The 123940-nt window shown below is 46.3% G+C and overlaps 2 protein-coding genes and 1 long non-coding RNA gene across 6 annotated transcripts in view; 1 reads left to right on the top strand and 2 right to left on the bottom strand.

Moving 5' to 3' along the window:
- Positions 1–13169: 13169 nt before the first annotated feature.
- Positions 13170–95841, bottom strand: ADCY9 (adenylate cyclase 9). 2 transcript variants are annotated; one of them, XM_069870075.1, is made up of 10 exons: positions 94110–95841; positions 50276–50448; positions 45996–46100; positions 41424–41641; positions 37995–38097; positions 34429–34637; positions 27779–27938; positions 24351–24499; positions 21764–21805; positions 13170–15331 (listed from the first exon to the last, which is right to left on the bottom strand). In XM_069870075.1, exons 1-10 carry the CDS (start codon positions 95800–95802, stop codon positions 14143–14145), a joined length of 4041 nt encoding a protein of 1346 aa, XP_069726176.1. In that variant the 5' UTR covers positions 95803–95841; the 3' UTR covers positions 13170–14142. The 2 variants fall into 2 exon arrangements, with proteins under 2 accessions (XP_069726176.1, XP_069726177.1); XM_069870076.1 differs by lacking the exon at positions 45996–46100.
- A 579-nt stretch (positions 95842–96420) lies between these two features.
- On the top strand, positions 96421–99386 carry LOC138727633 (uncharacterized). 2 transcript variants are annotated; one of them, XR_011338579.1, is made up of 3 exons: positions 96421–96690; positions 98032–98130; positions 99123–99386. It is a non-coding gene; the product is annotated as an uncharacterized lncRNA (long non-coding RNA). The 2 variants fall into 2 exon arrangements; XR_011338578.1 differs by lacking the exon at positions 96421–96690 and adding an exon at positions 97172–97916.
- Positions 99387–114834: 15448 nt separating this feature from the next.
- The window catches only part of SRL (sarcalumenin), a 26712-nt gene continuing 17606 nt past the window's right edge, over positions 114835–123940 (bottom strand). Inside the window, exons 5-8 of one of the 2 annotated variants that reach the window (XM_069870096.1) lie at positions 123350–123382; positions 118253–118369; positions 116623–116856; positions 114835–115851 (exon numbers count right to left, since the gene is read on the bottom strand). In XM_069870096.1, the coding sequence (XP_069726197.1) occupies positions 115040–115851; positions 116623–116856; positions 118253–118369; positions 123350–123382 (1196 nt within the window). In that variant the 3' untranslated portion in view covers positions 114835–115039. The remainder of the gene's footprint in view (positions 115852–116622; positions 116857–118252; positions 118370–123349; positions 123383–123940) is intronic. The other variant, XM_069870097.1, reaches the window with a different exon arrangement.

The following is a 123940-nucleotide window of genomic DNA, read 5'->3' as shown; positions in this document are numbered from 1 at the left end:
GGAAAGCTGCCTGGAGGAGAAGGACCTGGGGGTGTTGGTTGACAGCGACTGAACATGAGCCAGCAGTGGCCCAGGTGGCCAAGAAGGCCAATGGCATCTTGGCTTGGATCAGAAACGGCGTGGCCAGCAGGTCCAGGGAGGTTATTCTCCCTCTGGACTCGGCACTGGTGAGACCGCCCCTCACCACAAGCTCTGGAGCGAGTCCAGAGAAGAGCAACGAAGCTGGTGAAGGGGCTGGAGAACAGGCCTTATGAGGAATGGCTGAGAGAGCTGGGGGTGTTTAGCCTGGAGAAGAGGAGGCTGAGGGGAGACCTCATCGCTCTCTACAACTACCTGAAAGGAGGTTGTGGAGAGGAAGGAGCTGGGCTCTTCTCCCAAGTGACAGGGGACAGAACCTCCACCAGGGGAGGTTCAGGCTGGACATTAGGAAAAAAATTTTCACAGAAAGGGTCATTGGGCACTGGCAGAGGCTGCCCAGGGAGGGGGTTGATTCACCTTCCCTGGAGGTGTTTAAGGGACGGGTGGATGAGGTGCTGAGGGACATGGTTTAGTGATTGATGGGAATGGTTGGACTTGATGATCCGGTGGGTCTCTTCCAACCTGGTTATTCTATGATTCTATGATTCTATCTAGTTCCTCCAATTTTAGCTCCTCCAATCTGAAATGTTTCTAAAGCCAGAAGAGTGCAGCAAACTCCTTCTGTGGGCTGATTCCTGCAGGGAATGGCCAGGGATGGGGACTGGGAGCACAGCCTCGCGCCGCACAGACTCACACCCTGGGTCTTGTGCAACCTGGCTGGACTGCACAGCCCCACGCTCTGCACCAGGCAGTCCCACAGCCCAAGACCCCACACACTGTTCCATACAGCCTCATGTCTTGCACCGGGTGGCCCCACAGCCTAAGGTTCTTCTCCCTGTCCCACAGAGCCCCATGTCTTGCACCGGGTGGCCCCACAGCCCAAGGTTCTTCTCCCTGCCCCATACGGCCCCATGCCCTGCACTAGGTGCTCCCACAGCCCAAGATCCCACACCTTGCCCCATATGACCCCACACCCTGCCCCCGGGTGGCCCCACATCCCAGGACCCCCCACCCTACACGCTACGGCCCCGTGTGTCCCTCTGCCGCCCAGCCCACCCGTTGTCTTTGTCCGCATGTGCAAGTCTCGTTCCCAGGTGTAGCCAAGCCAAAGGGCTAAAACGCCTCAAACACCCCAAAGGGCAACAGAGAGGCACTAAATCAGGATGAGCTCTGCCCCGGCTTGGGGACAACCCCAAAATGCAGAGTCCCTGGTGGTGCCAGGTCACTCAAGGCAGAGCACAGTGTGTCATGGGGCATGATGCTCCCTGGGGAGCCAGACATGGGGGTAAACCCCTGCCTCCCACAGTCATACAAAGCCCTTTCCTGCTGCCAAATGTCTTTTTAATCATTTCCCTGCCGCACACCTTGTTGCACTGGGCTGAGCCACTCTCCAAGGAGCTGGTCTTTCTCCTTTACCTGCAGGAGATGGACAGCTTGGAGCTAAGGGCAGAAGACAAACCCTCATGCCAGCTGCAGTGGAGTAGAGATGTCTGGGAAGGCTGCATGTGACTCTGTGGCTCCCACTGAGGTTGGACATAGCTCATGGCCTACAGACAAGCTCAGGACCAAGTGAGGTAGAGGAGGCTGAGGGGAGACCTCATTGCTCTCTACAACTCCCTGAAAGGAGGTTGTGGAGAGGAGGGAGCTGGGCTCTTCTCCCAAGGGACAGGGGACAGGATGAGAGAGAGTGGCCTCAAGCTCCACCAGGGGAGGTTCAGGCTGAATATCAGGAAAAAAATTTTTCACGAAAAGGGTCATGGGGCTCTGGCAGAGGCTGCCCAGGGAGGGGGTTGAGTCACCTTCCCTGGAGGGGTTTAAGGGACGGGTGGACGAGGTGCTGAGGGACATGGTTTAGTGATTGATGGGAATGGTTGGACTCGATGATCCGGTGGGTCTTTTCCAGCCTAGTGATTCTGTGATTCTATGATGCCAGCATGGGTCCTGCCCCACCCTGATGCTGTCCCCATGTTCCTAGCAGTGGCTCTGCTCCCTGTGCCCGTCTGGAACGTTGCTGTCCCAGAGCTGGATCTCCCCAAGCCCCACAGCCACCGTGTGGGACACTGCTGGATTCTGTGCGGCAAAGGAGTGGAGCAGGTGGCACTAGGGGGAGATAAAGGCCGGGACATGCCATGCTCTGAACCTTCGTCATAGAATCACCAGGTTGGAAAAGACCCAGTGGGAGGTGTCCCTGCCCATCCTAAGGGGGTTGGAACTGGATGATCTTTAAGGTCCCTTCCACCCCAAACTATTCCATGATTCCATTCCCACACGTGCTCCCACCACCAAAGCCCAGTCCCCGTGCACGCAGAGCCGGGCTCTTCCCAAGGATCCCACTCGCAGCCGCCTCGTGCCAAGCCTAATGTGGTCCCTTGTCTTAAAGCATCGAGTCCAAAGCATATGCAGGACAGATGGATATGAGGTTTATAAGATAATTAACCATGTTAATGAAGTTCATTTGCATCTAGCTCTTAAATTGCCATAAACTCCGCAAAGCTGGGAAATGAGAACTGCCGCTCGGCACTGCAAAGCAACAAAAATTTAGTTACCAAAAGCAAAATGCTGGTTACCAAGTGAGAGGGAAATTGGTTGCAGCCTGGCTGAGCGAAGCTCTGTGGGTTCCTGCTCCCCAGAGGATCCGGGCACCAGCGGGTGCTTCCGTGGCCACGGTCACGAACCTAAATTGCCTTTATGGGCTTTAGCTGGACTCAGTTGTGATGAGACTGGGGGAACTGGAGAAAAAAATCACTGCTTCAAAGACCAGTTTGGCCTCAGAGGCTGGAGAAAAGCTTTGTGAGACGTACGAGATGAAAGCCCGTCCAAGGTGTGGGGAGCAGGGCTTGAGCACCCTCGCTGCTGTGCTGCACCCAGAGCGGGTCCAGGGCTGGTGCCACCAGCAGGTTCCTCCAGCGAGGCCTTGGAAAGGTCAGAGTGAGGCGGATGGGCATCCTCTTAGGCAGAACTTGAGCTGGGCTGCCAGGCTGAGACCCAGAGGGAGCAGGAGCAGCCCCAGAAAAACAGGGGAGCAGCTGGAGCTTGGGGATCCCCAGGGATCCCCCAGGGAAACCGAGTCAGGAGCTGGCGGAGCCGCTCCTCACCCACCTTCTGCAGCGCTGGATCCAGCCAGGTCTCCATTCACGCTGCTGAGCCCGGCCCAGCACCCAGGAATCTTGAAACACAAAGAAAGAAACCAGGGACACTCGTGCAGAGCTCCCCGCTGCCACGGTGTGACCAGGGAGTGGGATCCCCAGCAGCGCCTACAGATGGGAGAGATGCCAGGGCCACCAGCTTGGCCTCATTGTCCCAGTGCTGCCTATGGACAAATCATAGAATCCCCAGGTTGGAAAAGACCCACCGGATCATCGAGTCCAACCATCTTTCCAGGAACCACCGTGAAACGCATCTCTGAGTGATCTTTAGGTTTTTCTTGTAACCAGAATCCCCCCATAAACTGTACGAACACAGACTGCGCTCTTCCACCCCGCATCACCGCACAATGCGTTCTTGACCATGAACCAAAGCGAAGAAAGAGATGAAACATCACCGTGGGGTTACCTGGGGAGAAGACAGCACAGAACTGAAAACGGCAAGACGGGATTTACTTGAAATACCTTAATAAGATTTATTAAAAAATATCCCTTGGCAGTTGACAATCACCACAATCTACAACAGGAGCCCGTCTGGGTAAAACTGGAGCAGTTTTCGCCTGTGCTGGAAGGCGAACACGCATGCATGGCTTACAGACACTCATCGACACCAGAGCCCTGGGTTGGCATTGAGGAACGCAGTGAAGCGCCGGCTGCACATCCCACCACACATACTTACCTCACCTTGGACACCACCTAAACAGATTGAAAATGTGGGGGAAAACAATAAATCGGCACCTTTGGAGAAACCAGACTCCACAACTCCAGAAGGACAAAACTCTTGGTGTTCTGCAGCCCACAGGGAGAAAAGGGAAAGGTGGACATCCAGTGGGACCCAGACAAAAGCTTATGGCTTGTCAACATGTGAAGAAAAGGGTTTGGTGCTGCAGGACATGATGGTTGCGTGTCTGGTCATCAGCAGGTGGAAGGAGCAGAGTGCCTGGGCACAGATCCAGAGGAAACCTTGAAGTCCTCCAGGTCGCAACCTGACTTTGCACGGGCTCGTGGCTTCGTTAGGGTGTTTCTCCTCAGTGAAACCCAACAAGCACACAACAGGATGCTTAAAGGAGCTCCCGAGGGAGGGATGTGTGTGAGAGAGGCTGAGCCAGAGCCCTGGGCTTTGCTGCTGAGCCACCAGCAGCAATCTAACACCTTCGGCTCTTTCAGGCAGGCAGGTTCAGGTTTTGAAAGCACCAAGGCTCCTCTTCTCAGCCAGCGCTCCCGCTCAGCCCTTTCTTATTCTGGTGACTCCTACTCCAGAATAACAATGCCTCACCCCACTTTCCATGCAGAATAATTTGAACAAGGCACTGGTATTCCAGAATAAACCATCCACACTCTCTGCTAAAGAACAAAACTATTTCAAGTTCATCCCCAGACTTGGCCACAACAAGCTCACTGCGTGAAAAAGCTCTTTGCCGAGACCTCCAGCCGCAGCCGGCACTGAGAATAACACACAGCCCCTTCCCAACACTTCAGAGCTGAATTAAAATGAGGGAAAATGAGGAAGGAGTCGTCTTTTCAACTGGCACTGGGAACACGAAGGTCATTTACTGCCAACCAACACATCAAAGCGCAGCGGGTCTATGTGACAAATTCCTTTCGCATTTCAAATGCCTTCACAATATGCACCTCATCAAAAATTAACTCGGTGGCTTCGCGATTTATCAAAGAAACGTTGGGAAAAGCCAGATCCAAAACAAAGGGATGAAAAAACTTCTCTTCCAAACTATTCTTCTTCGAAACAATGTGCAAAGAGCACAGGACTGCGTTTGAAGTTGTGCTAGAGCCAAAATAAAAAAAAAAAACAAACCAATTTTAAGTTGACATAGTGTATTGTGAGTTACTTTCTTGGCTTTTCTACATCTAAGGTAGTGTGAAATGATCTGCCATACAGTAAAACAGTTTAATACACAATTGATTACAGAGCTGTAGTAATGAGGCGGGGATAATATGCATTTTATCTATGTACATATATAGCTTAATATTTCACAGATACAGGGTTTTTTTTCCCCATTTTGCTTTTGTCAAGGAAGCGCAGGCAGCCAGGAACCCCGTCCCAGCCGAGCCCCGCGGGAGCCGCCCCCAGCGGGTTGTAAACAGGCCAGCGCTCTCTCTGCAAAAAGGGAATGGAGAAGGTAGCAAGAACACGGGCTTCGCCGGGGTGGGAAGAGAAAGAAAAGAGAGATGTCGTAAAGAAACTATTTCCAGCTAACCTGGAGACTTTATGCTTTAATATGCCTTTTTTTGGCCTTCTTTTTATCTGGAAATTGTTCTCAATCAATGTGTCAATTCATAATTCAGGAGCACTTCAATGATGTTGTCAATTAACGCTTTCTGTGCAATGGTTCTGTCCAGCTTCAACAGAACCAACCCCAACCCTGAATCTGAACGCAGCCCAATCCTCTCGGGCAGCGGTGCCGGGAGTTCTAGCGCACAGTTTAATAACCAGCCGCAATTTGCCCACACAAAAACATGAAACGAAGCCAACAGGCCAGGAGGAAGACGTATTCACAAAGGCATCTGACGGCAAGCAGTTTGCTCAGAGCCAGCGGAGCAGGGCTGGCTGCTGCTGCTGCCCCGGCACATCCAGCTCCTTCCCAACTCACCTGGCCTCCCATCACCTACATCCCTGTCTTCTCCACTTTGATACCACAGGACCTAAAGACCCTGGAGTAGGAAAGAGGTATCCAGCCCTCGTTGCTGGCAAAGACAACTTTTTATACTGTCAAAACCACTGTTTGATGTAAAGAAGTTTTGGTTTTTTTTTCAAGCAATACAATGTCTAAAGCCATCACACCAGCCCTGGGGTGTGAGGTGACTCTCCTGAGAGCCCGTCTGCCTGCTCCCGGTTAATTCAATAAGGGTGGCCAAGGTCCTTGTCATCTTTGGATGCTGCTGCTGCCTCCTTGCAAACAGGAGCAGAAAAAACTCCCAAATACCCAGCACAAACTCAAAATGGTGTTTTGTCTTTCAGCAGATGTTTGGGTTTGTTAAGGCTCTTGGCTTTAGAGAGTTTATTATGTTGGAAGTTTAAAGCTGTACTTGCAGTAGGGTGTAACAAGTCTCTGTCTTAGTAGATAGATAGATAGATAGATAGATAGATAGATAGATAGATAGATGGATAGATGAATAGGTAGGTAGATATCTCATATAGCCTCTAGAAGAAACGAAACTGGGGAAGATTATGGCAACTGTGGACTTCTGAGATGTTAAGAGAAACGTCTGATGGTGCCAGTAGGACTGTGCCAGTACCTGCACGGTAGCCAAATCCTGGTTTGGGCAGCGATGTAGAGCAGATCAGTGCAATGAAGCCAACCCCTCCTCTGGACAGATTCTAGGGGCAGGAGCACGATGGAGTTACCCTGCTCGTACTAGAAATAAACCACAAATGGAGCTCTGGTCTCACTCAAATAAAGGCAAAGTTTCAAAGACACTAAAATGGCATTTTCCCTCTGGACAGACCTGCAGATGTAGCACATTCTGCATTCTCCCTGCTCTGAGCTTAGATCTTTCAACAATGACTAAATACAAACCTCTCTTTCAATTCCAAACTAATGGTTAGCCAATGCATTAAGTTAAAATCAAGCAAAGACATGAGTGACTAATGGAGAAAAGAAGGAAAAGCTTGAGAAAGGTGCTTTGCTTTGACTCATTCGAAGCAGGATTGAGAATCAATGCTGAAATAAGGGGTGTGCGAGTGGCAGTGCTGGCACCGCCAGCTCTGACTTACACTGCACATTCCTGCTCATTGCTGTATGACAAACTGGTTCAAGCAGCACCGGTTAGAGCTGAAACTCAGATTTAAGTAACTGTTCTCAGCCCTGACCTTCTCTGCAGTTCTACAGATTCAGTGAACGCTGCCACTTCTGGATGTTAAAATACGTGTTGCTGCAGTGAGTCAGAAAACAGGGAGGGAATGGGACCAACCACGTAAAGGCTAAGGTGCAAGAAGCCAACACAGCGGCCTCAGGGCCTTTCCAGAAGTGTAAAACACGACTGACTGCTTCCTTGACACCAATTCCCGACTCAGACATGCACCCGTGGAACAGCTGCTAAAAATGGTGTTACCCGATGTCTACAAAGGATCTCAGAACTCCTCCCCACAGCACCACTCAAACTGAGCCGCTGTTAAGAAAAAATACATTTTCAGCCTTATTTTATTTTCTACTTAAACCTCTTCAGAGTCTGATGTTTTAAATGAGCCCTAAAAAATGAAGACAACAAGCTCCTGGTGTTCAGTTTTCACTGACAAAACTCCTTTCCATCACTTAAGAGTTCAGAGTGTGGCGTTAAAGCACATTTACAAAACGACCCTATGTTCACCTCCTCCTTTTCTCACCAATTTCAGACCTGGAAGCACATGGCACTGTGCAGAGCATCACATACGTTTGCCCAGCAAGCCAACCCCCCATCACTGCACCGTGTCCCACAGTGTTTGCACAGATCATGCTCTTCCACCACATCAGTTTCCCTTGCAGTTTTGGTATATTTTAGTAGGAAATCACAGAATCATAGAAGAATCTGGGTTGGAAGGGACCTTAAACCCCATCCAGGTCCAACCCCCCTGCCATGGGCAGGGACACCTCCCACTGGATCAGGGGCTCCAAGCCCCATCCAAACTGGCCTTGAACACCTCCAGGGATGGGGCAGCCACAACTTCTCTGGACAACCTGTGCCAAGGCCTCACCAGCCTCTTCACAAAGAAATTCTTCCTTATGCTTAGTCTAAACCTGCCCCTCTCCAGTTTATACCCATTGCCCCTTGTCCTATCACTACAAGCCTTTGTAAACAGACCCTCCCCAGCTTTCTTGTAGCCCCTTCAGGTACTGGAAGGTCACTATAAGGTCTCGTAGCCTTCTCTTCTCCAGGCTGAACAACCCCAACTCTCAGCCTGTCCTTGTACTGGAGGTGCTCCAGCCCTCTGACCATCCTTGTAGTCTCCTCTGGACCCGTTCCAACAGCTCCATCTCCTTCTCATGCTGACGATTCCAGAACTGGACACAATACTCCAAAAACAGTCTGTGGTTTCACAGCTCTTGACAGAAAAGTCTTCAGACCATTGCACCACCCAAACTAGACACTGGACAACTACAGTGTCTGCAGGAATTGGTGTGTGAAGGTTAACATTCCCACCTGTTTCAGAGTGCACTGCAGAACTTTGCCGCTGCCAGTAGGGCAGGATACACTCAGCAACAATCCACACTATTTCAGGGGTCTCCCCTTCAATGTTGCTCCCCTAGAGATCAAGACAAGGACTGATACAGCCTGTATAGGGAACTTAAAAGGAAAAAAAACATTAGAATAAATGACTTCCCTGTCCAAACTGGCATTCCACGTACAGCTGGCCAAGTCTCAGGATTACCTGGAGACCCCAGCTGGGTTTGTGCAGCTGCCAGGTGCTGGGAGATCCCTGCACCTCCACCTCGACTGCTTCTCTCTCCACAGGAAAATCATTCTGTATTTAGAGTCAAACCACTCCTGCAATATCCTTAGCATTTTGGAAAGTCACATCAATAAATTCTGACTGCATTTTTAGCAGTTTTGTAATATTTAACTAAAACAGGCCTGCTGCTTCAGTGAATCCCAACGCTGACAGCAAACACCGGAGTTTATTTCTTACCCTGTTATTCAGGGCAATAAAACTTTTTTGTCCACTTTCGCTGTGATGAAAAATACATTTTTTTCACAGAATTCTTAAATTTAACCACTGGGAGGTGCCTGTTGCTCTTCTGCATCTTCTGTCAAGCGGCTTAACATCAACACAAGGAGAAAGCTGCAGCTGTAACTGGGCAAATGGGCCAAGATACCAAAGCAAACGTACTCTTCCCCTTTACATCAGGAAATAGTGACAAACAGCAGTGACAGGAGCACCCAGAGGTGTGACCTGGCAGCAACAGGGTTTAAACCTCGCTGTGTGGTGCTGAAGATGCAGTTTAGCAAAGGTGAGGAGCAGCGAGGCAAGAACCATTTGCACGTCCCATCCAGACTGAGCAAACAAGAAAAAAAGCAGGAAAGTAGGGAGAAAACAGACACAGCCTTTAAATCCATCACCTTTCCCACCCCCAAAGCTGCACCGTGAAACAGCTGATCTATTATATCCAATCCCAGGAGCTCTCAGCCTTGGGTGATGTTGCAAAACAAAGACATGAAGTTAATAACAGCTCCCCTGCAATGCATTTTTGCTGTATTCAGAATTAAAGTTTCAAAAGCAGGTTAGATTTAGCGATTTTCAAATGCATGAAACCCTAAAAGCTTGGCCCTTTAATCAACAATAAGCTCTTCTTTAGCTAAAAGCCAGAAGGGGCAGAGTGTTTGGTGCGTAGCTCTTTTCGGTTTTGCTCCGGGCACCACCTTTCTGTGTTTTAGCCTTGACATAACAGTATCCAAATATTTATTTCTTTTGTAAAGTCCTTGGGGATTGCACCCTCTCCCCTCTCATTTTGTCATCTTAACGACCCTCCTGCACTTTGTGTTCGGACATACAGGAGCCAAGCCCGGCAGCGGCATCGCTCACAGCGTTCCTGCTTCCTCCAGCAAAGGAGAACAACCTCACATCCTGGGAAATAATGGTGAAATCTGTTCTCTCGAAGTCAAATGCCAGAAAGTAAATCAACAGGAATGCCATTTACTTGTTTTTGAATGAGAAATCTGTCTCACAGACGTAGCTGGGAGAAACCCAAGCATTTTTATGTGTTAGCAGCAGATTAAGACAACACTGCAGTAAATATTCAGCATGTTCCTCATTACTCCACACTCCAGAGTGGCTCTTGCGAGTGAACCATGGCAGAAGGCAATACGAGACTAGCACACACTCAGCAATCTTTTCCCCCCTACCCAGGTAATTTTAAAATCTCCATTAGAACACCCTGAAAATAGGAAGCACAGCAATGCACTGAACCTTCTTGCAAGTACCTGGCCAACTCTGCAACTTTTACACGGTGTTCGAACAGTGCTGGCTCTGACAGAACAAGCACAAACGATATGCTAATGAAACGAACTTTGCTCACGGCCTCCCACAAGCGCACACGTGTCACAGCTGCAGAGAGGAGCTGCACAATACAATTAAAAACGCCTCCAGGATCATTTTTCCAGCACTGGGACAACTTTTCAAGGGCGTAAAGAGAAGGTGTAAAGGTTCAGCTTCCACTGATTTACAAGACAAAATACCTGTCTCCTAGCTCCTTGTGCCTGGGAAAACCTTGCCATCCAAACTACTCATTTAGAGCTTAGCTTCTTAATTCCTTACAATGCTGTATCAAAGAGAAGATTTAAACCTTCCAACAGCAGACCTGCAGTTGTAGTTGCTGCTGTCCTGGGGGCAATAAGCAAGAACAGGTACCACCAGCTACTCAGCCCCTCATTGACTCTTCCCAGCTTCAGAGTTAAGGCAGAGTAATACTGCCAGCAGGTCCCCGAGCAGACAACAGCCCTTGACTTCAGAGTCCACTAATACTTCTGTTCTCACTTTATTTGCTTAGTACCAATGAATAAGAGACCCTGTTATTTACATATTTTTTTTTTATGGTATTCTAATGTTACCAGAAACCAAACACTACTCCTGCAGCACCACATCACAATAGCACAGGCGTTTTATTTACTGTATGGGCTGGAGGATGAGGCTTTTGTATTCATGGAATCATAGAATCAGCAGGTTGGAAGAGACCCACCAAATCATCGAGTCCAACCATTCCCATCAATCACTAAACCATGCCCCTCAGCACCTCATCCACCCATCCCCTAAACACCTCCAGGGAAGGTGCCTCAACCCCCTCCCTGGGCAGCCTCTGACAGTGCCCAATGACCCTTTCCGTGAAAAATTTTTTCCTAATGTCCAGCCTGAACCTCCCCTGGTGGAGGTTGAGGCCATTCCCTCTCGTCCTGTCCCCTGGCACTGGGGAGAAGAGCCCAGCTCCCTCCTCTCCACAACCTCCTTTCAGGTAGTTGGAGAGAGCAATGAGGTCTCCCTTCAGCCTCCTCTTCTCCAGGATAAACACCCCCAGCTCTCTCAGCCATTCCTCATAAGGCCTGTTCTCCAGCCCCCTCACCAGCTTTGTTGCTCTTCTCTGGACTCACTCCAGAGCCTCAACATCCTCCTTGTGGTGAGGGGCCCAGAACTGAACACAGGATTCGAGGAGCGGTCTCACCAGTGCTGAGTACAGAGGGAGAAGAACCTCCCTGGACCTGCTGGTCACACCCTTTCTGATCCAATCCAAGATGCCACTGGCCTTCTTGGCCACCTGGGCCACTGCTGGTTCATATTCAGTTGCTGTCAACCAACACCCCCAGGTCGTTCTCCTCCAGGCAGCTTTCCAGCTAGACTTCTCCTAGTCTGTAACACTGCATAGGGTTGTTGTGCAGTGCATTGCTTGACTACCGCACAGGAGGGTGCTCTGGGTAGTCAAGTACCATCTCCTTGCAGGTTTAACCACACGGTGCAGACCTCTCACGGGGCGCAGGGCTGTTGCTGGTAGAGATTCTGTGATTGTGCAGCATTTCCATCTCAACTGAACTCTGCCATTGCACACAGCTGATCAATGAGAGAGAAATTCAGTCTATAAAGTAGGGAGAAGAGAAAGGGAGACTTTGAGGCTCCGATATAACATTAGAAGGCATGTAAACATTTCTGGACCACAATAACTCCTCCACTGCAAGAAAAGAAATACTGACGCACACTTAACTGAAATAAGAACCCCAAGAATGGTTTCAAGAATACATTCTTCACACGCAAGAGGTATTTGCAGAGTTATACTACCTGAAAGTCAGAAGTCCAATCCACTACAGGGAGAGAGGTGGGTAGAAGGGAACGAGTTTTAATCTACAGAGAAGGGAGGCTGCTGTAAAACTGTGCACGGATAAAAACCTCATATTGTTGCTTGTCCGGAATAGCCTCTGACCATGTCAGATCATCAGTGACAGGGGATGAGCATCCTCTGTTTTTTTGTGTGCTGTAAGATGAACTTTAAATAGCTTTCACATCAAACACTATTTAGATGTGCATAAACTTTTGTGAGTGTGCAGAGTCTTGTTAACTCGCTGAGATCCAGAAATCACACATATTGGCATTTGAGAAAGGCTTCAAGGGCTTGGTGCTGACTGTGGAGTGCGGGTGGGTCTCAAACAGCTGAATGGGAGCTTCACAACGTTCAGGTTTATTACCGAAATGCCAAAAATCACACTGGGAGTAAAAAGAAGTATCGACGTATTCTGACCTCAGTTCAGAAGGAAAGAAAGAATCAAAGCCCACACCAACATGCAGACAGCGCAGCCGTGCGTTCACCAGCTCTCCCCCGACTAATGAAGTTATTCTGGGCATAACAATTATTCCATTTTATTTGGTGTCACAAGGAGTTTGTGGAAGTGGAGTAGTTGAATAATTAATATAATCCAAAGCAGGCCATCAGATGTAAGTGAATGGTGATGGAAGCATGCAGAGGGCAAACTGGCGTAATCTAAGGCCCCCATCCTGCAGTTCCCTCAGTGCAAGCAGGTTCCTGGGCTCCTGCAGGTCTCCGGTCCCAGGGACCCGCACAGAGTCATCTGCAGGACTGGGAAATTATTGTGCTTCTCAGCTCACTAGAAAGGACATTTTTCCCTATTCCTGCTTTCAGTGGCATGCAGGGAGCATGCTGCTCTATTCCCTGCTACAAGAGCACAGTGTAGGGGGAAAAAATCCTGAAGAACATTGTGCAGCACCATTGATTCGGTACAGAGGGAAAGCTGGGGCACTCAGTTTTGTTTGGTGGCTTTGGAAGTTCCACCAGCTTTGAAACAAGTATTGCCTAGGTAACATCCTCACAGTGGTTGGTAGTTCAAAGAGGCCGAAACACCATCTGATTACTCCTATTAAACCAAATAACAATTCATCTCTCCTGGTCCCTTCCACACATGCACACAAAACCCCCCTGAACAAAATAAAAACAGGAATAAAATAAATAAATAAATAAAGGCATTCCCAAAACATTTATTTTGCTTTTCTCTCTCTCTCTCTCCAATCAGACCAGCTTAGAGACACCAACTTCACCTACCTTCGCAAATTCAGCTAGGATACGGAGTAACACGAAACTGCTTTAGACTTGTAAGACCTGAATTGTAACACTTGCATGGTCACTCATCTGCATCTGGAAACCTGTCCTGAGAGCTGGTGAAGTCCGAACCCTTATTCCATTCCCACAGATCAGCAACTCATTGGCTATATGGGAAAGAAGTGTATCCAAAGCACACAATGGCACATTAAGGTTGAAGAAAGCATTGGTAAAGGAGAATAAAACTACAGCAGTTGTTCGGCCTACTCTAACTAAATGTTGAGCCACTGCAGAACTCCTCTTCCAGCCCAACACAAAGTCAAACTGTGTCATCCCCTCGCCAAGACATTCTTTCGTGGTATGTTACTGGCACTTTATGTCAGTCTCATATGGTAGATACATGCACATTTGTCTGTGTGTTTACATACAAAAGGTCTGATAACAGTAAAACATTGTTCAGAGAGATATAAAAAACCGAAGGAGTTGCATTAGCCAAAAAAAGTGTTTTGTGAGAAACAACAATAAAAATGATATAACCACAGCTTTTCTTTTCTTTAAAATTAGATAAATACCCAAAGCTATGATTTCACTTGGGGCCTCTGTACCTTGACAGGGAGTCCAATGGAGTATATCTGAAGGCACTTAATATCCTCTACTCAGCTGTAAGATGGTTGCACAGGGAGCTGGGGAGCTTGGGATGTGGTTTGGGGCATGGAGGAGAGAGATGGATGAATACAAGCCCTGAAGAGCTGTGATCCACACAGCGTCAGGCGCTGAAATGAAAACAAACGTACAACCCAGGTGTTGAGAAGGTCTCTCTTGAAAAAGAAAACTGCCAATTGCAAATGTCTGTGTGTTTCTATTGACAGAGCACTTCATGCAACTCTGACAGTGCATCATACACTCTTAGAAACATTTAGCTTTGTCAGTTCATCAACCTCCTCAGTTCCCGCTTCCTCACAGTCAGTCTTCTCTGCAGCTTTGCCAAATCTGCACCTCTCCTCTGCTCTCCCTGCATCTTTCTGGAGCTTCTTGGTGGAAGGAAGGATGTCCTTGGTTTCCGAGTTATCTGTGCCATGGGCTATCTTATCAGAATTCTGTATAGAAGGCACCAGGTTGGCAATCTCATCTGTTGGAGATCGCCCAATGCTGCCATCCACTTGAACCCGAATGTCTGGAGATATAGACAACTGGTGATGTGGCACGATCCCGTTGTCCATGCATTTTGGGTAAAGGTAGGTCTTCATCTGACCCTTCCCCTTCACATTGACTGTCCCCCTATAGTCAAAGTCATACCCCATCTTGTTTAGGATGCGGTAGCTCTCCTCACTCACCTGTATGCGACACTCGACGCCGGTGGTGTCCATTCTGCTAGCGATGTTCACAGTGTCCCCCCAAATGTCATACAACAGCTTGGTGGTGCCGATGACCCCAGCAGTGAGGGGGCCGTGGTTAAAGCCAATCCTCAGTTTAAAATTGAACCACAGCATGTTGTTGTTGAAGTCATCCACCACTCGCATCATTTCTTTGGCAAATTCAAAAAGGGTCTGCAAATGTCCGTGGGGATGGTTGTTGTCCTGACACTGCGAGGTGTTCAGTCCCGAGGCAGCCATGTAGGTCGCCCCGATGGTTTTGATTTTCTCGATGCTGCTGTAATGCGGTTTGCTCAGCAGCTCATCGAAATCCCCAATCAGTTCGTTCAGGACTCGGTAGCACTCTTTGCCCCCCTCGTAATTCTCTTCATAGAACTCACTGAAGTTCACAATACTCGCGAAGATTACCCCTCCGCTGTCGTGGTTTTTGGAGTAGCTCTGGGAGACCTTCAACTGCTCAGCCACGTGGTACGGAATAATATTCCTCAGCAACCAGTCAGCTTGATCCCTCATGCTCTGAATTTTGGTGCGATGAAGATCAGCCTCCACATCTCCATGGTAGTGGAGGCGGTAACTGACCTCAAACTCTCGATTCAGAAACCAGACCAGAAGGAGCAGAAGGAAGGAAACCAAAATTACTTCCTGACCGATCAGGTCTGCCGGCCTCTTTGTGTCATGCGGCATCGAACTGTTGCATGGACTTTTTCTGGAGCTGAAAGCAGAAGAAAAGGAAGAACATGAAAGGTGCATTTAAAAAATGAGTTAGGTCACTGCCATTGCAGCTCTGTAGTTAGAAATCCTTTCTAGACAAAAGTGTAGGAAATACACACTACATACTAAATTATATGTATTTTGATAGGAATGGTTGGACTCGATGATCCAGTGAGTCTTTTCCAACATTATGATTCCATTATAAAATAGGTTTTGACAATTTTAGCTGTTGTTAAGCATGCTAAAGAATTAATTTCATTCTCCAACTCACTGAGTACTTCCTTAAAGGGGCATCATCAGGTTCAGCAACACAGAAACTGCTCAGCCTTTACCACAGTCGTATTTTAAGGACTTCACCAAGGAAACAGTTACCATTATAGCTACATATATAACTAAAAGTGCTACATGTAAATACATTATGAAAATATTTAATAACACTTGTGTGCATATGTATGTTCAGATTTGTGTGTGTGTGTGTTTGTATCTGTGCGGGTTGGTGGGTAGTTTTGTGGAATTTATCCTCTTTTGTACTCCCTCCAATATTCAGAAACATCTGCTTTATGTACTGTTAGTGTTTTCCCCTTGTCTCCCCATCAAAACCAGCAACCTTCGCAGTGCGCCTTTAACGTTAACACACAAAGATGTTGAGAGAAGATAACCCTGTACAAGACACTTCATGGAACAGGTTGCCCAGGAACGTGGTGGCTGCCCCATCCCTGGAGGTGTTCAAGGCCAGGTTGGATGGGGTCTTGGGCAGTCTGGTCCAGTGGGAGGTGTCCCTGCCCATAGCAGTGGGGTTGGAACTGGATGATCTTCAAGGTCCTCGCCAAACCAAACTCTTCTGTGATTCTACGATATTCAAAACCCGCTTGTCCACCTTCCTGTGCGACCTATTGTAGGTGAACCTGCATCAGCACGGTGGTTGGACTAGATGATCTCTAGAGGTCCTTTCCAATCCTAACCATTCTGTGACTGTAACTGTGTGTCTCCTGTGTGAAGACAGAGAATGTGGAGCTCTGGGTTGACTTCTTTTGTACATTATAACCACCGATGCTTTTTATGGTGGAGACAGAAAGTTTCTTGAAGTGCTGAGATTAAAAAAAGTCCTGTCTGACATAGATCGCATAGTGTTCCAAAGCCTTTTGACAATTTGTCGACTGCCTGGGCAGATTATGAAGCACTGATGGAGCCAAACCACCCTTAGCAAGGAGACATCTGCAGTCTACAATCTCGACTTTCCATAGAGGTGCAAAGACACCAACCTAATCTGAGAAGGCAGCACCTATGGAATCCCGGAAACCAAGGCTAAACCCAGACAGACTGGCATGCAGTGATTTCTGGAATCATTTAACTGCTATATTCCCATATAATCATGCCAAAGCTCAAATTTGATATGAACAGACACATGCTGAAGTTTCTCAAGCTAAGAGATGGTTTGATAAGGGAAAGCATCACATCAACCTTTCTCCTTGGAAGAAAAGGCAATCCGTACCTAGACATCTGTATTTCTCTTACAGAACTACATGAGCAAAAGAGATTACAATTCAAAGCACAACTCAGCAACAGCTCAAGAAGAGACAACTAAATTTGTTTCTGTATTTCTAAGTTCAATGTATCTTTTTATGTCCATGGGGGACACACTTCCACTTCTGAGATCAAAGCAGACACTTCAGCAACTGAGCTATATTACCGACTCGGTTTCTTTTTCACAATGTTCTTTCTCCAATATTTGACTGACAGAAAAGTGAAATGAAGCAAAAATCTCCCAGTTGTGAAACAGATGAACGTGCACAATCTCTGAAAGCATTCCTATGTGCTGTGGTCTTTGTTTATATCCATCAGCTTTTACCATTGCAGGTCTACAGGAGAAAAAGTTTCTCCTACTGCATATTACGTTGGAAATCACTCCCTTTGTTTTCGACCCTAAATATACTTCTCCCAAGGAGAAGTGAAGGTATATTCATGCTCTTGGTTTGATATTAAAAAACCCTAATCCTGTTCCTGTAACTGATGGTGCATTGCTGTACTAAGGTTCCTTCCCGCCTCCCTTACAGCTACTTTTCTCAACAGAATCTCTGCTATGAACCTTTTCATTCTTTTGCTAGGAAGTCAAGCCAGAGACTAAGACAAAGGCTAAGTTATTAGTGCATGGAATGGTAACAATTCTGGAAACACCATCCTTGCTACCTGTTTGCAGGTAGCAGAAAAGCCTCTCTGAATGGCTTATAAAACAAAATGAGGAGAAGATATGCAGAAGAAAAAATAAGGCTGCAGAAGGTGAGGAATGAATCAGCTACTTGGTTAAAGAGCATGATTCGGGTTCTTTTCAGAACAGTTCATTATTTTCCGTTATCTTGTGGGAAGAGATGTGCTAGAGGATCGGAGCAATGACACACTGCTCCTTTGAGAGGATGAGTTTGAACCAGGTAACCTGCCCTAACAGCAAATAAATCCCCGTGGCAGGGATGTTTAAGTCATTAAAGGCTTTTTATTTACAGTTCATTGTACAAAATGCTCCTCAAAGTACTTAAATTCCTCTTATATGAACTATGCAAGCATGACTAATTTTACGTTACACGCAGCAGCTCGTGTTGAAGGCAAGATCTGCCTTTGGAGAACAACCTGCCGCCTCCCGTTCACCACTCCTGCAGCACTGGCATCTGTGAGCTCTCAATCATCTCCTCCAGAGCTGTCCTGACCTTGTTTCCCACGTGGGTGTGCAACCTCAGAGATGTGTGTGCAAGATGAGTGACTCACTTGTAAGCTGACCTGATTTCATTAATAAGGTAATGGGTTAGTATCTCAAAAAAGAAGGTGCGGTATCTTTTCCAGAGCAGGCACTTCTGATCACGATGTGAGTGCTACAAGCTTTAGTGCAGAAAGCCATGATGCCAGCCTGAAAGAGGGAGCAATTACATCTTATTCCTTAGGAAATCAACTTTCTGCACGTTGCAGTGACCACGTTACAGGACCTACAGGACTATAAATCATCTCACACAGTCAGATAGCAACGATGACCTAAGCTTTCCTTTAGAACAAGAATTAAAACACACACACTCCTATAACAGACAGGATCACACCCTCCAAATCCTTTTAAGCTCCACTTTTTATGAAGTGTTGCACCAGAATACTGATTTTTTCATTCCAATTGAAATCTTAAGCCGACAATGTTCCTTTAACTCAAACTGGTGAAGTGCTTCCTGGCACAGACACCTAACTATTAACTTGGCATCTTCATCTGTGTGTTGAATATGGAACGAGTGAGAGTTCAGGAGATAGAATCTCCTTTGGCTTGATCACGTATCATAAAGATAATGGCTTCCCACTTAGAAAGATTTTTGGAAAGCCATTTTGCTTGTAAGCCAGTAAGCTATGTTTGGATTGGGATATCCTGCTATATTTACATAGGATGCACGCCTGTTACATCTTAAAAAAGAATGCAGTGGTGGGACAGCACAAATAGGGAGAATCAAACAGCTGCTTTCGATGAAGAACACAGAGTGGATGTTTATAAACCCCTGCCACCACCAAGCGATTTTTTTCTTCCACCTCAATGGCCTGTTGCTGTTCCTCTGAGCAGTCCCACAGTGGAAATGACACTCCTTGCCTTGAGAAAAGACATGAATGAACACGAGAAATATTGCCCCTTAAAAGATGAGGGTTATGGTTGTATCTCTTTTGGGCTTAAGAATTGGTTTGGCTGGAAAACAAGGCAAGTTCCATATTTTGATTAGTTAAGCATAGTGGGGACAGTCCAGAGACAAAATCTGTGCTGAGGCTTCGCTACCATTATCAGTATCTCTATAATTATCTCAACTCTTGATCAAGAAAAGGCAATAACTTCATTAAAGGCATGCAAAACAAGTTTGCTTGGCCCTCTAAGAACACAGGAAAATCTTTTTTTGCTGACTGGGGTGGGCAAGGAACCTATTTCTTTATTTGAGTGAGAAAGGAACAGCAAAAAAAGTTTGTTAGGATAAGGGAGTTGTAACTTTTAATGAGTCCATCACCAGGAGAAAGAGGGAATTCTGCACAAAACTCTAGAGCTGTGGTATTTGATAATGTACATTAAGAGAGCCCTGAAAAGAGAAGTTGAGTTCTGTAGCAAGTGAATGGTAGAAACAGAAGAGGATGTACTCTCCTCTAACCACCACCACACAGAAGCAGCATGTTAGCTTATAAGTTTGGGAAGCTTCGGATACAGTGGATCTCATCAGAAACAGTTTAAAATCAACTTCCAAAATGTTTGAAGGGCCAGACACTTTGGTCTTGGCCTTATTTGGGATTTAACTAACTAGCTAGGATTTACAAAGCAGGCAGAGCGTGCTCCATGCCGGCTCACAACATCCACACCGTTTGGTCTCTTACCCACTTCTACCTTTATTTGTCCTGAGTTAGAAGTTATAGGATATATTTATGGAAGAAAAATATTTCCATGGAAACAATGCTTGACAGTTAATTTTTGGCCAAATTTCTAATAAATGAAGATGTAGAAATAGTTGCTGAACAGGCCACCAGGTTGCCAATTATTTAAGGCAGAATGAATTATTTATTAGTGATTAGCAGCTGGTCAGGAGCCGGCTAAGCTCTTGTCAGCACTGGGCAAGACATTTGTCATTCTGAGCAACATAAAAGGTTTGGTGCTTTCACAAACCAATAACAAACAACCGAGGAGCCAAACACAGGCTAATCCTAAGCCACTACTTCCAGTCATCTATGTACTTTAATATTTTGTACACTGCTTCTTCAGCAAAGTCAGGTCCCCCCTGTTCTTTTGGCCTTAACTTTCCATTCTGGATGGAGTAAACTAGAATTCTGTGGCAAAAATTAATAAATAAATAAATAAATTTCATGACTCAAAGCCATTCAAGAAGAAAAATCCATGTAAAGAACCAAACAAACCAAAAACACCCAACACTGTAGTAAGTGCTGACTTCTTGGGGAATAAATATCTAACATTAAGGCACAGTTACCATCTCTCTGTTCTTAAAACCCACACATTTTCCAAGCTACCGTAGCATTCATGTGATGACATTTTTTAAGTAGTTTTGTTTTGATACACACTCCCAGGAAAAGCACAATGCTCCGGAATACACATTTGTTCAGACAAATTACTGAGTCAAATAGTCACAGGGTCACTAGTTCAATTCAATGCAACATCACCCCAGTGTTATCCCAAATTTGTAATTAGCACATACTTCTCTAATACCAAATACCAATAAAAACGACTTTAACAATGGCATTGCAAAACTTGCAATAAATGCATGAGAAATTCAACACCAAAATAATCAGAATGAATCTTTAACATGGTTATTTCATAGAATCATAGAAGAGTATGGGTTGGAAGGGACCTTAAAGTCCATCCAGTTCCATCCCCTGACATGGGCAGGGACACCTCCCACTGCATCAGGGGCTCCAAGCCGCATCCAGCCCGGCCTTGAACCCCTCCAGGGATGGGGCAGCCACCACTGCTCTGGGCAACCTGTGCCAGGCCCTCACCACTCTCATCATGAAGAAATTCCTCCTTCTGTCTAGTCTAACTCTGCCCCTCTCCAGTTTATACCCATTGCCCCGTATCCTATCACTACAAGCCTTTTTAAACAGCCCCTCTCCAGCTTTCTTGTACTGGAAGGTCACTCTAAGGTCTCCTTGGAGCCTTCTCTTCTTCAGGCTGAACAACCCCAACTCTCTCAGCCTGTCCTTGTACTGGAGGTGCTCCAGCCCTCTGATCATCTTTGTAGCCTCCTCTGGACTTGTTCCAGGGGCTATGAAGGGTGGGTTTACAAGGCGCTATTAATAACCCAGGAAAAGATTTCTGTTTGTGTGTTTAAAAGTCCGGGGGTTAAAACCTCATGTGCTCTCCGGGATATGATTTGCTGCTCTGCCTAAGCGAGCGCAGGGTGGCAGACAGCACCCAGACGGTCGGTGCCTGTGTGTCTCCCTTCATCCCCGAGGAGGCAGCTGGTTTTGCAGGCAGCTTTTGCAGCTGAAGCTCCTCTACCACTGGGAATTCTCACCTAGGCAGCTGTGGATAGCATCCAACTCAGCACGCTTCTGAATGGGGCAAATCAACCAAGGAAATCAAATAAATAGCTCATGCTATACAGATAACACTTGAAAACCTGCTACTACTAGAAAAACAGATGCTATTTTATACAGTTCTCTCATAGCTCTATTTCCTAGAAATCAAATTCAAAAAGAGAGCAGCATTACACAACTTGGTGACTGCAGCATCAGCTCTCTGATGGTTTTTGGTCATACCCAAGTCATCTGTAAAGGAAACGATGTATACAAGTTGCTTAAACGCAACCCGCTGAATCAATCTGTTGAATTCCCACGTGTATTATTGCAGATGCAAAGTTTTGCAACATACAATTGAGTGAAAATGTTCCTACCCCTAAACATACAGACGGTAATTTCATACACAGCTTACCTGAAGTTCTGTACCAACTCTAGGTGAAAAGTTTCCATGGAGCTGAAATAAAAAAGTGTTGATATCAGAGGGGAAGGTAAAGCATTCTGCCAGAATCCGAGTTAGCATTTTAACCTTTTCTATTCTGCAGACTGTCAGACCAATAACTGCACTGCACACTTGATTATTCAGATAAACTTCATTTGAATGTGACTTATCTGCATTTTTTGCTTGGAAGAAGCAACCACAGTCAGAGAAAGAAGGGCAAACGCCTCTAAAGGGTAACTGATGATAATGCAGTCAAGCTGACTCCTGGAATGAGTAACTGTTAAACAATCCAATCTTACCTTGGAGACATGAAAAAGCAATTTCAGAACTTGGAAAACCAGTTATGTTGGCATCATATCTGATCACACAATACAAAGGTTTTTGAAAAACAAAAAAATGAACCCCAAACACTAAAAAAACCCCAAGAAATACAGAACTTGTTTTTGAAAACGCCATCGCAGAAAATAAATGAGCAGATCAAGCAATTTTTGTGTTTACTTGCACCACAGTTTCTCTCAGGCATCACATCTCTCAGGATTAGTTACTTCTGGAAAAAGATGTAAAGCAATCTGCAGAATGGATCTGCCTGTGATGCACACAAAGCTGTAATAACCACTGTGACAAAAATATTATCCAGACTAATGGGAAAAGACCACCAAAAAGTTACTATTAACAAATAAAAGTTATGGGGCTCGCTAATTCAACCTGTATTGTTCATGATCGATTCTATAAATCACGTTTTCAGCTCTGCAGTTGAACAGCTCTGTCTATCACTTTAAATATGCATTTTTAAAAGTTGAAATAACAACATATTCCATGATTTCTGTACTTTGCCCATTCACAGTCACTGCTTTCGAAACCACAGGTGAAAACATGCTGTCCTTAGCAAAATTTCTTAAGAGAATGTTTCTTTAACATTCATACCATCCCTTCAGTAGTCAGCAAAAGCTGATGTTATGAACTGATATAACAGCGAGGTCGCCTCTCTGCTTGGAAGCAGCCTGTCCCAGTCCCTTAAAAACACTGAAGTACAGAGAAACCCCCAAGTTTTGTGCCTTTCTACACAAAATCTTAGCACCAAGCTTATGCACAAGCTGCTTTAGCAATCACACATATCATTTGTTCTAAAATGTTGGTTTTGAATAAGGAATCAGGAGTTACAATTATGGCACCAGACCTTCTGACTTTCTTCTGTGACAAAACGCCTTCGAGACAGACGCAGAGAGGTCTGTTCAGGCCATCACTCACGGGCATGTCAATCACTGTGGGCCCTTTTTCATGCTTTGGCTTCACTGCCTGCCTTTGTACGAAGACTTTTGGCACTAGAAATAGACTTTATTATGCTATTTTAAAAGGCTGCCATGAACCAGCATCTGCTTATGCCACGGTAGCTCCACGCAGACATGGCAGCAAGCCTGGGGAGTCAAGAAATAGCATCAAAGCTTCACCAACTACCCTAAGAAACCAAACCTAGGGCTGGCTTCTCGGTGAAGCTGGTGGTCAGACACTGAAAGCATCAGTGTTACAAGGGAAAAAGCCAACAGGTGGAGAGTCAGCTTTCTTACTCGGAGAGGGTGAATTCATGTGTTGGAGGAGAGACAGAGGCTGGGTTAAATTAGATCAAATGAAAAGAAACTACTGAAGATACTTGAAGAGGGGATTAAAGCTAAATACACAAAACGTGTATCTGCAAACTCTTTTTGGTTTGTTCGGGACTTTTTCATGTTTTTCACCATATGATTCAGCAGGGCAAGTTGAAGAAGGTTAAGAGGAAGGGCTTTTGATAGGAAACTAGAACAATCTAGCATAAGCAAGCCTAGCGAAGTCCAAGCCAAGGTAAGAGTGCCAAAGGCCAGGGTATTTCTTCAGCCACTGAGAACTACAAGTTCATTATAACATTTTGACAACAGGAGTGGATGGCTGGAAAGACTCTCTTGACAAGAAAATAGGAGAATACTGCAAACAAATTCTCTTATGGGGAAGATGGCTTATCAAAGAAAAAACTGAGAAATCTTAAGGCTACTGCACAGAAATCACATTAACTTCATTCCCCTGGTTACTGCCTTGCAGGGTCTTCTGGAAAGGCAGGGAAGTGAGAAAGGAAACAGGGTATCAGGATACTATTAAATCTAAATGCAGGCCTTCCACAGTGGAGAACTCCTCAAGAAGGGTGGTGCAAGAAAGATACATGCTTTGTAAGGCAAAAAAAAAAAAATCTAGAGGGGCATGGGTGAACAACTGGGCTCTTCAGCACCACCGACAGCCTCAGAAATTTCTTAATAAAATAGAGTTTCAAACAAATGGTGAGAGGCAATTCAACAGGTCTGATAAGCGTGCCCTAGAAACACATCAATTGAGGATAGAATGTAATTTCAAGACAGATCACAGATATTGTCCTGAAATCTTTTAAAAAAAAAAGGCAGACAGCTTCCCAGATCAAATTATTCAACTTGAGATGCAGACAGTAAAATCCCACACACTAGATTCTCACTTTGCTGGTGGAGAAACCAAAGGTGTTCATCTAAACCACAGTCTATGAGTGCTAAAGCATGATGCTCACCTGTCTGGACACAAGGAGACGTAGAGCAGAATGAGCAGCACTGCTCCCACCACGGTGGCCAGCAGAGATCTCATCCAGGAGCTAAGCTGGCAGAAGTTACAGTACTGCACAATGGTGATCAGAATGGCACAACACATAAACATGGTGTACTGCAACAGAGAGAGAGAGCGCGCATTAGCTTCTGTCTGCTGACTGGAGCCCTTCTGCATAAAAACACCTGTGTAAATTAAAGAATGTGTGATATAGAATCATAGACTAGCTTGGGTTGGAAGGGACCTTAAAGATTATCCCGTTCCAAGCCCCCTGCCATGGGCAGGGACACCTCCTGCTGGATCAGGGGCTCTAAGCCCCATCCAACCTGGCCTTGAACACCTCCAGGGACAGGGCATATGAAAGAGAAGGGTCTGATCTTGTTTTATATCGACAGCAAGCAGTCCCTCACAGTGTCTGCATCAGGAGACAGCACTTGGATACAGAGATCTGCCCTTCAAAGAGCAAGAAAACCTTTAGCCCAGGTAGTTTGTCACAATTTTTCCCTAAATGGAGGGTTGCGTTACTGCATTACACAACTGTTATTTCAGTAACTTTCAAGATCTTCAGCTTACCTTTCCAAAAAGCTCAGTGCCTCTTCTTATTAAAATAAAAAAAAGAAACAAGAAAAGGAATAAAAGATAAACATTGACGGTAACCTCCCCCCATTTGCTGGGGTTTTAGACCCTGTAATCCACTGCACTGAAAATGTAGAACACATTCGTGTTGGAAAACTGCACCCAACTGCCCACCTTCAAAAACCCTACTTAGAGGACATTATCTGGCCAGCAGCAAGTGAATTCAAATAAGAAAAAAATATGTTTGGATAACAAAAGGCAGGTATCAGTCACTGTCAGCTGATGTTTGGCAACACCTTCACTTGGCTGATTTGAAAAGACAATTTTAGATTTTGTGCTCCAAATGCCCTATCTCAAAAATCTTTCCCTTTCTACACCTCTACCAGAGAAAGAGAAGGAACGGCAGGATGGAAACAATGCCCAGAATGTCTTCATTTCCCTCAGATATGACCATACAGTGGTCAAACCCCTCAAGCTGATGCACAAATTTTGGGTTATCAAGAAAATTCATGGCCATCCAAGCTAAAACAGAGACTCCACAACAGCATTATGGAGTTTTCTTTTAGCTATATACTGTATTTTACAGTATCAAAAGATCATTCTCTCCCTCTCACATTTTAGATCTCCTTTACAGCTGAAGTGCCGAGACTGCAGATTATCAATACTGTAGCCTAACAAATAAGCACGGGATTCAGAAGCAGACACAGCGTATGGCGAAAAAAATCCCTTACCTAATTTACCATTTTTAAACCACAAGCACAGTTGTTGTTTCTTTAAATGACTCAAAAAATAGATAAAAGGAATTTCAGAAGTGTCCATAAAAAAACCCATAATCTAAACTTACTTTTTCCCACCCTATTTCAGGTCTCCTAAAGTGGCAGAGCACTGGTTCTCACTCCAAGTGATGCCCCAGCATGAAGCCAGCCTATAGAGGGTCAGGAAACGCTGTGTTTTACTATGTACGCATGGCTTTGGAAAGTTTTTTTTTAATTATTGTTGGTTTTGTTAATTTTCATTTTAATTATTTTATATCCAGGGAAGGTATAAAATGCTATGAATAAAAAAAAACTTTGCAAAACCATGTCATAGTAAAATATGACACTTACCTGACCCTCTATAGATTGGCTCCATTTCCTAGAGCTCCATGACTGCTGAAACACTGAGAATAAGATGAGTTGGGACATCTCTTGGAGAGTGAGCCAACAGCCCCACGACTCTGGAGGACCTGCAAGAGGAAAGAAAGCAAAGTTCATTCTCAGTTTGGTGATGAACTCTTTGACAACCAGGTCTGAACAGGGACTGAGAATACACCAATAAAATGGTTCTAGCAATATTATTCTTAAACATTTGGAGAGATGATCAAGAATGGCCATGAATGGGATGCTGAAAAAACCAGTTGATGGATTTGAAGGTTTTGGCCCCTTCAGTGTAAGGAAAACTTTCTTACAATTAGTAGACTAGTAGTCATGAGGGAGGAGGACCATCAGTAAACTGGGGGAAAAAATTACAGCTTAAAAATAGTTAACTAAAATTCACAAGAGGTAAAAACTGCAGAATGATTTCAAACATGGGATGTGAAAGAATATCCAATACATTGTTATTCTGACAACCATGGAATGAGGTATTTTTAAATCAGAAGGACCATAAAATGGCTGATCCAAACGTTCCCATGGAACAAACCCTTCCAATGACCAGTAAGAAGCTGTCATAGGAAGAATGAAGAGGATCTGGTTGTTACCTACGCCCAGGGCCCTGAAATAGTGACAGATTTGTGCAACAGAATTCCCTGAAGATCCTGGAAAAGAAGGATCATACACCATGCTACCTAAGACACTTGCAGAGAAACAGACTTTTGTCTCCGGTTTCAAATCTCTTTATTCATAATCAGTTTTTAAGCACAGATTTTATCAACAATCAGCCTTTAAATTAAACTAGTCTCCCTCCTCAATACTTAACTCCTTGCTTCCATCTTTCTGAATGTTTTTTAGCGAAGGAGACACCAAATACCCCGTGGACCTTTCTGTGACTGGGCTAAACATGCCCATTTCTTTCTGTTACAGCTCTTGCATTTTTTTAACCATTCCCACAGACCCTGCAGGGTATTTATTTCCATGTACTGTGAGCCCTCTCCTTTGAGCTTCTTCATCTGACCCTGAAAGTAAAAAATATCCATTGCTAATATTGTTCTCGCTACCGAGATGCATTGATGTGCACGCAGCGTTTTTAAGTGTACACAGCATCTCTGATGAGGAACTCTAAATCAAAATGGAATTGGAGGAACTTCACGATGAGAGTGCAGAGGCCCTGGAACAGGTTGCCCAGAGCAGTGGTGACACCCCATCTCTGGAGGTGTTCAAGGCCAGGTTAGATGGGGCTTTGAGCCCCTGATCCAGTGGGAGGTGTCCCTGCTCATCACAGTGGGTAGAAATTTATGGGCTTCAATGTCCCTTCTAACCCAAACTATTCATGATTCTCTATGATTCTAAATCCAGGATGAATGCAATGAAAAGCCTGAGAACCCCACTTGCACTAACCAGAATAAACACCTGCAAAAGTGTTCGGTCAAAGGGAAAAAAAGCATGCATGTATGGAGGCATTTAGAGGTATTCCTCTCCTTGTTTGTATGAGAGTTCTCAAATAAGCAAGTGACTGTATTTACTACCAAGCTTGGCATTTCATCACACGCAAAATCCCTGTCCCTCCAAGAGATCTGTATCAAACAGATATAAAGTGCGAGGGAGGTGAAGGAAGACAGCAGGCAAGCAACAAGCTTCGTTAGATCCAAACCGTCAGCTTATGAAACAGAGTTCGACAACTTACGTGTATATTTGTTTCAAAATCAGAGGTGAAGTGTGAAAAAACTGCAAGAGCTGGGAGAGAAACCAGGATTGCACCAAAGAAATGTCGAGGCAGCCAGCCAGATATCACCTCCAGGAGACGCTTGGTGCAAGTCATCACCTCCTCCAGAAAGAACGCCATTCTGGAACAAATGAAATCACATATCCAGGCATTAATTTCAGCACATCACTTCATGTATTTAATTTATCTGTAATATTATAACTTCAAATCCTTCGTGTCAGCTATGTGAGCAATCACAGCCCACTACGTGCCACAGCGCCTGCGGGTGATCTTGGGAAATAATCCACCTTTGCTGAAAGACGGATGGTTGTTAGCTCCGGGAAGGGCTGTGAGCAAAGGGAAGTGGGATGGTGGGCTTTGGGAAAACAAACTGAACCCCCAATTTCACTTCCTTAGAAGGTAAGCATAGGAAAGATTTCTCTTCATTCATAGTTATTTAGCCTTAAAGCAGGTGGGGAGAGGGGGTAAAGCTTTGACAAGTTAAAAGAAAATGACTTAAAATAACCCTAGGAACATTTGTGTGCCCTGCTGACAGATCAGTCACACAGAGGCCGTGCAAACCCACGCCATCTTAATATTATACTGCAATCAAAACCAGTTCTCCCAGTTACAACCACCCTAACAGAATTCCTGGCTGCAATCAGACTCTGTTCCCTCTTAGGGAAGGGGAAGAGAAGCGTGGGCTGTGAGCTGGCAGCCTGGCAGGGCCCAAGGAGCAGTTGGGATGAGCCCTGCGGAGGCCAGCTGGCAGCAGCCCCGCTCCTCCACTCGCCTGCCGGTACCTATCACAGCAACCCAGTTGGCTCCGCACAAGGCAGGCTGGAAGGAATGGTTCTTGCCTCGAGCTGCCCAAAAACAACGGCCCAAACCTGTGAAGCGCTGAAGGAGCCAACTGGAAGAGCTCTGGAGAGCAGCTGAACAGAGAGACTTCTTATCAGAGAGCATTTGCAATTGTTCAAATCAATAAAGAAAGGAAAAAGGATGCTTAATACTCAAGGACGCTGCACGGAAAACTATTATTTATCTACAGAAGCAAGTCCTCGGGGTAACTTCGCTCTTAACACTCAAAACCACCAGTCACTCCATAAAAACTGCAACTGACAGTCAAGTGATGTGATTGAGAGCAGCCCTGTGGAGAAGGACTTGAGGGTGCTGATTGACAAGAAGCTCGACGTGAGCTGGCGGTGTGTGCTCACAGCCCAGAAACCAACCGTGTCCTGGGCTGCATCAAAAGAAGTGTGGCCAGCAGGACAAGGGAGGAGATTCTGCCCTTCTCTTCCTCTCTTGTGAGACCTCATCTGGAGTATTGTGTCCAGTTCTGGAATCCTTAGCATAAGAAGGAGATGGAGCTGTTGGAACGGGTCCAGAGGAGGCTACAAGGATGATCTGAGGGCTGGAGCACCTTCCGTATGAGTACAGGCTGAGAGAGTTTGGCTTGTGCAACCTGGAGAAGAGAAGGCTCCGAGGAGATCTTATAGCCAACTTCCAGTGCCCGGAGGGGCTACAAGAAAGCTGGAGAGGGACTGTTTACAAAGGTTTGTGGTGATAGGATGAGGGGCAGTGGGTATTAACTGGAGAGGGACAGATTTAGACTGGACATAACAAGGAATTTCTTCACGATGAGAGTGATGAGGCTCTGGCCTAGGTTGCCCAGAGCAGTGGTAGCTGCCCCATCCCTGGAGGGGTTCAAGGCCAGGTTGGATGGGCCTTGGGCAGCCTGATCCAGTGGGAGGTGTCCCTGCCGATGGCGGGGGGGTTGGAACTCGATAAATTCAAGCAGGATAAATTCAAAGTTCTTAGTGTGAACTTGAGACTTATTTCACACCTTTGAATATGTTTTGTTTAGGAATGTTAATACCCTGATGTAGACTTCCGTGAATTTTGTGACCACAGGCATTTATTTTTTGATGCTTCGAGAGCTCTTCTCTTATTTAACATATTAAAATCTGGAAATTATACTTAAATGCATAGAAAAAAGATCAGTCTGGGTTAAGGGGCTGAAGGTGCTGTGATGCAGCAGGGCCCCACGAGAGGGTGCTCACAGATCTGTTAGTCCCTACTTTAATGGACTCCCATTTACACCAAAAATTATAGCTATACTCCTCATAAAAAAGAACTTCTAACCACGCACAGAAATTAATAACAGGTAGAGAAGGCAAAATGAAATAATAATAAGAAAGCTCTGTAGAGGAAAAGCTGGGTTTTCTGAAGCGTTACGTCCTATCCTGATGTTGCCTCCAACATCACTGACAGATCTATCCCCGTCTCCAGCAGGAGCCAAGTTCACCCGGTATCGAGTACTTCTGAAAATGCCACCCAAGTTCATGGCTCTAAAAATAAAGCTCAATTCTCCCAAAGCCTGCAAATTAGCATTAACATTTACAAGGCTGAACTGTGAGAAGGGACACTGAGCTGGGCTCCAGGGCAGAGCCTGGTGGCATCGCATCCCGATGGCTCTCCTGGGCGCAGAGACAGAGCAGGCAGACTCTTCAAAGCCAGCTCTGCCCACACGCAGTGGCATCTTCCATGTAAACTGGCACAGAAACCAGTCCTGTGGCACGTAAACCCAGTGCAGCTCATGTCTCTCACCCCAGCCCACACACCAGGGACTCCATGGTGCAGAAAGCTTCTTTGATTTTATTTTTTTGCCAAGTCTCCATGCCAGGACAAATTCTTGTGGGTACTATAGCAACAAATCCATCAGCGAACCCTATCGGTTAATCCCGCGATGAGGACACTTCTTTATTTAGTCAGCTGCATGTTTCAAAAAAGCCAGTGCAAATTCCAGGACAATGCCACGTTTCTCCTGATAATGTTTACCTTCTTGCATCGATTTTTGGTTTTTAGGTCCAGTATTTATCGCAATGCTCTGGAATTAAAATGACTGAAATCTCATCCTTCCCCAACGAGTGGAAACCTGTGAATGCAGCACAGCCTCCCATCACAGGGAGTTAGACGTGGTGCTCGGGGACGTGGTTTAGTGGCAGATGGGAATGGCTGGTCTCAATGATCCAAGAAGTCTTTTCCAACCTGGTGATTCTAAATCCAGCCAAAAGTGCTGCAGACAGACTGCGCAGCTCCAGGACAGCACCAGTCAATAACGCAGTGTCAGGGGGCAGCTCAATAGGGCTTAAGCACTAAAGTATCTGAGATGCTTGCACAAGCTGGAGTTCAAATTAGTAACTTTGACATAAATGATTAATGGCTAATGGAGAATGTTACCATCATTTCTGTATTTACTGGCAGTTTAAAATCAATTCCCACAGTTCAAAACAAAAGCTTTTGGCACAGCAGCAATTTGGTGGGATATTAAATACCAAAGTCACAGATGTTAGGAATAAATAAAGGCAAACAGAATGCATTGTTTTCCTTTGCATCAATACTCTATCAGTCATGTCGTTAACAGAACCGGTTCATTAAGCTCTAGCTGCAGAAAACTATTTCTGGTCCTGGTCATCAATGATCCAAGTGGTTGGCCACAGGGTCTAAGCTGTGAACAGACCATGGGTGAAGGTGAAGAACCAGGCAAAGGGCAGTTGTACTTATCAGACAACAGCAGCTTCCCACTCTGCTATTCTGACTGTACTCGCTCGCTTTCTTCACCCAGAAAATACTGTTCTGCCCTCTGGAAAGGTATTTCTGAATTCCTGAAGCAACTTGTCAAGTCCTCCCACCTCACTCTTTTGAACAGGGTTGAATGTCCACTATTCTGGCCTCCTCTCTTCACTCAGCAGTCTTCACTGAAGGTTGTGAGCAAAAGCAACACATTCTTTTAAAACAAACACGTTCTTAGCAACTTTTACTCGAGAGCAAGAATTAGATCTCCAAAGTACGTAGTTAACAAAAAACCTGTTTGTTCAGCTAAAATAGCAGGCAGATATCTTTTACCTGTATTCCTGCAGAAGCACTCCTCAGAACCTTAAGTGAAATCTCACACTGTTCTGTGTTCAATGACATTTCCCAAGGTATTTTTATAAAATAGCAGAAGTTTAGTACCTCTTTCACTTCAACAGGACTCATGAAAGTCAAAGTAGGCACTTTTCAAGTGGGCAGAAAGACATCTTTGCACTGCACTTACAGAACAGGAGATGAAATCTTTCACATGCTTAAAAATGAAGCACCAGTTTTTGATGGCAGCTTTATACAATTAATTTTGGAGTGGCACTTGCGATAACAGTGGGATCCTCATCCAGAGATACTCCAATTATTTATTATCAGACACTTCAGAGGAATCAAAACATCCTTCTCCCTTGCAAGCCTTGCTCTATGAAGACTTCTGCTTCTCTAGAACTTCAAAGTTTTAACTTTTTTCTCATTGTACTGGCAGTGATAGCACTCTCCTCTCCCGCTCCTTCTGCTGGACTAAAGATCTCAGCCACATGAGCTGTAGCGGCTACTTCCTCAGCTGAGTCCTGGATTCAATTAAAAATCAGACTTATTTAGCAGGGTGTTTCGCATCACGATAATGAAAATACAATGAGAAACTTAGGCAAGAATTTTCTGGTCCTAAGATAATCCCCTTTCCTGAAATTCTGGGACTGTGCCCAGCATTGTAGTCCAATCTCCTCCTGTCAGATATCTTGGTGGCATTCTGTGATTGTCATTTGGGGTGACATTTCTGCACAGGAAGCTCTGCACTGTTTCTGTGCAGAGCGAGTGGCCGGAGCGAGTAGGTCCTGCTTGGAAGAGGATTTGAAGGGGAAGAAGACGATTTTGTTGTTTCTGCTGAAAGGAACTGTGCAGAAGCGTGCGACTCAGGCTGGGGAGACCAGAATGGCCCAAAAGCGTATTTTATGTATTTACTATAATGTAAGGACATATTATAATTTCAACACACACACACAGAGCCCCATCCAAGCTAAACCAAATACCTCTTCCTACAATATTCCCCCCATATACACCACTGCCGTTACATTTAAAACTGAAACCCTACCAGAAAGCTTCTGAGGTTTTTCACCTACAAAGACCACTCTTTTTTTTGGTGTATAATATGAGGTTGTCTTCAAGAAGGTACCCTGGGTAAGATCTGCTCAGATCTGAGATGTTCCTGTTTTGTACTTTAAGAGCTTCACTGAAGAGTTACTTTAAATGTAGTGATCGGAGCTAAGCCAAATACAAATTACATCTCATTAGCAGAGCAAAGTGAGCCCATGGTAGCAAGTTCCTTGGAACCAATTGCTTGTAACTGTGGAGAAATACAGAGGGATTTGCAGGCACTTTCCTCCTACCAAAAGAAAGGACCAACACAACTCTTGCTCCCACAACAGCTCCAGTAGCAAGGGATATCTGGTGAGTTGATTCCTGCATCCCTACTCCTCAGCTGCCAGTTTGACAGAGGGCAGGAAAGGGCAGCAACCACTTATCTGATCCAGCGATTCCCATTTCCAAACTAGCCAGGGGTCTCCAGATTCTCAGTTACGTGACCCCTGAGAGGGAGGTGTCCCTGCCCATAGCAGGGGGGTTGGAACTGGATGGGCTTTAAGGTCCCTTCCAACCCAAATTATTCTATGATTCTCTGATTATTGGGTCTGTCTTCAGGGTTAATAAAAGGTTACACATGGCATCTGTATAAATCAGACAACACATCCAGGAGAGCACGAGCTTTACCGAGTGCATCCACAACTGCAGCATTTAAGGATTCAGAGACTTGAGATTCTTCACTGCTAGCTCTTCAGAGACAGAGTTGGGGCTGGCAGCACTGACCACAACCCCCTTCTGCAAGCAGCAGCTGACTGTCACACAGCTCAGGACCCGGGGGAAACACTGAACTCCAATTATGCATCAAACAGAGAAAACACAAACTATTTAAATACTGAAACCCATGAGACGTGAAACAGAGATTGTTAAGAAAACTAATTCTGGACAGACACGATGCAACTCTGGCAATTTATTATGGGTTTGGTTTTTTTTTGAGAAAAGGGCTGCTTTTTGCATTTCTGACAAGAAAATATTAGAAAACCGAAATAATCATAGAATCATAGAATCACCAGGTTGGAAGAGACCCTCCGGATCATCGAGTCCAACCATTCCCATCAATCACTAAACCATGTCCCTTAGCACCTTATCCACCCGTCCCTTAAACCCCTCCAGGGAAGGTGACTCAACCCCCTCCCTGGGCAGCCTCTGCCAGTGCCCAATGACCCTTTCTGTGAAAAACTTTTTCCTAATGTCCAGCCTAACACCAGAAAGGCATTCTTTTACCTAGGAATTTAGAATCATAGAATCACTAGGATGGAAAAGACCTCTTAGATCATTCAGTCCAACCATTTCTATTTAAAGGCAGTGGGGACAGAGAGAAGTTCTCTGTTTGAATTCCCTCACCCTGATGGTCGTGTGAGGGGAGAAGATATCCTATCCAGTTGTGCGTAGCATCCGAAGGAACAATAAGCACCAGGAGGCATGGCTCCCTGATTCCTGTCAGTCACCTTTCTCTCCATCAGTTTCTGTAGCCCAAGACCTGCCACAAGCTTCCTTGGCTTCACTAACACCGTTCTCCGAATATTACAGACTGTCCAGGTGAGTTCTTGGGCTGCTGTTAAACAAAACACTCCCAAGCCAGACACCATTCCAGTTCTCACTGCTATTTCCAGACCGTGTTATGCTTTATTTACCTGATGGAGATGATGAGGGACAGCACCTCTAGCAGGATGGCAATGACGAACACCACAACTGCTGCGGGAGGTGGAGGGGATGCCACCATCCCGTGTTTCAGGAAACAGGTGACAGAGAGTATGAGGAAGACTGTGGTGGAGAGGAACACGTCCAGGAGCGAGCTGAAGGTAGCGCTGGCAAAGGTCTTCACTGGAGCATTCTTAATAACCTGCGCAGAATACAGGGATTGAGGGAAAGGATGAAAACTAATAAATTCTCTTTTGCTAACTTCAACTGCTTCATGAACAGCAGCTCACAAAACTAAATAAAAGGATACAGAACTTTTGCTACTTCAATACTACAACGTAAGTGCTGTTTTGAAACAAGAAACAGCAGAGGCAGTTCAACAGCAATCACAGTTCCCTGAGAATGTGCCAGAAGAGCAGCAGCAGCACAGCCCGTGGGGCTGGGGTGATTCTTACAGAATATTATGGTACAGAAATAAACCATATGAGAATCGCCTATTCAATGCAAAGAAACAAATCCCATAATTACTAGCAGATAAAGCTGTAAGAAGTTTTATTCAAGGATTTTCATTTAAAGTAATAATAGATTTCATAATAAACCTTCTAGCTCCAATAGTTCTTTAAGAAAACCGTCCAAACACCACTCAGTGGAAACAGCTACTTGCCTGTGGGCAGAGTTCACATTTCCCTTTCAGACTAGACCGAAAGCAGCAATCAGGACACTATGTAATCTGAATTGATCAGAGCCCAGGACACCAAGTTCTGTTCTCCTGTAACCCCTCACCACGCACTCCCATCCCGTCCTGTCCTGGCCCCAGTGCTCGTGCAGCTGTGCTGTGTGCTGCTTTGGCCAGTCCAGCTGAGAACTAGATCATCAGCTCCACATCCTGGCTTACTCAGATGAGCCCAGTTTTATGAGTGTTCCTGTCTGCCTAAGAGAGCACAGAAAACAAGCTCCAAAGAAAAACAAAAAGTACGGTACCCATATCACCTAGAAGCACCCAGTTTAAATACCACAGTCTTGCGCTCCGGTTTAATGTGGGAATTTCTTCTGCTCCTTAGAACACTATTAGACTCTGGTTTAAAATGGGAATTTCTTCTGTTCCTTACAACATTATTGGCAATCAGCAATATCAGGAGATGAACTTCCTCCTCATTTGTACCTCTCTGCAAACTAATATATTCAGTTAGCATCATCCAGTGTCCAAATTACCTTTCAATCTGAGCTGTAGCAGAATGCTGTTAGTCCACAGAGAAAGTCACATAAATTGAATTAAGGAAAGCAGCAGTGTATCCTACAGTGACAGCGTTAAGGATGCCCTAACAGTGTTAAGTAGTGCCTTAATTTCCAAACAAGAACAGGTTAAGCGAGCTCTTGGGAAGCAGAGCCACTTACAGGGAACGATCACAAAGTGAACACGCAGCTGGCACCATGTAATTAGAGGTGAACTCAGTGGTGCTGGAAGTTACTTTCAGCAGCAGCTAACTGCAAGGCAATTAAATAACCGGTGATGCTGACAAATCACTTCACTCTCCCAAGAGAAGATTGTTGTTGTTTTGCACCAGTCCTATGCTAATGTTAAGGTTTTAACAGGTCTGGCACCAGTGCTGCAGTTACTATTACAGAGTGAAGATTCCCATTTCCAGGGAGGTTCATGTAATAATTTTCAAATTAATAATTTGCCACTGACAAAATGGACAGACCATATTCCTACTCCTTCTCTGCATTTCCTTCGTATCCCCAGTAACAGGGCAATTTGTATATGCTTGACTGTCACTGCGTCGCTTCTCTTTCCAATCTTTCCACTGAAAGGAACTAGGTTTACTATTTTCCGTATAGTTTGTGCAAATTTTGCAGGCTGTATCTCACAGGAAGTTTCTACCTGTGGTTGCTACATGAGATTTACTCAGAGAGATACCACTGGAATACAGGGCTGTAGGATGAGTACAGAATTCCTGAACAAAGTGAACTGCAACACAGATATTTTTTGTTAACAAAGGGAAGTATAAGATCTCATTTGGAAGGAGAATGTGACAGCGCTGTTGAAGAGAGGAAGCAGCCCATAAACAGAAAGCAACAAGCAGCACAAGCAGAAATCCTACCTGCTCTTGGATCTAGGGCATACCAGGAAGAAAAGAAATCAACACCTACACTTATCAGGATGCAGTTCTGCCAGATGGATGACTCAAACTCACGGCTCAACCCTACTGGAAGGGAAGGGTCCAGTCTCCCAGCTTGTCTTGCACTGAGTCTGGCCCTTGCCAACCTCTCTGTGAGCTGCTGGTTCAATACAGCTAAAACCAGAAAAATAAAAAGCCCCAAAGAGAAAAACAAACCATGAATATTTTATGCTAGGTTAGTAAAACGAACTGGCTCTCAGCAGGGAAGCCTGACAAGCACCAGAGCAGTTAGAAGGAGGAACAAGTAGGGGAGAGCAATCAGCCTCTTTTGGCAGCAACTTTTCAGCCCCTCGTGGAACTGCAGCCTCAGTTAGCACCGACACCTGATGCCACTTTATGTAAACTTAAAACACCTTGCTAGTTCCTATCAACCAGACAGGAATACCTGCTGGCACATAAAACCTGCAATATTATTAGCCCCTATAAGGGGATGAAGGATTTCTACACTCAGTGCAGAATCTTGAAGAAAGCACCAAGTTCTTTACAATTCACTCACTGTTCCTTACAATCATGCAGGGTTTCAGACTGCCCATTTCCAAATGCAGCCCCGTTACAGACCTTAGGACATTTTCAGAGTAGGTTTGGGTTCCACAGAGATAATCACGAAGCTGTGACTCTGAAGAAGAGAAGGATAAGGGCACACCTCATTGCTCTCTGCGGCTTCCGAAAAGGAAGCTGTGACGAGGTGGGAGCTGGGCTCCTCTCCCAGGTGACAAGCAGTGCGCTGAGAGGAAATGGCCTCAAGTTATGCCAGGGGAGGTTTAGATTGGACATTCGGAAAACTTTCTTCACTGACAGAGTGCTGAAGGCCTGGCAGAGGCTGCCCAGGGCAGTGGGGAGTCTCCATCCCTAGAGGGGTTCAAAAACTGTGTAGCTGTGGCACTTTGTGACATGGTTTAGCAGGCACGGTGAGGCTGAGCTCATGGTTTGACTGGATGAGCTTAGACATCTTTTCCAACCTTAATTATTCTGTGATTCTATGTCATGAACAAGAAACAAATTCAAAGTTACTCTTCTCAAAGTTAGGGTATTTGATGAGAAGGCAAGTAGCTTTTGGTTCTTTACTTTCATCTTGGCATTGTTCTCTGGCCTTAGAATGTTCTCTAAAGCCTTAGAACATTAACCTGAAAATGGAGAAAAGGCAGGTGAGGAGTAATTAGTGTATCTTGGCAGATAATGAAAATGTATTTTCAGCCTAAACACTGGACTAGACATGGCATGGCACAAGACAGGTGAACCATAAGGAGATTGTTTCCAGAGTACTGATACCAAGTAATAAATCACAGGTGACACTTTGTGACCCTTGTCATCAAATGCAATGAAATGTGTTCAAAAGAATGCCATACAATTGCTTCGACAGATTACCAGGAGAAACGCACCTCTTCCTGATAGCTCGTCCTGTAGGCCATCTCCAGATCCTGATCCAAGAAGTTCAGGCTCAGCTTGTTAATAGGCGGTTTAAAGAAGTAATCTTTCATGAGGCTAAGGAGAAAAGATGATATCAATGTCAGGTTACTCAGCTGTTAACTCTTCCACAGCCCCCTTGTTCCCTGGCTCCCGTTTCTAGGGGCGCTGGTGCTTGGCTCTGAAGTTCCTGTAGTTTTCTTCTGCTCTCAGTCACCACATCACCCTCTTACCTACATTGCTCGTTCAGTCACAGGAAATACTTCACAGAGAAGTGACAGAGCAAACTTTTATCTCTCAGGAAGGGACTAACAAGTCCTTCAAAAACTTAACAGATCTCACTGTAACTGTAATATATGCTGGGAAATAGTAAGTTAATTGCTGCTACAGAGGCACAGCCTTAGGAGAGGTGTGGCCATGGAATATTTGTGTCTTGGGCAGGATTCTATCATTCCGAGCAAGTCAAGGATAACAAAGGTGACAAATTGTTAGAGAAAAAAATGTTGTCCATTGTAGAAAACAGCACTATAGCACTTTATTGTTATTTCAAAGACACTAAAATAACTCAGTAATTCAACTGGGAATGTTCTCTTAGTATTCTGGGCTGCAGAGAAACAGAACCTGAGGAGATGGATAGTTTAAATTGACTTCCAAAACAGGAGATTTGAAGTCACCAGAATCATTAACAAAGGCACTGACAAATAATGAACCCAGCAGCAGCATCTACCAGAGGGTGCTCGTGCACTCCTTCACCTTCTCTTCCAGTATCAGGCACACAAAACAAACATAAAAGAGGCTTCAAATATTAAAAAAAAAATCTATTTCCCATCCACTGGAGCAAAAATAGAACACTTGTGGAGTTTTGCAGCAGTTGTAAGAGGTTTAGGGAAGACATTTTCTAAAGACATCTTGCAACCCTCTTCTTTCTGAAGTAGTTGTCCAAGAGCTGAAAGGACTCCACTCATCAAGTGCTTTGTGCCCGGTGGTTGCAGGGTGAGGTCACGCCTGCTTATGTCATTTATCATGAAGACAGCCTGTCACCCTCTCTCCTGCAGACATCCTCACCTCAGACTTCAGAACATGTTCTTGCTATGAACTTCCTTTCATTTTCAAGCAACTCATTCCACTTGTTATTTAGACTGAACTAACGGTTTTAAAAATTGCTCTACAATATAGAATCATAGAAGAGTTTGGGTTGGAAGGGACCTCGAAGCTCATCCAGTTCCAACCCCCCTGTCATGGGCAGGGACACCTCCCACTGGATCAGGGGCTCCAAGTCCCATCCAACCTGGCCTTGAATACCTCCAGGGATGGGGCAGCCACAGCTTCCCTCGGCAACCTGGGCCAGGGCCTCAACACTCTCATGGTGAAGAAATTCCTCCTTATGTCTAGTCTAAATCTGCCCCTCTCCAGTTTATACCTGCTGCCTCTAGTCCTATCACATTTCATATGAAATATGATAGGACTATGATATGAAACAGGGCAGATTCTTTTCAAGTGTTATTCCCACCTTGAGAATTATAGCACCGGAGCAACAATGAGAGGGAGCTATTTTCAAGTTGATAACTCTACTCAAAAACCAGTGATGCACACGAGATCAGTCTGGCTAGGTATTGATATGAATTTATATCACAGATCAGGACAGCAGCATCGTGTGCAGAAACCCCTGCCCAGTGCCGGGGAAGCTCCTGCTTTGCTGTTTTTGTGTTTGCAGTAACACAAACCTGAAGCAGCAGAACTCCAGTATTGTCAATGCAAATGGAGTTTCATGTAAGATGACTGAGGGGAAGTCTGGACATCACCCTCCTCCCTAAGAAAGCTCCAACTTCCCAAACATCCTCATAGAGCCTAGATTTTTCCAGACCAACAATATATTGTTTTACAGGAGGGAATCCAACACGTTTTTAAAATAACTTCATATGTAACTTCACATTGAGAAATGTTAAAAAGGATTGATGTAAAACAGTAGGCCTAAACCATTTTGCATAGACCTAATTAATCAGAAGATTATTTTTGGAAAGTCATGTTTATATGAGCCGAACTCAGCAGAGAAGTCTCCCTAGCAACAAGAAATGGCCCACTTAATATGGTAATGATGGTATTTAATTGAGACCAAAAAAACGCCAGGCTTTGGCTGATCCCAAATCACAGTCCTACTTTCTCTGAATCAGAAAGAATGATCCATTTTGCAAGTGGAGGAGGAGAGCGCCAGGAATACAAACACCTGAGCTAGGGATCTTCTTCAGCAAAGCAACCACAAACATGAAGTTACTTTCTATCACTTAAAATTTGAAGCAGGCTAGATACATTTTAAATCAGAAACAATGTTTTTCTTGCTTATTTCCACCAACATCTGGACTTTCTCAATTCTTCAGTCTTCTAACATTTGAAGATAGCAGCTGAACACCTATTCTAAGCCACTAGTGACAGAACACACACAGAGGGACAAGAAAAGGGACCTAAATTCTAATTGAAGTTGGCCACAGGAGAAACGTAATCTGAAAAAAATCTAGAGAAGAGCCTGGAGCAGGACTGGTGCCCCTGCCTCTCACTTCTCCCTGTTTCAGTCATGTGTTCGGTGAAGATGACAGCGTCCCTGTTCTGAGCAGCCTGGAACGTATACGAGCACACAGTTTCAAGGATATTTAGGTAAAATACCCCTAATCTAAGTGGAAGCAGAGAATCAAAAATAAGAATAGTCATAAATAATAACAAACTCAAGTTGTCTGTTTAGTTGGTCCAGTGAAGTCACTGCCATGATAAGGGAGATACGGTTGTGTGTTTACACGCACTAGTGAATTTTAAAAAACACTTTTTCCTCTGCCCAAAGTGAGTTTTTTTGTTTGAAAGAGAAAGAATCTGTCTTTACAAATCATTGTAGGTGGGCAGTAGGTCCATGAGAGTTCAAGCCTGTTAATTCTGTTTCTAACCCAGTATGATTTCTCAGCATTAGTCAGTCACACAATGTCAGCAGGTGGTGTTCTGCTATACAAAAATCTGAGTTCTGTGGTTCAGATTTTATGTTACGCTTCTACTGGCAGAGAAAGGTGGATATTCTGTGCACTAAGAGGACTTCTGAATGTTAGGATAAGACTTCAACTTCACAACAAGTCTCTTTAAATACAAGCCTCTTGTATTTTTGCTTTGTGAACACTCAACTGAAGAATGACTGTTCACCATGGAAATTATGAAAAACCTGGCTGTACATATTCCTGAGAAGAATGTTTCTGAGATAAAGTTCCTACTGTAGTTTAAACAGAATATAGATTAAGATCAGAAAACATAAGATTTGCTATATGTTAACAGTAATTATTGACATTAGACAAAAAGCACACAAGATTAAAGATATGGGACCCCTTCCCTCCTTTACACAGTTTCGCACTGCACAGCTTGATTTTCCTTACCTATCTTCTTTTATCACATCCACAAAGTGAGCATCTGTCTTTTCTCTGATGTTTTTGAACCTTAGAGGGAGAAGAGCTGATTGATCCAGACTCACTCCGCCCCATCTTCCTTTCTCTTGCAACATTTCATAAAGCGAGGTTTGACTATTGCTGAGCTTTTCTTCCTGTGGAGGACTCAAAAGGCCATTCTGGGTTTTTGGACTGTGTCCTCCTGGAGCCTGAATGACAGAAAGCAAAACAGACACGGGGAACGTTAGTGCCTGAGACAGCAGACAGAAAAGATTTCATGGAGCAAAAGCTGAATGAAGTTCTTTCCTCAACACGCTGATCTTCTATCTGATCACGTTGAAGACCCAACCCCACTTGCCTTGAAGTCACGGACAGCTTCTGCAAGCCCACACCCATTTGAACGTTGACTTATAGCTTTTCATGTACTGAGTTTCCAAGGAGCAGAAAACAAAGTACATTTTGATACACGCAAGGAAGACAAACCACAAGCCCAAATATCATTCACTCATCTTAAGGTCAAGACTCTTCTAAAAAGCTTTTTAAATACTTAACCTAAGCTGTGCTATCTTACGAGAGAACTTTCTCTGCCAGCCCTTGGTGAGCCTTCCACTGACCACTACAGCCCTGCTGCTCTCCCAGACAGAGCCTGGAGAACAGCCCTTTTGTACAACTCATCATCCTACAAAAAATAAATTATCCTGCAGTTTAAACTATGTTTTCTTCTCTAAGATATACTGCTCCTTTATGGTTTTCTTTTGTCTTTGCATTAATTAATACTGTATTTTTAAATATTGACACCTGCTTGCAATGCAGCTTCGATCCACGCTATTATCAATTCTGCTTTCATCCATTTGAGAACACAAATTACTTTGAACTTTTAGCTATTCTATTTTCATAGAACCTGAAGTTCCTTCTTTTGCATTTTCTTTGACCTACTCCAATCTGTGCAGAAGCAACTCCAAAAGCATTAGACAACTAAATATAGTCAGAATGAAAATGAACTACAGTTAGTCAGGATCATTTCCAAATGCAAACATACATCAAACGTGGCATATTTGAATGCTCACCTCCTCCCTCCACATCTTAACATTTATCACATATCATTTATCCTCATCCTGAAACCCACTCGTGACAGAAGTTTCTTCATTCCTGCTGTACCGCAGTCAGCACAGCAATGACAAGCTCCTCCAGAAGACTATTCTGGGATGCCACCGCAGTGACCAGAAATACCATAAATATCATCACCGCCCCAACCATGCACTGAAATATGTTACTTAGATTGTAAAATCAACTTAGTTAAAGTTAAGTAATATCTGGCTTCTGGTTGCCCATGCAAAAGTAATTCAATTAATTAATTAAAATTGCAGGCACAACCAAGACTTACAGAGCAGCAGGAGAATGTTACCTTCTTCAGAGAAGAGTCAGAAAGCACTCAGGCTTGGCTCCCTAGCACTGCCAGGGCCTCAAGAGCTAAAGTCATAACTAGGTGTGTTGGAAACATTCCCTGGAGCTACAGGAAAAGCAGGAGGGAGGCAGGCTGTGCTTCCCCTTCCTCCTGGCCAGGAGGGAGGCAGGATCCCCACCCCTCAGGAGGTGTCAGCCCCTGCAGCCATGTGCTGGGAGGCAGGAGATGAAAGGATTCCCAGTGTAGTCCCTTCTACCACTCACAACAGTCGTTTTGGCAGCTTGCAGGTGTTCACAGCCCAGTGACAGCAGCTGACAAAGTAGAATAGGAAATTCAGTAGTTACCTTGGTGTGCTGCCAATCTTTTGCTAAAGAACATAATCAACAGAAGAGAAAGGTGATTTCAGCAACACACATCTCAGCAAAAGCAGACCTTGGACTGGACAGGCGCTTGCATATAGACAAGATAGAAGGGCACTCTCCTGGTGAGCCAGAGGCACAAGAACCATAGAACAGTTTGGGTTGGAAGGGACTTCAAAGACCATCCAGTTCCAACAGGCAGGGACACCTCCCACCGGATCAGGGGCTCCAAGCCCCATCCAACCTGGTCTTGAACACCTCCAGGGGTGGGGCAGCCACCACTGCTCTGGGCACCTGGGCCAGGGCCTCCCCACCCTCACAGGAGAAAAGTGAGAGCTTCTCACATAAAAGGTCACCAGTTTCTTTTCTAAAGGAAAGCATTCAGCAGGTTCAGAGCAAGCCCTCCTGCAGCGGTGACAGGTTCTCCAGCCTACACAGAGGGAACACGGCTACGGAGCACAAGATGCGCTGCTGTGCCAGGGCAGCCTCTCTCATTTTGAGCTAAGGACTAACAAAAGCAAAACAGAGGAATGACCAACACGTTACTAGAAGTGAAAGGTCTTAATTAGGTTCTGTTTGTTTATTTGCTCAGAGCACTTCCCAGAACAACCTGAGGCCTAAAAAGGAAAAAACATGGTCATAGTTATCACCGTTTTTTTTTCCTGGTAAAGAAGCTTTCTCGTTTTCATCACCCCTGCAGTTATGTTGTTACTTGAAAAGCAGTAACCGCAAGAACACCATTTTGGCTATGAGCAGCTCAAATAAAAGCTATGAACTCCTTTGCTTTCCCTGTCTTTTCAAGCTCATCTGATGAATGCAGTGAAAACTTATGCTCTTTCAGAGGTCAGCATGGACTTCTCGTGGCCTTTTCTCTTTAGCTCCTTGGCAAAGGCTCAAATCCCTAAGAAAATTCTTCACTTCAGTCACCTCAAGGTTCTCTTGTGCTGACCACTCTGTTAATCTGAACAGGAGGGGATTAGAGTGTGAAACTGCTTTTGTGTAAGAAGAAAATCCCTATATATTAGAAGTTGTTAGGCTCAGTGTTACTGTGGTTTCTGATGGCAACTGGCTGCACGGCTCTTCTCAGCACTCGGAGGTTTGATGCACCATGTGATAGCTTCATCTCATCAAGAGACACGGAGGCTTCAGAGGTTGTTAGGACCCATAAAGGTCCAACAATGTGGTTAACATCATTTAGGGAGACGAGACAGAAAGAGATTGTTACAGACAGATAAGCACTGCAGGGCCAGGCACAGCGCCGTGGCATGGGAGAGGTACGAACTCCACAGGTGGGTGGAGGGAGCTTACAGCTCTTCTTCCCAAAAGAAACGGGATTGCAAAGATTTGGAAATCAAATGTCATGGCAACTTTGTGGGTGTAGGTGTTCTTTCACTTTTCAGTTAAACAGGTATCCCAGAAAGCCATTTAATTGGTCCAATTTTTGGTTAGCAAGTAACTAAACCAAATCAAAGTGGTTTGTCTCCACCAGTATGATTGTTGCAGTGAAATCACAGCCATTTTGTTCAGCACTGTACAGACCTCTTTTGAGCAAGATTAGATGACTTGCTGATTCACACACATAAAGCTAATACAGACGTAGGAGGAGGAGACTTAAAAGGTAATTCTCATGAAGCTGACACATGACCCGAGGCAGTTGGTACCTAAGGAAAACCTCTGTTCGGAGCCAATTTCTGAAGGTCTAAGGCATGTGGGCAGAGGCAGCCTGGAGGAGAAGCATCTCACATACACCATCCAGGCAGCCTGGGCAGATCTCCCAGTGTTTTCTGTCTTACAAGATTTCACGCTGTTCCAAGACCAGTACCTGCTGGCCACTCTGCTCTATCTCCCTCAGAGCTGAAGCGATGATGATTTTGGGTTTTTTAATTAGGCGGTTTCCTAGGAACCCTGGCACAGAATACAATTGACTGCGTTACACACCACTTCAGAGCTTACAATTTAAACACAGGAGACAACAGGTCAGGCACAGACAGAGGGACAAACGCAGATTACTGTCGTAGCACATCAGCAGAGTAAGTGCTGGCAAGTTTTTTTCTTGTAGATGCAAGCAAAGTTGTAAAGACACACAAAGAACAAGGCAGCTGTCTCTGAGCACATTTATAAAGTGATCCTCCCCAGTGAGGGAAAATATAACAGTTGGGTGATGAGCATTAGTATCCAGTCTGCAATTAGGCAGGAGCTTAATATTCAGGAAGGAGTGAGAGGTGAGAGGCAGAGAAGAGAGGCCACAAAGGGCATGAAAAGAAGAGCAAACAGGCAACGTCTGGTACTGCAGAGGAAGCAGGTGGCTTCAGGAAGAATATCTAAGCAACAGGCAAGGCAAGCAATCTTGGCAGCAGCTGAACATGTAAGACGCTGTATTCGTCAGTCAGAAAAGGATGCAAACTGACTTAGCCGCCATGAATTTCAGCTGGGGTGTGAACAGGAATGACTTCTAGCTTAGAGCTATGATACAGAAGACATCGGTGAGACAGGGGTGTAACTTGTGGCGAGGCAACACACAGCCAACTGGCGCAAGCGATGGAGAGCGCGGCAGTGCTGTTTGTTCCTGCCACTGGGTAGCCTCAGAATAATGGAAGAAGTCCCAGTTTTAGGTCCTTCTCAATATCAAACTGGACCCATAAAATTACTAATCATTTTGAACTACGTTTTAGACTACAACCACTGAAAATCAAAATCAGTTCTGCCGCTTGAAGAAAAGAATAGCAACGCAAAATTTGGAAAGCTAACTGAAGCTGAGAAATAAGGGAAAAGAAGAGAAGTGGTAAATACTTCAGTTACCTTTGTACTGTTTTTATGCTCATCCTGACAACCATTTTGGATAGCTCCTTCATCTATGCTGACATCGCAGTGGGGAGCAAGGGTGGTACTACATGAAGGGCAAGGCTGAAAGGAGACAAAAAAATTTTAGCTAGGAATATTCTGGTGTCCTTGTAGTATTATGCAATTTATAATTCAGTCCACTTGTATACTTGTGGCATGGTTAAAAGATAAACAAAGCTGCAGAATGGGAAGCAGGGAGCAAAATTTCACTGGAACAGAATGCACCATTTCAAAAATAAATCACAGATTTTGTGTTTACTGAAGCTAAATCAAATCTGGGAGGGCTTTACCAGTGTAAGATCACGGATATGCTGGAATCAAAGGACCTCCCCGGAAAGAAAGAAAATACTCTTTAGTGAGAGAATTGCAATTTTCTTGTTTAAATCCTTGCCACAGGATCGGAACAGTGTTAGAAGTGACAAGTGGGCACAAATCACAGCACAATTCAGAAAAAGCACAAAGCGGCACGATGCGTTATGAACAGTGCAGAGAAATGGGAAGCAACAAATCTGAAAGCAATAAAGGAAAATACATTTTCACATAGCGCTCTAAGACAGAAGAGTGGGGCTCAGGGTAGTGCACACTGTAGCCAGACATCCAGCAAATGTCACAGGGAACAGGGAAAGCAAAACCACAGGACTTGTCGTAGCTGCAGGTTACGCTTTTTTGAAGCACTCTAAAATGTTGCACTTCAGGTTTTAAAAGAATCTAACCCCTTAGAGTCAAAATGTGGGAATTAACCCCATGTCTTTATCTTGCAAGCTCTTCACGCTTTTCCCCAGGCTGTCATGCAGGGAGGGTGCTGCAGCACAGGGCGCCGTGGCTGCTCCCCATTGGCAACTCCTCTGCTCTGGAGGTGGTTTGCTGTCACCAGGCTTGCCTGAAGTCTACTAATTGGTACAGAGACACCAGTCACGGGGAATGGCACACTAAATCCGGCACACTGTACAACAAGTGGTGGTGGTAGGGGATCCTCTAAAGAGCTTCATAAATTTTCCAACAAACAACTCGAGCCTTTTGTCCCAAACCTAACACCCCGCGTTCATTTTATCTGTTTATTCCGGAGTCAGGAGAGACTCAAACCACAACCATGTCTGCCTTCAGGTTCCTTCCTGATTTCAGAGACCAGTGTCAATGCCTTTTCAGAACTGACTTTTCCACCCTATCCTATCCAAGACCAGGTTGGATGAGCCTTAGGCAGCCTGATCTAGGGGGAGGTGGCCCTGCCCATCGCAGGGAGGCTGGAACTGGATGAGCTTTAAGGTCCTTTCCTACCCAAACCATTCTATGATTTTGCCTCTGGTGTCATACCTGAAATTAGATAACGCAGCATATTTAACGTTCAGGTTGTTATGGCACAGGATTTCCCCCAGTTCACTCCTCCTGTGACTCCTGAGCCACCCATGCACTCAACGATACCACTCAAAGGCTTTAATGAAGAATCTGAGCCTCCTTAGCAGCCATCATTTCTGCTGCTTCTTGGGACCATGGTCCAGGTTGAGGCATGGAATTATTATAAATTGCTTAAACCGGCATCAGATAAGCAAGTCACACCCAGTCCTGAAACCATCCAGGCTGAACAAGCATCACCACACTTGAAGAAATTATGAAGTTTGTTCTTAAATGGTTTTGTTTAAAAATAATCTAGGACTCAACATCATGAATGCCTGGGTCACTCTGTGGAAGGCAACACTAGACTGCTTTAAAAACAACTATGACAACGGGCTAACAAGCCTTCTGTGCTCCTAGAGCATCAATTAGCAGATTTACCCATGGTAGGAGTCAGTTAAGGGCAATACACCTCAAGTACCTCTAACAAAAAAATAAAGAAAATAGTCCCTGTTTGATCTTGCTAAGAAATCAGCAAGAGCACCTCCACCGCCTCACTCCTGGGGTTAAACCAGAAGGCAAAACTCTCAGAGAAGCAGCCTGACCTTTTGCAAAGAGGCAGCAGTCCATCTGACTTACTCCATGTGTTCAAGTCAATATCATTAACTTTATCGAGTCTCTGTCATTACCTTCATTCTCTGGAGCAGGCATTCACTCGAGTTCAGCACGTGTGTGACCTCATCACAATGAATAATACATCAATGCACTTTCAGCAAACACCAGGAGAAGCACAAGTGCTTTCTGTTTTCATACCAAAGGATGACTAAACCATTTTCACAACAGTTTATGATTCTCAGTCAAATAAGGGATTTTATGGAATACAACAGGGAAACTAAACCAATACCAAAACCAGTTAAGCAGCTTACAGTGTTTTCATTGAAAATATCAGCTGTTATTATAGACAAACTTTTATGTTTTAGCCTCTATCTTCACCACTTCAATTACGTACAGGCATTTTCATGATATCCATACTGCAGCAAGGTTTGCAATTGAACTACAGATATGCTGGAGAAGAGGAAATACAATTCCTTTCATGAATCAATGACTGTTGCATTCTCCTTCCTGACTTTCCTTAATAGCTTTTGTCCTCCAGAACATTCGTTCAAGCCCAGAATGTGAAAGTCATCCTCTGCATTCAATGTGGCCACTTATTCCCTTTAAAACAAAACTACTTCAACTTGCCTGTGATTTTGCCCCTCCTACTTAGTCTCTTTTGCAGAGCTGGAGTCATGTCCTCCTACACTGACACTGTTTACAGCTTTGTATTTAAAACAGTTGGCATGTAAGTCATGATTGTTTTGCAAATTATTATCTCCAGACCCTACCAGCAAGCTGCAGGCTTTAGAAGAACCTAAAAACCCCCAACCTGTAAAAAAGAAAACCACACCTTCTTAAAAACTGTTGCAGATTTAGACTAGACATAAGGAGGAATTTCTTCACGATGAGAGCGGGGAGGCCCTGGAACAGGTTGCCCAGAGCAGTGGTGGCTGCCCCATCCCTGGAGGTGTTCAAGGCCAGGTTGGATGGGACTTTGAGCCTCCTGATCCAGTGGGAGGTGTCCCTGCCCATGGCAGGGGGTGGAACTGGATGATCTTTGAAGTCCCTTCCAAACCAAACCATTCTATGATTCTATGACTTGGATGCACTCAAACAACACAGTTTGGGGGTGGGAGGGTAGATAAAGATGACTACAGCTACATCCTGGAGTGAAGCAGTCATGACTGCTCTCTAAAGAGCTCACTTAATCTCGGACCATATCTTTGGGCCAGCCTTCCAGCCAATCCTGCTTCCGATGCAGGTTTTTTACTCCAGAACTAGGCACAGAGGCACAGTAGAGGTGCCCGGCTCACACTCTTATCATCCAGACAACAACCATGCAAGCAGCAAACAGAGTAGGATGAAAGTCACCTCCCCATCAACTCTGTCAGCCAAATCTCAAACCTGAGTGGAAGAGATTCTTTCCAGACTAAACATGCTGCAGTCTAAGGACTGTGACCTGCAAATGACCAGCCATGGGTCTGACATTTGTGCCCAGCCCGGGGAACCCAGGACAAGGAACTCTTAGCACAAATGAAAACAGAGAATAGACATCTGTTGTTTGGGAAATCTGTTCTGAGCTTGAAGATGGAGAGTAACAGCAAAGCTTTGAATCAATACACATTGTTTCACAGATTTCCTTTTCAAGAGATCTTGTGAGAGGTGTGAATGTAACAAAATGTCATTTCTCTAAGCTGAATCCATGCAAATCATCACCCTCAGCTCTCCATATAGTTTTCTAGAGCAAGCAGATAAACCACAACCTCAGAGCATTTTCTCCCATCGCACAAAATAACTCCGTTATCTTTTTGCAGGGATGTCTGTTCCATATGCGTAGGAAGATTCACAGGTACATGACATGCATGAGAGAGTAAGAGCAGAAGCAGTGTGCAGCAAAGGAGAAAATTATAGAAATTACAGTGGCTGCTTAAAGCATATTCTTTACTCCCCTATAAAATCAAGACCATTGAAAAAGAAGCATTGACCTCTCAGTCCTGAAAAGTGTATATATATATATATACACACACACATATATATAAAAAAATGTATTTGAAGCCACCTTGCCACCTTTAAAAAGTGTTCACCTTACTTTAGGGAGTCCTTGTGAACTAGGGAAGCATTTAATTTTGTAAATTCTTTAGTCCCTCAGACTATGTTTTGTTACTCTGTGTGTACACACACATCTACATACAAATATATATAAGTATACAAAGCAGTGCATAAACAAACCTGTAAGGTTCCCCATCTGCACCTGTCTCCCTGGTTTGCACAGTTTGAGATCTACGCCACTTGGGTTTGAAATAAGAGCTCACCTTCGGTTTTTCTGCATGTTTGAGAGTCTTTGTCAGGTCACTGGTGTTCTCAGCTGACGATGCTCCTTGTGCCTTGGCTCCATCTCTGGGCTCCACCGCAGGGAGCGGTGCTTGGGAACAGCTGCAGTGGGGCTCCTTCACCTTCTGCCCAGAGATCAGATAGGTCTTCAGACCTACAGAGAAAAGAAACAAATGGTCAGAACCGCAGAAAGACAAAGGTACCGCTCCTTTGGACTTCACAGATAGGAAACAGTGACTTATCAAAGTATAATCAAGGTGAAGGATCCAGCACACACACACAAAAAGTGGCTGGGAACCACCACCAGGCACATGAAGATGCTCTGTGTGAAGTGGTGGCAATCAGGATTGCCCATCATCTACTGTCCCAGACACCAGAGATCTCATACATACTTTATTCCATTGTCACTCCTGTACTTCTGAAAAGTAAAGCTAAGACCTTAGGTATTTACTTCCCAGTTGTAATTCGAGCTCTCACATTAACTCTTTACTTCTGGAAAGGATTTGCAGCCTGTTTTTCAGCAATATCTGTGTTAATACTCTACTAATGAAAAGCCAGCATGTATTCCTCCACTTGTCAGAGATGTCGTGAAGATTGCTTAACGCCAGCAGCACATTGAGAAAGGAAATGGCTCTTAAGTGCTAGAAATCCTGATGGGTTTTCATAGTCAGTGCAGACTTCACATTTTTAAAGAACAAAATCAATCAATCTCTCTCGCACGTACGCCCACACAGGCTCTCTGCAACTGTTGTATGAATTGAAGCATAATTGGAAAGCAGCTCCGATTTCAAAGGCCAGGCTGGTAAATACCATGCTGTATCAAGCTGAGCTGTATCAAAAACCTGTTCACAAATTAAAAGATCTGGATTTTGTTTATAACGTCGCTTATTGTACTTCCTTGAAACTTTGCATTACGATGTTCTGGGTTATTTCGAGGCATAAAGACTAAGAAGGAGCTACTAATCACACTGCTTGCTGAATGCAAATGAGTTCACTTTACTGCCACTGTAAGGGAAATCTCCCACTTGGCGAGGAAGGGCACCGATGTGCTCCAAAAAGCAGAGGTCACCAGCTCGCAGAACTGGGAAGTGTCTGTTGTTTCAGGGTGCCAGAGTCTGCTGTCCCTTGGGATCCCGCAGGTCACCTCGCGCTGCCCAAGGCTCACAGGACAGCGGCTGGTTTTCTATTCGGGTCAGCTGTGCAGCACCCTCTCCCTTTTTCAGATAATCAGCACCCTGCTGCCACCAGCCACATGACCGTCACAGCCATCGACCGCACTCGGCTGCCTCCGTCCACAGGGAGACAGCTGGAAATCCAGACAGCAAGTTGCAGCCCTTGGAAATGAGCAGCTTTCCGCTCCTTCTGATAAGGTCGTTCTCTCATAACCTTCTTCACAGACACAAAGTCATATGCCATAAACCTCTTTTTTTTTTGGTCTGTAATACGTAACAGACAGTACTCTGCAACCTTTCCAAGAAAAAACCACCAGTCTGCAGGCACTGCCGCCATGGACGGGATCCACAGCCACTTTGGGCTTCAAGTTGGCTACCACGGCAGGCTGTTGGCACCCAGAATGGGCTGTAAAAACCTTGGTGTTACCCTTCTAGTGCTACCCAGCCCCACCACGGCCGCCGAACAAGGAGCGGTACTCAAAACAGGTACTCTGAAACTGGACAAAGAAAAGCCAACATTCTACAAAACCACAATAGACCTCTGGTAAGTCATCAGCAAGGATACTCGTGCACTGAAGGCAAGGTCAGGGTCTCAGGAGAGCATGTAAGGAAAAAAGGCTATTTTTGTAAAGGTTGGGGAAATTAGAAGGTGTCAAGATCTTCCATCTTTACAGAACATCGACTACCTAATACCCATAGAATCATAGAATCATTAGATTGGAAAAGACTGTAGAGATCATCAACTCCAACCATACATGTCTACTACTAAATCACGTCCCCCAGCACCTCATCTACTCGCCTTCTGAACACCTCCAGGGATGAGGACTCAACCATCTCCCCGGGCAGCGTCTGCCAGTGCTTGAGAACCCTTTCTGCGAAGAAATTTTTCCTAATGTCCAATCTAAACTTCCCCTGGTGCAGCTTGAGGCCACTTCCTCTCATCCTATCATCTATCACTTGGGAGAAGAGACCAGCACCCACCTCTCTGCAACCTCCTTTCAGGTAGTTATTGAGAGCAATGAGGTCTCCCCACACCCTCCTCTTTTCCAGGCTAAACAACCCCAGTTCACCCAGCTGCTCCTCATAAGGCCTGTTCTCCAGCCCCTTCACCAGCTTCGTTGCTCTTCTCTGGACACGCTTGAGGACCTCAGTGTCTTTCTTATAGTGAGGGGTCCAAAACTGAACCCAGGATTCCAGGTGCAGCCTCACCAGTGCAGAGCACAGGGGGAGAATCACTGAACTGGTCTTGATGGCCACACCGTTTCTGATACTGTTTGTTATTAAATCCTTCTTACAATGGGAAAATTTGATTTCCTTTAGAACTCCTTGCAACACCACGATTCTTCACAAAGCAACTCCTGCATTCAGCATGAAATATTGTGATATTTAAAAAGGGTCTTTAATTCAGTAGAACTGCCTCGATGTAACTAGAAAGTGTTACAGAGGAGCACTGTTCTCCCTCCTTCTACATCTCCAGTGAATTAGAACATCTGACACACTGTTATTTTCCATTCGAACAGTGTATGGAGTGAAAAACATTCACACCAGCGCACAGCACGTTTACATCAATTAGGCAATGCAACAACATTAAATTAATAAGCCCGCAATGAAGGAGCTGCTATTTTATGTGAAAACCAGCAAGCACAGTGCAGTTTTTGCGGTGCGTTGCTGCGCAGCGATGTAACTCAAGCCATGGCAAGCAAGAAGGCACTAGGAGACGCTTCAACTGCACAGCTCCCCCATCCCTCCCTTCCTGCCACTCTCAATCTCATGCTCATTCCCATCCCCAAATTTATTCAAAATTAATGCTGAAAACCAACACAGCCTCAGAGTGCCGAGAGCAAAGCATGCCAGAGGACGGATCTATCCTGCAGCACATTCTGCTTTTCCAGAGATGACTCTGGGAGGCAGAGAGGGAGAATTGGTTGTCACAACACAAACACTGCCCCAACACACCAGTGTAACACACACAGTGCTTTCTGCCCTAGGGAAGAACCGAGCTGTGTCAGTTATCTCTGAGAAATATCGCTCTTCAAGTTCTGAAAATCTGTGAGCATTATAAAGAGCAGCAGCTCCTGCACGTTGAGCCAGAACACTCATCTCTTGAATTCAAGTGTGTTGAGTATTGCCATGGCAGTGTTGGTAACGTGTATTTTTGACAAAACAGCTGAGATCTCCATGGAACGACAGTGAGGTATTGTTGGTCCTCCTACCATGGAATTTTAGAAGCAGAAGGAAATCTTTGTACTTGGCTCCTTTCTTGATCAGAGAAGATGATCCAAGGGCTGGAGCACCTCCCGTACAAGGACAGGCTGGGAGAGTTGGGGTTGTTCAGCCTGGAGAAGAGAAGGCTGTGGGGAGAACTTAGAGCAGCTCTTAGTACGGAAAGGGGCTCCAGGAAAGCTGGGAAGGGGCTCTTGATCAGGGAGTGCAGGGATGGGATGCGGGGTAACAATTTGAAGCTGAAAGAGGGGAGGAGATGAGATCTTAGGGAGAAACGTTCTCCTGGGAGGGTGGGGAGGCCCTGGCCCAGGCTGCCCTGAGAAGTGGTGGCTGCCCCATCCCTGGAGATGTTCAAGGCCAGGTTGGATGAGGCTCTGAGATCCTGATCCAGTGGGAGGTGTCCCTGCCCATGGCAGGGGCATTGGAAATAGATGATCTTTGAGGTCCCTTCCAATCCAAACTATTCTACGATTCCTGTCACTTCCCTTACCATCTACACACTTTAATCATTTAACCGTATTTCTTTCCAAATATTATTAAGCATAAATTTACAAAGCTAATTGAGTTCTGCTTTCACAACCTTCTACTCTTCAGCACTTTACCTCACAAAATTAGAATTTGCATGAAAACTGCTTTGTCGTGAGAAACACGGCAAATGTCACTCCCACATGAGAGCAGGAACTATTTTCCAGTTAGGAAGTCACTTTTGCCATCTGCCACAGGTGATGGATGCTGTTAGTTGTTATCTTCCGATAATTTAATATCCTATTGTATCACTCTGATATAAGTAACTACTAGTAGTATAGCAAGCTCATACAAAAAGCTTTGCTTTTGTATCAATCAATCAGGATTGATTTTAGCTCCTTTCCTTCCGAGCTGATGGGTGGTAACTCATTTTTGGGTCATGCTTCTCTGCAATCAATCAGCTCTTGCCTTCTCTTTTTAGAAATGCAATTAAAAGTTTTATCCACACCTTTTAAAGACATCATCTTTGCACTTTGCCAAAAATCTGGGAGTGAAAAACACTAGTTTTCAGCCAGGGAAAGTAAACCAGAGACCTACCGTTGGGCTTCCTCATAATAAAACACATTGCTATACAATTCCATCAGACTCTAGCTTGCTCTGCAAAATAAATTATTAACTGCAATTCCTGGAATGTAATACGACAGGTAAATAATAGTAAAAAAAGTGACCAGAAGTGTATGTACTTCTAATTACAGTCTCTTTTTGGCATCTCTCTCCTAACTTCTCAGTGTTGGGTTTTTCCCCTTGTCAAAGCTTAAATCATTTTTCAAGTACTACCTCAGCCTAATGTTTACACCAGAAATAGCGCAGAGCACATCACCACTCCAGGAGCTTTAGTATCCTTTGGGTCCAAGTTGTTGCTGAACCTAAAGATGATTTTCAACAGCAAATACTCCCCCCACTTCTGAAAAAATCAGTATCTGTCCCATCTGTATCTATGGGACTGTTTTTTCACTGTACCAGACCACTCTTGCAGGCAGAGCATGCAAACCTCGTCCTCCCTCAGTACAACACCCTCATCTACTGAGCCAGGAACCAGTACTGGACAAGAAACCTCAGACCGTGCCCGCTGAGCACCCGTCAGCACCACCTGGTAATATCAACCTGCCCTGGAATACACGCAGCCACCCAAAGGATCAACCCTCCACCATGTACAACGGTAATTTGGGATGCTGGCTCAAAATGTTTAAACATTAGAAACTGAAGGGCAGAAAATTTAGTCTGTATTTCCCTAGAGAGCAAATCTGAAAATGAATTCATTGGAAATTTAAAATCCTTTTCCTAGATAAGACTCTGCAACCAACATCATACAGGACAACTGAGGCATCTTCAAAGGAATAGCCAGTAACCAAGCTGAATGCAGTGCAAGAAATGGGCAACTTTAAATGTAAAGAGGGTCATGACTTACATAATAATATATATAATCAAGTATTACAGCTACTCTACATCATAACTCAATGAAGTCACTCTGACTTTGAAGCTCAACTTCAGACTTTTGGCTTTCAGCAATTTAAGTAAAGCCCAGTAAGCACATTAGAATCACAGAATAGTTTGGGTTGGAAGGGACCTCAAAGCCCACCCAGCTCCAACTCCCCTGCCGTGGGCAGAGACACCTCCCACCAAACCAGGCTGCTCAGAGCTCCATCCAACCTGGCCTTGAACACCTCCAGGGATGGGGCAGCCACAGCTTCCCTGGGCAACCTGGGAAATTAAATCTGCTCCTCTCCAGTTTTCTTGTAGCCCCTTCAGGTACTGGAAGGTCACTCTAAAGTCTCCTCGGAGCCTTAATTTTAAGCCAGCCACTGCATTGCAATTCGATCACCTGGAGAGAAAAAAGTCGAGCATTTCAGCAACTGGGGAAAAAATAATAATAATTTTTCAAAAATGAACCCATTTGTGCTTAAAACCGTGGCAGCTCAGCACACGAGGGCTGTGCAAAGAGGCCACTTAGAGGACGAGGGTCGCAGCACCTTCCTTCCCAAAGGGGCAGACGAACAGCAATCTGCTGCCTGTGTTGAGCAGAGGAGAGTGCAGAGTTCCCACAGCAGAACCTTACCAGCTCCCTTCAAGGCACAAGGATGCAGTTATTAGCCTGACCTTTAACTGCAGGAGGAGCAGATTTTCCAGCAAGCTTCCCAGCTGCTCCAGGGGTGGAAGTGCTTGCTTAGCCCAGTCTGCCAGCCCTGCCCCACAGCCTGTGCCAAACAGAGGTGACCTGAAGGCACCACTAGCAGCTGTGCCAACTTTAAGTGGGGAGCTCTATACCCAACCCCATAACCTACATTTACAGTTAAACTGCAGAAATGAAGTTGCAGGCTGCTGGTCTGTCCTCCACCAGGCTCTTTTATCTTCTTCTCACCTGTGTAAGTGAAAAACAAACCCCAAGCCAAACCCACGAAAGCAAGGGGGAGAACAGCCCAGGCAAACCCAGCAGGGACACGTGGCTCAAACACAGCGGCTGCACTGCCACTCGTGGCTCAGGAATGTATTTACATATGTATTTTTAAACTCTACTGGCAAAACAAAATGCGAGTGAGACTGATCCCTCTCCCCTCTCACAACTGCCCTCACTGACTTTCTGCTCCAGCAGCTTTGCTGGTGCCCATCTGCCACCAACCGAGCCCAGCCTGTTCCCTGGAATAACTCTGACTTTTCAGCTCATTTCGTACTCAATACAGCTCATAGTTGACACCTTAGTAGGAAAGAAAAGACAGTTTGAGTCACAAGGGAAGGCAAGGATTTTTCAGTCTTGCCAGGGGAAGCAGTGAGCTACACACAGGGAAGTCCAGCAAATCCAGTAACGTGTTACATATAAAAGATTATCTCTGTCCTAAGGATTCCTCACAAAAACGAAGCGATAAAGGATGTTCCTACATCTAAAATAAGACAAGGGCCTAACTCTGGTTCTAGGTTATTTGAGATTTTAACTGGCAAAGACACTGTCTGGCTTCCACTCTCACAACTCAGTCCTCCTGTAAACTCTCCTACAGTCTTGGTCTCTGTGATAGCTTTATGAAAATAAGTTCCATGATGCAATTACAAGCGTGAAAAATCATATGTTGTTCTCATATTGCCATTATTTTTCACACTTATTGACTACCCTTTTTGCCCTCTGTCTTCATTTTAACAGCTGGGAAGGAATGAGCACAATGAGGGAAAATGAAATTTTGGAACAATGCAACTGCCAAAACAAGAGTCACATAGAATCACAGAACAGTTTGGGTTGGAAGGGAACTTAAAGATCATCCAGTTCCAATCCCCTTTCAATGGGCAGGGACACCTTCCATTGGATCAGGGGCTCCAAGCCCCATCCAACCTGGCCTTCAACACCTCCAGGGATGGGGCAGCCACCACTGCTCTGGGCAACCTGTTCCAATTCCCTACTCTCATTGTGAAGAAATTCTTCCTTATGTCTACTCTAACTCTGCCCCTCTCCAGTTTATACCCATTGCCCCTCATCCTATCACTACAAGCCTTTGGAAACAGTCCCTCCCCAGCTTTCTTTTAACTGGAAGGTCACTCAAGGGTCTCCTTGTAGCCTTCTCTTCTCCAGGCTGAACAACCCCAACTCTCTCAAATGCATTTCAGATACACACCATGCCTGGTCTGTCACGCCAGGGACTCTGTTCTCTAAGAAAAACTATAAGATCCCTGGAAAGACATTCTCCCGGTTTCTTGTTTAAGGTGCAAATGCGTGTTTTGTTTGTTTGTTTTTTCCCCTTTCATAATTGACAAGGAAGATCCTTAAGGTTCAAAACCCAATGGCGGAGGCAATGATCAACCTTCCCTTCTGCCTAGTCCCCCATTTTAACAAATGCAAGACCCCATATTGAGAACCAGGAATTCCTCCTAATGCGCCTGCACTATGTGCATCCCTGTCCTCACGTTAAATTCTTGCTAGTGGCCAAGCCACGATAACACCATGGAAGGCAGCAGGGTGATGGAGAAAGCCTTTGCAGTAGCTTGCCACATAGCTTCTATCCAAGTTTTCGGTCACGCGTCTGCCACCATTTCCCTGGTGAATCTGCACACGTGGGAAGATCGCTCAAAGAGTCCCCTTTGGGGATACACAGCAGATACTTCCAAAACTTCCTTTTATTTTATTATTACATAAACAAAAATCTGTTTCCAACTTTAAACCATGTTTTACTGTGGGAGGGAAAAAGCGATCAGCAAACGGCACAGGGGCTGCCTCCGAGGCGAGGGCTCCAAACAATCTGTTTCAATCACATCAGAAACCTGAGATCTATGTGGAGATGAGGAGTTTTCAAGAAAAATCCCACTCCTCTAGATGGGACAATTGTACAAAGCCACAAGCATCCCAGAAACACACACAAACGGCTGGTGCACCTCTGGAACCAGGATGGGCTGTACCAGCCTCCACAGCGCACAGTGGAATTTAATAACTGGAAGAGAGAGAGAGAGGCTCCAAGTGGAAGTTTCATCAGCTCTAGGCTCTTGGGAATGAGGATTTATTCATTATAAATGAAAAGAAGGCAGGGCCAGACTGACAGCAGCTAGAAGTTTATTAGAAATCCCACCCAGGAGAACTTCACTCAGAACCAGAAGATGCCACCTCTCTTCCTGATGGATATTTCAGAAGTGATGAATGGCAAGCGCGCAGGATGCACAAAAGGATTCCAATAAAAAAAACAATAGTCTGATGCAACCGGCGCCTGCTCCGGCCCTCGGTCGCACAGTGAGCTATTGTGGCTCTCTGCACTAACGTTGTTTTAATCGAATCCAGACAAGAGCACACACACCAATTTAAACAAGACTGGAGGAGTCTATTTTGTTACACTGCTGCAATCTCTTTGTGCTGACAGGACTACAATCAGGCAAATTCTTTCCCTCTTGCATAACACAGGTAGTCTGGATGAGACGTGATAACTCAGCAGTTTATTTGAGCCAGGGCAATCCTGCAGGCAAACGATGCCCTTGCACAGAGCCCAGTACTCCACTGCTTGCTACACACTTGCAGGCAAGGAAGCTAAACAAAATAAAGCGTGTGCAAGCTCACCACAAGCAGGTGATTTTTTTTTCCAAGGAACTGATCAAATAATAGTGAAAACACACAACAATTCACTGATATCAAAACAAAAACACATCATCCCTAGTACCTTTGTGACCACATACAAGACAACTAACTCCTGGGTTTCCAAATATCCATCCCAGACTGGTCAGAATGACCCTGCTCATTTAAAATCTCCTCAGCGCAGGCTACCCATGTGCATTCCTTGTCACCTCTGCCTAGGAGAGAAAGTAGTAACAAAATCAAAGTAATTCTTTGAGAAGGTGTGATGGGGCTGTAGGAAATGCATCACAGGTTCTGCTATTTGACTTCACTACAAACTTTGGCCAGCTTTCCTCCACGCCTGCTTATTTGCACTAGGGCATCTTTGTAAAGTCGAGACCTGAACTCTGCAAGTCACCCTAAACACTTAATCGAAAAGAATGAGGCAGAAATATTCCCCTGACAATGAGAATGCTTTGTGAAACGTTACTGAAGTGCATTCACTGCTGTTACATCAAATTAACTTGATTACTCTAAGCTGTACTCTGAAAGATTTGTCTTCAACGAATCAAATCAAACACAGTAAATTTGCATTTCATAGAACTCCTGCATTAAAAATAACAGCATATAATTTTTTTAATTACATCTCTGTATCAGTTTTCAAATAAAGAAAAAGATCATCATTTTGTCACCTGTCACCAAAGCCCACCAGCACCTTCTGAAGAATTAATATCTGGATCAAGTGTTCGTTAAGTATATTTTATTATTGTGAAATCAGCTGAAGAGGAGTGTTCCCTCAGTTAAAAACACCCAAGCCTCATGGCTCTCTGGTCAGAACTGAAGAGCATGCACAGCTTCTACAAAGCCTGCAAAAATGCTGCTGAGCTCGTGGGTGATGGACTGGAGCGGAGCCAGCAATCCCCTACCAGGATCACCGAAAGCGAGAATTGCAAGTGCATCAGTACATTCACCTCCCATACGAGGACAGGCTGAGAGGGTTGGGGTTGTTCAGCCTGGAGAAGAGAAAGCTCCAAGGACACCTTAGAGCGACCTTCCAGTACCTGAAGGGGCTACAAGAAAGCTGGGGAGGGACTCTTCACAAAGGCTTGTGGTGATAGGACAAGAGGCAATGGCTACAAACTGGAGAGGGGCAGATTTGAACAAGATATAAGGAAGAATTTCTTCACAATGAAAGTTGGGAGGCCCTGGCACAGGTTGTCCGGAGAAGTAGTGGCTGCCCCATCCCTGGAGGTGTTCAAGGCCAGGTTGGATGGGGCTTGGGCAGCTTGATCTATGTGTCCCTGCCCTTGGCATGGAGGCTGGAACTGGATAGGCTTTAGGGTCCCTTCCAAACCCAACTATTCTATGATTCATATTCAAATGAGTTACAAGGAACCAGATAAGTGGCAGTGAAGTTGCATGACCGATGTCGATCATTTCACACCCATCAGAGCTTCACCTCGTGCATACGAACAGGCAGCTGTCAGGAATAACTCATGCCCCACTTGTTTAAATGTGGTTGACGGGTTTAAATGGTCAATGAAAAACAAAACTTACTCAAATAAAACTGCTGCAGGAGACCCTTCTGAATGACAATACGAAGCAGAAGTACAAACAGTAGGAAGGTAGTGAAGGAGAAAGCCCCAAGTGTAGCCACCACCTAAGCGTGCGTTGCTCTACAGCTGTATTCTTAGCTTAATTGGCAAACTCCAGCCACAGAGTACATGCAGGGTTTCTAATACAAAAGAAAGATTAATTTGGGAGCCACTGCTGGGAATAGCTACTGAATGTTGTGTCTCTCCCAAGCAGAGTACCGTCTTTTCAGTTTATTTCCCCTCCTTAAGTAAAATATATAAACAAACAGTCCCTCCCTAAAATAAGAATTTGAAAGTCTCAAAACAAAGTTAAAAAGGAAATAATTCTGGAACTATGTTTATTCACACAGCCAAACCAATTCTGAGATTCCTTCCACTTCCTCCCTATCTAACACTCAGATGACCTCCAGTCCCGACACAACACGTTGACCAACCCCACCCTCTGCACATGGCGGCTGCAGTTTCAGGCTCCAGGACGGATCCACAACACGGATCCCTTTTACCCAGGATGCATCACTACACCCACTGTGGAGATGGACAATGTGTTGCTACGCAGGGAGCAGACCCAAAGGACACGATGGCTCCTGCGCTGGCTGGTTGCACGATGGCACTGGCCACCTTGTGTGAAGGGTTCCGTGCTCTTGGCTAGGGATGCCAACGAGAAAGTCACAGCCAGCCTCTCTGCTGGAGAAGTCCTATCCAAGCTGATTTACCTTTCACTTGCTTCAAGCCTGTGATCCTTAGAGTCTCTGAATTTACACAGCAGTTATTAGAGTATCTGTAAATAAAAACAAGTCTGCTGAGAGCTAGCTTTGCATCTCCAAGTATGTCAGAGCACACAGACTCAGAGAACCAGAACAGCTGAAAACCACCATAACAGGGGGTATTCTAAGACGTCTTCTACTGCCCTTCTCTACTATATCGCTGTCCAACAGAGAACGCCGCATCTGTCATTACATGAGGAAAAAATATTTCACAGAAAGGGTCACTGGGCACTGGCAGAGGCTGCCCAGGGAGGGGGTTGAGTCACCTTCCCTGGAGATGTTTAAAAGACGGGTGGATGAGGTGCTGAGGGACATGGTTTAGTGACTGACGGGAATGGTTGGACTTGATGATCCAGTGGGTCCTTTCCAACCTAGTTATTCTATGATTCTATGAAAACAAAGAAGGGCTATGATCACCCCAACTACAAAACCAGAGAACAAACTTCCAGTCACATAAGTAGCTCTTGCGGACCTCCAGCCCATCACTCAAAGCTCCCACCACATAGGATCTAGACATCTGGGTCAGGAGACATGACTGCAAACAGGTATCTCATGCCAAGACCTGAACCAGGCTGCCTCTGGTCCTGTGCATTCACTTCAATGCTGTATCACCATCCAGTTTAGCAACTTGTACTTCACCAAATAACACAGCATGACAGATTAATCATAACGTAGATGCAACATGCCCATAAAATCTAGAACATATGTAATGAATTCTTTCATGTACTTAAGCGCTAAACTGCCCCGATGAAATGAATTTTGAGATTTGTCACTTATTACTCAACGGATTTGCTTGCTCACCATTACCTCACATCACTAAATCTACCCAGAGTGAATGACATTAAATAACATACAGTTAAATAAACACTCTCCAAATGCAAGTCTGTTGACATGTCCCTTTGGCTTGTTACTGTGTCTGAAATGAGTTTATCCTTATCTTAAGAGTAATAAGTCTTTGCTTGCTGCTGATACTCAAATCTAGTTTTAAGATCGAAGGAGATACTACCACCACCGGCTGACGAGCAAGTAGAAGTCTTTCAAGTGACATAAACCAGATACGGGTAAAATGAGCATTTCTGTTGTTCCAAGGTTTGAATATTCTATAAATCATCTACTATTACGCTCCACATTTGGATCAAACCTGGCAGCCTGCTTCATACCAAAGCAAGCCCGCAACAACCAGCTCCTCCGTCAGCTCACGTCCCATATTTGATTTCTTTATCCTCTGCACAAACATTCTCAGACTTCGTGCTAATAACTAGCTGATTACATTTGAAACTTCCCTCAGGCTAAAAGTTATTACTGGGGAGTACAGGAATGTGTCTGGAATGCAAAAACAACTGGGGTGAAAATCAGTGGGCTCTGAGCTGGTATAAATAGATGGTTCACTATGGAAACTCATCTCCTCTCAAAAAAATACCCCAAAACCACAAGACAGTGGCCCACTGCCTCCTCTAGTTAATCGCCTGTGAACTGATCCAGCCAGGCTCCCAGCCCTTAGGAAGAGGTAACTCTTATCTACCAAAAGTACAATATAAATAATGTTTCTGTTAGCCAACTACCCTGAGTGATCTGTTGATAAATTGGTGTAAGAGACAGTAGTTTCAGGATATGCCAAACACGTCACATTTTGGATAGAAATGGTGAAAAAGTTCTTGTCATGGAAGCTTCTTTGTGGTTAAATGATACCACAGGAGGAGTTTATTGACAGAAAGTGTGAAAACTTCCTTTACTCCATGCAAATTCTGGCTTCACCCTCCACCTTCTAGAGACCCAGCACCTTCAAGCAGAGCATAAAATGACAAGATCTATGCACGTAGCATGAAGCTCTCTTCCCAGCCCCTCTGCATTACAACACACAGCAAGGAAGTAGCCCTGCACAATATCTATATAAAGAGATTCTGGTACTGATGGAAATCAGGGGATTGGCCCCCATGGCTTGATTTTTGGGACTTTGAGAAGGTGTGTGTTGTACGTACATAACTGAAATTTCTTCTCATTGAGGTGTGGAGTTATTAGAAACCACTTAATCACTTCAAAGTAAGGTGTAAATGACGCTGAGACAAGCAAAGATGACAGACGGTTCAGGTCTCCAGAAGATTTTTGTGAAAGCTGCATATTTATTTGTAACATACCTGTGGAAAACAGCTCAAAAGAGACTGTAAAAAACATAAAAATCAAGTAAAAGCACAGCAACAAAAAGAAATAACCCCTCCTCTGCTGAATCTTAAAATGGGGCTCACGGCTATACTAGGCAAAATTGAAAGAAATCTAAAGGCAAGTATTTCCCTGCCCCCATATTTGCTTCTGTGTGGCCGTTGCCATTTGCTGTCAGAACTCTTTTGGAATCGGAAGGAGCATCCCTCCGGTCTCATGGCTTTGTACTCCTACCAATTCGCTTGCCTGATGGAGTCTGTCACGATTTATTTGAAGATCCAAGCACTCAAAAAGCAAAATTCCTCAACAAAGAATGAAGTATTCCATGGGATTACTCTTTCCCTGAGGTCAGGGATCACAGTTTCTGAGAAACCCAATGAATCACAGTGGGTTTCACTTACTCATCTTAAAAAGTATTTTTTTTAAATTGATAAAAAGTAATGATTTCTTCAAAAATAACTAAGAAACACTATGAGTTTGTCTGATTGAGAAAAGGAATATACTTTGTGTTACCCTCACACTTTTGTATACTATTTTATATAAACGGAACATTTTATAACCAGCTACACAAGCTACTGCCATTTTTTAGTATCACTCTGTGATAACCAACATCATCTCTTGCTGGTTTAGCAGCATCACCCTCTCTCGAACACAGCATGGCACCTACTGAACTTGGACACGCATGGGAAGTTTCAAAACAGAATCACAGAATAGTTTGGGTTAGAAGGGACCTTAAAGCCCATACCATTCCACACCCCTGCCATGGGCAGGGACACGTCCCACTGGATCAGGCTGCCCAAAGCCCATCCAACCTCCAGGGATGGGGCAGCCACCACTTCTCTGGGCAACCTGGAAGGTTGCTCTAAGGTCTCCTTGGAGCCTTCTCTTCTCCAGGCTGAACAAGCCCAACTCTCTCAGTCTGTCATCATACGGGACGTGCTCCAGCCCTACAGAACGATCACTTCTGCTGCAGGGAAAAATAAACTAAAAGTTGTACAAAAATGGGCAAGCCAGAAGTCATTGCATTATGCAGCTAAGAGTTTATGAAGATGACTTCACCAACTTCCCAGTGTGGAGCTGCAGCTCTGCTGAACAGAAAAAGGCCCACCAGGCTATACACATAGCTAGTGGCCTTTCTTCCACTCGAGACACTTGCCTAGGCTGGAAACCTCCACTCATATCTCTTAGGAAAATGAACCTTCAACATGAACAGCATTATCCTCCTGCAGAGCAAAGAATCCAACCGAAAACAAAACTCTTGCGCTAAACCCATAATTCAACGTTTTTTTTCCAATTAGCTGCCTAATCCCAAAAAGGACATTCTGACTCCTCATCGATTCAGGCCACTGAAATTTCACGAAAGAGTTCATTTGGGAAACTGGAATGGGAGCATATGAACTTAAAACTGAGAAAGAAAATACTGTTCTATTGGTTCCTGGGTGGCTCCACAGAGTCATGGCCATCTACCAAAGGTATTGCACAACAGCTGGGGAAGTGGCTTGTAGAATACAAAGAACATACAGACTATGGATCATAGAATGGGTTGGGTTGGAAGGGATCTTAAAGCCCATTAGCCCTCCTGCCACAGGCAGGGACACCTCCCACTGGATCAGGGGCTCCAAGCTCCATCCAACCTGGCCTCGAACACCTCCAGGGATGGGGCAGCCACCACTGCTCTGGGCAACCTGGGTCAGGGCCTCCCCACCCTCACAGCAAAACATTTCTTCCTAAGATCTCATCTCTATTTCCCGTCTTTTGGCTTCAAATCATTTCCCTTTGCCCTATCCCTGCACTCCTTGATCAAGAGCCCCTCCTCAGCTTTGCTGCAGGCTCCAGTGGAAAATGTGTAGTGTTTCCTAAAAAGACTTTCTCAGATGAAGCCTATGCAATCTCTTTTTTTTTTTTTAAATATAATTTATGAAGCTGCCACAACCTTAAGGAGCAAGCTCTGGTTTAAAAGGAGGTGTGCTTTTCATCTTTTATGTCAAAAGCATAGAAGTTGTTTACTTTAGATGAAAAGTGATTATTTTAAGCCTGCTCTCCCATTAGCCCCAAAGCACAAGCAAAGCATTTGTCTTTTCAGCTGGAGCAGCATGATGCACACACCCCAGGCAGGGAAACCAGCAGGCACAGAAGCCCAGAGGTAAATTAAAAACCCTGGAGCTGTGCTCAGTAAGGTCTCAACCCGATCTTTTGGTGTGAACTTGTGTTGCTTTAGATTGCCACTTTATCTGCTGGAGGGTACAACAAGTTCAGGAAAAGATTTGCCAACTCTAACACAGAACTGTTATGAGGACAATCACAGTAGCTACGCTTTGTTTGAGATAACACTGTGATCCCAGGAGTCAGCTGAGAAGCACATAACAGCATCAGAAACCAAGTAAGAACTCATGGGGAAAAAAACAGTATTATTCGAAGACACAGAACAGCCACTGCTACCAAAAGCAAATCAATAAAAACACTGGGTACCAAACCACAGAACCATAGAATAGTTGGGGTTGGAAGAGACTTTAAAGCCCATCCAGTTCCACCCCCTGCCATGGGCAGGGACACCTCTCACTGGATCAGGGGCTCTAAGCCCCATCCAACCTGGCCTTCAACACCTCCAGGGATGGGGCAGCCACCACTGCTCTGGGCAACCTGTTCCAGGGCCTCCCCACTCTCATCGTGAAGGAATTCCTCCATATGTCCAGTCTAAATCTGCCCCTCTCCAGTTTATACCCATTGCCCCTCATCCTATCACCACAAGCCTTTGAAAACAGTCCCTCTCCAGCTTTCTTGTAGCCTCTTCAGGTACTGGAATGTTGCTCTAAGGTCTTCTTGGAGTCTTGTCTTCTTTTCTCCAGGCTGAACAACCCCAACTCTCAACCTGACCCCGTACAGGAGGTGCTCCAGCCCTCTGATCATCCTGAAGGCTGAGCCTGTTTCTGCTCGATGCACTAAATGAGCTGGGCAGAAATGCTGATTCTAAGAGGGGAGCATGCAATGCAGAACCTGCCTTGCGAAACCAGCCCTTCTAGGAGGCTCCCGCCTATCTGCTTTTTTCTGAGTAAAGAAACTTAGAGGACATCACCATCTTCTAGTCCAAAACAAAGACTCCGCTGACCTCCCCAAAGGCTCCTCATGGCCTCTGTTCTCTGTGACAGAACTTGTGATGAGTGCAGCACCCTGGCTATGTCCCCAGCCCAACTCCTCACGCTCTCGCAGCTGACAGCCAGCTTGCAGCTCTTCAGACCCTCCACGGACGTCTGCTGCTGAGGACAGACCCTTGCTGTGCTGGAAGCGCTGCCTCCAGAGGAACCCTCTGTCGTACTCCTCTCAAAATGAATACAGAAGACGCTCCTTTCCCTCCTTCTGCTTCTGTTTGTGACCAGATGGATCTGCACATCTCTGTCTGCAAGTTTTTATCCCCTCTGTTTCTCTTATTCTAAGGAGGAGACAATTTTGTAATTGCATTCTGAAATATTTTTCTTTTAAAAGGGGGGATAAAACCATGAATTTGTGTTAAACTGAGCACAGAGTGGAACTTCCACGTCTAACGCTGTACTCAAGAGACAACACAAGGCAGGTGCAATGAGAGAGGAGTCAGAGCCAAGCTCCAAGCCTGGTAGTTTAATGGAACTTCTTGCCAGGTTCTTCCCCAAGAGGCAGGTTAAACAGACATGGGGACACGCTTCACAATGAGGAGTGGCAACGGCCTCCGAGGATCTCATATCACATTGAATGCTGCATTCTCTCAATCCTTTCTGTGAACAGCAAAGAAGGTTCCTTGACAGTCAGAGCTTGAACAGCTCAGACCAGCTCCAGCCTGCACGCAGGAACATTCCCTCCTTCATCTCAGCCCACCCTTCCACCACAGAGAAGAGCCACCGACTGCATTAAGTGGGAAAAGTTTTGTGATGAAGTTCTCCAGCTGCATTCTGGAATCTCTCCTATGCAAGGAACCAGGTTTCACCTAAACATACACTAACGAAAAGCCCAAGTCCTTGCAAAACAGCTAAAATCCTTCATACGATTTCAGGAAGGGGGTAGGAGACTGAAAGGTAGAGCCAGGCTCTTCTCAGAAATGCACAGCGACAGGACAAGGTATGATGAGGTCAAGTTACAGACAGGGAGATTCATGACAACCAGTTGTAATTAAACCTCTTTGGAGCATAAGTTTGGACAAGACACCCTCAGAGGTCCCTGAACAACCTATGTTCTCCTGTGAAGCCAAACGCCTGTCACATAGAAAACTACAGAAGTTTTGTTTACCTCAAAGATCAGCTACGTGCCTGTTGGGTTTAGGTTTTCAGTGATCCAGCAGAAGAATACATAGGCAGGAGGAAGTCTTCCAAATATCATTGTATTTATTTTAATTTAATTTAATATTTAACTTCATGCATCGATCTTCACAAAGAAAGGCCATCCTAGATGAATGTTTTCAATCCAGGTAAATCACAACTCATTGTGAATTTTGTCTGATTGACAAGAACCGTGGGAAAACACCACTCAGTAACCATCTGCACCATGCAGAGCAGTAGCCCTAAAAACATACCTGCCCTTAAAGCAAACTCTGGGCGCTGCAATAAATGTTATAAGCCTGCATATTATTTAATTTTTTTAAAAAAACTACACATTTTTCAGCAGAGAATTCAATGTTTCCTTCGACATTTCTATTGCTGTTCCTTCAGAAACACAGTTTAATATGAAGTGTGTCAGAAACTTCCACTCTTCTCTGACTGAGAAATCTCCACCATAACCTCACGTGGCCTTGGAAAATACTGACCATATATATTGAAACTATATTTATGCACCAAAAGCTTCACAAAACACCTTCAGCAAGATGCCTATGTGGGGCAAGACCTTGTAAATCACTCTTGGTATTGCAGCAATAAACTGAATTTCAGGTCCTGTTGTTGAAAGAAGAAAGACTCAAGAGATGATCCGGTTCGCTCGACTCCAAGTGTGAAGGTTACATCTGAAAAGTAACCATTTAAAATGCCAAAGTAGTTATTTTTATCACTCCCTCTCATGTAAATTTAAAGCAGGACAGAACTACTGATATCGTTAGGCGCTAATGTTGTTGAAACGCAATGGGAATCAATACTTTTTCCAGGAAGAGAGAGCACGGAAAGGCACTGAGCAGTCTCAAGTCTCCTTCACCTCTGCCAGCAGCAGCTTCAACCACATCCTGGATACTCAAAACACAAATTATCTCCAACACCTTACTCCTGCCAAATACACTAATTTTCCTCTCATCATCTCACAAGTCCCCAGCTCTCACATTCTCTGCAGCTCTTCCAATTTGAGTTAACATAATGAATTAAAAATATGCAGCATATTGAATTAAAAAAAAAGCTGGGAACGGCTCTAACGGCTCTGAATCTGCAGTACAGATTTCATTACTCCTTTGCACAGTGAGGCAGAGCGTACTTGCAGCCGCCTACTTCCCAGTTCAAAAGAACACGAAGCTCTTACCAGGCATTCCCCTACACACTGCCAGGCTGAACGAGAGTCCAGACCATAATTTGGTGGGTTGATTCTCACTCTTCACATGTCCCTCCACAAACTTCCCACTCAGGCTATACATCACAGCAATATTCTTTCAGTAAACAGTTCATAGAATCATAGAATAGTTTGGGTTGGAAGGGACCTTAAAGATCAACTAGTTCCAACCCCCTGTGATGGGCAGGGACACCTCCCATCAGACCAGGCTGCTCCAAGCCCCATCCAACCTGGCCTTGAACACCTCCAGGGATGGGGCAGCCACCACTGCTCTGGGCAACCTGTGCCAGGGCCTCACCACTCTCATTGTGAAGAAATGTCCAGTCTAAATCTGTCCCTCTCCAGTTTATACCTCGTCCTATCACTACAAACCTTTGTAAACAGTCCCTCCCCAGCTTTCTTGTAGCCCCTTCAGGTACCAGAAGGTCACTCTAAGTTCTCCTTGGAGCCTTCTCTTCTCCAGGCTGAACAATCCCACTTGTATTTTAACTTATAATTAAATTGGTTTCCTTCAGAAACTTGCAAAATTCTTGTGTGCTGAGGAAAAAAAAGGTTTAAGAAAAAAAAAACAGGGAACGAGGCAACTGCAAACAGTGAAGTCATGTAAAGCCTTCATGGCAAAATCATTTTGAATTCAAATTTAATTGGAATATAGCAGCCTAGGAAATCATGGTTCTCAACCACAAACAAGCGAGGTAATGTTTAGTAATCCCAAGCAAAAATCCCCTGGCCTCTCCAGCAGCGCAGCTTGGGCTCGGAGCTTTCCAGCTATTTATAGACCCAGGGCACATATCACTACAATAGCTGATTGTGCTCTGCAGCTGTTTTGTATATCGAGAAGGGCAGGAAAGAACAGACTGCACTTTGATCTTTCCCTTTTTTGGAGTATTAAAACAACAACAAAAAAATGCCACTAGAAAGGACTCAATATTTTGAATCACAGGGGTGGATGTTCCCAAAGCCACAGCTCACACTGCACACGGAGGGCTTGGAGCGAACACGTTCAGTTGTTTACCATCATTATAAACAAGGGCTGCAGAAAATATTTATTCTACAAGCATGCAAACTATTTCACCTATCATGAAAGCATATGCCAAATCTAATTATAGGAGTCTCTACTCCCCAAAGCATCTGTTGTTAAGTGACACACACATAAAATTAAGATTCAACCTGAATGTAACTGCATCGTAAATGAGCACTGAGCATTTCCCAGGCAATGAAAGGAATTAAGCATTTCATGGCCTCAAGTTGTGCCAGGGGAGGTTTAGATAGGATATTAGGAAAAATTTCTTTAGTGAAAGAGGGGTGAAGCATTGGAACAGGCTGCTCAGGGAAATGGTGGAGTCTCCATCCCTGGAGGGGTTGTTATCACGGGACATGGTTTAGCAGGCACGGTGGGGTTGGACTGATGGTTAGACTGGATGAGCTGAGAAGTCTTTTCCAACCTTAACAATTCTATGATTTGCCCAAGATGTCATTGTGGGATAAGAACTAACTACATACAGCCTGTAAAACCCATTGGTATTAAGGCTTCATAAAGTGTACAAATGTATTTGAGCTAACACCACTAAAGGTAGAAATAGATATTATTCACAAAGTCACATCGGCAATTCCTGCCTCACAGCATGCTGGCCTCTCCGAGTGCAGAGAAAAGTCTAATTTTTCAGCAACAGAAAGGAAATAAGTATAAAGCCAGCACCTTCATAGATCAGGCTGTACATATCTAGCCTTCCTGATGAACATTTCTAATCAGTTACTGATAGCATTTACAAACTGCAGTAAAATATAAATCTGATATAAATGTTCAGCATACAATTGGATCTAAATGAGTTCGAACTGCTCGTTTCCAAACAGCCACATGGACTGAAGTAATACACAATTATGTTTAAAACAGTAAATGAGCAGTCTGTAGAAGCAATCAAAAAGAAACCAAAAGTACCATTAGAGAAAAACAGAAGGTCAAAAGAGTTTGTGGGGAGCCCTGTGGTACCACAGCCAGACCTCCTGGACTACCTGGAGATCTTCATGCTGGACTGCAGAGACATCTCCCTCCGCTTCCCAAATGCTGATTCAGGTGTGCCAGAGAGAGCAAATAAACAATTTGCTGAATTAGTGAGATGGAAAAGGAGCAGGAGGCTGCAAGAAATGCAGCAGATCGAATGGAGGACAAACAAACCTGTGACAGGGAAGCTGTTAGGATCAGATTTTCGTTAAGTGCTAAAGAGCCTCAGAGCTATTGGTATTGCACGATCAGCACAGCACACTTGAAGATTACAAAACAAAGCTTTTAGGCTTTAAATATATAATATAGGACATTAGACAGCACTTTTAAAGCACTCATTTTAAAAGAAAATATTTAGGTATGTTCATATCCTGAACACGGGTTTATTTCTGCTGTGGCCTCTCTCTCTGCTGCATCCCTCTCATTTATTTAAACAGAGTACACAGGGACAGAAATTTTTATTGCTTTCAGAGCACTGAAGGCAATGTTCTTGACTATCATCAGGATGCTTATATAATTATATATTAGATTAGAAACTAATAGATAATTTGCTACATAAATTATTTATATGAAGGTACTAAAAACTGCTACTACATCCCCCTGATCACAGGTACGGGAGTGGCAAAGCAAACATTTGTTGCTAATTACAAAATCATGTTTTCCTGTACATATTAAACAACTACTCAAAGAAAACTGGAGACTTTTGTTTCCTGGCCACACAAGCTCTTACAAGCCATTTTTCCTTCCATTGAATAAAAATTACTGCTATAATCCAGTCAATTAATAACACAACCAGGAGCGTTACTTGGGGACAAGTCTGCGTTGTACCCAGTTGCCTTTCCTAATGCTCAGACAACCAGACAACGTTGTTTAAATGGAAGCAGTTGTCCTTCATCCTCCTCTTGTTGGACCCACCTAGTGACACAGAAACACCCTTGCTAGGAATACTGTAATCCCATCGTGAGGAGAGTGGACAACAGAAGTTTAGTGAAAGAGGGGTGAAGCAACAACAGAAGTTGTCCACTCTGCCCAGTGAGCCAAAATTCCTCTCTGCTGCAATGGCTGCCGGTGGTTCTGGAGGGAAAAAACCCAGAGAAGGTGTTGCTGGAGAAAGTAAAGCAACACAGTGCTTCACGGAGAGCTCAGGGTCCTGGAGAAATGGCTCCAAACCACGGCTTCAGATGACTCAGAATGAGCAGGCAGTAGCTAAGAAAGGGTAAACAAGAGAAAGTGTGAACTGACAAAGATAGCAGCAGCATTTGTGGAGTCCAGGATAATTAAAATCCATAACTGTGCACATCCCTGACAAATTTTATTAATCGGGGTCCAAGCGAGCTTCATTTCAGAAAGGTAAGAAAACATCCTGAATGGCTCCAGTGTGTTCACATCCTGCAATGCAATCCAAGGCTGAATTTTTGCATTTTAAACTCAGTATTTTAAGAGCCAGAAAACCTGACATTTAGGAAGATCTCTCATGCTGTTCCCTGAGACAAACCTTCCAGTAAAAACACTTTTTACATACAAAAGAAACTTTGCAAAGCAGACTTAGCTAGAGTTACAAATGGAATTCCGGATGAGTATTACCTGTTATCACAATAACTCTTTCCAAGAGAAGGATGCTTCCCTACAACATTATTCCTGAAGAGAAACGCGTTACACATTAAGTGCCTGTGTCAGGTTGGCCCGGACAGAGCTAACCTTTAGCTCTGAGCAGCCTACGACTGTTGTGCAATGTCCAAGCATGTTAAAAGCTCACAGCCCACTGGTTCCGTGCCCATGTGGAAGCCAGCCAGTCCTGATGACACAGACAGGATACAGTAAAGCTCGTATAATTACTGCTGAACACGAGAACTCTGCTGAAACAACACTTACAATCTTCTTTAAATCCACAATAACGGGAAATCCCAAGGAGAGTCTCTCAACCAAGGCCATGGGACAAGATACAAGGTATGATAAATAACCTGTTCTGCAAAACACAAGTGCTAAAGATCAAGTTCCAAGAAGAGGGAGGAAAACCCAACTCTGCCTGCCTCATGAGGTGCCTGAGAGGAGAACAGTTCGCTAACGGGGTCTGTGAGAGCAGCCAAAGCCCTGGATGCTTCCCCAGGGTGGGCTGCAGGCACCAGGCAGGAGCCCCAGACATTGAGCTGACCCAACAGTGGTGTCTGACAAAGCCAGCTCCTGCCGCTGGACCATTTTCTTCATTTTTGGATTAGACAGCTCCAAATCCAGCCTGGAATACAGATAAACCTCCAAGAATGGTAAACTTTGCCGCCTGTTAATGTGTGTTTGCTGCCAAGAGGGTCTCCTTCCCAGGAGAAACACGCAGGGGACTTCAGACACTACAGCTGTCAGACAGATTTGTGACCAACTGAGACACCCTCCAAAAGACAAGCGCAACTTTTCAAAAGCCCTACCACTTCAACGATCAATGGGGCATGTTAACAAAGCCCTGGAAATATCGTTCCAATTGAAACACTACCCAGTAACTGCTATTTATACTGCAACACCAGCCTTAGGTATTTATTTTCCCACTTGCTCAGTTTACACTACCTGCCAGAAGAAAACTGCCTTGCATCATCAAAAGAGCCCATAGACATTTAAAATTCTCTGAGCAATAATGGAAAAGGGTTATAGAATCAGAGAGTAGTTTGGGTTGGAAGGGACCTCAAAGATCATCCGGTTCCAACCCTCCTACAATGGGCAGGGACACCTCCCACTAGATCAGGCTTTTTTTCTAAAAAGCAAACTTTTTTGAACTTTACACCTCTGCCTCAGCTTTACATCGCTGCACGGTGACTATTCCTCAGTCAGCATCATCACATTATTCCCCTGCCCCACAGGCTCTGAAACGCCAACTGCTCTAGTTAGCAGTAAGGAAATATTTTTACTTTCCATCTGCACATCACAAGGCTGGATTCAGAGTCACTGGACATTTTTCCCAGAAAGCGAGCAGGCTGGGCAGCTGTATTTTGACAAGAATTGTTGTTTCCTTTTATGGCCCACAGAGCCAGTGGCCGTGGTCCACGCAGGGGAGGGTGGGGAGCACCCTGTGCTTCATCCTACCACACTGCGCTTCCCACAGTCATTCTGATTCTTCCCTCCCCAGTACTAACTGATTTTCAAGTGCATAAGCAGCTTGGAAATTCACTCCCAATTCATCAACTTCGAGATTGTGACCCATATAAAATTAAAAGGATGGCTGTGATGCTTTCCAATCAAGTTTTTGGCTGTTTCTTTGGGAATCCTGTCCTGATAGGCACTGTAACTGGACAACGGCAAGGAAGGAAACCAGAGGCTGAAGGAAGTGGGAAACCCCTGTGGCGGATCTGCCACAATCCGATGAGGAACGCCGCCCCATCAGCAGATCTGCTGCGCAGGTTTCCATCCACCCGACCCCAGCTCCTTACTCCCATTACTTCATTTACTCCCTTTGCTTCGGCTTTTCACTCCTTCGGTTGTGCTGAACACTGAACCAAGCCTTTTTGTGGCTTCAGGAGTGGAAACCTGGAAGGAAGGACTGGAAGAAAGGGAAGGGGCATAGGGAAAAGCAAAAAGGTGGAGGCGGGGAAGGAAAACACATCTAAGATTTTAGTAAGGAAGGTAAAGCAAATTTTCCAAATGACAAATGGAAATTCAAGAATTGTAATCTATGTGGAGGGAGGAAGGCAAAGAAACCACGTTACATGCGGAAAAGTCTCATTATCTCCCCCACTTAAAAACCTTACCTGTCTTCTGCCCCTTTCCTAAAACAAAGCAAAAGCTGAAACATTGGATGGAGGCAAACTCCATGTAACACTTCCCAAGAGACCCTGCACTAGCAGGGAACCAGCCTCTTAAAACGTATGCATTTTCCCTTGTCTTTCCTTAATTTAATTTGAATAAACTTATGAGAGGAGGCAGGGAGAGCTGGCAAAGGAGGGGGGAAACTGTGCGAGTGAGCAGCAGTAGCTGAGGGATCCAGCCTGAGAAACGGAGGCTGAGGGGAGACCTAGACCTCATCACGCTCTGCAGCTCCCAGAAAGGAGGTTGGAATGAGGTGGGTGCTGGGCTCTTCTCCCAAGTGAAAAGTGCTGGGACAAGAGGAAATAGCCTCAAATTGCGCCAGAGAAGGTTTTGCTTGGATGTTAGGAAAAATTACTGAAAGAGCATTGAAGGACTAGAACTTGTTGCCCAGGAAAGTGGAGTCACCATCCCTGAAGGGGTTCAAAAAGCACGTGGCTGTGGCACTTGGGGACATGGTTTATCTGGCACAGTGGGGTTGGGTTGATGGTTGGACTGGATGAGCTTAGAGGGCTTTTCCTACCTCAATGATTCTGTGATTCTATGATAAGAATTGCATCAAGTCTCAAATCTGGAGGTTGATTTGCAGGGATGGAGCTTTTCTGGTTAGTCAGCACAAGCTTATGTACATGCGAAAACAGCAGAACACTGAAGGGAAACACCAAACCTACTGCGATGGGAAATCCTGCAGAGAAATGAATCGTGACCAGGCCAGTGCCGCTCAGCCCCAGCCTGGGAGGCATCCTCCTGTCCTCCAGCAAATCCAACTAACTCCAGCAATCCCCAAAATAAATGGAGAAATTAAAAAACCTGTCTCCTTCCCGTCAAAAGGCAGAATTTATATTATTGGACTAAATCTCAGGTCCATCCTAGCTGCATCAACTCCATTTGAGTGGAGACCAGAGAAACAGTTCCCCAATTCTCCATGGTGTTCCTCAGGAATGTGCTGCATCATACCATGTAAGTAAGGGCTTGGATTGCTTGACACAGCTTGCTTTCTAGTAAAATAGCTCCAGTGACATAAGCAAAATATATTTCTACTTTGAGTTTTTCCCCAACCTAAGTTTAAAACTGCAGCCTGCAGAGGGACAGATCAAAATGAGGGACACAGCTCCCACTGTCATTTCAAATTGCAAATTAAATGCAAGGTATAGCCTCGATAAGTCCAAAGTTGGAGAAAATGTTTGAGCTGTAAGGAGGTTACAAGGGGAAATTTAAATAATTCTATCTCCACTGCTACATCAGATTCGAACAAAAACAAATAAAAGACAAGTTTAAAACTAAGGAGAAAACAAATTATTGAGGGAATCAGAGACAAACATATACCAGCAGCCCTTCTGTGTTAAACGCAGTCCTAGGTAATTTAACAAGACAATTAGAGATATAGAAATTAATAAAACAGATGTAAAGAAATCTTTAGGTAAGAGCTCTGGTATAAATTGATTGATGTAAACAATACAATCCCCTAAAACTTCCTGAGACCCTTAAAAATGTAGTACTTCAAGGCAACAATTTTCCCGATTATAAAAATTAACAGAATTGATTTAAAACAACCAAACAACTCAAACACCACACAAAATCAAACTTGGGTCGGGGGGCAGACAGCCTCAAGTTTTAAGTACCTAAAACCAGCCCTTGAAGCCATCCGCCCTAAGGATATTTTGATCTCAGCCATATGTTTTTACTAAGATATTTTTATTTAGTCTCCCTGTAGATAATTGCAAGGACAGAACTGCTAATACGATATTAAATCAATGATCTGATGTATCTTCTCATAGCAGAGTGAGGCATTAAGTCTGCACTATTACCAAGAAGTCATTAGGCTTTCTGACCTCGGAGATCCTTTTCTCTCACATACAGTTCCCATCACTTGCCAACTCTGTCCCAGTTAAAAAAATCAAGTTTATTTTCTTAATCTGCGATATGAGCACCTTGATATCAACCTGCTTATCAACAAGCGAGCCTAGTGCTGGTAGATAAGACAAAAATGAAAATAAGAAGAGAAAATATCTGAGACTGTTTCAGGATACACGTGTGCTGCTGTTTACACAAAGCCAAGAGGAAATGGATCTTGTACTATTCATGGCTCACACTTTCACCCAAATCACCTATTTTGACACTTTCCTTTAACTGCCTGTAATATAAATTTGGAAAATACACAGAAAAAAAACAGCTCCCACAACCACCTTCCCAAATAGTTACGCCTAGCTGGGGTTTGCAAGTTCAGACAGCACAAGGGAAGTGGCCAGTTAAGCAGACCTGGAAATGTTATGGCAAGACTTGCAGACCAGAGCAGGATTAATTCCAACAGCAAACACTTTCGTAATCACAAACTCTTATCACACAAGTGTACCCACAACAAACCCACCTTCAGAGCAGGGCTGACGGCGCTGCAGAGCGAGGTCTGGCTGACTGCAGCAGAGCTGGATGCAGCTGGCCCCAGCAAACACAGATAACACCAAAGGAGAAGACACAACAGGCAGATCCTCTCCGCTCTGCACAGGGAACGCCGCCCTGGGCCATCCCAGTTACCTGCCAGGGACAGGGCTGCCCAAGGATTCCACCGGCAGCTGGAATGTGAAGAGATAGTTGGCTTCTACCCATTTTGTACAGCTGCAGCATCCAAAGGCTTTCAAATCAAGAGCAAAACAACCCCCCAAAACATTAGTTCTTTTTTTTTTTTTTTCAGAACTAGCAACCATGAACTGGCAGAATCGATGCCTTTTATTTACATACCCACACATGCACGCACGTAAAGATAAAAGTTAATTCCTCTGCATGCTGCATTTCCACCCATAGGAAAAACTCTGGCAGTGAAGAGCAGAGCCTGCTGAGGTGTTAAGGAAAAAAGGAATGCTAACTCTGATGTGCCTTGCTCTGTTCAGCAGCAGGAGGTAGGGCGAGTGTGCTGTTACCTGTTCAGCAGCACATCTGCATCTCAGAAACAGGCACCGCGGTCCCCACATGCACTGGGGTCACCATCGCACAACCCGCATGGGAAACCCTGTGCCCATTTCTCCCTGGGAACACACCGTTGGGCTGGGGAACGGAGACTGCTGGGTACTACACTGCTGTAGAAAGGAAAGGTGTAGGTTTAGCGTTATTATTCCACATAGCTTTTGATGACAGCAAAGATTATCCCCATCTACTTCAAGCAGAGCAATTCTCTTTTATTCTGTGCCCCGGACAAGTCAGCTCGCAACACACAAAACCCCAAACCATCTCCTCCCCTCAGTATATCAGCAACAGTTCTAGGCCGAATTATTCAAAAGGAGGATTAAAATTCTTCTAATGCCATCTTGCTGAAATACTGCATCTTTAGTTACAGTGGCACAGCCGAGCTGTTACAGCAGTAATCAATCCCTAGATTCAGAATCAGAAATCTGAAATCCCTAGAATCAGAAATCCCTAGCTTTCTGATCCTTTCTACAAGGTGGTTATTTATAGAATCATAGAATCACTGAGGTTGGAAAAGACCTCTAAGCTCAAGCAGTCCAACCATCAGCCCAACCCCACTGTGCCTGCTAAACCATGTCCCAAAGCCACAAGTTTTTTGACCCCTCCATGGATGGAGATTCCACTGCTGCCCTGGGCAGCCTCTACGAGGGCTTCACCACTCTTCCAGTAAGGAATTTTTCCTCATATCTAATCTAAACCTCCCCTGGCGCAACTTGAGGCCATTTCCTCTGGCCCTATCACTAGACAAAATATCTTCACAGGAGTAATTAACTGATAAGGCTGGAAAGCCTGCTCACCTGTCTGGGTGCCCACTGCCCTGAGGTCAGGTGTCTGGAACAGTCCCTACAGACAGTTCCTTCACTCCCCCTCAAGCTGCTGCTGCCCGACACACCTCGTGCTTTTTCAGAAATTTCAGCCCAGCGTTTTCCTGCGCTGCCTCCTTCCTCTTCGCAGGCATCTTTCACTCCAATTGAAGAACATGTTTTTCTCCCATCCAGGCTTTTACTCTAGCCTAAAACAACTGCAATTCCTTTACATCTGAATATCTCAGCTGCTCTCTTATGCACTCTCTCCATTTGGTTCACAACTTCCTTGCTTGTATTCCTTCTATTATCAAAATAAAATTTATGAGATTTAAGCACCAAAAAAAGAAACACCCCTCAAAAAGCGATCCAGGTTCATTTTCTACAGGTTTCAACTTCTTACAGTGTCTCTTCCCTTGCACTGTCACTCAACATCCCTTTGATTTCCACTTCCCCAGTGCCTCTGTTTTTCCAAATACCATCACAAAACTCCTAATTTACTTCTCAGAAGATACAATCTAATGAGTAATTAAAAAACACAAAAGAAAATTTAGGGCTAAGTATTTTCCCTTAACAGCTTCCACCCCACTAAAATATTTTGCTGCTATAATGCCTACAGGGCTTTATCTTCAGTTACAAGAGAAGAAAGAAAACAAACACTGAAAATTTGTCTAAATAAGCCACAATATTTTGAGAAAAGCTATCTCGGTGCTATGGGACCTTGGAAACTTGCAGCAAAATATGTGAGATAATTGCCCCGAAGTCAGTTTTGCTCTTCATTTGTCTGGCTAGAAACCCCACTACCTCCAGGATCTGTAAATCCTACCTTTCTTATTTCACAACATAACTCACAGCAAATTGCATTGGAAGCACAAAGTCCACCACTTACCTCCAGTTGTTTGTGCTTTTGAATTATTAGCAAACAAGCATTAAAGAATATTAGAGCAAATAAAAAGAAGAAAAACTGCAGCAATAACATACGACCAGCTACATCAAATCATAAGTACAAGTACAGTGTCATTTTTAAAGGGGGACGCACTGCTAAGTTTGTTTATACCTGGTTCTCTGCCAAGTTTCACGTTCCAGCCTGAAAATAACTTCTCAAAACAGCTGTCAGGTTTTGGGGAGGAGGGAGAACAATCTACCAGCAAATGTGATCTTTCTTTGGAACTGTACAAGTTATCATGGAAAGGAGCTTGTGCTTCACTGAGAAAATTCAGCTCCTATGTGGCCCCTGAAATCTGAAGTCGGGAATGTAGAGGAGCTTCCAAAAAGTAACCTCCATGGAGATACCCTGGCATCTCAGCACACAAAATAAGAGAAGAACCGTTATTCCCATGCTCAGAAGACTGTGGTAATTATTCACAGAATAACAGCTCCCACTGGACCAGGGGCTCAAAACCCCATCCAACCTGGCCTTGAACACCTCCAAGGATGGGGCAGCCACCACTTCCCTGGGCAAGGGCCTCCCCACCCTCACAGCAAAATATTTCTCCCTAATACCTAATCTCAATCTCCCCTCTTTCAGTTTAAATACTCTCCCACTGGATCAAAAATCAGCCATTAATCTTCCTTTTACTTCAGGTTCTTTTAAAACATCTTTGCCCCCAACTACCTTCTTTCTTAAGTAGGTTAAAAAAAAAAAATTAAACCCTGCAATATATTCAAAAATCAAGTAATCACAGGTCCAAAACTCATAATCATATATTCAAAAGGCAAACATGAGGGAACTCAACAACCTACTGACTGTGCTGTGAATGTTCCCACTAGTGCTTACCTTCCAGATTTTCATGTATTATTCCTACACACTTGGTCTCTCTGCTGTCTTGGCTGATAAAACTGCAACTAAAAATACACATCTTTTTTGTACAATGTGTACTGATAGTTCAAAACCTCCAATTTCTCCACACAAACAGACACGTTCACATCACAAGCAGAGTTCAAATAAACATCCAGGCTAAGTAGTATCCCTATTCACACCAGCCAAACATCAGCGGGATACGTGTCCAAAATCAATCACTTCTTCCACACATGGGACAAGCAGAGGCTCTTCCATGTTTTAAAGCTCTTGGAATTTACTTTGGGGAGAGCTCTTTACAAATTAACAACAAAAAGCATCTTGGATGTATTATTGCTGCTGCAGCTTGCTTTTTCCAGCTCCAACATCCAAAAAACCTCAATTCTGTTTCAGGAAACAGCATGAATTGCCCCAAACACTGGGCAGCATCAGAGAAATTCAGAGCATGAAAGAATCGCTTCCTTCCTTGCCATTTAAATACCCTCTCTCTTCTACAGCTACCATAAGAAAGTAAGAAAGCAAAATCATAGAATCATAGAATCACCAGGTTGGAAGAGACCCACTGGATCATCGAGCCCAACCGTTCCTATCAAACACTAAATCATGCCCCTTAGCACCTCGTCCACCCGTGCCTTATTATCTGGTTTGTATTAAAGAAAACAAATCTATTGAAAAATAGGGTTCATGACAACTTCTCCTCTCTGTGTTTCCCAATTTAACTTTTTAACATGGCAAATTATTCTACAAGTTATTTAAATTGCCATAGTAAGAAGGACAAGTACAAATCTCTCCTATATTCCTCCTTGCTTCAGCACAGGAAGAGAAATGGTGTAGGTTGACCATGTGAAACTGTGATGGGATATGAGAAAACATCCCAGCTCAGCACAAAAAGAGTATCTGGAGGCAATGTGTCCAGGGCAAAGTGTCCTGAGGGATACGGTTTAGTGTTTGATAGGAACGGTTGGACTCGATGATCCGGTGGGTCTCTTCCAACCTGGTTATTCTGTGATTCTGTGATTCTGTGAATGGTTGGACTTGATGATCTGATGGGTCCTTTCCAACCTGGTGATTCTATGATAAGGCAGAATTATCAAGCAATACAACCTGTGTTCCATGGAGCAATACTACTAATTTAACTACTCATTATTCAGTCTATTTAACTCAGCTACAGTGGCAAGCACCTGGATTTCCAAACAAAGCTCAAATACGGCATTTTGGGAATCACTGTCAACAAAGCATTATCACAGCTTCTTAGCAATAAATGAGCTCATTACTCGACCTCTGCACATACCGGCACTTTGTGTCACTCATTCTACCACAAATACCCTTTAGAAGTGAGCACATGTATGATTGCTAGGGATGTAAACCTGCTTTGAGGAGTCGCACAGCGGAACATAGAGTAGATAGCTCAGTCTGAGCAAGCCAACGCTTCACCGCCCCATTTTCAGGGTGCCTGGTAAGCTTTGCATGAAAAACACATAGAATAGCAATAGTTAAACTTCACAGAATGGGACTTAACCTTAACTTCAGGTACTAAGGTCTCCTCGGAGCCTTCTCTTCTCCAGCCTGTCCTTGTACGGGAGGTGCTCCAGCCCTCTGATCATCCTTGTAGCCTCCTCTGGGCAGGTTCCAACAGCTCCATCTCCTTCTTACGCTGACAATTCCAAAACTGGACACAATACTCCAGATGAGGTCTCACAAGAGAGGATGAGAGGGGCAAAATCACCTCCCTCAACCTGCTGGCCACGCTGCTTTTGATGTACCCTTTTGATGACATCTAATATTGGCTATTCTTCACTGGCTAATTCTACATAAGATTATGTAATATTCAGAGCTGGAATTTTACATATGCACTGAAAGGACTATCAAAAGTCTTGTAAATGCTCCCAGTAATTCTTCTGATCCCAAAGTCTGTGCTTATAGCTCTAACTCTTGTACTTTGTGTTCAGTTGATACTGACTCACCAAAGTGCAGCATTAGGGAGTTCTAGAACATAATTTTGCTTTAGTTATATTTGTGAAAGTCATTTACCACATTTAAAGATAACTATAGACATACTCAATGTCTATTAAATGCAGTTCCTGAATTGAGAGTTATATATTCCTTTCCCCTGACTGTTGTGGTACCACAAAGTCCCGAAAATCACACTAACACAAATCCAATCAAATTATTTCCACAAATGGATAATTCTGCTATTAAAAACAACAGGCTTTTCTTTGAATTGAAACAACTATAAACTTTAACAGAGGATGCCATTGGAATTAGGAAGATTTGGCATTTAAAAAGCTGCACAAAACATTGGAGGGCATGGTCCAACCCTAGGCTTACTGAGCAGTGTAAGAATTAACAAATCCTTTACTCGGAACAGGCTGGACAAATAACGCGCTGTCAGCACAAGCTAACATTGCAAAGGCGCCTCTGTTACAGCAGCAGCAGAAAAGCTCCCACTAATTTATGGCTGTATTTGCTCCACGCTTGTCTGGGCCCGATACAAGGCTCATACAAGTCAAATAATAATCTAAATCCCAAAACACATCGGTAATGGAGTTTATCTAGTTGTCTATCAAATACACTACTTCACCGAAGCGCTGGCAAGGACAGAAGATTTGCAGTCAAATATCCTAACTTGGAAAAAAAAAAATCTTTATCTTCCAACTTTGTCACCTCCTGAAATCTTGGAAAGAATTAAAACATGGTACATCTGTTAAGCATTTAAATATAGCCACATCACGCATGCATTTTTTTATAACACTTAGAAAACACTGTGCCTGATCAAAAATGCCTCCCGTATGCTGATTGAGTTGCAGTACCCGATCGCAGATACAAAATCATTACCACCTCCTGAACAGCAAGCAGCCATCGCCAAACTGTCTGTCTCCAAGCAGGAGTGTGCAAAAAGCACAACGGTCATCCCAGAGCTTCATCGCGGCTCCGAAACCAGCACCTTGTCCTCTGTAACCAGCACCTGCCAGCCTTAAGCAATAGCAGCCTCCATCTCCTTTTTCCCCTCCCCTACCACCAAACAAAGCAAGAGGTCGCAGGCTTGGTTATCACGAGCAGGCAGATGGTGTTCAAAAACACCTCCACCTTCTTTTTCCAGAGCTGCTCCCCTGCAAGCAGCACTGTCAAGCTCGGAGATTGTGTGGCATGCTGAAGCAATGCCTGCTAAAGACATGGGTGCTCCGAGAAATGCTCTGAGCCACTGCTCCTTTCTTCTATTAGTCACAGGTAGATTTTATGACGACCGCTATTAAGCAGAGAGCTATGCAAAACTTCTATTAAAAAATACCACCCATTTGATGAACACCTAGCCATTCGTGCACAAGAATTAAGCACACTTCCCAAGTTGATGAAATATGATCCAGACATCAGGTTACTCAAAAATAATGAACTGCAAAGACAACTCAGAGTCTTTACACATAAGAAACAGCCTAAGGATGCACATATTTACTGAAATGCTATGTATACACATCTATCATAGAATCATAGAGTCATAGAATTGTTTGGGTTGGAAGGGACCTTAAAGATCATCCAGTTCCAACACCCCTACAATCGGCAGGGACACCTCCCACTGAATCAGCCTCACAAGCCCCATCCAACCTGGCCTTGAACACCTCCAGGGATGGGGCAGCCACAACTTCCCTGGGCAACCTGTGCCAGGGCCTCCGCACTCTCATCGTGAAGAAATTCTTCCTTACGCCTAGCCTAAATCTGCCTCTCTCCAGTATATAGCTATCTATATGTATGTATAAAAAACAAATAACTCAACACCTTTATGTAGTTAAGAGTTTAAGGCTTATTTGTGGAAAAATACCATCAAATACCAAATTAAAATACCTGACCCAGGTAGGAGAACATGACTTCACTGAAGACTAGCAGACCTTTTGTTTACCTGTGTACCCACAGCAAATTCCATCAGCAGCAATGTTTCATAACCAAAGACACCTATGCTATTTTAACACCCTTAGCAGAAAAATCCAGCTACCGCTCAGTATGGATTCCAGAATCTGGGGTGGGGCACGGGGCGTGTGCATTTCTCTTACATGGTTTATTAGGATTATGAAACAACTTACGATACATTTTCTCATCCTCACGTGGTGTTTTTAGGAATGCTCTCTGCTTCTACATAATGCCACATTGCCAAGCAGCAAGTAATACATTAAGTATTGTCTCACTAGTGACTTAAACGTACATATGAGATACAATCTCTTTCATAACATGTATCTTGGTAGCAAGATCAGTCCCAAATAGGGAGCCAGAGCAAGCAAGTAAAGTCCTGTTGCTTTCCTACAAAGTGTTATCAAATCAGAACCAAGTTTTAAAAACTGGAAATAGATGGGAAAGGTTACAGAAGTCTTGGATCTCAGTTTGATTATATGCTGGTGTAATTTCACTGTGGAAGCGTGCGACACTGCAAAGTCTCTGTCATTCTACTCTAAGGCCATGGCCATTTCTTCTCTTAGCGAGTCCAAGTGCTGCCCTAGAACACAGACAGCTCTTACCAAGCAGCCTGGTCCAGTGGGAGGCGTCCCTGCCCATCGCAGGGGGGTTGGAAACAGATGATCTTTAAGGTCCCTTCCAGCCCAAACTATTCTACGATTCTAAGCACCGTGCGAAACAGAGTAAGCTCAGAGCTAAAGTTGTACCTGGTCTCTTTGCAAATAATGCTCTGACAAGAACATTTCCTCATTACATCCTTTCTGTAACACTGGTCCTGTCGGACCCTGAGCATTTCCAGAAGATCCATCTGTTGGACTTTGGTCAAATCAATCAGAGCTTAAACCTGACAGGCCAGACTTCACACGTCCACTAAACAAGAGTTAAAGAATGTAAGCACTAGACTCCAAAAGCTGCTGGGAACAGCTATGCAAACCTTCCGGGCAGGGTCTCTTGAAAGTAGCACACCCAATGTAACGCCCTGTGAAGAAAGGAATTAACTTCTACTCTGTGTATTAGACACCCAAGTCAAACAGCAAAGCTGCATATTTAAAAAAAAAATAAAGATTCCACTTTTGACTCAAATATCCTTGTTTATCTAATGAATGTAAAGAAATAAGCATCCAATATTGGAAGCAGAAGTTTTCCTATAGGCTGAACCAATATTTCATAGCATGTTTTATTTCAATTCCAGACCTTTTGGTTTTTTTCTTGGTTTTGCTTATTGTGTAGATCGGCACAGTCAACCAAACCATCACCAGTCTGGCTCTTAAAACACCCAAACAGTTGTTAATATCACTGGTGTTGGTTATCAATTAGCTTTGCTTTCCACTTCCTCCTCCTCCCTCTTTTTTGAGGAGGAAAAACCAGATTTCTTCTATTAAGGTCCATGAATTAACAAGACTGAAAGGAAACTAAGTCCATTTAGTTATAAGACTAATTTACAAGCAGCTTGGATTTGGATGCCTTCTGGCTCTCTCTGCACATGGTGCCGCTCCTCCTCTTGCAATGGGAGGACCTTTGGGTTAGGAGCCACGTGGCCAGCTGGAGATCCTGGCCTTCCAGCCCAGGGTGACAGCCACACACGTGGATTTGTGTTAACTTCAGCTGGCAGATGAAGGAAAAACACCAAAGGGAAGCAAACTACTCTGTCACTGGTAGATAACCAAGGTGTTACACAGACAGCAAAAGACGTTCTCCTCTGTTTGCATGTTTCTACCTGTGTTATGCAGCAGATGGAAGGCCAGGTCCCATAAGGAATCTGGTGGACTTCACTCCGACAGCTCCCCCGCGCTGCTCCAATTCTGGATATTTTGTAAGTAATGCTGTTTTATGACAATAACGTCATTTCTAAATTGTTGAGTTGAAGACAACCACTTTAGAAGTGCAACAAGTGGAACAGCATGTGCTGTCAGAGAAGACATGCAATACCTAATCATTGTCATATATACGGTTTACTAAGAATTATCACATTAAGTCACTGCAGCAAAGACAAACCCAGAAAGCTTTCAGGCAGTGGCAAGGGGCATTCTGAGCCCAACAGATGCTGGCTGAATTAAAATATCTACAACGTTCTGCTCTTTCACAAAAGAATTTCAGAACCATGATGATGATCTATCCTACAGCCATGTATCAACAGGTGTGCTTCTCGAGGTTAGAACATTTGGGGGAAAAAAATGAAAGGGAATATTTGCTAGGATATTTGGAAGGGCAGTACAGATTTCTGTGACAGTCTAGCACTGACAAACACCTAGCAAGACAAACCTAACCAGCCAACTCCATCATTCTGTACAGGTCCACCAGTTCTGGTGCACAAAGCGAGGTCTGGGTGCAAAGGAAGCGGCAGCTCAATGGTACAGTCCCTAGTCTAAATTTCTTCTCCAAATGCCTCTTTATATTTTCACAAGTTATTATTTGGGAGTAAGCAGTTGCCCTTTCAAAATCTGCATGGCTTTGCTTTACATCAAGTACCAACCATCAACTCCAGCTGGAAAAGACTCCATCAACTCCCTTAGGCTGGAAAAGACCTTAGAGATCATCTAATGATTCTATGATTCATTTCCTACAAACCCATGACCAGCCACCACAATAACACACACCGACATAACCCAGCTTGTTCCAAGGAGCTATACTGACTAGCTGCCTTCTCAGCAACAGCAGCTCCTACCGGGAGTTAAACATTTAAAGGCAGGGAAATTTTTTTTCTTTCTTTTCAAAGGACAGAAATGAGATTGAAAATAATCTAAAAATAGCAGAGAATTTTCAAGTGTCAGCTGTAACGGAAAGAGGAATGGCTGGCTCTCCTTACAGAGCCAGGATGGATGGAGTGCACTTCTGATTCAGGATCCAGAGAAAGCTTACACACACAAACTGTAGCTGGTAGAAAATCATTTTAATTTACTAATCTTAGTAATATTTCAGGACAATCTATAGCAATTGAAATCCAACTGAATTGCACTTTGTTTTGAAGTGGTGAACATACATTCTTACACACTTTGCCTGCCCGAAGGAAAACTGAAGTATATATTGTGAAATAACCACAAAAAGAGTTTTAAACAACCCATTCAAATCATGCATCCTCCTCATGACAGCAGATGAATATAAATCACACGTCTTTGACTTTGTTTTGTCTTTACCATAAATCTTTTTCCTCTAAAAGCCACAATGTCAAGGCTTTTATTTAAAACGGTTCTCTTGCATTTAAATAGTCCCTCACCTACCTTGGACACTTTACTGATGAAGAAGAGGGCTCAGATTTTCACTTGTAGGGCACCTACTTACATTGCAGCACCTATATTTTGGGTATCCAAAGAGAGAAACGTCAGTGAAAGACTGCAGATTATGATCACCAAATGCAGCAGAAGCCATGGCGTCCCTCCAATATTGCAGGACCTTGGATTTCAGCTCTCATCTTCCCCACGTTCTAGAATAAAGCTCCACTCCTGCCATGCTCGCTTCAACTCTTCTCGGATAGAAATGCCTTAAGGTCTCTTGAAACTGCTACTTCACTCTAAAATGCTTCTATAAGGCTTAAGCAGGGAGAGCTGCCACACTTGGCAGCAAACTATCAGTTCTGCCTTGATTTATTTGTTCACTGGTGTGAGGACACACCATAAATATAAACCAGATCCCATCTTTTTCAGCTAAGGACATGGTTACAGTCAGTCTCCACCTGGTCAATGTGGACAACCTTGCATAGATACTAACAGTACTTATAAACTATTTTTCACTGTGTGCAGCCAAACCAGCCCCGGAGTATGTTATCAAAGCCTTAAAGCCAACACGCGCATCTCCTTTAAATAACAAAACCAGCTTAAGTGTGAATATTTTTTAATTGACACATTTTTCTACTTGGTCTTATGCAAATAAAACCAGCAGCAACTCAACAAACCTTCCTCAAAATCTGGCGAAGCTGTGATGTTTCTGCAGAGCTCACACCACCTCCCTGGCAGTGAAGCTGATGCACAAGTACACAGGTTTCCTCCCAGAAAAAGTCATGCCACTGTACCACGTAAAATATTTGGAAAGCTCAATAATCACTAGGTTTTCATATAAAGTTCTTCCTTTTGTTGACAGCTATGAAATGTGTCTTCCCCAAGTGAAGACTTGACAAGAACCAGGTTGAGCAACTCTAGTCACTGTTTACCTCCTTCCCTTTTTGCTTTTACATGGTAAAATTACAGATCATGTCAAAATGATAAATCAATGTAGAATTTACTTCTTCCTGGCAATATGCCTTCATGCAAATTACCTCTGATTATAATTCATTATCTGTCACTGAACACTTAATTTTTAAAAACAGAAGCCAACCTGTGTATGGTATTTTACTTTCAGTCTCACATTTAAAAATAAGATCATGAACTACTACCTGATAATAGTAGCAATTAAAAGGTCAGGTTATGTAAAATCGATAAACTGACTACTCACTACAATTGTCTTTCTCAGTCAGCACGCTGAATTTTGTTTTCTGAGACAGTGGAAATGTGTCCACATGTTTATTCATTACCACTTTAAAACCCCGACATTTCTTCTATCCATCAGCTGTTGCCTGACCACCACATTAGTATCAGAAAACACAAAATCAAGAATAACAACGTCTGTCACAAACAAGTTCTACACTTCTTGAACACGATGAAACTGGACGTTGAATGGGAAGACCCACACAGCAGATGGCGAGCCACAACTCAGCCCTGCCCCTAACCTCCTGCACCTACCCTAAAACACTCGCTAGGTAGAGAAGAAAGCTGCTCCTAGGCAAGCTGAATCTGCGCAGAGCTCTGCCGAGCTGTCCTGCTGGCACAGGCACAACCCTTCTAGGTTTACGCTACGTCCAGCAAGCCAGGCTCAAAAACCTACAGAAAACTTTAACGTTATTTTCACCTACCGATGAGCTTCAAGAAGCACCGGAGAGCCATGAGTCCTCTGCATGCAGGGCTGGGGAAAGAGAGACGGAGCACAAAGGAAGAGATCGCTGCCACCAGCATGTAACCAGGGTCTCCTCACAATCACAACAAAGGGGAGGAAGGGAAGAAAAATTCAACTGCTTATCTCTTCATAATCTTATCCAAGGTTTTTGGTCTTTCAGGAATGCCTGCACTGCGTTCCCTGCAATCCAGACCTGAAGAAGCAGCGGAGCACCAAGGCACCAGAGCTGTATCCCATGGTCTGCCACGGGAAAAGCATCCCACCAGCCGCAGGTTGGCACCACAGGAAGAGGTAAGCTATTTATGGAGAAATAGTAACCTTACATCACATTTAAAGGTTTCACTATTGAGGAAAATAGCGATTTTTATAACTTGTTTCACAAAAAAAAGACATTTAAAAGTAAAAGGGATATGAAAAGACATAGGGAGAACAGTGAACGACATCCCGGCAAGCTGTAGATCTTTGACACGCACCATCAGGAACAGCCATCAGTTGCCACAAGTGAACTGGGGGGCTTTCCCACTGTGAAAACTGCCCTTCCCACTGAAGCCATCAGCAACTTGGTCAGGTCAGCCCAGTGAGAAGGGCACAAGATTCATGTACATCCTTCCCATCGTGAAGCAAACAGCAAAATTAGAGAGAAAAGTATGTCCGTATCTCCAAGGCTTCTGACAGAAATTCAGTGATAAAGCTATTCCTTGAAGCAAATCAGAAAAGGAGTTATCTGGCTGCAGAAAGTTCAGGAATAACTCTTTTTAGAGTATCGGCACACATACAAACACCCCAAATGAAATCATGCTCTGCTCTGTAAACACTGAAAAAGCATTCTTGCCCCAACACGCTTACGTATTTTGAGCGGTGAAAAAAAAGATGCTGGTGACCCTGGTATTTCTGGAAGAGTTGCTGGCTGGCAAACAGCAATATTGTGACCTCCTCAGTAACAAGAAAAAGAAATGCAAACAACTGAGAGCAAAAGAGCAAAACAAAAATATTTCCATGAGCAGAACTTTTTATATCCTGAGAAGAGATCACCGGCTTCAGAGTTCAGAAGGGACACGTTAACATGCAGTACGTGACTCTCAGTACTGCATTGTCTTCAACAGATCTATTTGCTAGGAAGCTCAGCAAGAAAACAGAAAAAGTGAACTGTCTCTACACCTATGGCAACATTTTTATGGAAGATATAATTGAACTGATGTTGTAGGGTTTAGCTGTGGACCTCAAAGAGTCACCGCAACATTGCTCTCCTGTGTTCCCCTTGTACCCAAGGGGCTCGAGCGCTCTGAAAACAGATGGCCAGGTCAATCTTAAAACAAACAGCAGTCAGAAACAAGCAAAACCACTGTGAGGTCAACAAGGACACACTCTCTGTGTTGGGTTGTTTTAGGTACCATCTACTAAATTCAGAAATCAGAGACAGAAGGGAACATCCCAGAGCCCCTACAATAAGGAGCCAAGGAAGCAAAGGTAGACGAGACATCTCCATTCTAAGATCTCAGTGAACCACAAAACAGCAAAGGGAAAGAAAAATTTATCTTTGCCTTATCTGTTCCAGAAAACAAGGACAGCAGTGCTAGGACAACTCAGGGTACATCTACCTTAGTATTTCCAGAGCATGGGTTTGAAGGAGTTTGTCCTATTCCCTCCCACGTGCCCCGCTTTGGTGCTCGCCGTGGAGCTGCACCTGGATTCCTGCTGGGTGAACCCAGCCAAAAGACTCACTCCAGGAGCGCATCTGATGTACTCTAGCCACAGAGGCACTTTTGTTCAAAGACCCAGTCCAAAGCTAGTCTTCAGTAGAGGTCCTGGAATGTGCAGAACGTGGACACCGAGCCGTCAGTACCTCCCATTTCACTCTATAAATTTACTCGATCGTGTTGACTTAGCCTCAGGAAGATTAGCTACAGCAGCGCAGACAATTAACAGATAATACACTAGACATACAACATAAAAAAAAAAAAAGGATATCATTAAGATACCAAAGGTTGAAAGGAAGCTGAGAAGTGAAGTACCGGCAGGGAAACAAAGCTTCTGTCTGTTATCTCCACAGCACTTTCATACTTGAAAAGGGTACGATGTATGACATAATTAAACAACCACAACAAACTTCTCTATCACTACTATCAAGGAATCCTCAGGGAAAATAGTAAAGCAAAGCTTCCTTGCAGCACCTCTGCTCACAAAACTGAGCAGGTGCTTGGCAGAGGACAATTAATTAAGAGGTGAAATCCCCCTTTACTCTATGAAACCTCAGAGCTGCTCCTTAACAAAACCCTCCCCCGCAGCAGGTTCTAGACGCCAGCTTGTGGCACCGCTGTTGGATTGCTTTTATCACTGCATTTTTTTTCTCTGATGCCATTTACCTATCAGCCAAGTAACCCGACTGCAGAACAAAGTACTGAGGAAACAGTAAAGAAGAGGAAGCTCTGGAGCGCCCACCAGGTGCCCCTGAGGGTCCTGGCACTGGAGGGAAAGGGACTACATGTGCCACAGTAGGTCATGGCAGAGGTCTGGTTGATTTAAAAGTGCACGCAGGCTCTGGTTGTTATAACTATGTAAGACACTGATAAGAAATGGAAGATAAGAAATGGATGATAAGAATTACAGTTCCACAACCAAATAAAGAACAGAAAGGGGGAAAAAACCCAACCCATATTCCTTGTTACAGTAATTCTCACCACGTGCTCCACTCGCTTTCCATAAGTAGGTTTCAGGGTAAGAAGAGACCATTAAAATGTCAATTCACAAAGCAGACTTCATCTTATCTAGCTGGCATTTCAGCGTGTTGCTCTGCAGCACCATGGCTACTGCAGGACCTGTGAAAAGCATTCTGAGCCACTGTCCTGACCAGACACAGCAGCCCATGGCCTCTCACAAGACAAGAAACCAAGGACAGAACAGAAGGCTGAGAAAGACCGTGAAAAAACACTCCCAGCATGGGGTATAATTGCTCTACACAGTGCTCTTGTGATGCCCTAGAAAATATAAACAAATAAAAATATTGTTAAGTTCATGTCATTTCGTGGTTAATGATAGTGAGTACAGTTATAAATTTAGCAAAAACAGTTTCCTTTGTTGTGACACCACGGCCTTCATGCTGCATCGGGCTGCAAAGGTAGATGGAAAGGGGAAATATCGCAGGGCTGTTTTGCTACAACCTGTTCCATTTGTTTTCACCAGAACAGCAAGGTTCAGCTTAGAGAAACGGCGAGATGCTGGCTGATAAAGCACACCTTCCTCTGAAATACATCAACAGTTTTCAACAAAATTAACTGATTTTGTATTTTTAGAAGCTGAATGGAAAGCCAAAGCCCAGGGACACACATCTGCTTCAGCTCTATGGCTTCCAGCCACCAATGTCACTGTCGATGTCTTTCCTCCCCGGGAGCCTCTCCATTCAGCCCTGTTGCCATATGCACGCGGACAGCTCGCATCACCAAAAATAAGTATTTGTGTCGCATCCAAAGCGGCGCCAGCCAGGGGCGAGCAGCCGTTACCCGCTGCCACCACTGCCTGGCAACGCTCTCCTTCGTCCTTACTCACTGACCTTCCTACAGCCACCCTGGCCTCCTTTTGTGTTTGTGGCAACAAATACCTCCTTCCTGCATCACTATCGCTCCCTTCAGCTTCTTCCACTCCCTTTTCAACTCTTTCTTTATAAAAATGGCTACATGTAGAAACAGAAGCAATAAAGTCACATAGCAGAAAAGGGGTTTGCAACATATTTACTCCTGTTTTGATTCATCTGCTCCTCACCTGGGACTACAAGCACTGCAGACAACCATCCCTCGCTGAGACAACAACACAGCGCTGAAGAGATGCAGCTTTTCATAAACAGAGAGGCAATTGAGCCCCAGCACAGGCAGTCCCCATGCACAGGCAGTCCCCATGCATGCGTGTCTATGTGCTGCTAGAAAGCAGTCAAGGGTTTCATTTCATTTCAAATGAATACTCGGTAGAAAAATGGAAATTGAATCCTTAGCCAAGCCATAAGGAGAACCAAAGGATCCCTCATTTTCTTTTCCGAATGGTAAATTTGCAGTTTCATCCCCAAGCCCTTCAAGCTGCAGCAATGAGAGCATCTGCCAGCTCACTGAACCACCTGAGTAACTTTTTCCAGCCTAACTTCGAACTGTAACAACTCGCTGCGTGGAACTGCCAAAGCTGCAGTGCTCATTTCTTTCTGTGAATCCAGCTGTCATTTTTCCCAAATGCCTTCTCAGTCCCAACTCTACCAATGCCAAAAGAAAAAAAAAAAAAACACAAAACCACCCTTTTCACAGATACACATAATTTTGCAAAACACATATGCTGTGTGTATGGCACATAAAGTCAATTGACAAGTTTACTTACTGAATCAAGGGATGACACACAACAGTAAAACAAAAACCTCTTGCAGACAGCAAGCACATGAACCTTCTCCTCTCTCTGATGTGATACCCTCACAAGGAACGCTGAGAAGTTCCAAAGTCTAAGCATATTTTGAGTCCCCCAGAAGATCTTTCACACTTATCTCTGTGGCCTATCTCTTTTATTCCGTAATTCCTGTGGTGTTTGTGATCACCACCATATGGAGTTAAATGTTCAGTTTGCAAATCACGAGCGCAAAACATGCATGAGGGAAAAGAAAAGGAAAACAAAAAAAGGCTGAGCACGAACTAAAAGCACATACCTTTTAACTGATCAGCCACCACGCTCTGACCAACTCGCTCAATCACCTTCCCATCCTCCATCTCATAACGATCATCCAAATATTTTGCAGTAGCTTCTGAAATATGGACTTTTCCAGCCACCCCGAGCTGCTCCATCAGGTTGGCCAAATTGACATCGTTGGACCACACGTCAAATTTGAACCTCCTCATCCCCAAAATGCCGCACAGGACTGTCCCGGTGTGAACACCCACTCTCATGTTCACCATTTCTTTCTTCTCTTGGCAGAACTGCTCAATGGCTTTGATCATCCCTAAGCCCATCTCGATGCAGCAGTAAGCATGATCAGCCCGGGGCTCCGGGCAGCCAGCGACGCAGTAGTAACAGTCCCCCAAAGTGCTGATCTTCTCGCATTTAGTGTCCTCGCACAGACGGTCAAAACGTCCAAAGAGGTCGTTCAGGAGTCCCACCAGAGCATGGGCCGATTTATTGGCACTCATTTTCGTGAAGCCAACAATATCTGCGAACAAAATACTCACTTGCTCTATTTGCTGCATTTTAAAAGGACGGAATATTATGGGGGTCTTCTGTATGGAGGGCTTCTTCTTCCTGTTTTTGGGGCTCGAGGTGGAATGACGTTTGATGGAGTTCTCACTTTCATCATCCCCCTGCTTCATTAAGTCATCGGCTATTATTCTTGGCATAACAGAATGAATCATCCTCTCTTTCAGGGCTTTTTCCACTTCCAAGTCTTTTCCGTGCATGATGGATTGCCCCACTTTGAGGAACGTGCTTCTCGATCTGACTTCGGACATGATAAATAGGTGAATCCCGATGGCGTGGATGCAGATGTGCAGGAAGGCTTTGCTCAACAGCTCCCAATAAACGGCCCCGGCTCCCAGAGGCGCAAAACAGTTCTCGTCACGGAAGCGATACCCGAAGGTCTCGAAGAGGACCGAGTACGCCAGTCCCAGGAACAAGCTTAAATACAGGGGTAAGTGCATCACCGTGTAGAGCAACAAGAGCACTTCGATACACATGGAGAAACTGCCTACTTGAGACAGACAAACGTCCGAGGGATGGGCCGGGGGAGTCCGGTTGGACACGTTGTCCCTTCCTGAGAGAGGGTTGAGCGCCTGGAATTGCGGGGCCAGAGTCAAGGCGAAGACCAGGAGGGTGAGCGCCAGCGAAGTCCAGACGTAATGGCGGGCGTAAGCCCTGGTGAAAGTGAACACGAAGAAGCCCACGCACACCAGGAGGAAGGCCAGGGCCGGCACCATGAGGACGAGGCGCCTCTCCCGCATGTGGACCCCGAAATAGACACCCCAGAGGAGGCAGGCGACGCCGATGTAGAAGAGGGCGTAGCGAAAGCGGCGCTGGGTCTGCGGGAAGCACCGCTCCATGCAAGCCTCCTCCAGGTTGGTGGAGTCGAACTTGGGGTTCCACCACTTGGACGAAGCCCTCTCGAAGAGCTGCGGGAGCTTTTTCTGACGCCGGAACCCTCCCCCGCCGCCTCCCCCCGCAGCCGCCGCCGCTCGCCGGGTGGCCCCGGACTCTCCGGAGCTGCAGCTGGACGAGATGCTGTACTTGCAGCGCTTGGCCGAGCCCTGCGGCTGCCGGGGGTTGATCCTCACGGCCACGCTGTCCCCGCTCGAGTCGCAGCTCACCTCGGTGCTGTGGTGATGCAGCAGCTGCTGGTGCGGCGGGGAAGCCATGTTGAGCCGCCTGCGGGGCGGCCGAGGAGAAGCCGCCGCCGCCGGGGAGGAGAAGCCGCTTTTTTTTCTCTCAGTCTCTCCCCCCGCTTCCTTTAAGGCGCTCCCAGCGCTCGCGCAGCGCCGCGCAGGACGGGGCACGGGAGGCGCGGGGAGGCGGGGGGAAGGCGCAGCGGGGCATGGTGGCTCCCCGAGTCTTCCCTCGGCTCCCCGAGTCTTCCCCTGGCTCCCCCTTCTCCTCTCCCCTCCCCTCCGTCCCCGGCTCCGCGCTGCCCCCGCGGCGCCGCCCGCTCCGCCGGGCGGAGGGAGGGAGTCTGGGGAGGAGGGGGGAGCGCGCGCTCACGGCCGGCCGGGCCGCACCATCTCCTGCGCTGGGGGCGGGGGGGGAACGCGGCCGCGCGCCCCCGACGCCCAATAGGGCGCGGCGCTGGGCGGGAGCGCGCGCCGCCCGACACCCCCCCCACACCCCCCCCCGCTACTCCCCTCGATCCCCGGGTGCCGCCCGCCCTGTTCCCGCGAACGCGGCGGGGCGGGAGCCGGAGGGCGGCAGCTGCGGCCGCCGAGACCGCCCTCCCTGGGCCGCTGACCCCTCGCTGGATCCCTCCTGCCCGTCCCACCGCCCTCCCTGAGGCGCTGGGTCACTCCCGCCCGTCCCACCGCCCTCCCTGAGGCGCTGGATCACTCCCGCCCGTCCCTCTCTCCGTCCCCGCAGCTGTGGGATCCCTGCTGCCTTGTCCCTCCTGTGCCCTCCCTCCCTCCTGCAGCCGCTGGGTCCCCCAGTTGGGTCCCTCCTGGCTCCCGGCAGCCGCTGGGTCCCTCTTCGCCTTTCCCACCCCTCTCCCTGCCGCCGCTGGGTCCCTCCCACCGGTTCTTCTCTCCCTCCTGCAGCTGGTGGGTCTCTCCTGTCCCTCTTTCTGGTCCCTCTCTGCCTCCTGCAGCCACTGGATCCCTTTCTCTCTCCCTCCTGCAGCTGCTGGGTCCCTCCTGTCCCTCCTACTGGTCCCTCTCTGCCTCCTGCAGCCACTGGATCCCTTTCTTTCTCCCTCCTGCAGCTGCTGGGTCCCTCCTGTCCCTCGTTCTCTCCCTCCTGCTGGTCCTCCTCTCCCTCCTGCAGCTGCTGGGTCCCTCCTGTCCCTCTTTCTCTCCCTCCTACTTGTCCCTCTCTCCCTCCTGCAGCTGGGGGATCCCCCCTGCCTGTCCCTCTCTCCCTCCTGCAGTCACTGGATCCCTCTCTCTCCCCGCCCTGCAGCTGCTGGGTCCCTCCTGTCCCTCCCTCTCCCCCTCCTGTCCCTTCCTCTCTCCCTCCTGCAGTTGCTGGGTCCCTCCTGTCTCTCCCTCTCTCTGTTCTGTCCCTCTTTCCCCCCTGCAGCCACTGGGTCCCTTCACTGTGTCCCTCTCTCCCAGGGCCAGAGCTGACATTTTTCATGCACCAACGACAGGCATTTCAGCAAATGCTTCAACTTTCCTCAGCCTGCTGGAAACTCGCTGGCTTATTTTGATCCTCTCCTCTTTCTCCACTTGTTTACAGCTGACGCTATCGCGCCTGCACGGCTCCCTCAATTTTATTATCTCTTCCTCCCAGCTGGCCCCTGCCTTCCCCTCCTTCGCAGGGTTTCAGGGTTTCTCCCTGTGCTCCTTCGTCTTCCTCTCCTCCTCTTCCCCACTCTCCATCCCTCACTCTTGCTCACAGGTGATGCTCGGTCCCACCATCTTCCCATCATCCCGCTCCCTCTCAGCCCCTCAGCTCTGGTTTTGCCCCTCATCCCGTTGTCTTCCTGATGTGGCTCCTCTTCCCTAAATCCCATTTAGAATCATAGAATCATGGAATGGTTTGGGTTGGAAGGGACCTCAAAGCCAATCCAGTTCCACCTCCTGCCATGGGCAGGGACACCTCCCACTGGATCAGGGGCTCCAAGCCCCATCCAGCCTGGCCTGGAACCCCTCCAGGGATGGGGCAGCCACAGCTTCCCTGGGAAACCTGTTTCAGGGCCTCCCCACTCTCATCATGAAGAAATTCGTCCTTATGTCTAGTTTAAATCTTCCCTTCTCTAGTTTATACCCATTGCCCCTCATCCTGTCTCTACAGTCCCTCCCCAGCCTTCTTGTAGCCCCTTCAGGTACTGGAAGCTTCTCTAAGGTCTTCTCAGAGCCTTTTCCAGGCTGAACAATCCCAACTCTCTCAGCCTGTCCTCCTCTATAGGAGATGCTACAGCAAAGTTTACTCTTTTCCAGGGGCGTCTTTCCCAGCTGGCTGCCCACAAATCACTGGGTTCCAGTCGTCCTTCTTCACTTCTTACCCAGCAGCAAGTCCCTTCTCCCCCAAAGACAAATGTTGGTAAAAATACTCTTTTTTTTTTCCTCCCTTTTTTAATACTAATGGAAAATGTGTGGCCACACAGTTAGTGGAACTAAAGCCTGAATTTTTGTTCCATTTCCTTTGTAAAGATATTACTTGATATGCAGTAACCATGTTAGCTGTAAAATGGGGTTTAATTATTGTTGTTTTGAAGAAATTTGTATTTCCTGACGCACTCAAATACCAAAACAATCTATAATAAAAAAAAAGCCCAATCAATAGCGATAATTGCTTTGTTTTTGCTATGACATAGTTCTCTCTCCAGTTCCAACTAATGGCTTAGCTGATCAATATTTTATAGTGAGTGCTGCTTACCATGCCAGACCTGCATAAACATTGCTGGGAGAAGAGAAATCCCTGGGCTGACAGAGCAGAAAGGAAGGACGGCCTCCTGGGCTTGGCTATTAATTGATATATTTACTAAGACATTTTCATTGATTCCTCTAAATATGCTTTAAGTTACATTTTTACTTCATAAAGGATGATGGATTTATTTAAACTGCACAATTAAATAAGTGCAACCACTTCCAAGGTGCTGTGGACACTTGGTGGAAAACGGAAACAAGGGTTTTTTTACCTCAATGGCAAAGAATTTAAAGCAAAACTAGCTGTGTTGTTATGTAAACCTGTAAGATTTATGTTGTTGTAGAAGTTGAGTGATTTGAACTAAGAGATGTAAGAGGTCTTGAAGTTCTGGCATAATTTTTTTTAGCCTTGCTTTGTGATAGTATTGAATTATGATTATTGCTTATTATTTAGACTAGATATAAGGAGGAATTTCTTCACAATGAGAGACACTGGAACAGGTTGCCCAGGGAAGCTGTGGCTGCCCCATCCCTGGAGGTGCTCAAGGCCAGGTTGGATGGAGCTTTGAGCATCCTGGTCCAGTGGGGCGCTCCCCCGAGGAAGCTCCTGCTGGGTTTGTTGCACCTAGAGTCTCATCCTTCTCCTCCTTTTGATCTTTTAGGTGAAACAATTACCTGGCATTCACCAACCCAGCCCTTCCCCAGCCTCCTCTGTCATTATCAAGCTCTGTGGAAACATGCCGTGCCTGCACAAGGGAGAACAGTTACTTTTGTTAGCTCAGCTGGCTGGGAAAAACCTAGTGCTGCCTCCTGAAAGACTCAACTTTTTGAAAGTGGGTGTTCTGTCATGGATACAATTATTTTTACTGTGCTTTTATTGTAAAGATTTTTCCCCACTGAATTCAATAAGCAGATTAAATACGTATAAGCAGTAATCGAGAAATGCCAGTGATGCTTGTATTTATTTCAAGTGGGAGTAAAATCTGTCTTAGAGGGTAAGAAGTGTTTCAAAGTTATACCTGTTATTTCCCACCCCAGCCCCCATTCCTCTGCTTTCTCATTTGTTGTCATCCAGGAGGAGTTTAACATGTCCCTCTAAGGCAGCGTGGCTGATGTTTGTAGCATCCTTTAAAGAAAATGCTTCCTCTTGATCCCTTTCTCAGCAGCCGCAGACGGCACATCTCGGTAGAGCAGGGTGTTACTCCGCAGTATTGATTTTGAGACCGGGGTTCATTTTAGTGTCTGGTCATGCTGGATTGTGCTTTTTTCCTGCAGAGAACTCCAAAATACCCAGTAACTGATTTCCTTTCTCAGAGACTGAATTAAATTAGTGATTGATGGGAATAGTTGGACTCAATGATCCAGTGGGTCCTTTCCAACCTAGTGATTCTATGATTCTAAAGGAAATACTTCACAGTGCAATAGCTGGGCAAACACACATCCCACTTGCATATTCCTTTTAACTTCATGCCACTAAATATACATATTTACTCTATAGAACAGAATTTACCTCCCTTCACAGAGTCACAGCTTTGTCAGCTCTTAATGATTAGCTTTTGTTTGACATTTGTGACATTGTTCTTCACCACGTATCTGATGGAGCTGTGCAAAACTATTCAGGGGGGGTTCTGAAATTTGGCAACCCACATGAGGCTGTTTGAGACTTCAGAAACCACCTTCACGAGGCAGAAGAATATGGCGTGGGAACTGCTGGCTGGAACAACAACATGTGTTAATGCCAGTGTAGTTGGTGGAGCTGCGGGAGATGAATGCTGCTTAGAAGTTTGTGGCTTTCATTGTACGCTGCCAAAGAATAACTTATGAGCTAACAGAAAAAGCATCGTGGATGCCGTGGGTGGAGACTGTTCATCCAACCTCGCTCTGGTGAGAGTGTAAATCATAGAATCATAGAATCGTGTGATGGTTTGGGTTGGAAGGGACCTTTCCATATGAAGGCACAGAAGTTGAGTAAGCGGCACGTTCTTCTTGCTTCCTCAGGGCAGCCAGGTTGGTTTTGCATTCTGTATTTGCAGCCTCCTGAAAGCATCATTCAAATTGTTTGTACTACTGACATGATTTCACGTCCAGGACAAGAGGGAATGGCCTCAAGCTCCACCAGGGGAGGGTCAGGCTGGACATTAGGAAAATTTTTTCACAGAAAGGGTCATTGGGCACTGGCAGAGGCTGCCCAGGGAGGTGGTTGAGTCACCTTCCCTGGAGGGGTTTAAGGGACGGGTGGACGAGGTGCTGAGGGACATGGTTTAGTGATTGATGGAATGGTTGGGCTCAATGATCCTGTGGGTCTTTTCCAACCTGGTGATTCTATGACTTGCACTGATAAAATGAACAAGTGAGCAGTAGAAGGCTTTTTTATGCGACTCCTACCTCAAGAGGGAGGATAAAACCTGGTCCAGCTGTGTGGGAGTTACTGGCTCCCATAGGACCAGGATTTTACTTGCTGGCTTTACGGTTGTCTCATTCAAGTGGCCTTTTGCACTGAAAACGATGCAGACCATACCACTTATTTGGCAAATACCTTCCACCAGAAGGTGGCTTCACTCAAACATACATTTCTCCAAGATGAAGACAAAATTTATTGCTCATTCCATTCATAACCAGAAGTTCTCCTGGCTTGCCAAGCTGCTGAATCAGCTTGGGTACCTCACCCTTGAGTCAGCAAAGCCTGAAATAGAAACTTGCTCTGTTTCTGAAGAGAGGAAGTACCACTATTGTCTGCAAACACAGCCACATCTAACATGTTTTTGTAACTACGAGCACTCAGTGGAGGAACTTACATGACATTCTGTTGCTTTGGGAAAAAAAAAAATCTTGCTTGTGATAGGCGTGTGAAGATGGCTACGAATGAGACTGGCTGGAAGAACAAACCTCAAGAGAAAGACAAGTGACAGTCATTAATGTCACCTAGACCAGCCTAGCATCAATCTCCCACTCCATCTACGTGCAGCTTCTCAGTACATTGAAATGGAGGGTGGAGTGGGGGAAATGGGCAACTGGCAACCAAGCTGGAGCAAAGTCTTAAGCCATTAAGAAATGGTGGCAAGAAGATGGGCTAGAAGCTATAAAACAGTGATCAGAAATCAGCTACAGTGGTGGTCATCTAGGATTCCCAAAGCAGAGTTGAGTCACTCTTGCTGCCATGCAGTAACTCTGCTCAGCATAAAACAGCTAAAAACATTGAAAATGACCAACAATTGCACTCAAATAGTGAGAAGTGATGCTAAAGCCATCACCAGGGCTTCTGGTGGGGGTGGAAGGCAGTGAAAAAGTGTGAATCATAGTCCCTAGGTGATATAAATTAGGGAGGACCTTCCATGGCTCCAAGTCAGGCCATGAAGTAGAAATATAATCACAGTGTTAATTCACCTGTTTGCCCTTTCTGAAGTTGCTCAGTTTTTTTATCGCACATCAGTAATTTTTAGCATACTACAGAAAGCCACCCATTGAAAATAGATTTTCAGGAGGTGATCAGGCAGCGCTTTTTGTGTTCCACCTTCCACGAATGCTCCTGGTTTTTCCTTCACGCGTGCTGCAGGCTGGTCTCACACTCTTCCCCCTCCAAGCAAATGAGTGGTGCTTCTGTTAAAACTCTTCAGAATTGGCTTTACTTTCCATAACTATCCTGCCTCCGTGACACAATTTCTGTGGGAATAGTCTTATGGAGAGGGGAGTTCTCTATGGGAGCAGAAAAAGGGCCCTCTGAAATGAACTGTTTTAAAATTGTGGAACTATGCAGAAATAAACCAGCTGTAGAGGAGGAGAGCCACAAAGATGATCAGGAGGCTGGAGCACCTCTCATATGAGGACAGGCTGAGACAGTTGGGCTTGTTCAGCCTGGAGAAGGCTCTGAGGAGACCGTAGAGCGACCTTCCAGTACCTGAAGGGGCTACAGGGAAGCTGGGGAGGGACTATTCACAAAGGCTTGGAGTGATAGGGTGAGGGACAATGGGTATAAACTGGAGAGGGGCAGAGTTAGACTAGACATAAGGAAGAATTTCTTCACTATGAGGCCCTGGAACATGTTTCCCAGGGAAGTTTTGGCTGCCCCATCCCTGGAGGTGTTCAAGGCCAGGTTGGATGGGGCTTGGAGCCCCTGATCCAGTGGGAGGTGTCCCTGCCCATGGCAGGGAGTGGGACTGGGTGGGCTTTGAGGTCCCTTCCAACCCAAACTATTCTATGATTCCATGATTCTATATAGTCTTGTTGGCAAGTTTCCTTGTAGGGTGACACTTGGTATGGGATTTTCCTGCAGCGCTATGGAGGAAACAATAGAGATTTGGGAAATTTGTCATTTCTGCAATGGGTGTGAACATTGAAAGGCACAATTTATTGTTTTCTGATTTTTGAACAGCGTAGTTGCAAACTGTAGCACGTTTTGCATTTAGAGTTTTGGATTATTCAATGGAAAAGAGGTGCGGATGAGAATTTCCTGGTGCAATTACAGGCTTGTGCAATCCTCTTATGCACACGCCGCAGGTTTGGAAGGAAGACCTGCAGCAAATCCACATAAAATCCTGTCTCTGGGATTGTGAATGCTGCAAGGAGTTACACAATGTAAAACTTAGTAAAATAGTTGCTTGGCGTGCACCAAGCCCTTGTTAAATTGAGGTTTCTGGGGAGAAGAGAATCGCTGTGGTGTTGTTGTGACTTGATCCCTTGTCTTGGCTGATCTGAGATAGAAAGGTGACCTGAGCTGGGAACAGACCTGGGAAGAGCCGTCGCTGTCTGAGCTGAGCACTCGCTTTGAGACCAACGGAGCGTTCCCAACCACGTCCCTGAATAGATTCAGTTTCTCTTCCCCTGGCTCAGGCTGTCAGTGTATTTTAACTACAAATCTGTTAGTCTGTGCTGTGGGTGCCAGAATAATTTTTTAAAAATAACCCAAGTCAGTAATATTGGATTTTTGCTGATTTTTTTTCCCAGAAAGGGTAGAAGGCAGCATTCTTCTCAGCTGTATCTGGATTTCACCTGCGTGTCTGCAAATCTGAAGCTGTCTGGGGATATAGACGACTCCCACTAGTCCAACAGGAGCAGATATATCAGCAAAACTTAGAAATGATGTGACAAGCATGAACCAAAATGTGTTGAGAAAGCATTAAATCTTTTTTTTAAAGTATTCTATCAATTTGTAGTTTGTATTAAAGATGGGTTTTACACACTTGTGTTCTATAAGCTCAGAATGAGAACGCTTCCCCTGTCTGCAAACACGGGAACTAGCCATTATTTCACTTTATTGCTGCAGTCGGATCAAGACTGGGATGAAATTATTCAAGGCAACTTGCTCCCTGCTTGTTAGTTTGGTGACAGCTGTTGGAGTGGCTCAAACAGTGCATGGATTCTGCTGCTCGGTGATGTCTTTTGCATTTGCATTGATAAAAACTGACCTCATTCCAAACCGATCGCTGCTGTGCTTCACACCGAATGACTTAAAGGTTTTATTTACACTGCACAAAGGCAAGACTACAGTAAAAGATTATTGATGGGGCTTCAGAGCCTCACGAGGTTCAAAAAGGCCAAGTGCAAGGTCCTACACCTGGGATGGGGTTGAAACTGGATGATCTTTAAGGTCTTTTCCATCCCAAACTATTCTATGATTCTATGATTAAAAGATTACATTACTTTTAGCATTTTGGATTAAATAAAATCCAGGGAATGCTTGATGCATTCTGAGTATTCAGGACTTTTGCCAGGCTATCGATAGAACATGAGTGCAAGAAAAGCAGCAAACGCCTTCCAAACAAATCATACTCAAAGCTGAGCATGAACGCATGTTTCTGCCACGCGCCCAGTTCTGTTTCCAGGGAGCAAGATGGGAAGAAAACGTCGCTGAAAACACCAATACGTAATTCTGGGGCAGAGATGGTTATCTCGTCTCCGAGTCATTTTTACCTGTGTTGCTTCCCTGACAACTGCAGTATATTATGGAAATAAACTGTGAAGTCACTCAGCTCTGGGTTCTGCTGTTTGCAGATCAGACAATACATTAAATACTTTTTGGTAGAGGTAAGAGAAAACACATGCTTCTGCAGTAAGGAGAAATATTGGTTCTGGGGTACTGAAAACACAACAAATACTTCTTAAACAGGAGAAGTGGGGGCAACACACCACAAGAAGGATGTTGAGGCTCTGGAGCGAGTCCAGAGAAGAGCAACGAAGCTGGTGAAGGGGCTGGAGAACAGGCCTTATGAGGAGTGGCTGAGAGAGCTGGGGGTGTTTAGGCTGGAGAAGAGGAGGCTGAGGGGAGACCTCATTGCTCTCTCAAACTCCCTGAAAGGAGGTTGTGGAGAGGAGGGAGCTGGGCTCTTCTCCCAAGTGACAGGGGACAGGACAAGAGGGAATGGCCTCAAGCTCCACCAGGGGAGGTTCAGGCTGAACATTAGGAAAAAATTTTTCACAGAAAGTGTTATTGTGCACTGGCAGAGGCTGCCCAGGGAGGGGGTTGAGTCACCTTCCCTGGAGGGGTTTAAGGGACAGGTGGATGTGGTGCTGAGGGACATGGTTTAGTGATTGATGGGAATGGTTGGACTCGATGATCCTGTGGGTCTTTTCCAACCTGGTGATTCTATGATTCTATGAACACAAAGTTTTATATAGAATGCAATGAAAGGTCACAGAGGGACAAATGATAGAATCCAGCTATTATGCCCTAGATGCAGTCAGGAGTTATGGATGACACCCTAATCCTTTAATCAACTAAGAATCTCCTTGAACTGAGAAATGGGAGTACTAACAGTCCCACTTGACAAGTGAAAAACAAAAAAAACTTGTACTTCATGGCACAAGCAAAACTCTTAATGGCGTGGTCAGGAAACAAACATAACCCAACACAGGCTTTTCAATCATTTCATAGAATCATAGAATCATGGAATGGGTTGGGTTGGAAGGGACATTAAAGATCATCCAGTTCCAACCCCCTGCTACAGGTAGGAACACCTCCCACTGGATCAGGGGCTCCAAGCCCCATCCAACCTGGCCTTGAACACCTCCAGGGATGGAGCAGCCACCACTGCTCTGGGCAACCTGTGCCAGGGCCTCCCCACTCCCATAATGAAGAAATTCCTCTTTATGTCTAGTCTAACTCTGCCCCTCTCCAGTTTATACCTGTTCCCCCTTGTCCTATCACCACAAGCCTTTGTAAACAGCCCCTCCCCAGCTTTCTTGTAGCCTCTTCAGGTACTGGAAGGTAACACTTAGAGCACTTAGAAAGCAAAACAAGAAGCTGAAATTGCCTCTCAGTGTTTCTTCAGCACACACAAACAAGTGGATTGTGTGTTTTATGTTTCTGATCAAAACATCTCGGTTATTAATATTAAACACTTGGGCGCCTGGAAAACCTGCTCCTGAGTAAGCTACAATGTTATATCATGGCTGAAAATATTAAAAAAGAATATCCCACCCTCTTCAGGTGATTTTTCTGGAAGGAACAGGCTCCCCTCTCCCGGGAGTGCTGTGAGGCAGCTGAGGTGTGCGGGTGCAAACCTGCTGTGCCAACCTCTGTCTTCTGCACTGCTGCCTCCTCCAAGGGCTCCGTGTCACAGCCAGACCTCCTGGTCCTCTGCGCAGGACATTACACGCTCCTCTGAATCCCTGCAGTGGTTTTGGGAAGCAGAGACACGTGGCTGAGGAGAGAGAGAAAAGGCTTCAGCCATAAACTGGGAAAATGGAGGCTGACAAGCAGAGTTATCCTGCTAAGTGGCTTTTTCCTGTCTGCTCATTTCTCTCCTTTTACCATCCTCGTTTCAGTTCCTTCCTCACCTTTGGCTCCATGGAAAAGCAGGGAAAATATATGACCCTTTCATGGTCATACAACATATTTATCCAATCCCATTTTATAATACTCCAAATAATGATCGACGTTTTACTTTGTATCTGGACCATAAAAGCTCTTAAAGAGGGTTGAGAGAGTTGGGGTTGTTCAGCCTGGAGAAGAGAAGGCTCTGAGGAGACCTTATAGCATCCTTCCAGTACCTGAAGGGGCTACAGTAAAGCTGGGGAGGGACTGTTCACAAAGGCTTCTGGTGATGGGATGAGGGGGAATGGGTATAAACTGGAGAGGGGCAGATTTAGACTAGATGTAAAGAGGAATTTCTTCACGATGAGGGTGGGGAGGCCCTGGAAGCGGTTGTCCAGAGCAGTGGTGGCTGCCCCATCCCTGGAGGTGTTCAAGGCCAGGTTGGATGGGGCTTGGGCAGCCTGATCCAGTGAGAGGGTTGGAACTGGATGATCTTTAATGTCCCTTCCAACCCAAACCATTCCATGATTCTATGATTTGCCCTTAATCTGGATCCCTTTCTCCCTTTTCCTGTTGCAGTCAGTTATTTGGGGCATATGCCATGGTGTTGTAGAAGCAATTTGTCTTGAACAGAGGCGTGTTGATTTTTAACCAGTGTTTTCCCCCTGCCCTGTCTTACCTTCCTAGCTGAGATCAGGATGCACTGAGGCTTCGCTACAGCCTCAAACTTCTTACAAGCCAGAAATGTGGGCAGCACCCTTGCAGAGATTATCATCTTCCTGACCTCAGCTCGATTACAAACCAGCCCGCAACCCACCTTCTTCCCCTAAATGAGCAGCGAGCTTCACCAGCCACAGAAACTTCAGCGACACAGCGTAGCTCCCTTGTTTTTTTCCCAACAAGGTGAGGTGCAGCAGCAATTTAGTGGGTGGATGCCTCTCTCTGTTTATGAGAACTGATCTTCAGGAGGTCTCTGCGTGGATCCCACCACTTCTGTGCCATTCAGCATCCTAGAAGAGGATGAAGATGGAGAGTTTGGGGACTGAGGTCTAAAAGAGGTCCCTTCTTACAGGCTGAAATCTTGCAGAAAAATGAGATACAATCAGGTCTAAAGAGATTTCTTGTAGGCTGCAATCGTCATACTTAGTGTTTCTGCAAAAATACGTAGCAAAGGCTCAAAGCTTTATTCAGCAAAAGCAGCCAAATCTACTGGCCTGTGGTGTTGGAGGATTTTAATGTATGGTAAATAGTAACTGCCTTTAATTACCTTTATTTACACAATAGTTGTCAGTGTTCTAGATTAAGAGGGCAGAATGTCCTTAGTGGGAAATGCCATTTTTGAAGCCTGACAACTTAAAAACAGCAGAAAGGTTCCTCTTCAGGCTGCCTGGGGAGAAAAAGAATCTTTGGCCCAACTGAGCAAGAAGAATGTCAAGCCCACAGTCAAAGTTTTTCAAGAAACTAACGAAAACGAAGGATTATAGTTTAAAATGTTTTGCAATCACTGGCCTCAATCCTGCAGACACTTCTCACACGTGCTTAACTCTATATTCATGGCTACTTTTGCTGATCTGCATGGGATTATGTTCCCCTGGAAATATAAGTGTTTGCCTGAGCGTTTACAGAGTCAAGTTTAAACCAGAGATTTTGCTACCAAAGAAATGGCATTTTCTCAGGATCTCCAGAACTGGGAGTTTCAGATGAATAGAATCATAGAAGGGTTTGGGTTGGAAGGGACATTAAAGATCGTCCAGTTCCAACCCCCCTGCCATGGGCAGGGACACCTCCCACTGGATCAGGGGCTCCAAGGCCCATCCAGCCTGGCCTTGAACATCTCCAGGGACGGGGCAGCCACAACTTCCCTGGGAAACCTGATCCAGGGCCTCACCAGCCTCATCACGAAGAAATTCCTCCTTATGTCTAGTCTAAATCTGCCCCTCTCCAGTTTATACCCATTGCCCCTTGTCCTATCACTACAAGCCTTTATAAACAGTCCCTCCCCAGCTTTTTTGTAGCCCCTTCAGGTACTGGAAGGTCGCTCTACGGTCTCCTCAGAGCCTTCTCCAAGCTGAACTACCCCAACTCTTTCAGCCTGTCCTCGTATGGGAGGTGCTCCAGCCCTCTGCTCATCCTTGTAACCTCCTCTGGGCCCATTCAAACAGTTCCACCTCCTTCTTATATTCTTATTCCTCATGCTGGAAAAAAATTACTGAGAAATCTAGGAATTGAGATTCCTGAAGCAGTCTCAGACCTGCTCTCTTGTGTGAATAGGATCTTTTGTTGCGCTGGGTCATGAAACCTATTTATGGAATTGCAGTTGGTGGGGTGGAAAGGCCCTCTGGAGCTGATCCTGTCCAACCCCCCGGCTAAAGCAGCATCACCCCAGCAGAGTGCACAGGAACACACCCAGGTGGGTTTGAACAACTCCAGAGAAGGAGACTCCACAGCCTCCTTGGGCAGCCGGTTCCAGTGCTCTGTCACCTACTAGCACCTATGAAAATATCTCTGCTCCAGCCTTTTATACAATTTGAACCTACTGCTCGTAGGAGGATGTTTCTTGCATTTCGTTCTGCTTTCTGTGTATATCAAGGCTAAAAAAGTGTGTTTGGCCACTAGCTGAGACTGAAAGCTTTCCACTTATCAAAGGGAACCAACTAATCACAAGAAATGCCCCTGGGAGTGTATCCTTCCTGCCACGTTAAAACCCCTGAAACAGGAATAAATCACCTCTGCAGACTGTAGTTTGGACGTTTATCGGCTGGTTTCTGTGCAGAAGCCAAACTGCCATTAAGCTGAGTCACATTTTGGCATTTTGTGTTTATATACACGATGACGACGTTCGCAAGCAGTGGGAAAGAAAAAAAAAGAAGTTATTCGTCAGTATTGCAGTCCCAGCAAAACCTTTCCCTGCTCTGCTGTGTCTTCCAGCAAGAGCCCAGGGCCACGGCCAGAGCCCCAGGCTGACACGGGCACCGTTGCCATCACTCTTTGCCTTCCAGTGTGGAGTGAAGCTGGGGCATTCCCACAATCATAGAGTCATAGAATCATAGAATCATGGAATGGTTTGGGTTGGAAGGGATCTTAAAGCCCATCCAGTTCCACCCCTGCCGTGGGCAGGGACACCTCCCACTGGACCAGGCTGCCCAAGGCCCATCCAACCTGGCCTTGAACACCTCCAGGGATGGGGCAGCCACAACTTCTCTGGATAACCTGTTTCAGGGCCTCCCAACTCTCGTAATGAAGAAATGCCTCTTTATGTCCAGTCTAAATCTGCCCCTCTCCAGTTTATGCCCATTGCCCCTCGTCCTATCACCAGAAGCCTTTGTGAACAGTCCCTCCCCAGCTTTCTTGTAGCCTCTTCAGGGACTGGAATATTGCTATAAGGTCTCCCTGAAGCCTTCTTTTCTCCAGGCTGAACAAGCCCAACTCTCTCAGCCTGTCCTCATACGGAAGGTGTTCCAGCCCTCTGATCATCCTTGTAGCCTCTTCTGGACCTCTTCCAACAGCTCCATCTCCTTCTCATGCTGACGATTCCAGAACTGGACACAATACTGCAGATGAGGTCTCACAAGAGAGGAAGAGAGGGTTGGGACTAGGTGATCTTTAAGGTCCCTTCCACCCCAAACTATTCTATGATCTCCCATGCGTGCCTAAAGGTAGGTCTTCTGCCATGGGGTGGTGGTGGGTGACGAGGTGAGGAGTTCTGCTCACTCTTGCAAGAAGCTCTGGCTATTTGATCTCACAAGGACAAAAATCTATCTGCTTTGATATCCCCTCCTTGACACTTCCTGTGATGTCCAGTGTGATGCTTACAAAAAAAAAACAACCCAGAAATCAGATCAACATCATTGCAAAAGAGCGGCTGGGATATGGGGCGCTTTCACCCCTGAAATGCAGAAATGCTGCCAAGGGGTTAAGGTTTGGGGGGCAAACGAAGCAGCAGGGATCATAAACCCTTTGGATTGTGTTTGAGTGTTGTCAGTGCCACCAGCAGGCTTTGGGACACCTCAGGGAAACCTGCTCGAGGTTCCCCTTGGCAGGAGCACCCTAAGGGTGGGTGCTGCACGGCTCTCAGCAGCACCAGCAGCTCTTCCCCAGTGACGTCTCTAAGATAAATGTTTGTCTTTTCTGTCCAAGAGATACGGCAGTGCTGCTGCCAGCACCACATCTCAGTGGAATCAGTTTTCATTCTGCCAGGAAGCATTATCGGCTCATGATTCACATCTTTACAGCAGCTTTGGAAGGAGAATGTGTTTCTCGCCAGGCAGATCTCCACGCACGTCGAGATGCCACATTTTTTTCAGACTTTCCAAGGGAAGCCAAGTGAGACATTCCTTCTCTTCCAGCATTCTTGGAACAACCTCTTTTGATTAGTGAGCGAGACAGATAGTTGGAAAGACAGACGCAGACCAGGCAGCAGGGTTGTAACAAACAGTTTGTGTGAGTCCCAGCCTTCATCCACCTCTGGCTGAGTGTCTGGCAAGAGACACTGGTGTTTGCCATGGTCCCTAAACACATGCCCTCCTCCACAGTCCTCAAACCCCTGCCCTTCTCCATGACCCTGGTCACCCTACTCTACTCTATGATTCTGGACATCCTCTACAACTACCTGAAAGGAGGTTGTGGAGAGGAGGGAGCTGGGCTCTTCTCCCAAGTGACAGGGGACAGGACGAGAGGGAATGGCCTCAAGCTCCACCAGGGGAGGTTCAGGCTGGACATTAGGAGAAAATTTTTCACAGAAAGGGTCACTGGGCACTGGCAGAGGCTGCCCAGGGAGGGGGTTGATTCACCTTCCCTGGAGGGGTTTAAGGGACAGGTGGATGAGGTGCTGAGGGACATGGTTTAGTGATTGATGGGAATGGTTGGACTCGATGATCCACTGGGTCTTTTCCAACCTGGTCATTCTATGATTCTATGATTCAAGGAGAGGACGGAGGCTGCATCCAACATCTCCAGGGCTCAGTGAAGCCTGTGGGGCTCTCCCTGAGCTAGGATGTGAATGTGATGCTGGAGGACGCAGAAGCACCCTCTGTACAGAGCACCCCTGCAGGCAGGCAACCCACCGAGCTGCTGTGGCTGAGTCTGGGCACGCGTGGACCCACAGCCGTGACTCAGCCTCACGGCTCCCAGCGCTCACTGCTGGCCCCACAGCTCCTGCTTCTCCCCAGGGCTTTGTGCCGCAGCCCCCATGGGTGAATCAGAGCTGGCTTTGTGCTCAGCCCTGGAGGACGGTGCTTGGAGGGGAAGGTTTCTCTCCGAGCGCTTAGCACGGTGGAAACTCTGCAAGGGGAGGAGGAGGAAGGTGGACCATGCTGTGTTCGGGGGACCACGCACAAAGCGTGTCCAGAGAAGAGCAACAAAGCTGGTGAGGGGGCTGGAGAACAGGCCTTATGAGGAACGGCTGAGAGAGCTGGGGGTGTTTAGCCTGGAGAAGAGGAGGCTGAGGGGAGGCCTCATTGCTCTCTACAACTACCTGAAAGGAGGTTGTGGAGAGGAGGGTGCTGGCCTCTTCTCCCAAGTGACAGGGGACAGGGCAAGAGGGAATGGCCTCAAGCTCCACCAGGGGAGGTTTAGGCTGCTCAGGGAGGTTGGTTGAGTCACCTTCCCTGAAGGGGTTTAAGGGACGGGTGGATGAGGCGCTGAGGGCTATGGTTTAGTGATTGATGGGAATGGTTGGACTCAATGATCCAGAGGGTCTCTTCCAACCTGGTGATTCTATGATTCTATGGAAGAGCATCTCCTGGCGCAAGTGCGAGCAAGGTTCTGTCCTGCCAGGGAGGATCGCGCTGCCCTGAAGTGCAAAGGAAAGGAGCTGGGGTTTGCTTTGCTGCTTTGTGCCTACAGCATGGGAAACCAGGTTGGGAAAAGCAGCCAAACAGCCCAGGTGGGGCTGGCAGTTCCCACGCAAGAGGTGGGTGTGAGGCCAGGATGCAGGGAAGGTGATGAGACCTCCTGCCTCGCTGCATCCCCTGGCCACCCCAGCCCCGGAGCTCACACTACATCAGAAGGAGAAACAGAAGGAGCATCTCCAAGGAGTGTGTTTGGAAAATACCAGGTTTTATTAGACAGGCTGATGTTCAAGCTGACAGTTTTATCCCAATGCACACGATCACAGACATCTATGTGGGCCTATCTCCCTCCCACGACGCTCTCAGGCAAGACGCTCACCCCAAACCTCGGCAGCAGGGGCTTGGGGTTTCTTAGCAAAATGAAAAGGTTGCCCTACTCCCCTTTTTTATTCCCAGAGCTCTCCTAAGAAAGAAAGCTCAGAGAGAGCTGGGCTGGGGACCATAGTCCTCTGGGGACTGACAGCCACTTGGAGCCTTAGGAGAGAAAGCATCTCAGTGTCCACGTCTCCCCGAGTCTGTGTCACAGGGAGCAGAAAACAGTTCCACCTTCAGAACGTCACTGCCATCGCTTTGGAAAGAGAAGCAAAACGTATGATATCAGGGGAGGACAAAAGGTTTTGACCATCAGAGAGGAGCCCCGTCCCGGCCACAGGCAGCGGGGCTCTGCGCAGGGCATGCAGGAAAGGGAGGGAAGAGAAAAAGGGAGGAGAGGAGGCAATGAGCGCTGGAGAATAAAGCAAAAGGAAAGGAAAACACAGAAAAAGTGAGAATGATAGGATCAGGCTGAGAGCAGAGCAGATCAAGGCCATAAGGGAGCATCAGAGCTGCTTCTTGGGCTGGGGAGCCTTTCCCTGGGCACTCCAGAGCCCATGAGATTTGGAGGACAGGGCAGCGAGGAAAGAGCTGGCATGATACAGCCTTGCACAATGTTTGATGGCTGTTGCTTGCTGTGACACGCAGTGTGACAGCAGGAACCGGGGCAAAATTAACACATTCCTGCCAACGTTTCTATTCCAACAAGTCCTAAGAAAACCATGCAGACCAACCCAGCAGAGGAGAGTGAGAGGTGAGGAGGAGTGGGTGACACAGGGAGGGATGCTGATGAGCTACAGGATCATGTACAAGGAGGAAGAAGGAACGGCAGAGGCAACAGATCTGGGGCAGGTTTGAGACTTTGCAGAGCTCTCTCACGAGCACTTCACTTCTCTCCAGGCTGTTCTGGCTGCTGTTCTCTCAGACACTCCGCTTGCCTTCACTTGAACCTCTGATCCCCTCTGTGCTGCAGGCACAATCCCTCTGCATGAGCCACATCCCTTCCCACACTTGGACGTAGATTTAGGTCTCATCTTCATTAGTTCAAAGGTAGAGTCCTACTATGAAGCAGAGGCAAGAAGTATGGGATTTCCTTGCAGTTATGTCCCCTGAAACTCACCTATCCTTGAGGGGATCTCTTCATCACAGAGAGTGCTGGGGCACATGGGGCTCCCATGGGCCTTCGAACCTACACCGTGTCCCACTGGGCACACGGAGACAAGGGCCACTGCCCCTCACACCCTTTCCATCACATCAGAGCCTTCCATTTCCAGCCTTCTCTTTCCCTATTTCTTTCCTTTTGCCTTTTCTTGCCTCACCCAGCACCCTCATGTCTTCTTGTTCCTGCCAAAGGTAAGTCCCTCTCCTCCAGGGGTTTCCTGGAGAGTGGTGTTAGCTGTGGTCATTTGGCAGGAGGAAGGAGAAAGGACATTCAGCGGGTCACTGGTGGGCTAGAAGGCACCAGTCTCCACCCAAAGAAACATCTACCTCTTGGTCAGTTTGTGCTCAGCTCAGCAGTCCAGAAGTGAGGACAAAGTGACGAGGCCATCTCTGGTTTCCTGGCTTTCCCTCATGGGTTTCGAGGGTTGGCTGTCCACAGGGAACCTTGGGTACTTTCGAATCAACACTCCTCCTCTCAGGACTGAGCATCGTTGCGCAGAGATGAACCAACAAAGTCACGGCCGAACCAGGGGAAGTTTGGCGAATGAGCCACAGAAACCTGCCTGGGTTGTCCTAGGGAAAACAGATCAACTGATGGGCAAAAAGTGATGCCACCTATTCCTGCTTCCCTCCAAACAGAGTCAAAGTGCCAAACCCTTAACCCTCAGGGCTCTGCTGATCTGCCATTGTGGGTTTTTGAGGTTGATGGCGCATGTAGGCATGAAGTGCCCTGCCCCTTTGCTGGCCCAGAGAGAGGAAAGCCTGCTCACAGCTCCTTGTGGGACTGTGGGACTTGGGGTGCTGGCTCTCCTTCTTCAGTGCAGCTCAGCTCCTTTCCAGCCCACTTCTTCCTCTGACATAGACTTGCAAAACCCATCCTAGCTACCTGTCTGGAGCTACAAATGCCCCTGCAAAAGCCTCTTCTTTAGGTGAGCACCTAGTTGAATGTTGCAGTAGTTCAACTCAACTGTTACATGAAAGGAGAACACACCAGGTGACCTAAAATATCTGTGAGACGTTTCTTTCTGAAAACAATAGATGAGATCTGGCCTCTCTTTCCTTGCCCAACACTTTTTCCCCGAGGGCTGGTAATGGCCCAGGTTAGTGTGTCCCCACTCTCCCCTGTGCTCTCACTCCATGACCCCATTCGTGCTCCCTGCCGGCTTTGGGGATGCAGAGGTTGAAATTCCTGTTCACACATTCTTGGCACCAGTGAAAAAGCAGCTACAGTTCTAGCTCACTGTGCATTGCTCGTACTCACAGCTTAAACACTGCCTTCTACTCAAAAGAACAAAGATTAAATGTCAGGAATTCACAGTTTTTATTCTCTTTCTTATGCCCACCCATCTTCCCCTGCCATCGATGTCAATGACTCAAAGTCCTCGCTGTACAGTCGCCTTTGCCAGTGTGGTACTCAAAGGGTTAACAAACCGTGGCCTCTTGGACAGATAAGACATAAGCTCATTCACCAGTAGGAACACGTGGACGGTTGTTATTACAGAACACCTTAGGGTTTCTTGTAGCGATTCTTTGGGGTTTCACCACAGCCGGTGATGTCACAGGAGAGAACATTGGGCTTCTTCCCCAAGCCGATGCTTCCCAAGAGATCGGGAAGCTCACGAGTGATGGCCTTCTCGATCTTGTCAAGGAAACACCCTCCCATGTAAGAACACTGCTGAGACAGCAGCTTAAAACTGGTGATGGGGTTGATGCCAAAGAAGTCCTTGTACGCCTCGCGGTTGGGGAGGTCAAATTTGCTGACATTGGTCTTTGCCAGAATGGACTTAAAGATAAAGAACTTGTCAGGATCTTCCACAATGTCCCTGAACACCAGTTCTCCATCACTAAAGAAGGTCATTTTGTCCTTGTAGGTCTGTAGATAGCGATCGACCAAAAGGGCGTGGATGCGCACCCGGATGGCGTGCTGGCGGATGAAGGCGATCTTATTTTCCATCCTGTTCTCAATCACCTGGTTGAGATCTTCCAGGAGCGATATCTCTTCTTTGAGGAACAGGTCTTTGTGGGTATCTGGGTGGTACTCATGGGGCCAGAAGGAGCTAACGTACACCCTGGGTGGCTCTGTGACATTAATGAGAGGAGCCAGGCTCCAGAATAAGGCACCGTAAACTCTCATGAGCTCCTGGGTGGCCAGGCTGTCGGCTTTGTTCAAGATGATTCGGATCTGAGACTCACGGCCCTTCAGCTGGCGAAACAGCATCTCTAGCTCCAAGCCCACATCCAGCTTCGTGGGGTCAAAGACAACGAAGATGAGATCAGCTCTGTCGATGAACCACTGGCACACGTCGTTGAACGGGTAACCTTGAGGAGAGGAAACAGAGAAATCCAACAGAAACGGCCAACACGGGATGAATCCCTTCAGGTCAAGGGATAGATAAACCTTGAGCCTGCTGTGTTTCGCGCCCTGTCTGGGTAGGACAAGGTGTGAGACACAGTGGACTTCCCGTGCTGCTTAGAACCTGTTTCTCATGTGCTAAAAACACTTCAGTGTTTCTTGGCACGAAAACCCGTCCCTGTGTGTCTGGGCCTGTGACTACATGTCTCCCTCAGCATCACCTCCAAATCTTCTTCCTCCCTGTTGCTGGCCACAGATTCCTGCTGCTCCTGTGAGCAGATATCAACTACATCACTTTCCTCAGTGGACACCAAGTGGGTCGAGAAGCCCAGCTAATCCGTCCTGGAATCCCAGGGATGCCAGGGGATGGGTCGGTGCTTCTCAGGGTCCTTCTGCAGCATCAGCCACTGGCAAAACCAGGCTCCAAGGGCATTAAATGCTGAGCCGAGTCAGACAATCAACATCCCAAGGAGTCCCTAGGAAACACCTTCCTAAAATGCCTCAACGTTGCACCTCCAAGCAGCAGAAACGGCTGCTTTAGCTGATGACAATCGCTTATGTTCCCCAGGACTCAGCTGCTGCTGCAGAAAAACATCACCTACCCCTCCAGTGCAAGACCTGTTTTGTAGCCTAGTGCTCTTCCACATTGTCCTTCATCTATTTTGTTGTCTAACATCATTGAGGTTGGTTTTTTGGGTTTTTTTGGAGTCTCTTAGATAAACCAAATAAACCCCTACCTCGTTCTTGCTGCTTGCGGTTTTCAATGATGCCCGGCGTGTCCACGAAGGTAACTCGCTCCAGCAGCTTGTGGGGCACCTCAATCCCTATCAGCTTCTCCAAGAAGTTCTGTCCAAACTTCTCCAGGGGTGAGAAGGAGCGGGAGCTGTCAGCAGCCATCACGATGCCCTCAATGGTCTTCAGCTTGGGGCCGTGCATGATGACGGTGAATTCGGAGGTGGTAGGTTCCGCCCCTGCCCAGCAACGAGAGGAGCAGCAGAGCTGTGAAATCCATGCTGTGCAATGGACATGACGGGGCTGGCCTGGAACTAGCCGGGGAGCTCAGGAGCATCGCTCGCTTGCCAAGAGAGGCTGGGGGAAAGGCAAGCAGTGGGGCCATGAAATTCTTGCCAAGCTTCTTGAAAATGCCAGCAGGGCTGTCTTCTGCAAGGACTTACGAGGAACAGGCCATATGAGGAGAGGCTGAGAGAGCTGGGGGTGTTTAGCCTGGAGAAGAGGAGGCTGAGGGGAGACCTCATTGCTCTCTACAACTACCTGAGAGGAGGTTGTGGAAAGGAGGGAGCTGGGCTCTTCTCCCAAGTGACAGGGGACAGGACAAGAGGGAATGGCCTCAAGCTCCACCAGGGGAGGTTCAGGCTGAACATTAGGAAAAATCTTTCACAGAAAGGGTCATTGGGCCCTGGCAGAGGCTGCCCAGGGAGGAGGTTGAGTCACCTTCCCTGGAGGGGTTTAAGGGACGGGTGGACGAGGTGCTGAGGGACATGGTTTAGTGATTGATGGGAATGGTTGGACTCAATGATCTGGTGGGTCTCTTCCAACCTAGTGATTCTATGATTCTATGACTGGTTGTTCTGGAAGTGGCCTGACTGCATAAGGCACCCTGGAGGACGTTCTCCTAGGGGCCCTGATGACCCTGCCACAGAGCTGGCTGCAGACATCTGCCCTCAGCTGTGAGATGACAGACGTGGGAGCAGGAAGGAAGGAAGGGGAATGGTTTTGCTCCTGGGAGGGTGAATTAATTGGTTCCACATGAGAAGGGAAAGGGGGAAAACAAGGGCAAGTTGGCCTTGTGACGTGACCACTGCTTTTGTAGCTGGGATTGGAGGCAACCAATGACAGGACTCGAGGGAACAGCAGGAAGATGCCAGGGGAGGGTTAGGTTGCATATTAGGAAGAAATTCTTCCCGCAGGGGGTGGTGGAGCCCTGAAACATCTCCCAGGGAAGCAGTGATGGCACTGAGCCTGACAGTATTCCAGAAGCACTTGGGCAACATGGTGCAACTGTTGGGGTTGTCCTGTGCAGGGACAGGAGTAGGACTTGATGATCCCTTCCAGCTCAGGACATTCTATGACTCTATAAGGCAGTGAGCCCCATGCTCCAGGATGGAGATGCTGCAGGGAGAGATGCCCTCCTGCATCCTGGGGAGAGTGGACATGCCCTGGGACATAGTGAGGAACATCTCCTGCCACATGGCACCACAGCCGGGCAGCACAGACCAAATCACAACCTCCCTGATGTAAAGAGGGGGATCAAAGCGACGCAGCTGGGAATCACTGACCACACGGATGCAAAAATGCAGGTGCCTGGTTGCCCTCAGCAGAGCAGAGAAAGAGCAGTAAGTGTGGTACCTGTGTAGAGCTGGTAGGGAGTGTCATCCAGCCCGAGGAGGTAGTTTATCATAGAGGATTTGCCGACGCTCCACGGTCCCAGGAATAGCACCATGGGCTTGGAAGTGATCTCCCCATCTGCAGAGAGGGGAAATAACAAGAGGAAGTGAAGAAACAATAGCCGTCGCTGCGGCGTGATTAACTCCTGGCTGTAACGAGCATCCCATCTGAGCGGCACGGCGATGCTGCCGGGGAAACAGCCACCCTTTTGGGGCCACCAGACACCCTTTTGGGGCCACCAGCCATTCATGAGCCAAGGCATCACCCAACGATGGGCCCTGGTGCCGGCAAGAGCAGGACAGCACCACGCTCTGCAGGAGACCCCACCTCACTGCAGCAAAAGTGAACCTTGTCTGACTTTCTCTGAGGTTTGGCTTTTCTTAGACTAGGGGAGGACTTGAAGGTCCTTTAAACCTTGTCTCGGTTAGGTTCTGGTTTAATCAAAGTGAGTTTAGGGCTGGCTGTTGTTTGAAGGCAGCCGCCGCAAGCACGGGGCAAGCGAAGGAGGTGGCCATGCTGCAACCAGGCAAATGCCTCGTGCAAAGGGAGCTGGCGTCGCTAGAGGAGAAATGCTACAGCGCGGTGCTTGGGAAGTGCAGTGTGAGCCTTGGGCTGGCTCCTTGCGTTGCGTGTCCACCACACCCTTGCAGGGATCTCCTCCTGGGTCGTGGCTCAAGCAGAGGGGCCCTGCCTACATCTGGGTTGGGTGTGAGGTTCCAGCTGGGCATGGAAAGGCAGGAGGAGAAAGAACTACAGTCCCCATCCCACACTCTTCAAGTCCTGGAGTTTGCTGAGGGGTTCAAGGAGTCTGGTGATGGGCCTAGAAGGGCCTGTCCCCATGCTGAATGATCATGGGAGCGTGGAGGTCCCTGCTCCAGGAGCAATCCCTGCTCAACCAGGACTTGTGCAGTCAGCCTGTGCCCACATTGCTCAGCCTCCTAGCCCCCAGGACAAGCAGCCATCAGAGCCAGAGGAGCCCCTGGCCCGTGCCAGCCCCCAAGCCGTGCCCAGGACAGCTGGGAGCCTGCAAGTGAGCTCAAGCCCGAGTCAGGTCAGAAATGGAAGTAAAAACTGGATGAGTGAGTTCCTGCTCGTGGGAACCTTCCCCATCCCTGTTTGCGGAGCAGCACTGATGTGGCCACACAAATCTGAGCAGGAAACAGTGCCAGGAGAGCCGTGGTGGAAGATGGCAGAGAGCAGAGCAAGCAGAGGTCACCCTGCCAGGGCATCACCAGGCACAGCCTGCGGGGCAGGTGGGGATGTGCCTGCCAGCAGGGACTGGCTTCCCCATCCCCGGCAACGGGGCTTGTGCACTGTACCCTCACCCCTATCCTGTGCTCAGCATGGGAGAGGGTCCATCCCACCGCTGCCAGGTGAAGTCCAGCCAGGGGAGAGTCTGGATGCCGCCAGAGGAGCGGGGAGATGCTGTCCCTCAGCGAGAGCTGAGCCTTCCCCCGTGGTCCAGGGCGAGGAGATGCCCTTGGGGAACCCATGCTGCCCTTTGGCCCAACTCCTAAGGCAGAGCTGCTTTCCCTGCAGTGACTGAGAGACCCTGCTCACATAGGAGCCAGCAGATTTCCAGCAAGCTGGGGACCAATCTCTAAAGTGAGGTGAGCTGCAAAGCCCATACGCTGCTGAGCTCCTGCTCTCCAGGTTGCCAGAGGGCACTGCATGGTGCCTCTGCACCCAACCCATCCGGCCACAGATGCAGGGCTCGGGCAGAGCGTGCCAGCCTCCTCCCACCTGCATCTGCCCATCACAGAGCCACCGTGTCACCACAGGGGAAGGGAATGCACTGGAGCATCTCTCACCCGTGCAGTTCAACCCTCCTTCCCAAAGCAGAGTGGCTGCATCTGAACCAGGGGGACAGCCCTGCCTGCTGCTGTTCCCTGCCTGTGAGCCGCGGGGATGCAGTGCTGTGTTCTCACATGGGACAAAAACAAATGTCGAAACCTCTGACTTTTGTTATTAATCATTCTTCTGTACCACTCCATCACTGCTGCTCTGTTCACTTGCTGGGTTTAATTGGGTTTTGGATGATGATGATGATGATGATTATTCCCTGTGATGTTGTGCCAGAGGCTCAAGGCGGGTCCCCGCGTGTTCTTTCGTAACATGTTCTTGGCCAGGCGTGGCTGTGTGAACACAGGCAGCCCATGTGCCCTGGCTCCGCTGCACATCCCCACCTCTGCCCCGCTGTGCTGAGGCAGGCAGAGATGCAGGCAGCCCCCTTGACAGGTCACTGACAGCTCCTTGAGCCCATCTTTACCTCTTGCTTTGGAAACAGGGTGCTGGCACCCCACGGGCTTTGCAGGCAGTGCCAGGCACAGGATCCTCACAGGCATCTGGGTAGCACAGCAGCTCCAAGGATGTGAGGCCATGCATAGAATCATAGAATCACCAGGTTGGAAGAGGCCCACTGGATCATCGAGTCCAACCATTCCCATCAATCACTAAACCATGGCCCTCAGCACCTCATCCACCTGTCTCTTAAACCGCTCTGGCGGAGCTTGAGGCCATTCCCTCTCGTCCTGTCCCCTGTCACTTGGGAGAAGAGCCCAGCTCCCTCCTCTCCACAACCTCCTTTCAGGGAGTTGGAGAGAGCAATGAGGTCTCCCCTCAGCCTCCTCTTCTCCAGGATAAACAACCCTCCTTGCAGGGAGCAGGGAGCTTCTCCCACCCATGGGGATGCTGTCCTGACATCTGTCTCTGCTATACCCCCCTGCAATGTCTGTTTAGCACAGATTTGAGTCACCTTGATGGTCCGGCTAGGGGAAAAAACACAGCTCTTGCTGGCTGCAGAGCAGGGCTGGCAGCAGCTCCATCACAGCAGCTCTCTCCAGCCACCCTGTGGCTGCTTGCTCCCAGCCTGCCTCCCTCCCAGCTCACGCTCATCCAGGCTCAAGCTCATCCCAGTTCAGCCAGGCATGTCCTGGACGCGCACCCAGAAGCACTGGCACGCTGATGCATCATCAGGCTCTGCCTGCGAGCAGGGCATTCCTCAAACCTTGCACCCCTTCATCTGTGGTCCTGCCTAAAATACAGCAGCTTAAAACGGCTTTTCCGAGGTGCCAGTTTGCAGGGTGGAGAGCATGCTGCCATCTGGCAAAGCACCTGGCAAACAAGGCCAGGAGAGTCCATCACATTAGGAAAAAATTTTTCACAGACAGGGTCATTGGGCACTGGCAGAGGCTGCCCAGGGATGGGGGTTGAGTCACCTTCCCTGGAGGAGTTTGAGGGACGGGTGGACGAGGCACTGAGGGACATGGTTTAGCATTTGATGGGAATGGTTGGACTCGATGATCCGGTGGGTCTCTTCCAGCCTGGTTATTCTATGATTCTATGGTTCTGTGATTCTGTCTCCCTCCACAGAGCCTGAATTTGTCTTGAATAGTTCAACTCTGGGGCAGGAGCAATTCAGATGCCCCATAAGTTTTTTTTTCCTCTAGAGCCGTGCCTTTCAGGGAGGTTTTTCCACATTGCTTGCATCACCGCTTGGCTGGGACCACTGCTGCTCTGGGGCTGGGATTAACCCTGGGCTGGGGTTTCACCCTCCTTGTCCCCAAGCCCAGCAGAACTGCCCGGTGTCACCTCCCATTGTGCAAGCCTGTCCCAAGGGTGCTAGACAAAGCGAGGACTTGGCAAAACCTCCTTCCTCTCCCGGCTCAGGCTGAGCCACGGACAAGAAGCTCTTGGTCTCAAACCACCCAGAAAGCCTAAAACACCTGAGGATTCTGTCCCCACAACGCCTACAATGCTGCGCCTGCCTCCTCGTCGTGCTCCCACACAGGCAGTGTGTGCGCGCGCCTGCAGCTAGAGATGCAGATAAGACCGCTATCGAAATAGGCTATTTATATCTGCAAAACCTCTCTGCTGCCGGCATGCTGGCACGACGGGGAGCCAGAAGCCCTCCAGGCTCTGGCAGGGATCCACTGTGTCCAGGGATGGGGTGGGGAGGAGCCCGTGAGAGCAGGATCCGGCAGAAGGGGCCGTGGGGTAGGACACGAGGGCTCTAAGATGGGATTTCCCTGCCCCATATCACAGCGGGCACATTGTCCCCGTGGCCCAGCACTTGGACCCAGGGAAAGGGTTGGGTGTTGGCTGGTGCTTCTCGGCCCATCTCCTGTTTCTCCTGGGGGGACCTGGCAGCTCACCCTGAGCAGGATAGGGAGGGAGAGGAGCCAGCTCTGGCTCCCAAGGGGCTGGGGCCGCCGTGCAGGGGCCAGCCTGTGTTCCTGGGACAGCTGCTACAGGCTCATCGGCTTAAACTGCAGCCGGGGGGATCAAGCGTGGACATATGGGACATGTTGACATGTTGAGGGTGACGGGTGGGAAGAGTTCTCCTGCAGGGTGGGCTATCTGCTGGGCTCCTCTGCTTCATGCCATGCGAGGAAGATGGACCCACAGGTCCATCACAAAGGCTTTTGAACCATTGCTAGTGGAATATCAATCATAGAATCATAGAATCACTAGGTTGGAAAAGACCCACTGGATCATCAAGTTCAACCATTCCCATCAATGACTAAACTATGTCCCTCAGCACCTCATCCTTTAAACACCTCCAGGGAAGGTGACTCAACCCCCTCCCTGGGCAGCTGTTCCAGTGCCCAGTGACCCTTTCTGTGAACCATTTTTTCCTAATGTCCAGCCTGAACCTCCCCTGGTGGAGCTTGAGTCCATTCCCTCTCGTCCTGTCCCCTGTCACTTGGGAGAAGAGCCCAGCTCCCTCCTCTCCACAACCTCCTTTCAGGTAGTTGTAGAGAGCAATATGCAGCCTCTTGAGTCTTAACCCTAGAGAGAGAGTGAGGTGTCAAAGCCTGGGCAAGGTGGGGATGCAGGGAGCCAAGCCTGGGACAGACAACGCAGCGACACACGTGCCAAGCTCCAGTAGCGCTGGGGACACGGGCTCCAGTGGGTGCCATGGGACACCAAGAACTGGAGACCGCTCAGTGCCTGGGAAGCGTGGCCCTGTTTGGGGCAGGTGAATAGGAAAGCTGGAGGCCAGCGAGGAGCTCGGGCAGCGCTGGCAGCATGCAGGTAGCAGGTAGAGATACCAACCTGTGTTGGAGCCCAGGGTACGTCCAGGGTAAGCTGTTAGCGGGGGACACGGGGAGAGAGAAAAGGTACTGTGAGTCAAAGGAGGGAGGCAGCTGCCTGGGTTTGACCCAGGCTGAGGAGGGAGCTGAAGACTGACCCTGGCTTCCTCGTGGGAAGGACATGCCAGCGATGGCCGCGTTCCCAGTGGGAGAGAAGGAGTTACAGCCTTTGAGCAAGGAGACCCACAGCTCCCACAACAAGCACTAAACCCCAGCCGGCCCTGGACACTGGGGATGTGGCTTGGGGGAGCAGCCCCGGGAGCGCTGCCGTGTTGGAGATAGCACCCCAACCCACTGAGAGGAGTTATTGCTTTCCCCAGCAACATTCACCGAGCAAATGGAGCCCAACAAGCCATGGTTAGGAGAGCAACCAACCCCAACAAGCGTCCTGGCCACCCCAGTGTTGTGGCTACCCACGTCCAGTCCTAGGGCGGCTGGCGATGGCAACGTGGAGGTCATTCCCTATCCAGGGACACTTGCTAATTGGCACATAATTAGGGTCACCAGCATGCACCGTGACCTGGTGTGACTTCCCTGAGCTAGTCCCCAAGGG

The sequence above is a fragment of the Phaenicophaeus curvirostris genome, chromosome 16 (assembly GCF_032191515.1).
Source record: "Phaenicophaeus curvirostris isolate KB17595 chromosome 16, BPBGC_Pcur_1.0, whole genome shotgun sequence".
Lineage (NCBI taxonomy): Eukaryota > Metazoa > Chordata > Aves > Cuculiformes > Cuculidae > Phaenicophaeus > Phaenicophaeus curvirostris.
This window is presented reverse-complemented; position numbering and strand designations above follow the sequence as displayed.

Bases quoted from the DNA above. Each gene is read 5' to 3' on its own strand.
- ADCY9 (XM_069870075.1), bottom strand. From the start codon at position 95,802: ATGGCTTCCCCGCCGCACCAGCAGCTGCTGCATCACCACAGCACCGAG. The intron at 41,642-45,995 runs GTAACTGAAGTA...TCTGTCATTCAG, and splicing joins AGCATAAAAACAGTACAAAG to GCTCCAGGAGGACACAGTCC. The intron at 34,638-37,994 runs GTGCGTTTCTCC...TATTCTGCGCAG, and splicing joins GGACGAGCTATCAGGAAGAG to GTTATTAAGAATGCTCCAGT.